The sequence below is a fragment of the Homarus americanus genome, unplaced genomic scaffold, assembly GCF_018991925.1.
Source record: "Homarus americanus isolate GMGI-L3 unplaced genomic scaffold, GMGI_Hamer_2.0 scaffold23578, whole genome shotgun sequence".
Taxonomy (NCBI): Eukaryota; Metazoa; Arthropoda; class Malacostraca; order Decapoda; family Nephropidae; genus Homarus; species Homarus americanus.
Window position 1 is genome coordinate 8,378,566 of NW_024733231.1, and position 115,092 is coordinate 8,493,657.

General features: G+C 39.7%; 19 protein-coding genes and 2 long non-coding RNA genes across 26 annotated transcripts; 14 read left to right on the forward strand and 7 right to left on the reverse strand.

Annotated features, from left to right (window-relative positions):
- Positions 1 to 979: 979 nt before the first annotated feature.
- Positions 980 to 7,410, reverse strand: LOC121869693 (ATP synthase subunit b, mitochondrial-like). The gene is given in 8 exon segments (XM_042371247.1): positions 980 to 1,479; positions 1,481 to 1,527; positions 2,421 to 2,524; positions 2,527 to 2,584; positions 5,014 to 5,118; positions 5,120 to 5,166; positions 6,015 to 6,200; positions 7,254 to 7,410. Coding segments are annotated over 8 exon segments (705 nt in total). The 5' UTR covers positions 7,282 to 7,410; the 3' UTR covers positions 980 to 1,349.
- Positions 7,411 to 9,657: 2,247 nt separating this feature from the next.
- LOC121869694 lies at positions 9,658 to 9,919 on the forward strand. The gene is made up of 2 exons (XR_006089577.1): positions 9,658 to 9,688; positions 9,795 to 9,919. It is a non-coding gene; the product is annotated as an uncharacterized LOC121869694 (long non-coding RNA).
- A 14,691-nt stretch (positions 9,920 to 24,610) lies between these two features.
- LOC121869695 lies at positions 24,611 to 30,741 on the forward strand. The gene is made up of 5 exons (XM_042371248.1): positions 24,611 to 24,641; positions 27,934 to 28,185; positions 28,954 to 29,357; positions 29,559 to 29,768; positions 30,007 to 30,741. Exons 2-5 carry the CDS (start codon positions 27,942 to 27,944, stop codon positions 30,046 to 30,048), a joined length of 900 nt encoding a protein of 299 aa, XP_042227182.1. The 5' UTR covers positions 24,611 to 24,641; positions 27,934 to 27,941; the 3' UTR covers positions 30,049 to 30,741.
- A 2,004-nt stretch (positions 30,742 to 32,745) lies between these two features.
- LOC121869430 (lactosylceramide 4-alpha-galactosyltransferase-like) lies at positions 32,746 to 36,694 on the forward strand. 4 transcript variants are annotated; one of them, XM_042370772.1, is made up of 7 exons: positions 32,746 to 32,873; positions 34,007 to 34,204; positions 34,457 to 34,674; positions 34,856 to 35,063; positions 35,212 to 35,374; positions 35,634 to 35,806; positions 36,230 to 36,694. In XM_042370772.1, the coding sequence occupies exons 2-7, from the start codon at positions 34,096 to 34,098 to the stop codon at positions 36,460 to 36,462; spliced, it is 1,104 nt and encodes a 367-aa protein (XP_042226706.1). In that variant the 5' UTR covers positions 32,746 to 32,873; positions 34,007 to 34,095; the 3' UTR covers positions 36,463 to 36,694. The 4 variants fall into 4 exon arrangements, with proteins under 4 accessions (XP_042226706.1, XP_042226708.1, XP_042226707.1 ...); XM_042370774.1 differs by having other exon boundaries at positions 34,007 to 34,125; XM_042370773.1 differs by lacking the exon at positions 32,746 to 32,873 and adding an exon at positions 33,399 to 33,472.
- A 7,142-nt stretch (positions 36,695 to 43,836) lies between these two features.
- LOC121869504 (protein rhomboid-like) lies at positions 43,837 to 46,766 on the reverse strand. Its single transcript, XM_042370858.1, is given in 3 exon segments — positions 43,837 to 44,079; positions 44,081 to 44,318; positions 46,558 to 46,766. Coding segments are annotated over 3 exon segments (528 nt in total). The 5' UTR covers positions 46,605 to 46,766.
- Positions 46,767 to 51,225: 4,459 nt separating this feature from the next.
- LOC121869700 (pro-resilin-like) lies at positions 51,226 to 66,927 on the forward strand. Of its 3 annotated transcripts, none has more exons than XM_042371255.1 (4): positions 51,226 to 51,263; positions 51,736 to 51,810; positions 51,919 to 52,193; positions 66,688 to 66,927. In XM_042371255.1, exons 1-4 carry the CDS (start codon positions 51,252 to 51,254, stop codon positions 66,773 to 66,775), a joined length of 450 nt encoding a protein of 149 aa, XP_042227189.1. In that variant the 5' UTR covers positions 51,226 to 51,251; the 3' UTR covers positions 66,776 to 66,927. The 3 variants fall into 3 exon arrangements, with proteins under 3 accessions (XP_042227189.1, XP_042227190.1, XP_042227188.1); XM_042371256.1 differs by lacking the exon at positions 66,688 to 66,927 and adding an exon at positions 66,567 to 66,681 and having other exon boundaries at positions 51,919 to 52,072; XM_042371254.1 differs by lacking the exon at positions 66,688 to 66,927 and adding an exon at positions 52,231 to 52,568 and having other exon boundaries at positions 51,919 to 52,200.
- LOC121869699 (cuticle protein 21-like) lies at positions 60,189 to 61,378 on the forward strand. Its single transcript, XM_042371252.1, has 3 exons — positions 60,189 to 60,272; positions 60,505 to 60,579; positions 60,735 to 61,378. The coding sequence occupies exons 1-3, from the start codon at positions 60,261 to 60,263 to the stop codon at positions 61,098 to 61,100; spliced, it is 453 nt and encodes a 150-aa protein (XP_042227186.1). The 5' UTR covers positions 60,189 to 60,260; the 3' UTR covers positions 61,101 to 61,378.
- Positions 63,451 to 64,643, forward strand: LOC121869698 (cuticle protein 21-like). The gene is made up of 3 exons (XM_042371251.1): positions 63,451 to 63,541; positions 63,757 to 63,831; positions 63,989 to 64,643. The coding sequence occupies exons 1-3, from the start codon at positions 63,530 to 63,532 to the stop codon at positions 64,352 to 64,354; spliced, it is 453 nt and encodes a 150-aa protein (XP_042227185.1). The 5' UTR covers positions 63,451 to 63,529; the 3' UTR covers positions 64,355 to 64,643.
- Positions 65,943 to 66,559, forward strand: LOC121869703. Its single transcript, XR_006089578.1, has 3 exons — positions 65,943 to 65,973; positions 66,220 to 66,297; positions 66,454 to 66,559. It is a non-coding gene; the product is annotated as an uncharacterized LOC121869703 (long non-coding RNA).
- A 2,023-nt stretch (positions 66,928 to 68,950) lies between the features above and the next one.
- Positions 68,951 to 70,086, forward strand: LOC121869701 (pro-resilin-like). The gene is made up of 3 exons (XM_042371257.1): positions 68,951 to 69,041; positions 69,284 to 69,358; positions 69,519 to 70,086. The coding sequence occupies exons 1-3, from the start codon at positions 69,030 to 69,032 to the stop codon at positions 69,879 to 69,881; spliced, it is 450 nt and encodes a 149-aa protein (XP_042227191.1). The 5' UTR covers positions 68,951 to 69,029; the 3' UTR covers positions 69,882 to 70,086.
- A 3,587-nt stretch (positions 70,087 to 73,673) lies between these two features.
- LOC121869702 (cuticle protein 21-like) lies at positions 73,674 to 74,978 on the forward strand. Its single transcript, XM_042371258.1, has 3 exons — positions 73,674 to 73,712; positions 74,059 to 74,133; positions 74,408 to 74,978. The coding sequence occupies exons 1-3, from the start codon at positions 73,701 to 73,703 to the stop codon at positions 74,690 to 74,692; spliced, it is 372 nt and encodes a 123-aa protein (XP_042227192.1). The 5' UTR covers positions 73,674 to 73,700; the 3' UTR covers positions 74,693 to 74,978.
- Positions 74,979 to 77,446: 2,468 nt separating this feature from the next.
- LOC121869697 (cuticle protein 7-like) lies at positions 77,447 to 78,865 on the forward strand. The gene is made up of 3 exons (XM_042371250.1): positions 77,447 to 77,542; positions 77,995 to 78,069; positions 78,254 to 78,865. Exons 1-3 carry the CDS (start codon positions 77,531 to 77,533, stop codon positions 78,791 to 78,793), a joined length of 627 nt encoding a protein of 208 aa, XP_042227184.1. The 5' UTR covers positions 77,447 to 77,530; the 3' UTR covers positions 78,794 to 78,865.
- A 2,286-nt stretch (positions 78,866 to 81,151) lies between these two features.
- Positions 81,152 to 82,544, forward strand: LOC121869431 (cuticle protein 8-like). Its single transcript, XM_042370776.1, has 3 exons — positions 81,152 to 81,199; positions 81,672 to 81,746; positions 81,932 to 82,544. Exons 1-3 carry the CDS (start codon positions 81,188 to 81,190, stop codon positions 82,214 to 82,216), a joined length of 372 nt encoding a protein of 123 aa, XP_042226710.1. The 5' UTR covers positions 81,152 to 81,187; the 3' UTR covers positions 82,217 to 82,544.
- Positions 82,545 to 84,780: 2,236 nt separating this feature from the next.
- LOC121869432 (cuticle protein 8-like) lies at positions 84,781 to 86,220 on the forward strand. The gene is made up of 3 exons (XM_042370777.1): positions 84,781 to 84,876; positions 85,349 to 85,423; positions 85,608 to 86,220. Exons 1-3 carry the CDS (start codon positions 84,865 to 84,867, stop codon positions 85,890 to 85,892), a joined length of 372 nt encoding a protein of 123 aa, XP_042226711.1. The 5' UTR covers positions 84,781 to 84,864; the 3' UTR covers positions 85,893 to 86,220.
- A 2,231-nt stretch (positions 86,221 to 88,451) lies between these two features.
- On the forward strand, positions 88,452 to 89,896 carry LOC121869434 (cuticle protein 8-like). Its single transcript, XM_042370778.1, has 3 exons — positions 88,452 to 88,553; positions 89,026 to 89,100; positions 89,285 to 89,896. Exons 1-3 carry the CDS (start codon positions 88,542 to 88,544, stop codon positions 89,567 to 89,569), a joined length of 372 nt encoding a protein of 123 aa, XP_042226712.1. The 5' UTR covers positions 88,452 to 88,541; the 3' UTR covers positions 89,570 to 89,896.
- A 2,239-nt stretch (positions 89,897 to 92,135) lies between these two features.
- On the forward strand, positions 92,136 to 93,546 carry LOC121869435 (cuticle protein 8-like). Its single transcript, XM_042370779.1, has 3 exons — positions 92,136 to 92,228; positions 92,701 to 92,775; positions 92,961 to 93,546. The coding sequence occupies exons 1-3, from the start codon at positions 92,217 to 92,219 to the stop codon at positions 93,243 to 93,245; spliced, it is 372 nt and encodes a 123-aa protein (XP_042226713.1). The 5' UTR covers positions 92,136 to 92,216; the 3' UTR covers positions 93,246 to 93,546.
- A 3,067-nt stretch (positions 93,547 to 96,613) lies between these two features.
- Positions 96,614 to 98,483, reverse strand: LOC121869505 (cuticle protein-like). Its single transcript, XM_042370859.1, has 4 exons — positions 98,452 to 98,483; positions 97,517 to 97,625; positions 97,256 to 97,345; positions 96,614 to 97,141 (listed from the first exon to the last, which is right to left on the reverse strand). The coding sequence occupies exons 1-4, from the start codon at positions 98,481 to 98,483 to the stop codon at positions 96,878 to 96,880; spliced, it is 495 nt and encodes a 164-aa protein (XP_042226793.1). The 3' UTR covers positions 96,614 to 96,877.
- Positions 98,484 to 99,622: 1,139 nt separating this feature from the next.
- LOC121869707 (pro-resilin-like) lies at positions 99,623 to 100,864 on the reverse strand. The gene is made up of 3 exons (XM_042371261.1): positions 100,799 to 100,864; positions 100,398 to 100,469; positions 99,623 to 100,284 (listed from the first exon to the last, which is right to left on the reverse strand). The coding sequence occupies exons 1-3, from the start codon at positions 100,808 to 100,810 to the stop codon at positions 99,994 to 99,996; spliced, it is 375 nt and encodes a 124-aa protein (XP_042227195.1). The 5' UTR covers positions 100,811 to 100,864; the 3' UTR covers positions 99,623 to 99,993.
- A 2,733-nt stretch (positions 100,865 to 103,597) lies between these two features.
- On the reverse strand, positions 103,598 to 104,919 carry LOC121869708 (pro-resilin-like). Its single transcript, XM_042371262.1, has 3 exons — positions 104,848 to 104,919; positions 104,463 to 104,534; positions 103,598 to 104,267 (listed from the first exon to the last, which is right to left on the reverse strand). The coding sequence occupies exons 1-3, from the start codon at positions 104,857 to 104,859 to the stop codon at positions 103,977 to 103,979; spliced, it is 375 nt and encodes a 124-aa protein (XP_042227196.1). The 5' UTR covers positions 104,860 to 104,919; the 3' UTR covers positions 103,598 to 103,976.
- Positions 104,920 to 106,827: 1,908 nt separating this feature from the next.
- LOC121869705 (pro-resilin-like) lies at positions 106,828 to 107,946 on the reverse strand. The gene is made up of 3 exons (XM_042371260.1): positions 107,863 to 107,946; positions 107,574 to 107,645; positions 106,828 to 107,378 (listed from the first exon to the last, which is right to left on the reverse strand). Exons 1-3 carry the CDS (start codon positions 107,902 to 107,904, stop codon positions 107,088 to 107,090), a joined length of 405 nt encoding a protein of 134 aa, XP_042227194.1. The 5' UTR covers positions 107,905 to 107,946; the 3' UTR covers positions 106,828 to 107,087.
- Positions 107,947 to 110,029: 2,083 nt separating this feature from the next.
- Positions 110,030 to 111,284, reverse strand: LOC121869704 (cuticle protein 19.8-like). Its single transcript, XM_042371259.1, has 3 exons — positions 111,203 to 111,284; positions 110,862 to 110,933; positions 110,030 to 110,677 (listed from the first exon to the last, which is right to left on the reverse strand). The coding sequence occupies exons 1-3, from the start codon at positions 111,242 to 111,244 to the stop codon at positions 110,243 to 110,245; spliced, it is 549 nt and encodes a 182-aa protein (XP_042227193.1). The 5' UTR covers positions 111,245 to 111,284; the 3' UTR covers positions 110,030 to 110,242.
- Positions 111,285 to 115,092: the final 3,808 nt, after the last annotated feature.

Here is a 115,092-nt window from a genome sequence, read left to right on the forward strand (position 1 = left end):
TCATTTATGTGTAATGAATCCTCCCACCAATTCACCTGCCGTTTTGAATAGCTTACCGTAATCGTTACTTGATGTGTTGCACCATCTGAGTAATGATTCACTCCCGCCATGGTTCGTTTTGATATGCATGACAACTTACACAAATGACAAGTCTTATACAGTATGGGTGGAGGCGAGTTGAGGACACCGAGACCGCGACCTGCACACTCTGCTGGAAACAAACTAATCATTTGAGCAAAATTTTATGATTGAAGTTAATAGCGCTCAAGTTGATCCAGACGGAAACATCTTCAAACTCACAAAGTTTGAACCACCGCGGGGAAGTGGAGGACACCCAGACTCATGTTGACAGAACTGTTTTTTAATAAGTTGGCTTATGATTCTGTATTAAATTCTTAACTGTGAGGATGTGTCATATATTGTTGAGGTTAGTCAGTCTTTTATTATACACATATAAAGCAAAAACATGTACTGTATTCATAAGTCCTTCTGTGTTAATATTTACATTAGTTTTTATAATTGTAATTAGTGGTAATATTCATTATGGCACCAAATAACATGAATGCAAATAGTATCCTTAAAACGGTAAAGCTATGTATAATGTTTTAAACTTAACGATCAAGAGAGTTGGACGCCTCCAAAATGCTAAAATGGTGATAAATTCTTCAGCTATATATAATTTTTTGTTGTGAAATTAACATTGGTATGATGTATAACGTGAAATATCAACCTATAATGTATAATATTCAAGAAAATATAATACTATAACCTTAACTGATTTTTGCCAAGGCACCAGCTAAAGGTACACATTACAGTTGGCAGAATAAAACGAGGCTTATTATTGTGTCGTATCCACTCGGCTATCAATACAACAGTTTAATGGGACAAACTTTCAGCGTGTCAATTGCAGGTACAACTAGAAAACAATCCTGTATGTTGCTTTGGTTTGCTCGTCTCAAAGGAGTAATAAAACTTATGAAGTGACAATTTATTTATTATCACGTCTCCCAACTTCTACCACATAGGTTTTAAATATATGAGTGACAGAACATTTTTATTTACATACGATCTGTACACATAAAAATTAATTAGAAAACTCATTTACACACTGTAAATGTTTTGTCACTGGTTGTTTCAAAATATGTACCAGTATTCTTAAGCAATACCAGCAGGTACTGGAATGAGCTCATGCCATATACCACAAAATTAATAATATTCTCATGATATTACACAGAGCAGCTAAAGCAAAGTCATAGCTTGTAGATTCTACGGTCTTGTTAGAATCTTGACAAGTCTTGAGTAATTGCCTGCAAAAGAGCATCCTAACTTTTAAACTAGTGTTGAGTAATTTATGCAGCCTTAGGAGCTAGTGCCTTAAGATCAGCAAAGCACTGCTTAAGGGCAACAGACTCCTGAGCAGGTGTGATGGATGATTTTACGTTGTTTACAATCCAGTCCACCATGTGCTTCTGTTGCATGAGTCTTGACATTGGCAGTTTCAAGTTGGTAGTCCAGCCTCTTCTTCACCTAGAAAAGTTACAGGGATATAGGTTACAAAAAGTCCAGCAAAGAAGTATCTTTTCTCAAAGGAACCATAACATTTGCAATTTCCTGGTCAACCCAGTGAGGTCCTAAAATATGACTGTCCACTTGAATACAATACCATCAAAAGTTTTAACTAGAATAATATTCCTACCAAGTAAACCAAGATAAAATCCTGTATTCAACTATTACCAAAACCCTTCTGAAAACTAACAGGTGATATATGACTTTTTTGTAAACTACAGTATTAATCTGGGAAACACAAATGGAAAAATGGTGATTATTGGAGTGATATCTCCGATAGCCGGAACAATTGGTGTAGAGCACTTCTGAGAGCAAGAGATTTCCGGGTAATGAGACGACTCTCTCAAATTGGAAAAAATCCCTCATCCCAGAAATTTCTGCAAAAATTTTCTCTTTAGTTCCAGAAATTGCCCATTACATCATCTTTCAAACCGGAAAATAACCCCCACCCCCAGAATTTTCCGGAAAATGCGCCTGATTTTCGTCTCTCAAACCAGAGAGAAAAAATAAAATATAAATAAATAAATGTGCCCTCAGAAATTCACCAAAGCCAAAATCTGGCTTTGGAAATTTTTTTTTTAGAAAATTTCAATTCAGGTTTGAGGGATTCTGGCTAATGGAGATATTACTACTTTAAGGAGATCCATACAAAATTTCATCTACAAAGAATTCTATTTATGGAATATTCACATTATACAAGAGACTGGGTGGGGACAGCATCTCCAAAAAGGTTAAGAGCCACTGTTCTCAACAACAGTTCAGGGGCACCAAAGACAGGTGAATGACATATGCCATCATAAAAATCATTTTCCTATGCAGTAGTCTGGGAATCCATTAATAAAATATGCCCTTACCTCAGCATGGACCATTGCAAGTCTTTCTGGAGCCTCAAGTTGCAGAGACACATTTTCACGTTTTGCGTCAAAGAGCATTGCCTCGCCCTTAGCTGACAATTGCCCTCTTCAACATTATCAGTAATACTGCCATCACGGTACGTCACCCAGCTGCCTTCGATCTCCTGAATAAAGCAAATAACACAAATTATAATTTTCTCTTAGTTTTTGCAAACTTTTCTCCCCACACTACTAGTGGTTGGAATAAATAAAAAATATACCATTTCCCCTCTTTGACCTAGTTTCTATTTGAGAACAAAGATAGAGGTTGGAATATTATGTTTGAATGATTTTGGTGGAAATTTTTCAGGGAAGGACTTTTCAAAACTTCAAGAGAAATGTCATCAACTGTTAAATGATAATGCTGCAAGTAAATATTTTCAGCAATATTATAAACAAGGTATAGAAAATGGAGAGGTAAGTGGTAGTGAAGCTCATGAAAGAGGAAACACAGTTAAAAAGAGAATTTCCAAGGTCAAACCTTTGATTTTAAATAATTGAATATAGAAGCCTTGGCTTGAAATGTGAACCGTATTCACTTGACGAGTGCTTAAATTTGTATCCACTTCCGAATATTTAATAACAATTAGAATGGGTTGGCAATAGGAAGGGAATCCAGCCATAAAACTTACCCAATGGCAGATGAGACATAATGCCATCAGGTAATTCTAGCCAAACTTAAAAATCATGGAACATAAAAGTGGTGATGATGTCTCCAGGAATAACCATAATTTAATCATGAATGTGTAGGAGTACCTACTATATTTTAATTTCTTCCAAAATGAGTTATGAACAAGTCATCCAAGTGAAAGATCAAAGGCAACTACTTTCATTAATTAGGACCATTAAGTGAAGACATGATAACCAAGTAGCAAACTATCTCTCGGCTCATTCCACTATAAATGGTCATACAGTATGGCCTCATTTAAAAGCTAGGAAAGGACAGTCTTCACATTAAACAGAAATAATCAGCTTGTCAACTAGTTTTCCGGTGGTAAATTATTTCTGGTTACATAATTTGAAAAGCTTGTGGTGATAGATACATTTGTTCATTTTCCTAATTATGTGTAAGGGAACTGTGATGAAACAGGAAAATATAGTACACTTTGTACCAAGTTATGAGATGATTCACAAAAATGGTTATTTGGTCAACTGAACACACTTTGTGAAGCTTTGAAGAAAAAATTATCAGGCCAGTCAAATTACGCAAAAAAAAAACAACAATAAAACAAAACAAGGCATTTTCTTCCCTGGTTTGGGTTTTTTCTTCACAAGTATGTACTGCAGTTTTGCTTCCACACACACACAGATAATGGCTGAATGTTTATTTTACTTCTTAACAATAAAAAAAAGAAAACTTAATATAGTCTATTTAGAAGTTGAAATCATAAAATGCGATTTAAATGGGTTTGTTTATATTTAAGAAGCTTCTATTTGAGCCGTGACAAGCACCAGTAGTAGTGGATTCTCACATGATCTAATTGATAACAGCTGCATCAGGTCAGTTACCTCAAATATTTGGTTGATTTTGAAATACAGTATTCATTTCAAGAGCTTTATGAAAAAATAATGCTTTGCATGTATTTATATAAATGAATATAATAAAAGATAATCAGGTACTGGGTTAGATATTTAGCCAGGCAATAATTACAGTAAGATCTTGTATTTCATGAGTAATATAGACTGAAAAATTGTGCCAAATTCAAATTCAACAAATGCAAATACATAAACTAATGGGAAAAATAACAATACACTGTAGACTGGCCACTCTACACCAACCTCTGCTTTTCTTTTCTTAGAACATTACAAAATTCTTTAACTGACTTGTGTTTTCAAACTAGCTTTTAGGCCTTCATTTTAATTCAGCTGCTTATCAACTCAGAGTACTTGGCAAACTTAACTCCTTATGATAGTCCACTTAGGTGGGTCTGTCCACAGCACCAGCACCAGTAGGACCCCAGTAAAGGTAGAGGCCAGTATCTTGAGCTGGGGTAGCACCACAAAGAACACAATAACAGCCCGGCAGTCTCTGGAGTAATTGACAGAAACTGCGTTTCAACTGATCAATCGTGACAAACTGGTCCTCCACAAAGCATTCTTCTTATTCTTTTGTACAGTATTTATGGATAATGGCTAAAAAAATCACAAAACAAAAGAAAAGACGAATCAATTGACCACGTGATGTCGACGTGAACTGTCATTGTACCCAGCACCACACCATCATGAGGATGGAACAATATACAATATGCAAAGTTAGCGTTTTAAACAGTGTTCCCTATTGCTCAATCGCGTTACAAAAACTGCGTTGTAGCAGAAATGACTAAACTGATATTCAAGACCCGTGTTCAGCTTGCTGGATCCATAAATTGATATTTGCCAAATATAAGACTTGGTTACATGTTGAAATAGGAGATCTTACTGTATTTATCACTATACTTCAGACAAATGTTCTGACTCGCAAGAAGCTTCTGAAACAAACAAATCCATTTAACTCACTTTAGGGAATTCTCTAAAACTGAACTAGATCTACCACTACATAAAAAGAATGACATACATCAATTTCTTTGTCCAGGGATTGTGCTAGAGGTGGGCCAAATTTCTTGACAGCGTAAACCACCATAATAAATATGGAGAGTCCGTTATAGTGCTGTTCCATAACTATATATTTCGCCAAACGTTGTCAATCCAACACCAAGCATGTATGGACCTGTTGAAGTTCAGAAAAATTAAAATACAATTCATTTGAAAGTAGGAATGAGTTACTGTTGAATGTAACCGAGGATTGTGGAAATAATCACATTTACTAAACAGCATATAGATGATGAAGAGGTAGGGGAGGTTTAAGTACAAGAAAATACTTAAAATGTATCATAGTGCAACAGAGGGAATTTAGAATCATGAATACTGTCATCATTATTGTACACAGGTAGTGGTCTGCCTATTTCCAAGCACTATAGCACGTTTTCCCAGCTGAGAAAAGATGCCCAGCCCCCTCCTCAAAATTTACAGCTGAATGGCCGTTGCAAACCTGTCCGATTTTGTCCTGAAGTAATGATGTATTTTAATGATTTTCTCATAATCGTTGGGAATGAGCTTGACAAGAAAGATATTTAGCTAAAATTTTATAAAGATACATACATTATAATATCAAACATAAGCATGTAGGAAGTTTATCAAGTATTATACATGAATTAACTGTTAAACTCAGGTAGCAAATTCACGCTGGAGGATGCAATTAATATATACATTGCTTATTTTTACCCACAATAAGGCATACTAAGACAAATTACGATCAGTAATACTACATTATGAAAAACAACATTTTAAAGATCAGAATCACATTAAAATTATTCGACCCATCCAGAGAAATATGAATAAACTCGTTTAGAAATACATCATTACTTCAGGACTGGACAGGTTTGCAACAGCCAATCAGCTGTAACTCTGGTCTTATCTTACACAATCACCACATATTTGGGAGGTTTACATAGACCAAATACTACAACAAAATAATGACCCCCAAAAAATTTCCAACAAATCTAAAAAACAACTTACCAGTTACACCTGTCTTGGGATAGAGGAACTGGAACCACTCCTCTGGGATGAAGCCCTGCACCTTGCCAGGCTCAACGGGCCTAACAGGACGTGGGAAGTTGACCTCATCCCGCTCTTCAGCTGCTCTGCTGACGGCCGTGGTGCTAGTTGGACGAATTGCCACAAGGGCAGGTCGCACCTCTTGCACTTTAGAATAAAAAGTAAATATGATGTTACATTATTTTCATATACACTGTATGTATATATATATACACACACACACAGTATATACAGTAAGGGATAAGCAATATATAGGCAGACAAAACAAGAAATATCAGTCAACATTGTTTTATCTTTCCACGAGAGTTAGCTACAATTACCTGATGGTTGCAACTCCTTGAGGTACTGAAATCAAACACTACCTGCAAACACCTGAATTACAGGTTACGGTCATCTTGTACCTAAGACAACTCATACCTAAGATAACTCGTACTCAACTCAAGATATTTAAATGACTCGTTTTTTTAAATATTAATTCACTTATACCAATACGTTGTGGGTTATGCCTTTGGTTTCTTTCCATGATCATTGTTTTGGTCTTATCCACATTTATCTCAAGTGTCCTAAGTGTAAGAAAGAATGTAAGTAATCTTCAAGACCAGCATCAGCTACCTGTAATGATCTCAGAATCTGATGACGAACCAGAACCAGGCCAATAAGGTAAGAAATAAGTGATTCCATCATATGGTGAGTTGAGTTGGGTCATCAAAAAAATAGGTTAGGTTTATATGTTTTTCGGTGCAATATCCAACGGAAATGGAGGTCAAAACCAATCATACCACACAAAAATACACTATAAAATCAGTTTTGACTTTCTAACAGTTGTGTAAACCACTGCAATTTTACCATATTTACTATAACCTGACCCAACCAAAAACTAACCCCTAACTACTGGGTGGTTCCGCTCCCCAGATCCCGGGCCATATTAAATAGAAAGTAATTATTTTGATATCTGGTATTATTATGCTGACAATTGATAGCCTTTTTAAAGTCAACTACCTTAATTTTCTTTACAAATCATGAGATATTTATAAATACTCCCCGGTTTAGTAGATGAATAACCAGTCACCGGCCAGATACATCGTCTGCATAACATCCCAACCCTATTAATGGTAAATTATTATATGTACATCATCTTTAACAGAGCTGTCATGGTTTCTTTAATTATAGTGATATTGTAAAAATAGTTTAAATACTCACGAGAACGAGTTACAAGTCTTGATAGCATTGTTCAGTCCCCGGCAGTGTCTAGTGGCAAGATGGTGGAGGTGTGGTCAAATGAACAACAAATAGTATTATTACATAAGATGATTCATATTAATTTATAATATAATATTTATTTGTTATAATATCATACTCTAAATAATTTACAAAATATTTTAATTCATTTAGGTAATTGTTATATTAAAAGTTACTAAAGGTACACAGCTGATTCAAAATATGAGATGCATAGTAAATATAAATGTGATATAAATATTTTATTCTATATAAGATACATTATGGATAATTTATTCAAACTGAAAAAGGAAAAGTATTTATTGATAAAATGATTTGTGTGTGATATTAGAGGTCAGCTGTTGTCCACCAGAATAACTGATCACTATTGTTACTTCACCTTGTCATTATATAGGTAATATCTGTATTTTATAACAACGGCACCAGCGCTCTAAGTGATTTTACGGTATTGTTTTTGGAACATTAGTTGTGTATCGGTGTTGGGATCTCACGAGCAAAAGGTGAGACCTGACACATTATTCATGTCGGTGTTGCTCGTACATAAAGAGTGATGGTCCTGTTGGAGTAAAAGTAATAATAGATAGTATGTTGATGCAGTCAATGATATCAAGTAAGACTCATTCTTAAAGGCCTAATTCCAGGGTTTTTTTTATGAGGGATTATGTTAGGGGTTAAGATTCGAGGGTGCTGGACAACTTCAGCAAATCACACTCAACATGCCTTGCAACCATTTACAAGACAGTTCGTACCTATATATATATATATATATATATATATATATATATATATATATATATATATATATATATATATATTCTCGTAATTGGGTATGAGTTGTCCCTTTATAAATTACTGTATGGGAAGTCTTCCCAGTACAATACTGTATATGAAATTTGGGTATCTGAAAGTTTTTTTAGGAATGCATCCCCATCACAAATAGTGGAATAGATGTAGTAAAGTGCAATATTCTCTTTTGTTCTTATATATTTTTGATTATTCAATTTTCACAGATTGCAGGATGGGAATATTCTTATCATGCTGTGGTGGTGGTGGTAGTGGGGACTCCTCAAACTACAACAATATACATGAACCTCCTGAACCAGCTGATCCTGTAAGTCTGATATTCACTTGATGTTTGTGGGTCTGCCTGTAAACATAAATCATGACAACACAATGTCTTTTATTTTAAAGTAAGTTTTGATGATATAAGGGGAATGTTTTTCTTTGTATATGAATGGTTAGTAACCTTATGCCTGTCATGTATAACCAGAACGTTGAGTATATCACACACTGTAATATGTTTTTAATGGTCAGGATGAGAAATTAAACTTGTTTTACTACAGTACTTGTTCATGACTTTGCCAAATTATTGATAATTAACCACAGTTGCACTAGAAATACACTCCAACTACCTGAGGGTCTCCACTAATTGTGCCCTACAGTGTGATTTGAACCTTCCTCAGGCCTCTCATGTGACTAATCCATCAAGTTTCATTACTTTACCGTGCAGCTGAGGTGTCTGATGTGCATTTACCACATGGCTTTGACCAGTCATTACCAGCACCTCTGCATATTACAGACTAAGCTCATCCTTGATAGGTTGCAGGCATTATATGTAAAACAATCGTATAAAAGTTTGTTCCTATTTGTTAGCATCAGTATAGTGCATAGCGAGGACCCCCTGCTATAGTACTTCCCTATCTCAATAGCTTACTCATCTAATCTGTATGTACTGTATTGCCCTGTATGTTACAGGAAGCCTCGAAAGACAGATACGAAGCAAGGCTGAAGCAATAAAAGGGTGGTGTGAAGGACCCAGAGGGAGTAAAGTTCAACAAAAACGTAAGGAAGAGTTGGAGCTCCGACAAGAAGCTGAAGGAAAGCCAGATGGAGGACTTAGGGTTTGTAGTGAAATCTGTTATTTAATAAAAAACACGGTGAATAAGAAATGGTCATCAGCTGCAGTACTGAGTGGGGATGCGGTTTAGCAAGCAGCCCAACTGGAGAAAAGAGATCTGGTGGAGTTTTTAATCCATCATATATTGCAGTTGACTTTTGTACATATCTTCTATTGACTACTAATTAAATGTCTCTGTTTTCAGTGGCAAGTGAACTAGATTCAAGAATCTTGATAGTCTGTACATCATCTGAAGATCTGCCGGGCATGTCTGACCATTTCATTGGAAACCTATCATACACCAAGACACCCTTCATCATTATGAACTTCACCGGACACCTCTAGGTATGAACTTCACCGGACACCCATCATCCTAGGTATGAACTTCACCGGACACCCATCATCCTAGGTATGAACTTCACCGGACACCCATCATCCTAGGTATGAACTACGGACACCCATCATCCTAGGTATGAACTTCACCGGACACCCATCATCCTAGGTATGAACTACGGACACCCATCATCCTAGGTATGAACTTCACGGACACCGTATGAACTTCAGGACACCCATCATCCTAGGTATGAAACTGCACCCATCATACCTAGGTATGAACTTCACGGACACCCATCATCCTAGGTATGAACTTCACCGGACACCCATCATCCTAGGTATGAACTTCACCGGACACCCATCATCCTAGGTATGAACTTCACCGGACACCCATCATCCTTCTTTTGAAACTATTTTGTCACCAGACACTCATGAAAAAGTTCGTGTGTGTGTTTCTGTATTGTGAATGACTCGCTTCTTATGGCTCCTGGTCAACTCTCAGCCATTCAAGCGCTTAACAGAATTAAATTTGTTGATGTGAACATTTTTTATCAAAACTATCATCTATGTACAGTATATGTCTTCTGACTTTTTTGTGTGTACAGTATTTTACTTGATCATGAAACCAACTCAGAAGGCAAAATACAATAAGTATGTAGTTAATTTTGCTCTGCAATGATGAACACATTACAAGTACTATATTATATTTACTGCAAGTTTTATAGAACATGTATAAATTTTCCTTATAAAGACAGGATATATTGTACAGTATTATCATATTGAAATTGGAATAGTTTTTACATTATTTTGAGTTGAATCAGCAAATGAAGACATCTCACTGGTGATTATAATCTCCAGTTATGTTATGACTGGAGTGGAAAAGAGGGGGAAGGTTGTTAGGACTAACAACCCTGAAATGGATGGAAAACGTGAACCAGAGCCATTTATTTGTGAGGCACACACCACCAACATAAGGGAATATACTGTCTAGTTATCATACAGAACGATCATAAGGAAATACATCATCATACAGAGGGTAGTAGACCTATGGAATGGTCTACCAGCCCAAGCTGTGGAGTCAAGTGCAGTACTGGCATCAAAATAGCCTTTGACAAAATTATAAAAAACAGTGGAGGAACCTACACAGGTCACTTGGCCTCCTTCTCTCATCATGGCCACCTCTAGTGGGTGGCCATTAAATAATTAAGGCAAATAAGTTGAACATATACATTCCTTTATGTCATGAAAATAGTGATATTATTTTTTAATTGACTTTAGAGTATTAGACAATAATTATTGTGGTAACAGCAATTCTGCCTGTGCAGTTGATTCATATTACAGTATACAGCTCTCCCCGACTTATGCGGGTTAGGGACCCAAATCCAGGTAAATGTAAGTCAAAATGGTGCATGAAGTCGAAAAATAAATAATACATAGAAAATCTAAAATGGGTGTCTCTTTTTCTTCTCAGCACCACAAAACTCTCACTTTTAAGCTTACTAGCCATTTTAAAGTGAATTACAAACGAAAATTTTGTCAGTACACAGCACAATCACTGAGGTTGGGACTCAATCGTAATTTGACAAAATTTTGGTACGACTGAGGCGGTTGTGGTCGAGCAGGTTGTAAGTTGGGGAGGAGCTGTAGTACAGGTATATCTTTTAGTCATTGTCAAGTATACAGTACTGACAATTAGACAAGAACAACTATTGACTTCCTAACAGTATGGCAGTAGTAAGTTTAATAGTTCAGTCAATAAAAATTACAAGTAGAATTTCATACAAGCCACAATATATTTATTATGAAAAGTGCAGTAATAAAAAGAAGGCATTTTGCAAGATGAAATTTCACATATGTTGAAGTGGCATTCACTTGCTGTTGAGAAGAGCATGTGTATCTTTTAATGTGTTCATTTTAGCTTTAGTAATAATACAGCAACTACAATAACTTTATTTTCATTACTTAAATTGATACAGGTATTCCTCTACATAGGGATGAGTTATGCCCCCAAAAAAAAATTGTGAACCTTTATCATTTAAAAAATATGGTTCTAAGCAAAAATACCAATATCTACCCCCAAAACACAAAATCGGTTCACAAACAAGAACAAAGTCTACCTGACTAATGGAATAGTACACAACTACTCCAATTTACTATCTAACACGAGAAAAAAAATAATACTGTTTAACTTTTGTACATGATCTTATGGGAAGGCAGTTTGGGTTCACCACCACAAGGGGGTGAGGTGGGGTGGGGTGAGTAAGAGCCTTACTAAACAAGATAAAGAGGGTTCTCCACCACACAACGAATGGAAGGACGCGAGCTTGTGGGGGGGGGTTATCATCAGTGAGCGAGAATACCTCTGTGCGCATCTCTCCCCAAGATGGCTGTGCCAGCTGACTCCCAGTCTTGCAGAATTGTAATTTTTGCCTGGTCCCAAATTCGTATTAGCGAGGGAAGCTTTCGTTTCTCGAAATAGTGGTGTTCAGTTTAGGAAATTCGCATATCATGAACATTCATGTCTTGTTTAATTTTTTTATTAGCAGTAATATAACAGACTTATGATTTTGTGTAGTTATTCACACAAATGTGTTACATTTTATACTTAATTTTTAGTTATCAGTTATGTTGATGTACGGTACTTTTGTTCAACTAACCCTCAGCCAAAATGATCTTGAAATGTACAGTAAGAAATTGAAATTTGGGAATACCCTCACATGTATTAGGATATGTCAGTACTTAATGTGTTGTGTGACCAAGGATGTACCCAGCAGTATTGTCAGTTTTCTTTTTCTCGTATGAATTTTCCCTTTATATTCACCATGTTTTTAAATAAGTTTCTCATCCAGTATGTTATCCACTTAGACCATGTAGTTCTTCACAACATAACACTTGAGCCTTCCCAAAACCTCCTGAGTTGGCTTCTTGCCTATGGTATGTACCCTCTCCCTCCCCCCACAGCAGTATGATGTCTGACTCCTATGCTGTATGAAATTTCATGTCCTCTGCATCTTGTGATGTATAGAAGAATGCTTCATAACTACCTGTACCACTCTTTGTTCCACTGCCTTATTGCTTTTCATATTTGGGTTTGTGTTGGCTGTTGTGATGACAGGGGTTTTACATGCAGGTAAATATTTTCAATGTACAGTAGTTTTATATACACTGAATGCTTTACATGTTTTTGTATAGGTTTCTGCCAAGTATTTCATACCCAGACCTAAACTTGGAAGGTCTGTTGGAGAGTCACATCTAAAATTTGTTTCAATCTCTTGATCAATCAACTGAATTACTAATCTGTGATCCGCTAATACTGTAATCAGTCATCTAAATCTTTAATAATTATTTATAGTGTCTTTGTATTTGCACCTTTTTTAATTTTGTAAGGTCAGATCCCATAAAATATATCTTGTGACAATAATGAGGACATAATTTATTTACCTTTTTTTTCTGAGCAGGTCACAATTTGGTTGTGTATGGAACAGCTAACTTGAGCAGGTGGTTAGGACTTCAACTGAGTTGACCTTTGTGATACAACTGGTAAAACACTGGGTCAACTACTGAATGTATGCTAGAGAACCTTAATATAAGTCGTAGCACAACCAGCCCATTTGTTTATAATAACTAGTGTCAAGCAAAAGGTAAAGGTGTGGACATACAGTAGGAGTGGAAGCTTCACTTAAACTAAACATTACAAAAAAGTAATTATGAGTACATAACATGGAGTTACATAATGTTAAGGTACTCTAATTATAGAGGTTCTCAAACACCATATGCTAAATCTGTTGGAGATGGTAATGGGTGATGAAGTAAAATTATTCAGAAACAACTTTGAGTAGAAGAATGAGTGATACAGACAGTTCTCACTACAGTATAAATATTTTTGCATATACAGAATTAATAAAATAGTGAGAACTTTTCACTATGTGATAAACATATTTTCCTAGTGTGCAAATGTCAAACACACCCTAGTTACTCTGCTACAACATCTGCCATTCTAACAAATAGGGTTCATTTTTGTCAAACCAGTATGTCAGGTCAGGGACCTAGTGTGCATGAGTGACTGCTTTTGTTAATATTTCACCTGTGCCTTGTTATATGATGTAAACCCTTAAGTTCTGAAGGGTTCCGTTCCTGAGGACGTTCTTTTGTCAGATTTGTACGTAATTTTGAACACATGCTATGTGCGGACTGTACTTACGGGACAATGTTTACAATCCCACTATATAATAGCCTAAGTCCCTATATACATTTAAAATCACTTAATTTAAGAGAAAAGAAGAAAGAGAATGACAAAATACAGTAAATGACAGTAAAAATTAAATCATCGGGTAACTAAAATACTGTACTACAAATTTCAAGTGTAACCCCGTTCATAAGTCGGGGACCCCTGAAGTAATGCAAGGACAACTCAAAATTAATTAGTACATTAACAAAATTTTATTGATAAAAAATATTACAGCCACGCACTACCAGTAAGATTATCAATCTGTAATCAGTTAATCAAACATTTTCATATACGTAACGTAGACCCTTGCCATTCGCGATTTCGACAATTCAAGGTAAGCAGATGATGGCTAGCTTGCGACCCTTCCCACAGTTAACGAGTCACCCCACCCTGCAGCGTCTCCTGCTTCTGGTCGCGTTCAACCATTGCCTGTGATGCAGCCTCTCGTGTTGTACTCTCAAAACTTAAGCGTTTCTGTGTAAAATGGCCCCTAAAAGACTGCCTAGTGTGAGTGCTAGTGATGCTAGTGGAGTGAAATGTAAAAGGCAGAAGTCAGTGATGACACTGACAAAAAAGTTGAATTATTAGATAAGTTAAAAGAAGGGAGGAGTGCTGCCGCAGCTGGTTGGTTGTTTGGTATAGGCATACAGAATGCCCTTAAAATTCTCGGGGTTAGATTCTCAAAATGGGGGACATTTTACTTGTGTGCAAGAAATATATTCCCTTTATGTGTTTGCCCTTAGGACAATTATTTCTTTTACCTGTATTGTATATGTGTGTAGACCCAATATGTGTATGTAGACACATACACACACAAAACACATACAAATTTATAATAACAGGAAAATCCTCTCAAAATAATCAGAAACAAGACAAAGAAATTTAGAATAAATGTGAGTCTACCCTCAAGTCAACTACGTGCTTTGTTATTAAAGTACATGCATATATAGAATACAGATAAAAGTAATTACCGTCTCTAGAACAAATGGCTCCCTGTCCCAGCCATGAAAATTTCAGCAACTAAAAAGGACCCTTAGACATTCTTGTGTACATCCAGGGTGTCATCCGTGAATAATCGAGGGCATGCTGTGTAAGTTGTTATTCGCGGTTTTGCCTATTTGCGTCATCCCTTGAAACCTAACCCGTAAAAAAAAGGGTTTACTGTACATCAACATAGGTCTTTATCTTTAATATCTAAGTTATATTGAATGTGATAAGTTCTTAATTGGTTATCTTTTAAGACACTACCTCTACCATGAATAGATTATTTCTAAATACAACTCCATTTCTTTAAATTGCTGTACTATCATCCTCTGTCCCCTGTAGAGTATCCAAAGTTGATAATAAAAGAAAATACACTAACTTCTTCTTGGGATACACGGAGGTGCAGAACTGTATTAAGTATTGATTAGATACACACTTTGACCTGCAGGAGGAATAATTCAAATAGAAAAACCATAGTTTGAAAAATAAATGTATTTTTCATTGTGGAGTGAAAAAGACTCTCATAGGCCTGATGGCTCACTGTGGACAGAGTGGATACAGCAGACTAAGATTAAGCCTCTGATACACAAAGACAATGTGTCTGGCATTGCATTCTCCTCCTTCACTTTCCCAACTAGTAAGTTAGGTTCCCATTCACAGCTAGGTGGACTGGAGGTGCCCTAACTATGAGCCAGCAACCTATAAGACAGGAGAGAAGTGTTGTATCAAATTAACCTCTACCTCATATTGAATTGTGTGTTTCAATATATTTTAATTGGGTAGAACTTTAAGGAACTCTTCCATAATACTTAGTAAATGATTCTAGTGAAGGCGCGACATGGTCACAATGGTTTCCTCCTTGTAACGAGATGGCGCCCTAGGGCCACCTTGGCGTGAATTTGTTTAAGGTGTAGAAGCTATCAGCTTGAGATCCAGTGTAAAGAATAGTCCGAGAAGGCCGGACAACTCACCAACTGCACTGGCTAACCATTAACCGGAACACGATCCACAAATTGATTAACATCCAGTTCCCCATTACTGCTGGGTAGACAGGGCAAATGGCATAAAAACTTGCCCATACAGTGATTTCACCCTGCCGAAGTCCGAACCGGATCACTAAGCTCTGCGAGGTGAACATGCTGACCAATACACCACAGGTCACCTAGAGCCTTGTGCTGCATGCTGAGCTGTAAGTTTGATCATGTAAAGTGCATCTGTTAGTTTAACCATCTCTATGTAAATCACTCTCACAGCTTTGGCCCTACTCTTGTAAACTTGAAATATGAAATGATGGTCCCTCAGGTTAGTTCTTTGGGAAGAGGTCAATATTAAAAGAGGAAGGTTGTTTTTAAGTGAAGCACAATATATGCTGTATATTTACCAGCACTAATCAGCTCTGATACAGGTTGTTAAAGGTAAGGAGATAACCGCTTACTGCCAGTCATCCTGAACTGCTGGTGCTTGTACAGCACTGTACTGAGATTGGGTTAAGTCAAGAGGAGGCTACAGCATACCCTATACAATGGACGGGTACAAGGACTTGTCTCAGTAATTCATAAAGTAATATCTCCATTAGCTGAAACTCTCCAATACAGAACTGTACCCGGAATTAAAATTGACCCAGTTCTCTCAATTCCGGGTCTGTGAACGAGTTTTCAAGGTTGAAAATCAAGTGAATTTTACAGAAAATTCCGAGAAAGTTTCCGAGTACCCAGACAAATTCTGGGATAATTCCGGGTTTGAGAGAATCATCTCATTCCGAAATCTCCCATCCTCGGAAGAGCTCTGAACTAATTATTCCGGCTAATGGGGATATCACTACTGCATTGTACTAAAGAATAAGACAAAATATATATTTCAAATGTTAGTGAATTGGATGATGCTCTTATCTAGTGTTGTATTTCCTCTTATAACACACACATGATAAACAACTTCACTGTTAAAAGTGTTACCGAGGGGGTGTTTAGGAGGCTGAAAACTTGCAGTACATAAGAATTTCTTATACTAATGACTGAGTAAAATTTAATAGTTTCTGGGTCTTAGAGATACCTGTACAGTACTGTAGAATGGTTAACTAAGGCCTACAAGTTATGTACATTATTGTTGGAACATACATACATACAGGAGACTACTGTAAATTACAAGACTCCAAAAAGAGTTTGTCCAGGTTTAATATTAATCTGAAGTTAATGTGAAATTAGGATGGATTATAGTAAGTTAGGGTTAGCATAAAGTCATGTTAGACTAAGTTGGATTAGGATGGGTCACCTTAAATTATGTTAAGTTACTGTAAGTTGCCTTATATTAGGGTAGGTTAAGGGAAATGTAAACCCTTTCCTTTAATGGACAGTGAGATACAGTAATGCCTAGCTAGTGGGGAGTCAGTGAGACCCCAAGACAAGAGTACTGTATTACTAATTTTGGTGTTAGTTTTTTGTCCCTTTAGCTGGAGATGTAAAATTTCATGCTTAATCATCATATCTGGATACGAGTCAGAGGTTTAGAGGCCCAGGTGGGTAACGCTTGTTGTAGGGACTGCTAGGACCAGCCTCAGTAGCTTCTCTGGCAGTGTAGTGATGGTTACTCTTAGGTGCGTGGTCAGTGTAAAACGTTGACAAGAGGTTGGATGACAGGCTCCGGACTTGGTTGGACAGTGGACATGTAGACATTATTTTGTTCCTGGAAATGCTTAGTGGTTAGGTTAAGTTAGGTTTGATTAGGTTAAGTTCGATAAAGTTAGATCAAGTTAAGTAGGTTCTTAGATTAAGTTTGTATTTGTTAGGGTTAATTAAGTTGGTAGGAAAGGAAATACAGGTTTATAGACAATTGTACTCCAGACGTTTTGTCGTGAAGGTCTTTTTCAAAGGAAAAAGTCCTTCATGATGAAACATCAGGAGTAAAGTTCTCTCTGACCCAGAGTTTCCTTTGCTACCAACTAATCATTTGTCTAAACGAATCCTACACAGGATAAGTTATCTTTAAATAAAAAAAAGATATTGGTTAAAATAGGTTTGATTTATTTAGATTGCTGGGGTTAAGTTTGAACTGCTTAGATTAGGTTAATTCAAATTAAGCTTAATAAGATCAAGTTAAATTAGTTTAACTTATATTAGGATAAGTCACATTAAATGCAGATTAAGTCAAGCTGGAATTAGTTAAATTAGAAGTAAATTAGACTATGTTTGGTCTGATTAAATTAAGTTAGTGTAGTGGTGTGTTGTGTTATCACATTCAATCAATCAAACTACCATCCTCATATCATGGTATTCAGTTTTTAATTTCATTCAACTTTATAATGCTACAGAATGTGCTAAAGTATAGAGGCTGCTACTGGTATTGCCCTGACTGTACAACCAAAGTCATCAAGGTTATTGAGGATCATAAGGAAATAGAAACTTATAGTAAAAAATAAAAGCTGGATTCTCAGTGGTTACCAAACTAGAGCACTAAGATTAAAGTTGCCGATAGGATAGAGGAGTAGTGAAAAAGCTACGCTCAGGTTGCAGCAGGCCTCAGAAGGTGACAAAGAAAGTAGGATCTGAACAGGCCTTGCAGCAGCTAGGACTCTACAGAATTTTGAAAAGATTACAACGGTGAGCCTTCTGATAAGGGAGGGAGCAACACTGTGATCGGCGGTAAGGAACAATACAACTGTGTTTGGAGTTCCTAAGAGTGTCGGAGGAAGCTGAAAGTAGGAAAATACATGACAAGATGAAGGTTCTAAATATCTGTACAGGCTCTGAACCTGTATACTGTACCCCAATGAAGTGAAGACGTTAGGAAAGAAGCAGGAGAATAAGTCCCATCCCTCAATACAGTATAACATTAGAGAATGGGGAAAAATGGAATTTATCAGACAGGCAGAGAGCATGACATTTGAGACATAGTCATAAGTGCAGATCACACAGTAGTGCAGAGAACAGCACAAATAACTCTTGAAGCAAGAGGGAGGATTCGGTGAAAAACTGGGACTGAGAATGTAGTAGAGGCAGGTGTATCAGTACAGAACCATGGGACAGCAAGATACCCCACCCCTCAACTTCCTATCCAGGAGAGTGTGTACCATGTAAACAATGTCATCTCTGGCCACACCCCAAAAATATGGTGAGTGTAGTCAACAAGGCAGTTGTTGAGAATGAAAGAGCCAGAGCCACTACCACTGGCGAGTCGTTACGAGGACTATTTCGGTGTTGTGTGTGTTTTGATAGTCATCTTGACTTGAGCATACAACCATCAGCCTTACCTTCCTGTTATCTCTGCTAACAGAGTCTTTTGATTCCAGTGTCTCTTGCTGGCAGAGGTGCGAGGATTGCTAGTATCATGAGGCAAGAGTACCACACGGCTAAATGCGGTTCTGCTCCACCTCTTCAAATCGGCAAGTTTGTTCAGCCTTTCCTGTGGTCACTGCCTGGTGTGAGAATTGAAAGTCTTTAATTTAAACTAATACAATTATGCACCTGTGACACACATCTGGGGTCGTCAAAATTCAAGAGATGATTCTTGTTGCCTGGGTTCGGATGCCATGAGCGTCCCCATACATTCCCTCCCACACTGGTATGAGTCACCACCAGATTGTTTACGGTGGTCTTGAGCCTTCAGCTGCTGCTCTTCTGTCTTATATCCCGGAGACAATGCTTGAGTCTGACTCTTTTTTTTTTGGCTGCATTTCACAACCTGATACATATAATCCTTATATTATATCCTATTACATCATCATATATCCTAATATAACCTAATGTAGCACAGTACAGTACTTCTTAACATACAGCTGCTCCCAGACTACGGGTGAGAAACCCAAATCCAGTTAAGTGGAAATTAGAGTAGCTGTTAATCTCATCCTAATACTGTACAGTATACCTAATTACAGTACTTTCTAATACACCCTAATAAACACTAGTACTGTACATCCTAATACAGTATACCCAAATACATCCTATTATACCTTGAAATATCACATTTCTTAAATTTGGAAAAGACAGATACAGTACTGTATTGGTGGTGATTAACTGCTTGATGACCTAACGCTATGAATACAATACCATCGTACTAAAGGGGTTAAGCTAATGTAAATAACTGGGTCATTCTTGTGCTCAGGGGGTTGATATAGTACTTAAGAGGTTAAGATATTTTACTACATTAGTTAATTTTTATTTTATTCTTTTTAATCTTCAGTACTTATCAGGTAACTAGCCGTTCGGGTAGCTGGTCTATGTGTTATTGCAGGAGGAAACCAGACTCTGGGGAACCTGAAATGTTGGGTAGGGTCGCACTGGATAACACCCTTCTAACATTTGTCAGGGCTCAAGCACGACTCAAACCCTTGACTTATTGGTGAGAGATACACGCATACCCTGTAGCACCAACACCCCTTATTGTACTTATGGGGTTGGTATTGTTCTCAAGAGATTAAACAAAGCCAAATACTTTAAAATTCAATGGTGTCTTCATTAGAATTTGATCCCATTAAAGTTTAGTGACGAGATGTTGGACCAGTGAGTGATTAGGCATTTGAGGGAGATTAATCAAGCCTTCTGTGTCCTTTGTGTACGTGTAGTTCAAGAAACAGACTGAAATCATTAATATATACTGTACATTGTATATAAATTGGACTAATTATCCTTTAGGGACAGTACATCTTTGGTTATATCTTTGGGACAGTACCACTATTACTTACTCTGAATATATAACTAGATTTCTAATTATATCTGGATACTGTAATAATGTTCCAACTTCATGATATTTTTACCACAAGTGAATTCAGTGATGACAAAAGAGTTTTTTACTCACTGTCTGAGACTCTTTGAGGAGGTCACAGAAGTTTTCTTTATCGATCTCTGCCGTAAAGTCACTTTCTTCTTCTGCCTCAGTTGTCAGGTTTGTTAATTGTTCACTGTTTTTCCTGAGTTGCTTGAGGCAGGCTATACCCCACATATCTGTGTTGCTCTTCAATATATCCATCTGCTGGTCTATGTCCTGTAAAGTCTGTTGTATATTATAGCAGATGCCGGTATTTTTGATACAAGAAGTGTCTGCTAGTTGTGTGGCGCTTCGGTGTCTGTGGTGTGAGAGAGGACCTCATGCCACCAAGCAAAAGGATGACGCTGCCACACAGAGTCGTCCTCTGATTCATTTTTGACAAATTTCATGTTGAAGTGTGACTTATGTCCTCCAACTCGTCCTCAGTCTGTTGGAACAGGTCTTCATCTGTAGGTAGAAATGTATGTCTTGTTATTACTTTATTTATTATATCAGCGGTAAACAGAAAAAACTCAGCTAAGGTCAAATGCCAAATGAAAATGAGTCATTAGCAAGTTTATTTCAGGGGAAACTGAATTACATTGTTAAAGGTGTGATGGAGGCCTATATCCAGTGGTTGACTGATGTGGGATAATGATAATGATGATGTTGATGGTAATGATGTTGAATATGATAATGAAAACAATAATAATGACGATGACAATAATGAATAAATGACAATGATGGTGGTGATAATGAACATGATAATGATGATGGCAGTGATGATGACATCTAACAAAACTTGAAACATATTTACTGTACAATTTCCATTAATTTCTAATATAAAATAACCGTGTCATAACAAGATTTATTAAAAATCATTAACTTGTATTAAAATACAGTGGTCCCTCGGTTACTTGAGCACAATCCGTTCCAGCAGGTTGCTCGTTAACCGAAAAACTCGTTAACCGAAACCATTGTTTCAATGGGTTTTAGTAGTGGTTCAGCTCGAAAATTGCCTAAATTCAACAAAAAAGGTAGAAAGTACACTTTACTAGGTGTGTATAGAAAGGCTCCTGGATGATGATGATGATGATGATGGGAATTAGAATGGGGGTGGAGGAGAAGAGAAGGCATTGAGGGTGGAAGAAAGTCCCATGGCACCATTCACCCATAAAATTTTAGTTTTAGTGGTGTAATTCAAGATTATTTTCTTTAAATCAACACTGCACTGCATTATATATTGTCAATATGTAAAATAAATTTAAAATGACCAATAATTTTCTTGGAAACACAGAAAAAAAGCGTTTAGTTGAAGAGTCTCAAGCAAGATGTTACCTCCAGTGAAAACAGAGACTAACGCCTGTTTGCTGTGTTAAGAGGCTGGATGGCGCCAGAAACTAGTTTCTTTACCTTCAATTATGTTCAATAATTGTTAAAATGACTAAAAAGTTAATATTAAACTTTTAAAATTATTGAATAGTATAAACTTCTTGATATTTACTAAAATAGTAAAGAATTTAAGCCTAAAACCGATTACTGTATTGGCGGACTAATACTACAGTTGGTGGACCGCCAAAACTGCAAAACATGTTGAAGTCGGCTCGTAAAAACTTCGTTAATCGAGGGATTGCTCGTTAACCGAAGTTAAGAATCTTATGGAAGGTAAATCGTTAACCGAAATCTGATTAACCGAGGCGCTCATTAACCGAGGGATCACTGTAAGGTGATATTTGTCCCAATCCTTGTGTGTAATCTTTTAATACCTGACAGTTGCACCAATGTACACCTCAATAGGTTTACTATACTGACCGAAGTAAGTAAGAATACATTGTGACATAAAAGGAGAACAGTAGACAGTTGTGTGGTGGAGGATGGTGGTGTGTGGATGAGGGTGGTGGTGTGTGGATGAGGGTGGTGGTGTGTGGATGAGGGTGGTGGTGTGTGGATGAAGATGGTACAACTTACAGAAATACTGGCTGGTGTCGAGGTGGAAGACTGAACTGGTGTAGTCGGTTTTGCAGGTGTCGTGGTGGTAGACTGAGCTGGTGTAGTTGATTCTGCCGTTGTTGTGGGTATTGTAGATGTTATGGGTATTGTAGATGTTATGGGTATTGTAGATGTTGTACTTTTGGAAGTAGAATCTGAATCATCATCATAATCAAGTAGTAGTTGGTGTCGTTGGGTGGGAGTGAGCGGGGTGACAGCTGAGCAGCACAGGACCGCCATCATCAGAGCGACGACCAACACTCTTCCCCAAATCCTTCATCTTCTTCCCTACAACTCAACACAACAGTCACTCACTACTGCATATTTAAGTCGAGGTCATTGTGAATCACTAGATAGATTAGGTTAGATAGGGCTTGGCCAGGTTAGGTTATGTTAGGCTAGGTTAAAATAGGTTAAATTAGATTGGGTCAGGTTTAACTAGGTTAGGCTAGTTAGGTTAAGTTAAAAAAAATCTACTTTTTATTGGGTTAGGCAGAGTTAGATTAGGCTAAGTTTGTTTGGGTTAAAGTAAGTTATAATAGGCTAAGTTTGGTTGGGTTAGGTTAAAGTAAGTTAGATTAGGATAAATTAAGTTGGATTAGACTAAGTTTAAAGGTTAAGATTGATTAATTTAGGTTACCGAGAAAATGTCCTGTTAATAAGAACTTAATGACTGTTACGTATTCTAGACGAGGTGTCATGTAGTGTAACTACAGTATATAAAACTGGTATCATGTGAAGGTTAGGTCCCACGATTATTTCATATGGCAAATAAACACCCAAACACTACCTGGGGGGGGGGGTTATGTTAGGTTAGGTTTGGTTAGTTTAGATTAGGTTAATTAGATAGTATTAGGTTAGCATATGAAATAATGTGTGGTGCCTAGTCTTCATGTGATCCCAAAACTGACATATCCACAATCACTAAATTCTCACATACAGTATTATTAAAATTATTGACAAATTTAGATAAAGGAGAGATTTTAGCGTAAGAAACAAACATGAAGGGAGAGCCATGCAAGAAGGTTCCCAGATATCAGTTTGAGGTGATAGTTTATATCGGTTAGTGCTGTACTTGGTTCATTAATCCTGGGTTTGAAATTCCCATGAGAAGATAAAGTGCTAATCAGTACTAGAAGTATAGCGATAGACTTACCAGCTTGTAGTGTGAGCTAGTACTAATAATGTAATCATATAGCCACCAGCCTATAGTGTGAGCTATAGGGAATTTTATTGTATGAATCTTTGGGAATTCACACCCAGGATAACCAAAGATCTGATATATATTCAAGTGACCCTTCCTCCAATTCCCCTTCTATCTTTCCCTGCACAATAGTAATGCCCTTGTTGCTCCTGTATTTGGTCTATCTGCATTATCAGTAGTACTGGAGGTACTGAGTGTTCCTCTACCTTGAATTTGCAGTAATCAGTTGATAGTGTCTGAGAGGAATGTTATGAAAAGGGTGATGAACCAAGGGCTGGTATATGATAAGGGTGATGGACCAAGGGCTGGTATATGATAAGGGTGATGAACCAAGGGCTGGTATATGATAAGGGTGATGGACCAAGGGCTGGTATATGATAAGGGTGATGGACCAAGGGCTGGTATATGATAAGGGTGATGGACCAAGGGCTGGTATATGATAAGGGTGATGGACCAAGGGCTGGTATAAGCATAAGGTGACAAGAATCCATCTTTTAACTCAGCAATCTTATACAAAATGTTGAAAAAATAACACGCATCTTATCTTACGCTAATACAAAACTGGATATATAAAACCAACTCACATCTATCCCCACTAACATGATAACCACAAACCACAAACTTAGCAGTCATAGAGGTGTATAAGCATCTCAAAGGCACTACTCAGTCGAGTGTCCTTACTTGAGGCGTGGACGCCTGCCCCACAAGGGTCACAGCTCAAGATTGAAGAAGCCGCAAGTCCAGAAAACAGTGAGGGCAACTTTTCGGAGTGAGAGTTGTGAACTCTTGGAACAATCTACCAGAAAGTGTTGTGACGGCACCGAGTGTGAGCGCATTCAAGACAAGACTTGACCAACACTGGACCGGGTTCAGGTACATTCAGGAGCCGGTGCATGCCCAGTACTTGCAACAGTGCATAACAGAGACGTGACCGATCGCCCAAGTGGCTAACGAGCCGATCTTTTGGTAAAGAGGATAAAAGTAAGTAAAAGTATATCCATCATCAGGTGAGATGTGTTATGTTGTCTATATCCTGCCTCCAGACCACAGAGTCAGAGCTTCCTGGAGGATATCATGTATGAAGACGCCAACAATGAAGCCATTTTATGTTCATTGTCAAGTTGTCAGCCATAATAATGTACTCTCGTATCTTTAATGTACCTGTACTTGTTTTTGTACTGAAACTGTACTTTATACATTAGCTTCTGAGGTGTTAACACAGAATATAAAAGCTATAGTAACATAGTAAGCTTCGGAAGAGTTTGCAGTCATTTCCTGTCGAGTTACTTGGGCCTGTACTTGTGTATGTAACTATATGTGTATCATGTACTTGAATATGTACCTCGAGCTGAGCTGTAATTATATATTTACCTGTACTTCTCCTTGTACCTACAACTACAGTACATATAGATTTAATCGGTATTTTGTGTCTGTACCTGGAACCTTTGCTATAATGAAAACATAATTATAACCCCTGCAGAAGTCACTGGCTGCCCCTCTCACTATACAGTACTAAATCGTAATTAAAAATATTCGAAACCTATTCATTATCAGGTATTAAGCAGCCGAGGGAACGTGAGTATATCCTACAGGTACATAACACTAAGTGGTTGTCTCACCTGGTGTGGTAGAAGTAGAGGTACAAGGTGCTATGCGGTAAAACGTGAGTTAGTGACGGTGGTTATGGTAGCGGGTGTTGTGGTGGGCAGACCAGATTAATGTATCTGACTACCCCTTGCAACGGCTCCTATCACCGCAGATAAGTCTATCTTTAGCCTCCTGTGACAGTGAACTGCGGAAAAATTCAGGACTATGATTTGTGACCATATGAGAAAGATACTAAACCTAACCCTCACCATGTAGCGCTGGGTTGTTTTAATCATCAGGTGAAATAAGCTGGGATGTTTAATGTATGCAGATTGTAACGACATCACTCTGTAAACTACACCATGTGGCCAGGCATTGTCCACCTTGAAAGGGGTTACCAACAGTGAGATTAAATCTACCAGGGAAGATAACAATACACTTATCAATGAGATAACAACTAGGGTCCAGCAAAGACTGTCCCCAACTTGTCAAGTAACTCACTCTAAGTTGGTTTCTCTAGGGGCTTAAAAGTATTCCTTAAGGGTCACTAACACTGTCGAGATTAGGATTATAAATCACAATGTTGGGACTAAAGGATGATTCAGTGGATAAAGATGAAAGAGGTGATAAGGGTTAAGAGAGATATCACAAGACATGTACAAACATAACCATTTAAGGAGGGAAAAAAGGGCTTTATTTTGTCCCTAATGATATTACTTTGTAAATCTAAATTACTAAATAATTTCTATACAGAATAAGTGATTGAATGACTTACATACAGCACATCTAGTATCATAACTGTACAAGTCATGTGATGCTTTATTCACTTAAAGAAGGTTTCTATTTACAAACGATTCATCAATTGTGTAAACAAGATATGTTCATATACAGTAGATGTAACAGTACTTAAAATATCACAAACCTAACACATATATACACTGCAGGAGGTCAGCATACTTGATAAACTTAAAACTGGCTGGGGCTCTCAGGCAATTAGGTGGCTGTATGTCAGCTTACAGTGGCCAATGCAAAGCCTAATCATAGCAGTCTTCACTTCGTGGTATTCAGAGCTTGTTTAGACAAGTAGTTGCTTCCCAATAACATAGCTAAGCATTACATATGGCAATTCTAATCCCAGAATCTATATCCCAATATGGGAGTGGTTGGAGCAGAGGGGCTGGGCAGGACACAGTGGCCCTGGCCAGCTTCTCATTGCCCAACATATTTACATGTACAAAGTACTGGTTCACCCAGCACAAACTAACCTGCTGGTCACACGACCCTATTAACAATATTGAACAGTTTTTAGTTGTTTGTTTCCTCCCAAATTACATAAAAGAAACTGAAAAGCACTTTTTAGTATATGTATTATGTAGTGAATCAGAGACGTTTAAGAGAGTTAAGAGTTAAGTATCATTGCCTGGAGTGTTGAGGGTTGGTGAGAATATTCAATCTAATCTCTTAAACTTTGGAGACACTGATAACACACTGTAATTTGTTCATACAGGAACTTTCCAATCATGCATTTTTTTACCCTTCTTTATAGGAAGTGAACTGGGGGTGCCCCTGGCGTGACCACTGACCAGTGACCCGTAAGACCAGGAGGCAGGCGCTGTATCCAGCCCACCACCGCACCCAATACTTCATACTTTCCATTTATTGTTACTATAAAGAAATTATAGTCTTCATATACTGTTGCTATATATAATATTTCCCACATATCACTAACACTATTTACACTTTCCATATACAGTATTGAATCTGCAACCCATTTCATATTATCAGGGCAGACGTCAACATCAAGACTACCAAGATGATAAGTGTGACAAGTTGTACCCTGACCACCGCTCACCAACCACAGTAACACTACCCTACCACATTGCACTCTCTACCTTACCTGTCCTTCTTTACCACACCTGGTGAGATAGCATTTAGTTGTACAGTACATATCTTTAACTGTAACAAACCGAGAGGCTAATATAACAAATAACCATTACCATGTCAGTGTAATTTGTATGTTATTGTGGCCACCATATTTGTGAGGTTAGATTGAAGTGTTGTTTCTTATCAGCAAATAACACGTAAAATTTGAGAGAGACGACTGCCTTGATAATTCCTTCTTCCTTTACTTTTGTCCGGGTTAATTTGGTAAGAAGAGAGAAACACTAGCACGCATACACACACATGAACACCCCCGCACATGCAGCCCCCCCCCCCAACATACACATTGATAAACATAAATTCAAAAGTTGAATTCCTAATTTAGTTGTAATTTTTCACTCTGTATAATCAGCTCAATTCCAGCTTTTCTGACCCGACTGATGTTCATTCCGCGAAGGATTTTTCCACCAAATGTCTCTGTAATACGCTGTTGGTTGTATGACCAACTGTACACTAACTCTGCTATGATCAATTCCTGTTCATCATTGCTAGGTAAAGTTAAGCTACACAATACAAAATAAAAGAAGCAATTATAGACTGGTGTTTGGCTTCTTAGGTATATCATGTTTGTAAATAGGAAATATTAAGTGTTGAGACTCTAACGCATCTCCCTTACTTAGACAAAGAAACATCATTGTGAGTGGATCTGACAATGACACCTGTCTGATCTCTCTCTGAGCTTTTTATGTTAAAAAAATAAAAATTCAATACGTAACTGTTTATCTTACAAATAAATATTTTGTAGGGAAGAAGATGAAGGACGGAGGAAGAGTGTTGGTCGTCGCTCTGGTGATGGCGGTCCTGTGCTGCTCAGCTGTCACCCCGCTCACTCCCGCCCAACGACACCAACTACTACTACGTGATTATTATGATGATTTAGATACACCAGATGACACAGATACACAGGAGCCTCGACATACTGAAACTCCTTTGGGTGACTCTCTTGTGTCTTCTGCTACAGCAACAACCAACACAACTACTGCTGTGATGATCTTAGGTATGATGTATAACCTACGCGCCCCAGTATCTATGCACACCGCCACCTTCGTCCACACACCACCATCTTCATCCACACACCACCACCTTCATCCACACACCACCACCTTCATCCACACACCACCACCTTCATCCACACACCACCACCCTCATCCACACACCACCACCCTCATCCACATATACTTTTTTATATGGGCAATAGCCCAACTGGGCACAGGTCATCGAGCCACAACGGGGCCTAGGGGGCGAAAAAATAAGAGTAAAATGAAATTAAAAACTAAGGTGATAAGTACAGTAAGGTAAAACAGTCATTAAGATTGAGGAAGTACTGTACTGTACACACGTGAGAGTAGTAGGACACAGGCTTGATATTCTTATGCTATCAGTCATTAGTTTTGTTAGCAAGTTACATGTAGTGAAGTAGAAATAAGTGTATGTAGGGAGTATTAGCATTGTTTAAAAACATCACTGAATTTTAGTTATCATTTGTGTGTATCAGTTGTTGACTACTGTATAAGTATAAAAGAAGATTTAAAATTTTGCTGTCAATCAGAAATACAGTATCACTATCATCATCTTCTTTGTCATATTTACCATCATTATCATCATCATCATTATTGCCATCATTATTACCATCATCATCCTGCTTCAGTCCACTGCATGATTAAGGCCTCCATCTCACCTTCAACTATCTGCTTCAGGTTGCTTTGCCGTGTGAGCACCTCTAAATTTGCTAATGTCTCATTTTCATCTGTGTTTCTACTTACAGATGAAGATCTGTTTCAACAAACTGAGGACATGTTGGGGGAGATCAGTGACACTCTCAGCCAACTCTGGTTATATATCAACAATGGGTCAGAGAGCGACCTCGTGTGGCAGCGTCTTCCCTATGTCTGGTGGCGTGAGGTCGTCAAGAACCTTATACAACCAGGAGACAGTCCTTGTATCGACACTACTGGCACATGCATGAATATAAGTATAACTTTACATGACATAGACCAGCAGTTGGACACACTAACTAACAACACAGATGCTTGGTGTATGACCAACCTCAAACAACTCAAGGAAAACAATAAAAATTTAAGAAGCTTGATGAATGAAGCAGATGATAAAGACTTTATGGATGGGATCATTAAGAAATCTTTCAAAGTACTCCTCAAAAAAGTTAAAGATGTGAGTATGAAAGTGGTGCCTTAACTTACAAACTTATGATGTAAATGTTTCTAACTCTGTGATAGATTAGGGAAATTACACATGACAAAGTGATCTGAATTCAAAATAGGCTTGTCAAGGATATACTGGATATGTTTATTTGTATAATAAGAGGTGTGTGTATATAATATATCTCTAAATCAAAATCCCCTTTTGTGCCAGAAAGTGAATGTAGGAGTAACTACAGCGAAGGACAAAGTTGCTGAGACAGAAAATAGAAAGACAAAAGCCATTATCATTTTCCTGTCATTCTCCTTCTCAATGGTTGGCCTTATCATAGTGAGGCTCCTGGTTGGCCTCTACTGCATGGGTAACCAACACATACAGAGCCACATGACCAGGAAGGATCCCACAGGAAGACATAACACCAAGGTACTGATAATGGCTGGGTTGTGTAGTCAAGGAGAGATGGTCTGTGTGTGTCGTAAATGTGGGGATAGTTTCTTAATCGAACTGTGTATAATGGTAAGGATGTATTTGTCCCCTAAAGGCAAGGATCTATTTTATGTACATCAATCTGGAAGTACAAGGTAGGTAAAGAGTACATTTGTTCAGCCAGTAGCAGGTAATACACTTTACTCTGTCCTTAAACTAACCATCATATTTTCAGGTGAAAGGAGAGTACGTATTCCTGGAAGACTTCAGTATATAGCCCACCACCGGAGAACAATAACAACACGGACAATAATACCGCCAAGGATGGTGCTGACACTATACCCGGGCACGACCACACAAGTACCTACAGCAAGCATTTCCCACCTTGGCCCAGGTGTTACCTTAAACCTGACGTTACTGGTGGTACTGATGGCCAGCCCAGGACTGATTATTGTATCTTCAAACAGGAAGTAATGGATCTACGGAACAAAGACAAAAATTCGGCAAAAATTAGCAATACCGTACTGTAGTTTGTGATATATGATGTCTGACACCTGCATATTCTTACATACACCTAAGTTTCATTGGTCTGATGGTCTAACAAAACCAAACTAATCCTACCCTAACCTGCCTTCGGTCCAATGAACTTACAAACCAACAAACCTTCGAACAAATGACCCTTTGAACCAACAAATCCTTGAATCACAGTATAGTTCCTATCCACTACAACCCTCTTGACAGGAATTTAGAGACATTTGTCAGTGTTCAACTACACAGAACTACTATTAGTTTTGACATTACCACTTCCCCTGTGAACATAATTCTAATGTTTATTTATTTTTATATACAGTATATATATATTTTATCCGGGAAGCGATGTTGTCATTAAGAAACACACAGGTGGAGGCTTTTATCATTTATAACTTCCTTAAAGTCGTGTAAAGAATATCAAAATCCAAGATGATTTCAACTGGTGTTACTTTTTCTAACCTAATCTAACCTAACAAAGCCCCAATATTCTTCTCTATCCAAAACTAAACAGACACCAAACAATAGATCTGTTTACAGTACAATCACTAGGGTAAAAGATTATATGTGGAGTACTATAAGGAACCAGTTGGGGAACTGGAGGTACATCATCATATTTACTAACACGATAATAAGTCAGAAAGACATTACATCTCGAATAGGGAGATGGCTGGAATATGATATTACTGTACGGTAATACTGTCTAACCAAGTGCAATAGTTTTCATGTGGGATACAATAAACCAGGGTACAAATATGGTAATATTGTACTTTCCTGGCATATACAGATAAGGTAAGGGACCTCAGCATCACAGTTACCCAGAATCTGAAATAGTCACAAAAAGTAAGAACAGCAATAGATAAATGCCAATCATCTTTCAGGAATTATGAATCATGTCATCGAAAGAAGAAAAAAGACCAGCTATATCTTTCCCTGTACCTCCCCACCAAAGTACTGTACTGTAACCAAACACACAAACACACTTAGTGCAAAATAAGTCATTACAAAATTACAAACATTCTACCTACATTTAGTACAGTATTGTTACTTTACAAATACAGGTATAATTAAGGCACTTGTGACTGAAAAAATCTAATAATATTGAAAAATTAATATCTCGGTTATCCTTAATTTCCGGCGGAAATATCATAGAAGAAAAATGTCTTAGAATTGTCTAAATATTACGAAATACATATTAAAAACAGCGAGAGAAAGACCGGTGTATTACAATAAATTCACCGAACCAAGTGACTGGTTGTGGTGGCTTGATACCAGGTATAGGGTTGAGCGACATTATGATTAGGTACTTAGCTTGAGGTTTAAGATGTCTTCACAGCAGGGCAGCAGTTACGTTAGATCGGCAGAGATTATCACAACAGGTAGGCAGGTAAGTGAACACAGCAGGTAGGTAAACACAGCAGTCATAGCAGGTAGGTAAACACAGCAGTCATAACAGGTAGGTGAACAGCAGTCGTCATAGCGGTATTCGTCCTCTCAGGCTTCACCTCACCAGAAATTAGTGTCTCAAACCTCTGCTGCAGTATTACCTCTTCTTGTCAGCACTTTTTATTAGGCCTGACTCCTCTCCACTCTCCAGCATGTATTCCACCTGTTGCCAGCTGCACAGACAGCTTTATTTAAACTTACTGTACATCACTAGGGTGACGGGTCCCCTATAATCCTGAAATTCATTTATAATTATTATTTTTTTTGGCTAATAATCTGCAACATAAGATACATTTTGCAAAATTTTACTTAAGTTCCATTATGTGAAAATTTGTTATTAAAATCTCGAAAATTTTATCATTGCAATCAATATTTCAGAAAATTTTAAGATACTTCTTCTACGACGTTTCCCTCGCAAATGACCTATATTTTTATAATTGTTATTGTTAGCCATTTAATTAAAGTGATACCCGGTTGGTCAATTTAATACTACGGTAAAGTATTTAATCTCATTCATAAACTATTTACTGGTACCATTTACGTCCATTTTCTCTGATAAGATATAAAAGAAAACGAAACTTTTTGATGGGATAACCTCTTTAATTTTTAAGTAATTACTCGGATCGTGACCGTCCGCGGTTTTTAATTGAAAATGGGTTTAAAAATACCCAGTTTTCACTTATTTTATTAGATTATACTGTATTATATATATTATATGTCAAAATATAAAAATGGTTGAAATCATGAGCTAACCTAACCAAACTTAACTTGTATCGTAACTCGCCTATATCTAGAAACTAAGCATTTACACAAAAAATTAATAGAACAAAGTAATCAGCGTGCAAAACTGTGCTAAGAAAAACAACATAATTATAGAACTTACAGTATATAAACGTACTATATACAGTGTACAGTATTTGTTACATACATGCACGCTACACAAAGACATTCTTGCAGTATGTTGTGGTGTGCGCTTGTTCTTGTTATGGTAACACCCAATACAGCCGATGACGCAGCCTGTGGGAGTAAGGTGTGGTGGTGCTGGCTAGTGTGACGCTCCAACCTGTTTTGAATGGTGTCCTGTCGTGCTCAAGCCTTCATACAGCGATTAAATACTGCCCCATATATGTAAGTTTTCACGTGTTAAGAGTACAGGCGTGTCGAGTTGTGTTTTAGAGTTAGTGTTGACAGTGATAGTATTGTGTTCTACTAGTACTCTTTATCTTTCTTTCTCTCTCTTTCTCTCCCTTCTTCCCTCTTTATCTCTCTCTGTCTCCCCCTCCCTTCTTCCTTCTCTGTCTCCCCCCTTACTCTTCAGGAGGGTGCATGCCCAGTACTTGCCAACAGTGCGTAACAAGAGACGTGACCGATCTTAAGCACCTAACAGGCTGATCAGTGGCGAAGAGGCTAAAAAGTAAACGTTCAGTTCGTTCACGTACTCATTCGTCTATTCCCTCCCCCCAATCTCCTCCTCTGAGATCCCTCTTTAGCTATTGATTAACCAATAACATTATTGTGGTTACGTTCGTCGCTGGGTGAGCCACAGAGTTGAGTCACTTTAACACCGTGGTATGCAGGTACACCCTTTTGGTGGGGGGGTCAAGGTGGTAGAGGTGGTGGTTGCGGTGGTAGAGGTAGTGGTTGTGACTAGTAGTGAATAGAATAGTTCAGTAGGAGGATGGATAGAGAGAGGATAGAGCGTGGAGGGTGAACAAAAGGGGTGGAAGGTAAGGTGGTGGGTGTAAGTAGTTGGGGTCCAGTAAACACATCCATTGAGACGCATCAGACAGGACCTGACTTGGATCAGCCCGAAATGTCTTCTCCATTATGTAGATTGCGTTCAATAATAACCTGTCAAGTTCTGCGGCTACCTGTGTGTGTGTCTACTCGCATGCGCACCTCAGTTTTAAAATTTCGTCCATCGACTTTTTTGTTATGCACGAATTAATGTCTTGTTATCATGATATCTTTCAGGCTATATGTGTATATATATATATATAATCTTCCGTTTTAGTCATCACCGTTTACCTGTGGAGTACAATAAGTTAACCCCTTAAGTACGATGACTTAACCCCTTGAGTATGATGATTTATCCCCTTGAGAACGATGACTTAATTCCTTGAGTAAGAATATTTTACCTTGAGTATGATCACTTAAGTCATCGTTATCGAGGGGTTAAGTCATCGTAATCAAGAATGTTGCCTTACAGTAGATTAAGCTATGCTGGATGTGTTAAATTCCTCAAGCGACTCTGTCAACAGCTGGTGCAGTGAGCATGGTGATGGTATATGGTAACTGTGGCTGAAGAGGAGGCGTGAGAGTGTATGGGTGGACGTCCAGAGCAGCAAACATGTCATGGAAGGTGGTGAGGGAGAAGCAGGTGAGCATGTTATTGGAAACGGTGGTGGTAATCGTGGCGGTGACCTTCGTGTTGGTGGTCGCTGCAGTGTACATGGTGGGTGAGTATCATTGGTCATTGTTGATAAATTAACTTATATCTTCATTTTAAAGTTTATTGTCTGTATATGTGTGGCTCTTGCTAGTGCCTCTTAATGGATTTACACTATAATTACTCAGTTTGTTGAAGGACGTGACTAACATAAGCTATTGTACTCATTTTACCATCATCTTTCATTTGGTTTAATCACAGGAAGACCAATCTTTGCCATTTGATGAACTGACGACAATAACAGATTAAATCCACAACACAGGTGACAGGACACTTCTCACCTCACCCATTGCATACGAGTTAGTCCAGGTAGCGGAGGTGAAGGTGGAGAAGAGTGGGTGGAGGAGTGTCATGTGTACCAATCAATCAACCGCCCCTACACCCATCCTCGCCCCTCTACCTAAGTTCTCTCCGTCACCCGAGGCTAGGAATGTCTTCTTCTTGGAGACTACTTGTGCCCCTGGGATCAATGCCAAGATGGTAAGCTGATCTAGTGACGTAGGGAACAGTTTTTAGTGATGCAATGTTGTGTAATGTTTTAAATTAGCGGGATCATCTGAGGGAGTTAGTGTGGTAGAGGTGAGTGTGTTGGAGGTGAGTGTGTTGGAGACGAATGCGGTTGAAGTTAATGTGATAGAACTCAAAGCCTCTCCTCTTCCAGGCCTGTGCAGTTGAGAGCGCAGCCAGACACCATCCAGCCCATCAGATACATCTAGCCCTAACTAACAGCTTCGTGCGGATTAATGACACCTTCATCCAAGCTCTATCCACTCTCCCCAACGTCCGCATATCTACCCTGGATGTGGATGAGGTGGATAAACATGGGCAATTTGGCAAGTGGCTCCGTCAGATGAAGTGGGCCAAGGGGAGTAAGTGGTGATGGTGTTGTTGTTGTGGGTGGTGTTGTGGTTGTTTTTATCATTAAACTATTACCATTACTATTTTACTATTACCATTACTATTTTATTACTATTACCATTACTTTTATTATTATTGTTATCGCCATCCTCGCAACAGGATGGCCAGAGATCAACCTCTCAGACGCACTACGGGTCGGTGTGGTCTGTTCAACTGGAGGGATTTATCTCGACTTGGACATGTGGATCATGGGGCCTCTCCCAGATGCTGAGTCTTGGCTCTCTCGTGAACACCAGAGCCAGCTGACTAACAGTGCCTTCAAGTATGTTGTTTTAAAGGGGTTATAACACTGGTTTAAATATTAGCAAGGTGGTGGTTTTGAAATATACGTATGGATGTTTGAAATAAAAATGTATACAGTGTGTTTCTTGACCCCAAAATATGTTAACTTTGGTCTTCTGAACTTAAAAAAAAACACACACAAAAAAAACAATTCATTGCGCAAATACAACTGAAAGGTGTTTGTATTTTGTTTTAAGTTCGAGGGTAATAAATTCATGTGTATCTACCCCCTTCAACAGGCTGCCCAAGGATCACTGGTTCTGTGAGGAAGCCAAGAAAGGTATGATGGGGCACTTCATGCCAAACGTGTGGGGATACAACGGCCCTTACCTCTTCCAGAACACCATAAAGAGGTTTTGCCATGTTAAAATAACCCCCACCTTACATTCCTGTCGGGACCTCATGTTCTTAGGTATGTGAACGTTGAGAAATGTAAGTGAACGTAATGATCAGGTATACAGGTAGGTATGAGTGAACGGCCGCATAGTTTTGACATATTAAATGTTTAGGTGATAAGTCACTTTAATTTCATAAACGAAAATGAAGTGCTGAAAGTAGATCTCACAGGTATGATGGCACATTAGGGGCAGTTTTGATATAGCACAATGAAAGTTTAGCCACCAGTAAGCAAGGGAGCAGCAGCATGGCCGATTTTGAATTTCCCAGCTATAAAGTCAGGTACCTCTTTATAACTTGATGGATTAGGAGAGATAATTTAGTGACTCCAATTACCAAAGGTCAATGGGTCAAGCGCTTTATTTTCAGAGATTGGTCATTCACGTCGCCCCTCCTCCTCGCTTGTGTCCCCCATCTCACACTAGCGTTATCCTCACAGATCCTGCCCTGCTGTTCCCGATTCATTATGCCGTATGGGAACACTATTTCAGGCCTAATGGTAACAGAAGATGGAAAAGGCCCTCAAACATGGTAGGCATCCATCTGTGGAACAAATTGAGCAGTAAGAGGCCGCTGAACCCAGGTGATGGCTCCATTGTTGACAAGGTCGCCCAAGAGAACTGTCCCCACGTATACAAAACTCTACCAGAGACCAGGCAATCCAGGAGGTGATGGGTAGCGGCCAGAGTGAGACGGTCTCCAGCACACACCAAGAGCTCTGTCAACATGGATATACTGCATAGTGTCGAGGATGTGTTCAGGTGTGTTAGTACTCAAAATATCCTCAGACACGGACGTACGATCTAACCTATAATTCCCTAACTTAATTTAACCTTTATCCAACCCAACCCAACACAACCTAATCTAACCTAATAAACATTAACCTTACTTAACCACCTTAACCTAACATAATGTAAACTTTCCTATATAAATAAAAAATCAACTTATATATAATATTTTTTGTCCTGTTTTATTAATGGTAATGATTACAAGTTTTGGGTCAGAGAAAACTAATTTGATCACTGAAGTTAAATAACATACTTTTATAATGGTAGGGACAGTCAGCTGACCTAACCTAGCAAGTAACAGTGGACTGCCGAGTTAAAGAGTGTCCCTGTAACATGTTGCCTTCCCCTTGCATTTAATTGCTCTCCTTCACTATACTTCACACTCCTGCACATTGGATTCGTCATGTCACTTCGACTCTGAACACAATACCTCACACGTCACATTATTTTGTCACAGGTTGGGCAAAAGCACTGACCTCTGATCTGGCTAAACACCGACCTGCTCTAAATTCGACCCTTCCCAGATGACCTCTGAAGCGGGCCAACCTCCAGGTAACCAAATGACCTGACCCCTTTACTTGACCTGGTATACTCTCTCCCTCTCTCTAAATTCTGGAATTGTTTATCATATTGTCTTAAACATTATTCGTGAGATACAACCATCTTTACCAAATAAGTCTGACTGATATTTTAATCGTTGTGTTTACCTCTGTTCTGAGTCGACATTCTTACATATTTCATATTTTATTCTATATCGAAGTTTTTCAAATACACGAGTTCTCTTAATCTTATATCTTGACTTTCCCAAACACAAGAGAATTATTTTGTTTTGTTTTTGTGGTCCATATAAATACACAATGTAGGTGAGCTGGGAGAGCAGTTGGACTTTAACTCTAGTTCCCTCGTTCACCTGGAGTCACTATCACCACTTTAAGTATGATCAGAGACGTTTGTATTCAGCAGAGGTCAGAGTGGTTTGTTGAGTAAGAGATACAGTCAACCCCAATACCCACACCTCCAACACACTCACCTCCACCACACTCAACTCCAACACACTCAACTCCAACACACTCAACTCCACCACACTCATCTCCACCACACTCATCTCCAACACACTCAACTCCAATACACTCACCTCAATACACTACTGCTCCCGGGATACTGGATGTGACACTTGACAATCTTTGATATGTACTGGTGAACACTCTCTCTCTCTTTTTCCCTCTATCTTAGTATTTCATTTTCTCGTTTTCTCTTTCTTCATCCTCTCTCCCTCTCTTTTTGTCCTTCCTCCTCTCTCTATTCTCCCTCTAACTCTGTACATCATCAATATACCAACCTCTTACGTTTTCTCTCTCTCTAAGTAAGTAAATTCGTTGACATTGTAACACCAAGGAACAAGTTTGCCAAAGATGACCATAACTGGATCAGGTCTTCTTACGACATGCACTCGCTGGGTCAACCTCAAAACCATTGGAGCGGTTTCCCAATATCAGATGGTTCGTTTGTGTCGTATCCGGCCGTGTGGTGTTGTTATGTTCGTCTTTAAGTGGTTCGTTTGTGTCGTATCCGATGACTTAACCTCTCAAGGGGTTAAATCCTCGTATTCAAGGGGTTAAGTCTTTGTGTGATAAGTTAAGTCAGCCATACGTCTCTCCTCACACCAGACTCACAGGAAGAAAGCACAAGTAATAACCTTTTTTTAGAATCCATCTTTATTTTACATCTAAGGTTATCCAGTTAATATTTTTTTATACCTTTGCGTAAGAGAAAAAATATGAGAACTTTTGAGAATTTGGATCGCATTTTTTTTCACTCTAGATTTAATACAACACTAGCGAGTCTTAGGTATTTCAGTTCAGTTCATATTTATCTGATTTGAATATGACTGGAAGAGAGAGAGAGAGAGAGAGAGAGAGATACGCCCACTTCATGCCCCAGTGAGCAGCCTTGACTGTGTGTGTGTGTGTGTGTGTGTGCTTTCGGGCATAACCTGATTGCTGGGGTGGGACACACCTTCCCTCGTCCACCCGTGCCAAGTATCGTTCACTTTCACTGTACATTCCTCTCTGGGCTCCAGTTAGTGTTAGTGCGTGTGTGTGTGTGTGTGTGTGTGTGTGTGTGTGTGTGTGTAGGAGACGCTAATAACTCATACAATCAGAATTCTTATGGTAAAACAATAAACAATCCCTCCGTATGTAGATAATCCGGATTTTACGCAGATAGTGAAGAGTGATTACAAAAACGGGTCCACAAAATGAGTTGATAAAGACGAAGACAATGAATGTGGTGTTGTGGTACATCCTCATAATCTCCAGACACGAGGGATAGCTATCGTAGGAATATATCTGTGATTATCGAGCACAGCCTTGTTGTGGCACTAGTTAATTATATCACTCGGGGAACTGACCATAAAAACTGGCTTCCTTGATTCGCTCATTCACTCTCGGTTAAATATATAAATGTATCCCCAATGATGCCTTTTGATTGATGAAGAGAGAGAGAGAGAGTAGTTTATAGTTCTCTTCATGAACGATTAACCCATTTTAGCAGGCAATGTGTATAGCAGTGCTAAATATCTTAAACGGGTGTACAAAAAAATATATCCATCTTTAATGAGGCATAACACGTCCACACACTCAATAGCTGCCGAGCAAGTGACCCCACCTCCCCCTGACAGATGACGCTTAATAACGGGGTCACAGAAATATCTACGTCCTAAATGTTTATATTAAAATCATTAAATATCGTTCGTTTAAATCATGATATGCGTTTGTTTAATTTTAAGCAAAAAGTTCTGCAAAAAATAAACAAATAAAACAAGTCTGATGATCATGTGTTTAGGTGTCAAATATCGACTAGAAATTTGATGCTGGTTGAAGGTAAGTAAGGGGGCGAGTCTTATGTGTCGTACTATGTATACTGTAAACACAGTATATCTTTACTTCACCCACAAATGAGGGTCCTGCGTGTGTGTGTGTGTGTGTGTGTGTGTGTGTGTGTGTGTGTGTGTGTGAGAGCCTCCAAGATACTTCAGAACAAGTTTGCAAATTTGTATCGGATTTAGTAGGTCTGGTCAACAAGAAGCAAGGTCTACAAGTTGAACTTTTGCTGTAAAGTTGACCAAGTGTTGATATGGTGACTGTTTGCGCAACGGTGGTTAAGTAACTACATCACCACTATAGTATAATTCCCTGCCTTGGTAACGTTCGGTAAGTACAGGGGTGAATAAGTTACAATCGTCGTCAGACTTCATCACCGTCTGGGGCACTGGTATTTGATGATACGTTCAATATAACTTGAGCAAAACCTACAGTAAGTTATGAATATCAGATACAGTGCACACTAACAATGACTAACAAATACGAGTGGTCTTTGCTCAACACTGAATTAGTTACGCTTCGTACGCGAAAACCTGGAACTGTTTTTTTCTAAGATGCAAAATCACAGATGAGCTCAGGTAGGTTAATATACGAAAATGAGTATTTCTCAAGAGGTAAAGGATACAATTGAATGAAATAGTTAAATCATTTAAAATATACAAAGCAGATTTAGGATTTCCCGATGAATTAAGGGGCAAGACTCAATGTATTAAATTACTGAATTAATATACAGTATACAAGAACAATATTGCATAATGAATTGCATCCCCAGGAAGCAAAAGTCACATGTGAACGAATTAAACTGCCTGCATAAATCCTGTATAACGACACCAAGAGATAGCTCACTATGGCGCGACACCAGCTCCTGCCCGCCCCGCCACGCCCCGCCATGATAAGCACAACAAATGTTAACCTAAGTGTACTACATACACCCAAGACGCTCGTCACTGTTCAACACTTGGTCTACATTCCTCAAGATTTATATATTTTATCGCAAGGTAAAGTTTCAGTTCCATTCATCTGCGTTATTGGACTTATGTTCTGTATTTATATTGTATTTTATGATATATTAAAACGTATTCTCATATCTTCACTTAAGGGGAAAAAAACTTACGAACCTTTGATCATCCTGGTGTTTACCTACATGAGGATTGAGACAACTGAATGCAAATCACCTAGGAAAGTAAGTATTTTTTGCCCAAACAACTTCTAAGATGGCTTGCACAAGAAACCCATTTACATATCTATTGTTTTAACTATGACAAGCCTATTCCTATTACAAATGTATTGACCGGAATCAAATACAAACACATACTTTCTCTTCACTCAATCTTACTGTTGTAATGTGTTCTGCTATGGTACTTCCCCTGCACAACAAGACCCCCAGTTATCTATGTGTTTTAACTTTGTCATCTCAATCACACAACCCAGCATCATCCACCAACAACACGCCCTTCCTCAGATAACCACACGATGCCAAATATTTAACGCAAGATACATTCGCAACCTTGTCTTTTTTGTGTACATCTTGAGTATACCCTCTGTAACTTCTAGTTGTCCAAGGCTTCACAAATACCCTGGAGAGTATATTAATAATGATGGTGAACAAACGATCAAGACCGGTACAAAATTAGTCGAACTTGTCAAAACATCTCTCGTGCGAGAAAAACAAACAAAAACATACCTATCAGCCAGGTCAGTTATTCCTCTATTCTCTGGTTCATTCCTGGGCTTCATCTTTTTTTTTTTTTATTCATTCGCCAAGTCCTTACTTTCCCTCTTCTCTTCGCCAGACAAACGCCAGGAGGAAATGGCTCCCGGCAGTCGCAAGTGCTTCTTCCATTCTCCAGTACAGTTCCAATATTTAGCTGCGATTACTCAACCCAAAACGTTTACCTTTACTGACCAGCCGGATGGATCCTTGATACACGAGGAATATTTGCTTAAGTGCAGTATTAAACAGTCAGTGATCTATTCTGCGTGACATATATTTTCCTATAGTTCCCCTTACATATCCGTTTTCTCTTTCTTGCTTACTCGTTTTCTGTTACTTTTTAGAATCGTAGACTAATATATATCGACGAGCCGCATCTGAGAACACGACCGACAGACAGAGTGTGAGTAGTGAATTCGTGAGTTAGCCAGTTAGTGAGTTAGTTAGCTAAACAAATGAAGAGAGAGACAGAGAATAATAATAACTGGGTCACATAAAACGATTATTTACACCCAAGTGCTTGATCCAGGTAAAGTAATCGTCTTTTTTGCTTGTAACGAAAAAAGTGGTGGTGAGGTGAGGTAGCACAGTGAACTAGACAAACAGTTTACTAGTGTTTTATATCTGGTTATTGAATGATGAAATAATAGCTTGGTGATGACCAGTGAGGCCAGTGAATGGTGAATGTTTAGCTGTGAGTAAGGCCAGTGTATGATGAATGACTTAACACCGTATCTTCACCCAGCGTTGGAATTTTAAGCATTACTTTTACTTCAAGTCTCATCGTGACAAACTTCTTCAGATCTCTGGCCAAGAAGTGCTTCAATATTACACGGATTCGCCCCCCAGCACATGCCCTCACCACACACACATATCTATCATACACAGCTACACCTCCTCACACGTCCACATCTTCCCCAAACAAGTTCCACGCACGCCTACACACGCACGTACCAAGTATTTGTGGCCATAAAGATTAGTCCAATTTGGGTCAGTAGTATCAGTCGTATTGAAAGCGGGTTCTGAAGGGGTGACCGCAGTATTTTCATATATTAATGTAATCGTTTTGTCTGTTACAGTGTCGTTCGATGAGAGAGAGAGAGAGAGAGAGACCCCGGGTTATTATTTTTGTCGATACACACAAATATTGCAATTATACAAGCAGGTTTTATATAATAGTCAGCATCAGGGGTCAACACCAGGGGGTCAACACCAGGGATCAGCTTTAGGGGGTTAGATTCACGGGTCAGCTCCACCCTAATAAAGTTGGCCTGGGCAGCTGCTTGGTCAACCCCGCCCTCAACGTACACAACAAAACACGCCCAGCTGACCCACTACTCCTACTTGAAATTGTAAGGACATACGAGTGAAAAATGGGGAAACTTTCGCCTTTGAGATAATTTTGGTTAATGTGTGAATTTGTTGTGGGATGTATGATAATCGTCCAGTAGAGCCTTAATCCTTTGTGTATGATATTTTTACCTCTGGATTATAATTACCCTTGAATACGATGACTTATACCCTTGAGTACGAAGATTTAACCCCTTGAGAATGATGAATAAATCCGTTAGTACGATGACTTAACCCTCTGAGTATAAATATTTAACCCCTTGAGAACGACGAATAAATCCTTGAATACTCTGACTTAATCCTTAGAGTAAGATCTTTTTATCCAAGAAACTAAAGTCTCCCGAATCGTATTGTTTCTTTATATTGTGACGGAGTAAGGCAGTGTTCCGACAAGGTAATCTAGATTCAAGTTAGGAGTCTCACTGACCCCGAGGGAGTCCCAGTTTACGAGCGGCTTAACGTTGGCCATACGGTGAAGCCGTTGAGTGGCCATTAATCGTTTTTGTTTTAAAAGTCCTCACCCATCCCAGTCTCTTCCTTCCCCTGGACACCCTAACTTCAGTATTACCTATTAACACATCTACCATTATCACCTCATCCCAAATAATAAGACGAAAGTATATTAATTTCTCTTTCTATTATTTTTCAATATTGTCATTCCAGTTTTTCACAATCATGATATTTTTCCTACTCACGTATCAAGAATATTTGTTTTAATGTTTCAGTGTTATTCCCGTAGACTTAACTATGGGCTTCAGTCCTTAATAACAACCTTAGTCCCTGGCAGTTATTTCTATTATTACTGTACAACGTCTGTATACTACCCGTGTACTGCTAACAGTTAATTTCAGCAAATTACCCAACAGTCCAATAATCTAGCCAAAATTAACTGTTCTTTGATGGCGCAGTACATATGTCTTTTTAAATACATGCAATAAGCAATACAAACTGTTCGTGAGTCAACATTTTTATACCAACAATACATATTAACAAATGACTTAATAGCCGAGTAGTTAAACACGACAAGCACACTTTAGTGGCAAGATTCATGGTCTTGGGAGCTATATATAAACCCTACGGTTTTCTTTACCAATGCACTGGCAATCCAAACTGACTCCATCTCTCTCACTTTTCTTACCACAGAGTGATTCACGAGCACGTTTGAAGTTATACTGTGCTTGGTTACCACCTCACCCTCGACGCTCGCCTGCAGGAACCAGCCCTGAGTCATGCCTACAGGAGACAGGCCCTTGGTGACCCACACAGGGACACACCCTGGGCGACACCTACAGGAACAGACCCTGGGCGACCCTTACGTATGGGTAGGGTGGAAGAGGTTAAACCAAACAGCGAAGAGTGTACACGCCGCGTACACTCCGAGCGCCACCCACCACAGTAGCTGCTCGTGAAGGCGCTGCTCGAAGTTCTTGAGAACGTCTAAGCCAAGTGTATTACATGTAACCATTAGTGAAAGTACAAGGTTACGAACAGTAACTCCAGGACCCGGGTCAGAGGTCAACTTACCCCCAAAGAAGAAGCCAATGAGTCTTAAAGATGCCAAACTGCATACTGTTGTAATTAATTAAGACATTGGCTAAGTGGGCGGCGAGGAGCACATACACCCCGCCCGACGCCCCCACCAGGTACACGTCAGCGTCGAAGACTGAGGTGCCGAATGACCCTGCCAGGACCCCCGCCAGGTACAAGGTGCCGAAACGCGACGACCTATGTACGATCTCCAGGGGCAACCCCACCAGCAGCTGTACCAACAGGTTGAACGCCAAATGAACCCATCTGTAGAAGAACGATCCCTCCGTTAGTCTCAACATCATATAAAAGTATAACAAGACTCATCGGTAATAGCTCCCTCGTGTACAATTACAAGGAAAACATATCAAGTAGTCAGTACAGGCAGATACACGTACATAATCCTAGCCTAAAGTTGGACATTTTCTCCAACATTGAAGACACACTGTTAATAGACCTGGAGGCCAAGTAATAGAGGTAAGGGAGGCCAGATAATACAGGAAGGGAGGCCAGGTACTAGAGGTAAGGGAAGGTTGTTGCCATTAATCGTTGTCGTTATATTGTTGTCATTAACCTACCCTGTAGATATCGAAACTACTTAACCTAGCGAGAGTGACAGGTGGATTTCTTAACCTACAGAAGGAAGGAGTAGACCCCCATCTAAAAACTCATTATTTATTAAAAAAATTCTGATGATTTTCGTGTTGAAGTTAAAAAAAAATGACTAAAAAATACAAGAGAAGTCAATTACATTTGTTTTTTTGTCTTGGGTTAAAGTTGATAAAATTGAGTAGAATGTTTGAGTGACTTTCATGTTCAGTAAATCGTCGAAAACTTTACATAAACATAAGTAATCGAATAAGACTATGAATAAACAGTTCAATAGATTAATCAGAATAAACGCATCAGTAGACAAAATAAATAGATAACAAGACACAAGACAGTTTCCACATTTTGAGAGTGAAAGTTCCTCTTCTGAAGGATATATAATTTACGATCCTGGGCTGCAGTCACAAAGTTTCGTAAGGTAAGTTCTCTTTGGATCTGGAGATGTGATAATGTGTTTAACTGGCTCACTTCAGCAAGGATATCAAGTCGGATTCTGCAAGGTGCTCGTATGGTTAAAATTCTCTCGTAAATTGAGACGTAATAACACTTCTATTTTGGCTGGGTTAAAATAACTGAAATAATATCCAGAATGACATCCAATTAATAATAATAATAATAATAATAATAATAATAATAATGCACAGTCTCCAAAAAGTATCGTCATTTATCGTCTTTACAATTTGAAATCCTGGACGAAACGATTTGATATATACGTACAGTAGGTTAGTCTCCAGTGCACTCGTCAATCGTCAGTACGCCTATCAGACGGTACTCAAATATACAAAACATACGTAGGCTATCTATAAAATATGTACATAAGAGCTAAAAATATTCCTACTATGCATTCTCGTATTCACTCTTAAGGGGGAAAAATATTAAATTGTGATCCTTTGAGACTCCGTATTCAGATCAAGGGAAATCGTGCAATTACCAAGTGAACACAGGTTGTCTTGGCCCTATCCAGAGGCGGCCAAGTCTTGCGTCACCAACATCACAAAAACTATCTGGATTGACCCTCCCTCACTCCCTTCTCACCTTACTCCCCCCACCCCCTTCTCTTCTCACCTTATTCCCTTCTCCTCTCGCTCCTTTCCCCTCTTACATTCCTCCTTCCACTCCTTTCTCCTTCCTCCTACTTCCCTCACTGCCCTTTTCATCCACCTTGATCCTCCCACTCTCTGCTACCTCCCTTACCCTTTCTCCTCCCTCTCCTTTCAATCCTATTCCTCTCCCACTTCCTACTTCTCCCTCCAACCTTCCTCCCTCTACCCTCATACCTGCTAACCTTGCCTTCCTTCCTCCAATTTTACTTCGGTTTCCTTGATCTTTTTTGAGGTGCTTATCCATCCAATCTCTCTCTCTCTCTCTCTCTCTCTTTCTCTCTCTCTCTCTCTCTCTCTCTCCCCATATTATTTTCTACCCATACCTGCCTACCAACTGCCTCATCCTCCACTACCTTAATCCCTTCACCTGTCCAGCCCTTGAGAACATCCCCACGGATGACAAGGTTAAGTAAGTACAGTTCCGTTCAGAAGTTCGTGGTATACTGGCGGTGAAGGGTGCATAGTCTGTTGTACCCTTCCTGGACGACAGGTCACTACGTCGACCCTCCCACCAACACACACAGTGGAACTGGCAACGGAGCAGTGTGAGTCGAACGAATGTAGTGTTTCGAATGAACACTATAAGTAATAGTTGAATGAACACTATAAGTAATAGTTGAACAGAGCTCATATATCAAATATATCAAAAGTCTTCAATGAATTCATTACTTGAAGTTTTCCGTATATACTCTCTCTCTCTCTCTCTCTCTCTCTCTCTCTGAGTCAGGTTACCCTTCGCTGTCACACTAACACTCCTTTAAACTATCACTCCATGTATACTGATGTGCTCTTACCGTCGTCTTGTCGAGGTAACTGCCCACCACTTTTGTTCATCGTCCATATTTTCGTCCACTTTGGGTTGTATCCTTTCCTGATATAACTAACTGATGTTTCTTTCCACGTGAGGGGGTTAATGTTAAGTTTGTCTCACTACATACACTATCAGGCGTGTTATCTGGTTATCTGTTCCTTACTAAAGCAGCGGATTTTTTGTTAACACGAGCACAACAACAGCAGAAGGGATACAATGGCTGTCGTAATTCCGACTATGTTTTACCGAACGCTCTGATTGGTTATTTTCCTCGCGTTGTGGCTGGCTAAGAGATCATGACGTCATAAAAACGTTTTCTTTGTTAAATGTGTTACATATATAGGATATCAGTTACAATTCATTTCCTTTTAACAATTATTATGAATAGTATGAAATATTGCACAATAGATTCGTTAAACAACTTTAATATCGGGTGGAGCATTATTATATTGAATAAAATAGTTAAAAGGGTCCAAGAAGTAGAAAATGGAATGACCACGGGTGAATATCATAGAAAATGCAGTTTAAAAGGATAACTATTATATTATATATGATTTTTAAAATTATGATAAAAAATAAAAAAAAATAAAAAACTAACAGTAAGGGACTCACTGAAAGTCGACATATAACGGCGTGTAGATGCTTTTGACAAAGGCTCAACAGTGAAAGTCATAAGAAGGCACTGATCAAGGCAGGTCCAGCGGGAGGACCCCCATTTTCAACAGAAAACTCCAATAACTTTCCTTATTGCAGACAGTCTTTCGGCCCAGTTAGAGACAGTGTTTCGCCCCAGTTAGAGACAATGTTTCGCCCCAGTTAGAGATAGTGTTTCGCCCCAGTTAGAGACAGTGTTTCGCCCCAGTTAGAGACAGTGTTTCACCCCAATTAGAGACAGTCTTTCGCCCCAGTTAGAGATAGTGTTTCGCCCCAGTTAGAGACAGTGTTTCGCCCCAGTTAGAGACAGTCTTTCGGCCCAGTTAGAGACAGTCACGTCCCTCACTCAACGCTGCCTCGATTATGTGCGTGTTGGTCAACTTCCCGCTGCCCCACCCTAGTGATATGTACACATGGAGTGGACGTCCTTGTGTGTGTGTGTGTGTGTGTATATGTGTATGTGTGTGTATGTGTATGTAGGTCAGCCGTGACGAAGATAACAGCCTGACCTTGTTCCTACCTCATACGGAAAAAGAGTTAGCGAGAGTAAAGAAAAACAATAAAAATACAATAAATGAGAAGCAATAAAGAGGAATAGAAAAGTAATATGTGTTTGAGAGAGAGAGAGAGAGAGAGAGAGAGAGAGAGAGAGAGAGAGAGAGAGAGAGAGAGAGAGAGAGAGAGAGAGAGAGAGAGAGAGAGATAACACAAACAACAGTAACACAAACAGCAAACAAAAGCTCAATACAAACATCACTATCACAAACACAGCATATACTCACAAACAACCCCCACATACACCACACTACAGCACAGGATACAGCAGAAGTGGCCGCCAAATTTAGCTGTAGAGGCAAAGTGTCTGTAGTCACACCTAACCTATCAAATCCTCTGAATATTTAATGTGGAATAAATGAATAAATTTTCTCTAGCGTATAGTGAAGTTAACATAGTAATGTGTTGGTTAGAGAGAGAGAGAGAGAGAGAGCCCCTGTCTTATACATAGAGGCATTCTCAGGGCTCTCAGGGCACACAGACTTTCCAGGGCATAAACGCCTACGAAAGCTTGCAGGGTCAAATTTATTTAAACTGAACTGAACTGAACACACACACACACACACACGAGCGTAATCACCAGCTCACGCCCACACGAGCCAGTTCACTTTGTTTTCCTATGAGGGTCACCCATGGGGCTGGTCTCCATACTAATGCTTAGACTGTACCTCTAGAGGGAAGTATTTGTCTTGTAACACGCGAATAAAAACTTACTTATTTCTTCATACTGACAGGAAATCAAATCTTCCTTTTGCAATACTGAGAGAAAAAGATACTTCTTTCATAACTCTTACAGGAAATGAAGTGTTCCTTTTTGCAATACTTACAGGAAATATTTACTTAGAAGATGCTACTTAGAAGTTAGGATTTGTAGGATAGATATTACTTAATACTTAACACTTTCAAGATATCTACAATTTTATTTATGGTTAAGATTCGTAGTTTATTACACAGATATTTTTACTTAAGTTTGCACACACACACACACACACACACACACACACACACACACACACAAAACTTAATCCCATACACCTTACGACGGTGAGGACACAGTTGATACACATACACTAGGAGACAGAATGGGTGGCAAAGAACTCTACTGTAAACTAAAGTACCCCTTCATAGTGCCTCTTGTGTAGGTATATTCACGACTATTACCGGGAGTTTGTGTTGTGTAATGGTGAGGGAGGTACAGGTGAGTGTGGAGTAGGTGGGTGTGAGGTTGGAGATGTTAGGGATTGAGTGTGGAGGTGGGTGGAGGTGTGGGTGGAAGAAGGTGGATTGGGGAGTGAGTGGAGGTTAGGCTGGGGGTAGGAGGGAGGCTGGAGGTGGGGTCAGTAGAGCGGCACCACTAGGTCACACACCCTGCTGCTTTATTGAGATTATTACACATACACACACACGCACACACACACATACCTTGCTTTTTATGCCTAAGACCTAATACGGACCTAAATATCTATGCCTCACAACGACTACCCAGTGATGGAGAGGGGTGAGGGATTGGCGGGGGTTGAAAGGAGGAACTGGGGTTGGTTGGGGGAGAAGTAGGGGATGGAGGGGTGATGGGTACTGTTATTGGGTAGGGATGGAGGGAGGGAAGGGGGGCATAGTATCTCATCCATGCCCAAATGTTCGTCTATCCATCCATCTGCCCAACAAATAAGACCCACATATGTTTGGATAACATGTGTCGATCATAACACCTAACACCTAACATGAATCTTACCTACCGAAGTTCACCCGAGTTAGAGAAACAAGTCTTATAAACAAGTATTTTCATGCCTAAGTAATCAAATACGGCCTTTTTAATACATCTGGGCCACCTTACCACACATTTGATACTCACTAGCGTCTTAGTTCTGTTGCAATCTGGACTGGTTGGCTGCAGTGAAGGATTCCTGTTGTATTAGTGATGTGGATACGAGTGGTTAGGCTAGGTTAAGGTAATTATTGGGTGTGTGTGTACGTGATATGTTTCTAGGTTAGATTAGGCTAGGTTGGGTTAGGTTAGTTTAGTTTCTGGGGCTGGGTGTAATGTGATGTTTGTTTCTTGTGCTTATATACTGTATTTGTGTATGTGAAGAGTAGCATATACTGTACACTCGTAATTCCAAAACACACACACACACACATACACACACACACTTACAATTATTACAGACATTATGAAACAAACACAACAATGACAGCTGATAACACCGAGATGTGGTCAAGTGGTGTGTAATAATAATATGAGTGACAGTAATACAATGATGGTGAGGCAGCAGAGAGAATAGACTGCTCACCCCCAGTCATTAATGGCGGCTCTTTCACACCTAACCTAACCTAACCAAAACTTCGTCCTGGTGCACAGTTTGAGAGTGATCATATGAGTTATCTCTGAAAACGAAGATGACTAAACTGTTCATTGACTGGGTTGAGAACTTGAGCCTCGCTTGGATAATTCTCATATGTGACAAGAACTATCAGTCATGTCATGAAAGGCGGGTAGCAGACTTGTTATTGGGTGTTCTGTTACCCCGTTGTTAATCGAGCTAAGTTTAAACCATTTAGAACATGGTTATTTAATTCATGTTTGTGAAGGTCCGGTCAAACAAATTTCCTCAGTGGCAAAGATCCGGATGAAAGGCGATGTGTGTGTGTGTGTGTGTGTGTGTGTGTGTGTGTGTGTGTGTGTGTGTGTGTGTGTGTGTAGAGAAAGAGAGCGTAAGCTACCTTAGGCGATGGGAAAGTCACAACACATAAAGTAGAGTCAATCAGGTTGTGGTGCTCGAGGCTGGACAAAATATGACCAACTCGCCCCACGTGAGTCTCAGGCACGACAACTAACACTTAAAACACCAACGTTACAAACACATTCTGACCCAAGCAATAAAAATATTTATGACAACGTCCATCTAATATTATTTACAATATTTAATTTGAGGAAGTGACATGGTTTTGTGTGTCGATAATTTTTCATTATTTTTAAGCAGATCTCAAGTCAAATCCAAAGAAAATATATACCATAGTTTCTAGAGGTATGAGGAGGTGCAGGTATCATCAGTTCGTGGATCATGACCTTCCTGAGGGCGCCCAAGCTGACCCAACTATGAAGATCAGGATTCCTTTTGCTCGACCTTGCTGCCTTAGTCACGACGCCGACTTTCCCAGCCGTGTTTTGTGTTTCACCTGGACTGACAATGTGATGTATGAAGGTAATTAACTGACTAAAGTGAAACCCTGACAGTCTGATGCAAAATTATTCAAGAATAGTCACAGCAGCGTTGAGAGGCAAGTCGTGAGGTGGAAAGTAATAAGGAGATTGATATGGCGTCGGGAAGGGCGGGAGCGTGGCTCCTCTGGTGTTTTTATGATGGACCCTAAAATACAGCAAAAAGTGACCAGTGACGTCATAGGTTTACTATATAGTGGGACAGCTGGTTAGTCTGACCACAGTTGATCCTCAGCTGAGTTAACACCATGAACACTAAGGTACGCTTCGTGGTGGCTGGACAGAGAACCTCGCAAAACGGACAATGGTATCCGGTCATGTATATAATTTTCGGCAGAGTCAACGGGTCTACATTCCATGGCATCATTTATTGAATATAATAACAATTTAAATAAGTACTAAAATGCTTAACACTGGTAATCATAATATCATGTGTGAGATATACTGTTGTAGGGAACTGTCCAAATCTACTGAGTTGTTAATACGGAGGTGATGCTTTTACTGACTCCAACTGATGGATAGTTTCCTCTTGTTGATGAATTAATTTGCTGACCCTTACTATAGAACAATAGTGTTAGAAAATGTAGGAACATGGGTTGTCTCTATCAGCGAAGGTTTCATTCAGTATGAAACACACTTATAAACTTTCTGTCATGGCTAATGAAAATGGAATGTTTTGACTTCATGCCCAGAACTGTAACTTCACTTTAAATAGGAATTCTCGTGCTTTAGGTTCTTTTCCTGCTGGGTGTGGTGGCAGTGGCTGCCGCAGACAGACTCCCAGCTTACTCCTACAACGCCCCTCAGGTAAGTCATTGTATCCCGCCCTTGTCGTGTTAGTGAAGCATAAACTGACTGTCAACTGATAGTAGCTGTTACGTGTACCAGTTAGATTATACCGTCTTGTCTTGTCAGGAATCGGAGGAATACTCGGCAGAAGAATCTGAGCCAGCCAAGTACGACTTCAACTACGCTGTAAAGGACGACTACTCCGGCAACGACTTCGGGCACCAAGAGTCTCGTGATGGTGACAACACGAAGGGGTCGTACTACGTGCAGCTTCCCGACGGTCGTCTGCAGACTGTAACTTACTACGTGGACGGTGACTCAGGCTACGTGGCCGAGGTCAAGTACGAGGGTGAGGCTCAGTACCCCGAGTCTGAAGAGTCCAGGGAGTACGCCCCACCCAGGGCCCGGGCCAGTCTGAGGAGGTGGATACGCCCCACCCAGTCCGCCCCCCAGTCTGAGGAGTCTGTGGAGGCTCCCGTGTACGCCCCACCACCCAGGCGATCATACAGCTTCCCCCAGTAAGTCGTGTACAGTGATCATACACACCCAGTTACCATGACCGCTCTGCCTAGACCAGTCTATAGCTACCACCCCTTCCTGTAGTCACCGCTCTCATGTAAATAACTTCACTGTTCTCACAAATTATATATCTCCACAAATATCCCCAACCGTCAGAGAAACTATCAATTGATTATGCATTTCATTTTTGCTTTATGTACAAACTGTGAGATATATAATGTATTTATTGAACATATTAAATATAATTAATGCATCTCCATTCTGTTTACTCACACCTTTTTGTCGCTAATAATCTTAAGCTAGACTTATGGCTCCAAGACTGAATAATTTATCATTAAGTGAGGGTGAAGTAAACAAACTTCATTGTATATTTGAATGTATAATTATTTAAATTAATCTCTGGTTAGTAAGACTTTCCATCATGTTCATGAACAGTCGGTATAACATGAATCTTCCACACTGTGTTTTCGTAAATGAGATAATTATGAGTGACAAGATTAACTATAAAGGATCATTAAGTAAGACTCTTATTGAAGCATGAATACTGCCTCCTTCATCATGTAGATTAAGTGATAAGACACCACAACACAACGACAGCCATATCAGATAATATACTTCACAACATGATGATCTGTACCGGTGCTGATAACGTCAACATGAGCAACATAAGCAACATAAGCTTCACAAACACTAATGCTGGATGACCCGGTTTTAAACTCGAGGTAAAGTGACGATTTAGAGAGACAAAATAAGTTGCTGTTTACTCCGAGATCTGAGTGTAAATTTTTGGTTGTGTTATTCAGCCAAAATATAACCTAAACTAACCAAACCAAACCTAGCCTAACGTAACCAAGTCATTTACCTAATATATCTTAATCCAGACAACTTCATAATCGAACTTAACCTAACCTAGAAAGTTAACCATTATCCACAAAAGAAGATATAGAACGAAGCAGAGTAATTTCGATCGTAAAAATCCCAACATAATTATGAAATTTAAAAGCAACTAGATTCAAGACCAGAACTTCTACAGTTATGCTTCAACTCACTGTATTGGAGCCTTCATTAAAATATAAAATGTGTTGTCTAGTGCAGAAACTAAGATATAGTGAAAGGTGTCTAATTATTCAGAGTAATATCAACTTTCACACCTGTATATATTTAAATATCTCTTATATTCATCAAGGAATATTAACATTCACCGGTGAATTTAAAATCAATTTCTACTCGTGTCATAGTTATCAGGTCACAGGAGTAAATCAGAGTTATCAGGTCACAGGAGTAAATCAGAGTTATCAGGTCATAGGAATAAGTGGCCACTGTCTCTACCTCTCACACACGTCTGTTACCACAAAGTATAATATTCATTTGACATTTAATTAGCTGTCCATTCAAACTAATTCTCCTTGTAATACTTATCTTTAATAATTTGACTACTACTAATAATAATAATTGTAAAAGATAATAATAATAACTACACTAATCATAATAGAAGAATCAGTGCTTTAACTTCTAAGACTTATCCCCCGAGTATAATATTTATATTATTTGTGTAATGTAGATTTATAAATTATTATTCTTTTCACTTACTGGTTTCTAATTTACGAGAACAAGAATGAAGGGTCGTTTTCCATAGAGAATGGATGATACAGTAACCTTCGCTGGCGCAACTTTAAGTGAAAATTAAGTGGATAAAGAAACAGTGCTTATGTACTAAATTGTAACATGCTCGATAGCTCAATAAATACATGGTATATATAATATTCTGTACATAAAGGGAAACAAGATTCATATTTGATAAGCAGCTTCTCCGGTGTTTGTGGAATTTTTTGGAGATATATAATTTGTTTGGAGAGGAAAGTTATTTACATGAGAGCGGTGACTACAGGAAGGGGTGGTAGCTATAGACTGGTCTAGGCAGAGCGGTCATGGTAACTGGGTGTGTATGATCACTGTACGCGAGTTACTGGGGGAAGCCGTATAATCGCCTGGGTGATGGGGCGTACACGGGAGTCTCCACAGACTCCTCAGACTGAGGGGCGGGGTACCGGGGCCTGGGTGGGGCGTACACGGGAGCCTCCACAGACTCCTCAGACTGGGGGTCGGAGTACTCCCTGGACTCTTCAGACTCGGGGTACTGAGCCTCACTCTTGTACTTGACCTCGGCCACGTAGCCTGAGTCACCGTTCACGTAGTAAGTCACAGTCTGCAGACGACCGTCGGGAAGCTGCACGTAGTACGACCCCTACGTGTTGTCACCATTACGAGACTCTTGGTGACCGAATTCGTTGCCGAAGTAGTCGTCCTTTACAGCGTAGGTAAAATCATACTTGGCTGGCTCAGATTCTTCTGCCGAGTATTTTTCCGATTCCTGACAAGACAAAAAGGTATCATCTAACTGGTACAGGTAACAGTTACTATCAGCCGACTGTCATATTATGTTTCACTAACATGATAAGGGCGGGGTACACGGACTTACCTGAGGGACGTTGTAGGAGTAAGCTGGGAGTCTGGTTGCGGCAGCCACCGCCACCACACCCAGCAGGAGAAGAACCTAAAGCACGAGAATTTGTGCTTAATGTTAAATTACAGGCAAGTGTATGAAATGAAAATATTCAGGAGCTTACTGCCTTGAAGATCCTTGGTGAAGAACAGAAAACAAAATTATTGTCAATATTTGGTAGTTCAGAGTGATTATTGTACAGGAGAGTCAGTATAAGCGTAACTTTGTTAATAATAAAATCATTTTTAGTTTTGCCCATCGGTGTGTTAATGACAATTAAGTGTAACATAACTTTGCCAATCATAATTCATTATGTTTTGCGAACTGTAAACAACTGATCTGACTTCTCATTCCAATTAATATTTGATGTCACTCCAGGTAACTTTGTCATGAGCTACAACGGTAAGAGGTATTTTTATTCAAGTCTACTCTTCTATTTTCCTCTGTCCAGCCACCACGAAGCTTACCTTAGTGTTCATGGTGTTAACTCAGCTGAGGGTCAACTGTGGTCAGACTAACCAGCTGTCCCACTATATAGTAAACCTATGATCTTGCTGGTCACTTTTTTGCTGTATTTTAGGGTCCATCATAAAGACATCAGAGGAGCCACTCCTCCGCCCTTCCCGACGCCACATCTCTCCCCTTCTTACTTTCCACCTCACGACTTGCCTCCTAACGCTGCTGTGTTTGATGTTGAAAGTCAGCAATACTTGAGGATGTTTATACTTGACTGCCCAAGTTTCCCGTAAGTCAATATTAATCATATATATATAAATCACAGAGTCAGTCCAGGCGAAACACAAAACACGGCTGGGAAAGTCGGCGTCGTGACTAAGGCAGCAAGGTCGAGCAAAAGGAATCCTTATCTCCCTAATTGGGCCAGCTGGGACGCCCTCAGGAAGGTAACCGTGAACCAAAAGTTCACCAGAAAATTACATAACAAAGAACATCGGAAAATCTGTCAACATTAAACAGTTTCCTTGAGTTTATGACAGTAAACAGAATCATACATTTACGATGTCATAAATATTTTAATTGCTTGGGTCAGAATGTGTTTGTAACGTTGGTGTTTTAAGTGTTAATTGTCGTGCCTGAGACTCACGTGGGGAGAGTTTATGTAATATTTGTCCAGCGTCGACCATCACAACCTGATTGACTCTTATGTGTTGTGAATTTCCCATCGCCTACTGTAGCCTTCTCTCTCTCTCTCTCTACACATACACACACACACACACACACACACACACTTGTATGATAGTTTTAGTAATTCGGTTACGCTGGCTTTTATATAAATTCACCACTAATTATTTATGTACTGTATAACATAACAAATAATATTAGTGTTGCTTACCTTTTACTGAAATGTATTGACGCCATCCTGCAAGAGAAAAAATATACCATTAGTTACAGTGTATTGGTCAAATAAACACCTGAGCTACCTACCTGTGTATTGTAAGTTAAATGTAATGAAATTAATCCTCTTGCAAACAGGTTTAAAATGGGTTATTCATAAAACAAATACTAAAACAAACACTACAGCCAGTGCTAAAACAACATTTCTGGTAGATTAAATTCACTATTAATGTTATGTAGTATACAGGTACACGAGCACCATGGGGGTAAGATTATCACCCTGGCTTTAGGAGTCTACTGGTTGAGCTCACATCCTTACTGAGGGGAAAGTGCGAGTGATATCCGATCCCGAGACTCATTAATCCACACAGACTTGTACCTAGCCTAACCTAACCTATCTGGCTCACAAATACCTGGACCATAAGTGGAAACACACCTGTTTTATCTCAACCTGTGTATGTGATATGTGACGACAGGTAAACTTGTCTGCTGCCTTGAGTTGTGTCTTACATATTTCTGGGTGTACTAGATAACCTAACCTAGTACTGGCTCTAAGTTTACTATTGGAAGCTTCTTTAAGTGAAGATCCTTTATTTCATGCACGATAACATAGCCGATGAAACTGGACATATTCTGTTATTATTATTATTATTATTATTATTATTATTATTATTATTATTATTATTATTATTATTATTATTATTATTATTATTATTATTATTATTATTATTATTATTATTATTATTATCGTCGTCAAAGAGATTGTTACCATTATCACAAATATATTCTACTTTGACTGTACATCTAAATAAAGGTCAAGGAGAAATGATAGTTTGTTTTGGTTGATCTGTGAGAGACATAGATAGTGTCCAGCTGCTGTGGTAACCTTTACAACCCACACTAACGAAAACAACACCAAACCAAATTCATTTTTGACTGTATATAAATGTGTTGCGTTGTATATTATATGATTTCGTTCTTAACACAAATTGGATTATGAAAAACTATTAAATGGAGAGGCCTTGACTTAGTATGTGTATTGCAGTTAATTGAAGAAAAACATTATAATTGAAATGTTGTAAGTATAATGTGAGAGTTGTTTGTGAGTGTTATTGAATATATATAGATGTGGTGTGGTTCTTCCCGGTCGTTCCTCCCGGTAATATGGTTCCCCTAGCCGTTCCTACAGGTAATATGGTACCCCTAGCCGTTCCTACCAGTAATATGGTTCCCCTAGCCGTTCCTACAGGTAATATGGTACCCCTAGCCGTTCCTACCGGCTCAGTAGCATCAGTTGACAATAATTATAGAGGTAGAGGCCGAATAAGAGTGATTATAGTGACTTATATACTTCAGTGAGCTAACTCTCCCTCCCAGCCGGCTCCCTTCCTCCCTCCTTCCCTCCAAATCACAATGTCTCAGGGAGCAGGCAGGGAGGGAGGCAGGGAGCAGGCAGGGAGGGGGGGGCAGAGTGTCGTATTGGCTACTATGTTTTGACTGTGATTAGTGATTCCAAAGTCTACTTGAACTGACCTAACTGGTGGATGTTATTTATGTCTTGGGTAGCAAATATCGATCTGATTTGAATTGTTGAGATTTATCTAAAGTTTGAAAAGTAAATAACAGAACAAGAATGCATTAGAATTAGAGTTAGATTATCATAATATTCACCAGAAGGAAGATTATCAAAGGTTCGTATATTAAAATCCTTTTTGAACTGGAGGTACAAGAACGCATACATGAGCCATTTAAACTAAGACACAAAGTTGAGATCAAAAGAGCTGCGAGATCGTACTGGGACTCACCTTAAATGGACCTTTTCTGAAACTCCTTCCAGATAAGAAAAAATATTGGTGAAACTCTTTGAAAATCTCGATCCTGGTGAAGTGGCCCCGACAGTTCACTATCAACAGTCACCAGATATTAGTGATGGTGATCTTGGCTCTTGGTGAAGTGGCCCCGACAGATCACCATCAACAGTCACCAGGCACTAGTGATGCTGATCTTGGCTTTGCTGTCAATAGAAAGCTGAAGGCTGTTGTTCAGTGCCTCCCTGACATTTAGTAAGGTCAAGAAAAGTATGTATGACATTTTGTGGTGGGCGCCTCGGGTCCATTTGACCTTATATATGGCCCACTTAAACCATTTATCGTGTTTCTTCATGCAACCGCAAATGGATCACAGTCTTGTCTTAGATACCTTCATCACATCTGACAGTCGTCCCGTGTCTCTCCAACAACGATATATAGAATACTTTCCCCAGAATCTTTATATTTTAAACTTTATTCCCTTTCGACAACCGAGTCAAAATGTCTTTTCACGGTTCCTAATTATATCTGATAATCACCACGTCCCCCCCCCCCACCAAGGTTTCATCACTATACATGTAACGGCACTTCATAAGGACTTACTAAATATTATCTTTCAGTTGTATATTATTTTTTTCAAGGGATGGTGATTATTCTTGAATTCTTCTCAATTCATGCTTCAATAAACTGATAATAGTTTATTTTCATATTTGCATCACAAAAGATTCAGTACAATGCTTCACTGATCTTAATCAAGGGTGATGTTACTCATAGTTCTTACAACCAATCTTAAGTCTAGCATATTTTTTCTTCGGATTTTTAATTAAATTTGATTGAAATTCGTTCCTGCTAATTTTCAAGACAGTCTGTCCATCCACTCAAGAGCTGTCACAGTCATATGAAGGGTAGGACACGGATTTTACAGACACGGATTTATACGGACACGAATTTATACGGACACGGATTTTACGGATACAGGTTTTACGGACACGGGTTTTACGAACAAGGATTTTACGGACACGGACGGGTTTCCACAACGTCCCACACACACTTGTTCTGGGCTATAATAAAACATGAAGGACATGTAGGGTTTTTTCATGAACTTTCTGTCCTTTATGATCACTACTGCAACATGCTGGTATAACGTGACACACACACAGGACGTATCTGGAGTGAGTTACAAGACTACAGAGGAGATACAGTACACGACTTACTGTATAATGGAGCCAGCAGCGCCTTCTGTAAGAGTATTGGCGATATGATCAGTCTGTATCTTAAGCCATCACCATCACCAGGCTCACTATCACCAACAAGATCTAAGTCACCACCACCACCATAACCTACAGTATCACTATTACCACCACAGGAGTAATAGTAACCCATCGACCATTCCCATCATCAGTACTGTAGTAACCCGAACATTAAGGCGAGGATCGTGTTATCAATAATAAATGGAATGTCAATAGCAGTAATACGTTATAAAGGAGCCATCTTTTTCAACTTTGTACCAATATGAAGTAATATTTTACGTATGTGTGTGTGTGTGTGTGTGTGTGTGTGTGTGATCTAGTACCTGGTGCGGATTGGTTGTTGTATTACCTGCATGCTGTACTTGCGTACCAAATTTGTATCACTTTGTCACCTTCACAAGAATACTTACTGGTTATTAACGCATTTATAATTATATATTAGCTGTATGTGGTATTAACTATCATTCATATGGAAGGAAATGCTCCAAGACAAATCAAGTGATCAAGCAACGAATTTATGAAAGATTAGTGAAAAAAAAAACCAGGAGGAGACTTTAGTAGGGGAGAGGGAGAGGGAGAGGGAGGGGCAGCTGGTGTAGAGAGGACTCAGTACAGTGGCAGTGTGGAGCATCACCAAACTATGTACCTTACTTGACCCAGATTATACCACGTCCCAAGGTGAACTGCATAATGATAATATTGATGACGCTACGTTCTCTCGCTGTCCACGTAACATTAGCCACAAATCACCTAAAAACTACATGTATTTATATTATTACTGTAGAATTTATTGTGATGGCCGTATCTTACCCAACATTAGGCCTATATACATCAAATAAAGTAAATACGGCTATCACTGACAAGGATATTACAGTAAATGAAAGTGCCCCTTAAATTTCTGTGAGGACCTGCAAGAATCACATAACATAGGTTTCGTAACGACCCTGTCTCACAACGCCCCTCCCTTCAGGTACCGTACAGTATATATAAGAGGAGCGGCCAGGCAGTACCAGCAGTCTTCATCACTACTACACAATGAACGCCAAGGTAACTCTCCCTCTCCTTCTCTAAGTTATATAAATAATGACTAATATTTATATGAGTGACATCAGTACCACAGTTTCTCAAGTTAGTTGCATAGTCGGTTTTATGCTAAGTGAAAATCGTTTATTATGGTTATTCATGTTAAATGCATAGAATGATTTTTAGGACAATTTATGAATGATCTATTGTATGTTGGCAATCATTCTACAGTGATTTATATGTGTTTGTTTTCTAGGTACTGTTTCTCCTGGGTCTGGTGGCGGTGGTTGCTGCCGACAAGCTCCCGACCTCCTATGGTCCACCTGCCCAGGTAGGTGTTAGGAGGTCACTTATTTTGTCTGTAATTTGCGTTCCACCGAAGAACTTACTGAACTTGATAGTAATAACGATATTGTGTTGATATACATTTTGCGGCAATAAATTAATAATGCACAATTAATACTACTATTTGACAATGGTGTATAGGTATCCAGGTACGCCTCATCTGAGGAGGAGTCTGAGCCCCCCAAGTATGGATACAACTTTAACGTGCAGGACGGCGACACCGGCAACGACTTCGCCCACCAGGAGGACCGTGAAGACGACAACACCAAGGGGTCGTACACCGTGCAGCTTCCCGACGGTCGTCTGCAGACTGTAACTTACTACGTGGACGGTGACTCAGGCTACGTGGCCGAGGTCAGCTACCAGGGTGAGGCTCAGTACCCCGAATCTGAAGAGTCCAGGGAGTACGCCCCACCCAGGCCCCAGTACTCCGCCCCCCAGTCTGAGGAATCTGTGGAGGCTCCCGTGTACTCTCCACCCAGGCGATCATACGGTGCCCCTCAGTAACTCGTCACGACCCACCTTCGAAGTCACACAACTGTAACTCACAACACGTATGCACTTTTACTAGTGTATCCTACTGCTAATGTCAAATTCTTCTTCTAATAACTTAAAGAGCGTCTTTGACTCCGTATCTCCCACATTCCTCAGTTACAAATAATCTATCTTTCCCCAGTTTGTATCATATTTATGTGTATGACATTTATGTAAGGTTATCATCATACTGTATATTGGAAATACCTCTGTATGATATATGATTATTTATTAAACTAAGAGAATTTGAATGTTAAGGCTTTATCTTTACTTAACCCAGAAACTTGTCCTTTTAAAACATAAACAAACTGCCATATGAAACTTCTACTATAGTACAAAAATGTATAAATTATTTTCATCACCATCACTCACGCTGAAGGTCGCAGGAGTAAAGATGATGTGTGTAGCTAATCAAATATGTCAACAGGTTAACACATGACTGGAAAGAGCTACAATGTTCATACTCAGCTTCTGCTCATCTGTATACCTCAAGGGCCGCTTCTAATTTAAGGTAACAACAATCTTAAACTAGAATCAGCGTATACAAGTTTCCTTTAAATCGAATACTTGATACACTTCTGGACGCCAAATTCGTCCGAACTTAAGAGGCCTAAATTTCCCACCAAGTCTAAGAACACCCGTCAGCCCCTTCAAGAGCAACAAAGGTCACACGGAAGATGGAATAGGTCGAGACATACATGGTGACGCTCGCTGTTTTGTAATACCTCTGTAGCAAATGTATATAGACTACCGATGTGTCTAATATAAATCACAAATGGGAAGAGCTTCGCTGTTAATACCTGACGTAGATACTCCTAAGACATACTGTATACGCATTTTAGTTGCGAAGGTCAAAGGTTAAGCTCACAGTTTTGAAGTATGACTTAACAACTGAAAGATTCAATTTCCATTTCAACAGTCAAGTTCACTACGGCAGCCAATTAGACCAAAATGACATTGATCAAGGTTGCAGCGGTGATGGAGGCAAGACCCTACTGATGGACGTTTATCTGCAGCACCTTGCCAGACCCGACAAAAATATTGAGCATATACAGGATGAGTAATATTTCACACGACAACTACATTATTTGCTGTACTTGTAAAGACAAAAGGTGTAATTATGTCCACGGAATAACCCGAACAGGGAAATAACTGCTGTGTTTATATTACACCTGGTAAATATAATCACCACGACAACCTTCAGATGGGCTAACAAGTCAGAGATCAACGTCACCTTCCGGCTTCAGTTGGCACCTCGCTGGAATATTGTCTAATTATAATCTTCCATCTACACTGTGCTTGGATAGTCACACTGGATAGTCACATTGGAAGTTTATCTTATATTTTGGGATGGTTCCTCGACCTGATCTATCAAGAACTCACCTTTACCTGTCTCGGGTTAACAGCTAGGTGGTGTCAGGTAGTGGCACCAGGTATAGTAGGATACGGGTGATTTTCACTACTAACTCTTATGTGAATTTGTCCCTATTCATTCATTTAGCCTCTACACAGCTCTTGGTATGTCTCTATCTTCCCCCCGCTAATTTTTCTCCATTTTTTCACCTCTAGTATGACAACATCTATGACGTATAACATTCTATCATCATCCTCACAACTATGTCTCTTCTCCTGAGTTGTATGATGGTAAATGTTTGTACGTAAAATCCCATAATATCTTTCGTTAGTGTTCGTATTAGTTCCTGAGACATTTCACACCGCATTTCTTAACATTGCTCAAATTTATAAAGCTTTTAACGATAAATTATAGCCACCTGATTGGATAATTTGTTCCTCAATAAAAATTTCATATCGTGAGGCAAAACGGAGCAAAAGGTCACCAGCAACACTTATAGAAGGTAATATGATCTTGGTTCTGGTAACCCATGTGGCGGTCTCCTCTCACCCACCATAGATGATACCACAGTTTTTGTTGGCAGCACGACCTTGCCATTGGTGGAGTGACTCAGACGGAATCACCTCGTTATCATGGTCACGAACATTAATGGCTATACTGTAACTATTACTGCTTCATTAACATTAATATGTGAATTATGTCTATAAATATCTACATTTGCTATATTCTCATGTCATTTGGTTTATTAGAAATACTAACTGGGGTATTCCGTGTTGCCTGGGGTTATTTTTTAGAGACACAACATAGCTCATATCCGTGGCAACACACACACACACACACACCTGGGGCATCCTTCGTCAACCTATACGCCCTTGAAATAAATGAAAGTGCCCCTTAAAGTTTTCCGAGGACCTGCAAGACATAAAAGTACATAGGTTTCGTAACGATCCTTTACTAGGTAAAAAACTTGTCCCACAACGCCCTTTCCTCCAGGTATATATAAGGGGAGCAGCCAGGTAGTAGCATCAGTCTCAATTACTACTACACCATGAACGCTAAGGTAACTCTCCCTCTGTCTTAATCACCACTGGGCCTAGCCTGTGGTTTCTGTGTGATATTCGTCAGTTCACTGGTTTCTTAAAGTGGTTACAACAGACGCTATATAAACATAACTATTTCATGGTCATAAGTTAGGAAATGCATCTACAACCAACTATGATATACTGTATGTTTCAATAAGTTTTGTAAAAAATCTTAATTCATTTTTCTTTATAGGTCATCTTCCTCCTGGGTCTGGTGGCGGTGGTTGCCGCAGACAAGCTTCCTACCTCCTATGGTCCACCTCCCCAGGTAGGCCTTTGGAAAACTATTTTTTTGAATACAGCGTTATGAGTACACCTGAATTTAATAGTTGCAGTAACACGAATTGATATATTTTATTTACGAAGATTATAAATAAGTTTTCTATTACGGGTATGTACTTATACTGTTTGACAATGGTGTACAGGTATCCAGGTACGCCTCATCTGAGGAGGAGTCTGATCCCCCAAAGTATGTCTACAACTGGAACGTGCAGGACAGCTACTCTGGCAATGACTTCGCCCACCAGGAGGACCGTGAAGACGACAACACCAAGGGGTCGTACACCGTGCAGCTTCCCGACGGTCGTCTGCAGACTGTTACATACTACGTGGACGGTGACTCAGGCTACGTGGCCGAGGTCAGCTACCAGGGTGAGGCTCAGTACCCCGAGTCTGAAGAGTCCAGGGAGTACGCCCCACCCAGGCCCCGGTACTCCGCCCCCCAGTCTGAGGAATCTGTGGAGGCTCCCGTGTACTCTCCACCCAGGCGATCATACGGTGCCCCTCAGTAACTCGTTCACGAAAGAGGACATACGACTATACATGTTTTAACACCATTGTTTCCTAAGACTATTTTCAGTCATGAAATTTTTGTAAATTATTCCAAATTATGTTTATCTCCAACTTCAAATATCTTTAAGAATTTCTCAGAATTTATCTCTTACTTTCTTCAGATGGAGATAATATTCTCTTCTTTCTTTAATCTGTATTGCACTTTCTCGAGTGAAATTTCTCTACTATTATATGTACCATTATCTTACTGTGAATATTTATTAAACTGAATAAATTATGAAGAATGAACATTGTATTTTCCAATTAAACCTAATTAATATGACACAGAACGTTAAAACAAACATGAATATATATTTCTCGACAGCCACAGTAATATAAAATATTTTTACAACGAATTTTGCCGATGGTGATGCGTGAGTTGAGTAGTAATTATGTCAACCCTTCTGGGGGAAATATATTGTTTTCTCTGTTTCTTTTCTCTTGTTACCATCATTGTGCGTCTAAGTGTAAACTAGCTTACACAAAAAGTATACAGTGTTTATACTTGGCTCTTTAATCACCATGACTTTACATAACTGTTTTTTTTTTGGTCGAGTCAAAAGATAAATGTCAAGGTCCCAGTTTATTTGTATAAGTTAGCTTAAAGTCAAATTCGCTAAAGATATACAAATACCATTAATCCTAAAGTTGAAATAATCAGATACAAACTTTTACCACAATTGACTAACTATTTAAGGGATATTATATCTCTCGTCCACCTCTTAAGGATACATACACGATGACTGGAGCGGTCTACACACCCCTGCTGATTCGGGATAAAACAACCCAGGTAGACTATGTGTAGCCCTTGATACATAGATAACAGTCGGGTACAGGACGAATCACAATGTTTATATGTAGCTCGTATGGTCAGTGTAACAGTTCCTTGTCCTTGTATATATTCAGTTTCAATGGTTAAAGGTAAAAAAGGTCACAGCTTAGAATAAAAACCCCGAGATTTGTCCATAATTTAGCTCAAGAACGCAAAGAGTTTCACTAGTGACACATCTTAACCACGACAGTCTCCTGGGCTGCTGTTTTACGGTCCAAAGCTCAAAGGACAAGTTAACATCCGACCCGTAATATAAATATGATTACAGAAACACATTAAAAACTGGATTTGATACAGTGTTTATACCTGGAGTCAAACTTTTATGACCACAGCGCCTGCAGCAACTGTGGTTTTATGGTTAACAGGTTAGAGGTCAGTGGCGGCTTTGAAATAGGCACCACATATGAGTTGGCACCGTGCTTGAGCGCAGTCATGGCCATTATTATTATTATTATTAATCTCTAAGCATCAGTCTCCTTCACTCACACTCTATCTCTCACGGTGTTAACGTCTCAATAGTTATTTATACATGGAGTCTTGTATAATGTGCGCCCTTGCAGCCAATAAAAGTACGTGTTTAAGTTTTGTGAAATTTCCTCAGCACAAGAGTATAATTATAAAAGTTGAGTAACAAACCACAACCAAAGGAAAAATATACCCTCCAGTGTTCCTCCCGTCAGATATAAGTAAGAGGAGCGGCCAGGTAGTAACGTTAGTCTTAATCAGTACTACAACATGAACACAAAGGTAACTCTCCCTCTCTCTTGTAACTAATGTGGAAGAGTGTTATCTGCATGAGCCTCTTTTGCTCGTTTTTTTTCATAATATTTATAATGCACTATATAGCGAACTGAAAACTTGATCATAATTAACGTACATTACCTTGAGCATAAAAGTAATTCGGATTCATGCATCTTCGGAAGCATTAAAGAGGAAATCTTATGAATGGTGTATGGAACTTAATAATTTAGCCAGCGTTCTGAAGTTATCTAGGTACTGTTTCTACTGGGTGTGGTTGTGGTGGTGGCTGTCGCGGATGATATTCCCACTTTGTATGGTCCCCCTCCCCAGGTAGGTCCTAAGAGGGATATTTTCCGTATAAATGAATTTGCGTTCTGCCGAATAATTTATTGAGTATATCAGTATAAAAACTATTGCCTTTTCTTTGCAATGGATATAAATTAACATTGGATAATTAATAATTAACTATATGACAATGGTGTACAGGTATGGCTATGAATGGAACGTGCAGGACGGCTACTCTAGCAGCAACTTCGCCCACCAGGAGGACCGTGGGGACGACAACACCAAGGGGTCGTACACCGTGCAGCTTCCCGATGGTCGTCTGCAGACTGTGACTTACTATGTGGATGGTGACTCAGGCTACGTGGCCGAGGTCAGCTACCAGGGTGAAGCTCCGTACCCCGAGTCTGAAGAGTCCAGGGAGTAAGCCCCACCCAGGCCCCGGTACTCCGCACCCCAGTCTGAGGAGTCTGTGGAGGCTCCCGTGTACGCCTCACCTAGACGATCATACGGCTTCCCCCAGTAGCTCGTGCTCGATCCGCCTAAGAAGTCATTGAGCTACAACTCATAGTGCACATTCACTTAACTAATGTATCCTACCACCAATCTCAGTCATCTGTTTCTGAGAACTGTACTTTAAGTAACTTGATTCTTATCTCAGACTGTTTTGCTCTCACTTTCTCTTGAGACAATGTTTCTATCCTTAGATTGTATTATACTTTTTCAGCATATGTTTTTGTATTGTGATTATCATTTATTGTAAATAGTATTTCATATTTGTGCTTATTTAATAAACTGAATGCATTTTGAATTCTGAAATATATTTATCTTTAATCACTTTAAAATGAGTTGAAAAATATTGATGAACATAATATATATGAAACAACAATAGACAATGTTATTATCACTCAAGCTGATGGGGTTAATACCATACATAACTATAAAAGTATTTCAGATACATAACATATGCACTGACATACGGACTACCTAATACCTGGTTTCATATTCACCATAACATTAATTCAATAGTAAGTATTTTTTGTATCTGCAATAGTAGTAACAGTCAACGCAATTGAAACATTACCATCATTAACATTTCTAATATCAGTGTATCAGTATACTTATTACTACTATCACCAATATCACTCTAGCTACAGATTGATCTTGAATAATAACAGAAGGAAGAACACCAACCATCACTCTCCACCATGTAATCTTAAATCATAAAAAACCTAATCGTCAGTCACCCTTGCTCGTTTAGAGGGTTGACAGACTCTACCTTCTACACCGCCGCCTTCTACTTGTCTTCACTGGAATGCTGTTTGGATCTCACCTCCCTTTGCCCCACCCGTCTGCTCAGGGGTTGAAATATTCTCTAAAGGACTTCCCCGACCTTGCTCTTTATCCACTACCAAGTTTAGCACACACACACACACACACACCTGGAGACACTACTGACCACCAACAAAAACTGCTGCTGGTCATCCCCGGTGAAACAACACAAAGGGCGAAGGGGATTATCAGTGTCATCCTGGACTATGAAGGTTAACCCAAGTCCTCAAACACATTGTATTTACCGCCCACTACTCTCCAGTCATTACTTTATCTGTCACTCAACCCTCACTCTCAGACATTTTTTACTCAATATCTCTCCCACTATCAATACCGTTCAATGTTTTTACTTAAGTACTTCTACACATCCTCCTCCCAGGGCACATTTTAGTCTCCCTACAGTGGAACAAATTCTGACCGTCACTCAATCCAGGTTCACTAGTGTAGGAGGTTTGGAAAGGGATGAGAAGCAGTTCTTTGGAGATACTGTACACATCTTCCTCCTTCTCTCACACAATCACACCAAATCAATTGTGTGGAGGCCTGGTGGGCATATGAGGGTATTCTTTAACACTGTAAATGCAACCTCTTATTGTTACCTCTATATCACCCCGAGACCATCACCCTACATTTCAAGTTTAATAGAGCTCGAAGATAACTCATGGACGGACGAAATGAGATGCAAAACGGGCAGACTAACGGGGACGCAAAACGGGCAGACTAACGGGGACGCAAAACGGGCAGACTAACGGAGATGCAAAACGGGCAGACTAAAGGCGACATTTATTCAGTCTTATATGAACTTGGTGACGTATTTGAGTTATGGGGACACATATGTAACGATGACCACCCAGTTACCACAGTGAATTATATTATAGATTTTATAAGCTGTATGACCCCTTGTCCTTAGTGCTGTGGCTCAGGTGAAATCCCTTCGTAGAGATGCCATGTTCGAGGAAATTCGAGGCCATAGTGACATTACTGTAGTTACATTAATATTAATTTATGACTTGATTTTCTGAGTTATGTTGTACAATACCTTCCCCCTCATATTATTTTCAAGGTCGATATTTTAGGTTTTCCAATATTGCTTCGTTAAAAAAAACCCAGTTTGTGTTTATTATCTTCCGGAGCCTGACTCACAGTTTTAATTACCATGAATCATCAGAAAAACAAAGATAACATCCCCACAGTCTCCAAAATATCCGTATACTGTAGTTATATAGTATCATATGCTTCATCCTGTACACTGCAGAAAGCCTGAAAGCAAATGAAAGTGCCTTTTGAAATACTGTGTAAAGACCTCCAAGAGTAATAACACGGTACATAAAAATTTCGTAACAAACCACAGCCAAGTGAAAAACCTGTCCCACAAGGCTTCCCCCATTAGGTATAAATACGCGGAGCGGCCAAGTAGTGCTATCAGTTAACAACGCCGCTACTACACCATGAATACCAAGGTAACTCACCCTCTCTCTTCCTTTTATAACTTTAGTGAATCTTACTGATGACTTTTAAAGGAAGAATACACTGACGCAAGAATATTTTTCAACTTCTCCCATTCACATTAAGAAACGGTACATGGCATTATGAAGTTTGTTGGTGATTAATGGGTAAGGAATGCTCTAGATAGTGATACAAACTAACGTTAGTGATACATATCTTAGATTTTTCTTGTAATCAACTGTGGCTCTTATTCTAGGTACTTTTTCTGCTGGGTGTGGTGACTGTGGTTCTCGCAGACCGGCCTTCTAATTCCTACGGCCCACCTCCACAGGTATGTCTTAAGCTATTCTAATTATATACTATGTAATGATATAATTTCTACTAAAATATTTACCGAGGAAAATAATGCTAAGAGTGTTGTTGACCTTTGGCTATGACGAGTTGAAATTAATTGAGAAGTATTCATACGATTTTTTGACAATGGCGTACAGGTTCCCCGGTACGCCTCATCTGAGGAGTCTGAGCCCCCCAAGTATGTCTACAACTGGAACGTGCAGGATGGCTACTCTGGCAACGACTTCACTCACCAGGAGAACCGTGAAGACGACAACACTCAAGGGTCGTACACCGTGCAGCTTCCCGACGGTCGTCTCCAGACTGTGACTTACTACGTGAACGGTGACTCAGGCTACGTGGCCGAGGTCAAGTACGAGGGTGAGGCTCAGTACCCCGAGTCTGAAGAGTCCAGAGAGTATGCCCCACCCAGGCCCCGGTACTCCGCACCCCAGTCTGAGGAGTCTGTGGAGGCTCCCGTGTACGCCCCACCCAGGCGATCATACGGCTTCCCCCAGTAACTCACACCTAACAATGCCTAGCAGACCATACACTCCCCTGTATATTCTAGCTAATTCATCCTTCAACTTTCTTCTAATACCACAAATTGTTAAAATCTTTCTTTAGCTTAAAATCTTACACTTTATTCCCCAGTCCTGTTTATTTCTGCTTTCTATAAATCTCTTGTAATTATTTATTTATTAAACTGAATCACTCTGCAAATCACGTGAATTCTTTTCTTAATTTACCTTCATATTATCAAGCTGTATAATGTGAATTGGTTTGACAGACATCACTTAATGACGACTTATATCATCCCTTCGTTCTCCATGACAGGGGTCGGTTAGGTTAGGTTAGGTTTATAATAATATTGAGTATATCCACAAACGTTACGATGATGGTGGTTTAACCTGTAACCCTTTGAGGACGATGGCTTAACCTGTAACCCTTTGAGGACGATGGATTAACCTGTAACCCTTTGAGGACGATGGATTAACCTGTAATGCTTTGAGGACAATGGTTTAACCTGTAACCCTTTGAGGACGATGGCTTAACCTGTAACCCTTTGAGGACGATGGATTAACCTGTAACCCTTTGAGGACGATGGATTAACCTGTAATGCTTTGAGGACAATGGTTTAACCTGTAACCCTTTGAGGACGATGGATTAACCTGTAACCCTTTGAGGACGATGGATTAACCTGTAACCTTTGAGGACGATGGTAAAACCTTTGAGGACAATGGGACTTTAACCTGTAACCCTTTGAGGACGATGGATTAACCTGTAACCCTTTGAGGACGATGGATTAACCTGTAATGCTTTGAGGACAATGGTTTAACCTGTAACCCTTTGAGGACGATGGATTAACCTGTAACCCTTTGAGGACGATGGATTAACCTGTAATGCTTTGAGGACAATGGTTTAACCTGTAACCCTTTGAGGACGATGGTTTAACCTGTAACCCTTTGAGGACGATGGATTAACCTGTAACCCTTTGAGGACGATGGATTAACCTGTAATGCTTTGAGGACAATGGTTTAACCTGTAACCCTTTGAGGACGATGGATTAACCTGTAACCCTTTGAGGACGATGGATTAACCTGTAATGCTTTGAGGACAATGGTTTAACCTGTAACCCTTTGAGGACGATGGATTAACCTGTAACCCTTTGAGGACGATGGATTAACCTGTAACCCTTTGAGGACAATGGTTTAACCTGTAACCCTTTGAGGACGATGGATTAACCTGTAACCCTTTGAGGACGATGGATTAACCTGTAACCCTTTGAGGACGATGGATTAACCTGTAATGCTTTAAGGACAATGGTTTAACCTGTAACCCTTTGAGGACGATGGATTAACCTGTAATGCTTTAAGGACAATGGTTTAACCTGTAACCCTTTGAGGACGATGTATTAACCTGTAACCCTTTGATGCTGATGGTTGTCTGAGTAGAGTTGTCAGCTTATGGTCCCACATGAGGTAAAAAGAGAAAGGCGTTCACCAAGGCTTAAAGTGGTGACCTTCTCTTCCCGGTAAGTTATCATTATTTCCCCGGTACATGAGCAGTGATTGGTGAGAGAACCGTGCAGTTTTATTCTCATCTCACTTGCTTTTATGAGCCTTGATTGCCATTGGTGAAGCAGACGGGGTTAGATATGAGTGTTACTTTTACTTTTGTTTTATTTTGTGACTGATATGGCAACGATCACTAGGCCTCTGTGCTTGGTAACTTTGTGTTGCTTCATAATGGGGCTGACGGATAGAACTTTCTTCTACTTTCACGACGTTCATTGGTTAGATTGACGCCACTTTGTTTGTTTTAACGACGCTGATTGGTTAACTGATTTGGTTAAATATTCAGTACTATTGAATCACGTGAAGATTATTTACCCGAGCTTATTTCACCTGATGATTAACCGCCCTAGAAAAGTGGGGGAGAGAAACCATAAGAGGGAAGTTTAGAAAGCCTGTCAATTGCTTTGGAGATGTCGAGGACCACGACGGAAGTTTCCCCATAGTCCCTAAGAGAGGATGACCATAGATGTGTGCAGTAGGAGAGCAGATCACCAGTAGATCTCACCTGACGAAGGCCTTACTGTTGCCTTACTGTTGTGTATGATGACAGGGTACCAGAGCGGCCAAGGTGGTGACGTCACAACCACGCACCTCGACCTCACCCCAGAACACACACTTATCACACTCAAATAACAACGATCTATTTTCTAATAATGAATATTTTGTATCACTGTGAATAATTGCTCTTAATATTAGCCACTCTTTTAAATTAAATGAATACTGGTGAGTTAACATGGCCAGAATCAAGTCTCATCAGAAAAGTATTACATTTCTTTCCCCCATAATGTCACCACAATACCACCACAATACCACCACAATAACACAGATTAACCACCTTAACGCTATGTGGGGGATTAGCTTAAGTTAGGTTAGGTTAGGTGAGTGTATGGCTGTTTAATTTTTAGGTGACGGTACAATAAAGCTTTCACCTTAACGCATTAACAATAGAGAAACTGTTCCATCACCAACAGTAGATCTTCCTCTATAACTCACAGCTAGACGGGAGAGTAACTTAAACAAGAGTAATATTTAAGAGCGGATTCAGCGGACGTACCATGCTGCTGATGCACAAGTGTTGAAGGGAGCGGTCGGGTCCGGTCACTGCTCCATTGTGGGAAAGTTCTTAAACACCAGTGAGAACAAATAACATATATCTGGGAAAGCTGACTAAACTAACCTAACCAAACATCTTTTTTTTTAAGGATGTGTCAGTACTGGGGGAGATGTCACGTGTCATCTGTCAAGTTAAGTCACTCGCCGTGTAAAAGTCATGTGCTTCAACACCCAGGGAGTGATACCAGTCAAGTTGAGAAGGTCTGGCACGTCCACCTGGCGACGCCCTGCGTGGGCAATGCCTTGTGTCAAATTTGTGTGTTTGTTTGTTTATATATGCCGTAAGGAACAACTTTTTTTTTATTAGGAACAACTGGGCCTAAAGACTCAGATTGGGAGTGGTGCTGAACGGGTGTGTGAAGATCCGGGCGAGAAGTACAGTTGTCTTGGTCAATAACACACACGAGTAACACAAGTAAAACAGATGTGACGACCTGGAGGTAGAGCCCTTCACACTGGATATAAATAGGTCTAGAATAATCACGTGTAGGAAGATCATGACCTAACCTACCCATAAGAGGGACAAAAAATATAAAAGATTCATGTTTATTGTCTTGATATTTATTACTTTTTTTTTTACTTGAAAACACGAAAAAAGATGGCGGCCACAGCAGTATCGAAAATGCTTTAAAAATTTCACCGTATTATAAAACGAGGTGTATGAGAGTGGGTACTGGTATCAGGTTGAGTGTATGAGTAACCATGAAAAGATCCAGAGTATCCAGAGTGAAAGGTCATACGTCAGTGGCTGCCGTCAACCCAGGTTAATAAAGCATGATTATGATCGTAAAATTACATAATGTTTTGTCTAATATCTGTGAAACTTTAACAAAAAACGATTGAATTTTATCACACTGGTAAAATGGAATCTCTGGCAGATAATAATATTATTCTTAACCCTAAATTCTTGAGTAATACAATGAACTGAGGACACACACACACAAATTATGAGATTAAACACCATGTTTTTGTGTTCAGTATATGTTTCATTTTGAAAGTGAAACTGATGAGGTAAGGAACCAGGGGGTGGGTCTTTGTAACCTTTGTCACAAGAATGAAGGTCACCTGGAGAAACCTGTCCTGCATTGTCCAGGTATAAATAGAGGCACCAACCTGGTGGTGGGCATCAGTTGTTAACACTACTGCACCATGAACACTAAGGTAGGCAGCTCTGGTAGCAGCTTTATCATCTCACTGATATTATTAAATGTTTGGTAGCTGAAACCACTCATAGCTGTCATTGACCTGAAATTATTGCGACACCAGGAGGATTCATGTCTGATATATCTTGGTCTTCATCTCTGAGACAAAACTTGGGTGTTACAATACACAACCGGGGAAGGAGACGACCATAGCAAGGGTTGAAACATATCTCTTTAATGACCAGATGGTTTAAGTCCAACCTTAAGGTGAGCAGCCAAGCAGAAGAAATATTTAGCATCTGTTTTGACTGTTCATGAATAAGGTGATGATGATTGAATATTATGTTAATTATTTTTTTCAACAGGTACTTCTCCTGCTGGCTGTGGTGGCCGTCGCTGCCGCAGACAAACTCCCCGCGACGGGTTATGGAGCCCCGCCGGTAAGACATGAGAACCTCCTACATGATTATTAACACTTTAAGGAGTAGTGTCGAACTTAATGTTTTATTCTGGGTAACGCCAGATGATTCTATTCAGCTGAGACAAACCCTTACCACTCGGTGGGTTAATGAATATTTAATACTGAGAATACACTTTATATATCCCTTTATGGGAATCTTAAGATATGGCGCATAATCATTTTTCATATATAAATTAAAATATTTGGTTCTGCATGATAAGACATACTCTGATGGGTTTTGCTTTCGCTTACAGGCCTCATCCGAAGAGCACGAGCCTCCCAAGTATGCCTACGAATTTGCAGTGCAAGATGGAGAATCTGGCAACGACTTCGCCGCACAGGAGAGCCGCGACCTCGACAACACCAAGGGGTCGTACACTGTGCAGCTTCCCGACGGTCGCCTGCAGACTGTGACTTACTACGTGGACGGTGACTCAGGCTACGTGGCCGAGGTCAGCTACCAGGGTGAGGCTCAGTACCCCGACTCTGATGAGGTCAAGTCCTACGCCCCACCCAGACCCACTTACAGCGCCCCCTAAGTTAGTGGAGACTACCGTGTGGCCACCACCAGGATGCCACCTCGACCCACCAACAACCACGTACACTCTACCACTGTTACGAGCCTACAGTCAAATGAACTAGAAAATTATTCTTTAAAGGAATAATTTTCAAAACGATATAGACCTATGATTTGTGATGTTCAAGTTTTTTTAAATCAGTTTAATGACTGATCTCTTCCATGTTCTTAGCTTTCACCTTTATTGTCAATGCTTGTTGATTGTGAATGTCGTCATAAACTATTTATTAAACTTTACGCTATTTAAAGTGTTTTTTAAGTTCACCTTATTCACTAAAAAACGTATCTTCTTTTGCTTTAGGAGTGATACTTCAACATAATAAATCAATCAGGGTTGGTGACCGCGGTCTTCCACTCTAAAATGATTTCGCGCTGTTTTCACCAATACTCTTCCTACAGTTTGCATATCTCTGGGGACCACAACTTTTAATGCGATTCATCCATCTCATTCTCTGCCTTCCACTGGCCCTGCTGCCCCTCTGTTTTGCATATGAAAATTTCTACCAATATTTCTGTTCTCACATTATTAGGGAAATTATCTTATTTTCCATATTCAATAATTATCAAGCTTTTATACCAACAAATAAGTTCATCAGATTCAAAAATCGAATTGTTAAGTGACACAAGACATTTAGGATTGAGTCACACATGTTGTACACGGTAGAAATAAAGAGACTTCTAAGACAAATCATGAATATTGTTGTCACTCCACATTTCTTTGATAAATTCTTAAGATGAAAATATACAAAGGATTGTTGATGCAATGACAATATTGGTCTGACGGACAAGAACTTACAGATGCCCGCCTAATACACTGAAACAAAAATTATTCTGCATTTCTTATAAAAAGTATCTTTATATGGGAATCCATTATGCAGAACACCCGACAGCCGCACCCTTGTCCACTACCTCCTAAGATGTCCCCACACACAACGCTTCCATGACGCCTGCTGGACCACCACTCCACGACCCCCTGATGGAGACACGATGATCCTCCCCATACTGGCCAGATATTATGTAAATAATATTGATAATGTGTTAAAGGAATATCCTTCCTTCCTTAGGCTTTAGTAAGCCCCTTTATAATATTTATATATACTTGTGACACTTGCCAGATGCTTCAGGTGTTATTGTACAGGGGTACCTAGTGACAGCACAAGGATCCCGCTTCCTCTATCAAGGAATAAACTATTGAAATTGAAATTGAACATTGGAATCACATACCTCTCTCGTCAGTCACAAGACTGAGTGTAAAATGTTGTCATTTAGTCCATTTCGAACCTTTCACTTGTTAAGAGCCACGAGAATGACTGCTTAATAGCAGATGCAAGTGGAACCAAATGAGTATTCAGAAACTACAGCCTTCTCATGCAAGTCTTTGAGACAATCTTTTATATATGATTTAGGGCTCACGGTTTTATAAAATTTACGATTAAAACAACAATTTTCAATACGTTTTACTGCTCAAATATTTGCCACAAATATTCGACTCCTGGAAAAAGTAAGGAAATCGAATAAGTTTATTTTTAGGTTTACCAAGAAGCTGGATCAACAATGGGACCATTCCACTGTACGCACCAATCATCGAAAGAGCCACATCGATGGTACCAAGATATACCAAAAGTCCATTTAGTAACTCAATCCTTTTTGTTTGACATTTGAATTGAGGCCAACAAGTTCATGAAAGTAAAGTCTTGTTTTACACCCCCGCACAACACCCAGCTGTCCTTCATCTGTTTCGTCGGCTGCTGAGGAAACTAACACAAATCCCTCGTCTTTCGTTTTAGCTGGCCAGATGGAATTATCTCTCGACATATCACCCAGTAACTATTGTCTTACACGCTTTCGATGTTCCAGCATTCAATGCACACACACAAAAAAAGTTATTTAGCCGTCTTCAATTATAGAAATGTTTTGTCTAAATCTTTAACTTTTTGTTTTAATAAAAAAAACAACAAATCTTTTACACCGTATTTTCCCTGCCGACAAAGCAACCATTATAGGGCAGTGACCAGACAAATAGTGTAATCGAACGTCCTCCACAACGAGTCGATCAAATGCACTGTCAGAACTACTCGTCAACATCCAGAGCTTTAAGTAAAGGAATAAACAATATGCACGACGTAGGTTTACATACAGACGACAGACAAAACCCACAACATAAATACCGATCATCTAACGTTAGTCGCGACTGTCACTGCTACCCGGACAGGAATTTCCACAGTTTTGAAGATAAAAGCCGAAATTTGGTAGGGGGATGCACCTGGTTTAAGGAATGGTCGTGCGCTATATATCCTGTCCTTCCACAAGGGGAGGGTCCTACCAGGATTTTTTTCATTGATAAACTCATCTAGTATCGACACTGTCTATATTATTTTCATTCATAAAAACGTAAAAGAAAGACTTAAGTAATGATGCATCTTATATGAGTGTTAGAGGACTCACGTTCTTCTTGATATGAAGAAAGTTGGATTTTAATATTAAAATCTGTTATAGTTTTAGCCGTCGTTGATCTATCTTCACTTACTTATAATCAATAATAAAATTTTTCATCATTTACATGAGAAAGTTTTTGACAAATAAACAATCGAGTTTGCCTGTATGATCACTGGCAAGAGGCTGGAGGGTCTTACATCACTGTCCTCGATATTATATCCGAAGTAGCCAGCGAGGTGAGTCGTAACCTTTGTCATATAAAAGCAAGTCACCGGGAAAACCTGTCCTGCAACGTTGTGCACGTCCAGGTATAAATAGAGGCATCAGGGTGGTGGTGGGCATCAGTTGTTGTCACTACTGCATCATGAACACTAAGGTAGGCAGCTCCAGCTCTGTCTTGAGATAAACGCTCTTATTGAAGGAGTTATCTCTGGAGACTGATAGACAGATCAGAAGTATTCATCAAGTGTTATGAGTGTTGCCTCCAGTAGCCGCGGAGATGCTGAGTGACTAAGATGTTTGAGAAGATTCTTAATGTCTTCAATATTAAATCCTGAACGGAACTAAGTGCCATAGATACACGTCAACAGTATTGATTCATAAAAAATATATTCTTGACAGATATATTGTGACTGAGAAGAGACATTGGAATTATTGTTGACACAGTTACTCTTCATCTCGCATCAGAAGACACAGAAACACAGAGACATATTCCTGACATGAACGTGACCTGATAAGTTGAAGAGAGAATGAATTTCACTGTTTCGATTGTGTGTGAATGAGGCGATGTTTGATGGATAATAGGTTAATAAATAACTTGTTTTACAGGTACTTCTCCTGCTGGCTCTGGTGGCTGTGGCTGCCGCAGACAAACGCCCCGCGACGGGCTATGGTGCCCCGCCGGTAAGTCGTCAAGATTATATGATCATTTACGTGTTTCTTTGTTACTGAAGCTATACAATACAGGTTTCTATAAGAAAGTTAGTATTTTTTCTTAATATATATCAGTTTTTAATGTCTAGTCTTAAAGTTGGGTTTTGGATAACGAGAACTACGTTGTGTGATGGGATTTTACTCGGATTTATAGGTGTCATCTGAGGAATCCGAGCCCCCCAAATATGGCTTCGACTGGGCAGTTCAGGACGGCGAATCTGGCAACGATTTCGGCCAACAAGAGGCCCGTGACAACGACAACACCAAGGGGTCGTACACTGTACAGCTTCCCGACGGTCGTCTGCAGACTGTGACTTACTACGTCGAAGGAGACTCAGGCTACGTGGTCGATGTCAAGTACGACGGTGAGGCTCAGTACCCCGACTCTGATGAGGTCAGGTCCTACGCCCCACCCAGGCCACTTATGGCGCCCCCTAAGTTAGTGGAAACTCCCGTGTGGCCACCACCAGGAGGCTACCTCGACCCACCAACAACCACGTACATTCTACCACTATTTCGAATCTACAGTCATAGAAATTTTAATAATTTTATCCTGTCAATGAATAATATTAGAACAATATGGATTTGGGATATGTTATGCCTAAGCCATTTTATCTTAACCACATTCTTGAGCTCCTTACACAGTTTTGTAAATCACATTTTCTTCTTTTTTCAGACCCCAACTTCCTTATAATATTATTTTTCTGTTGAATGTGAATATCGTATATATTAAACTATTTATTAAACTAAGCAATACTTAAAAGAACCTTGCGTTATAAATTATTCCTCATCATTTGACCAGATAAATCGTGACCTCCACCAAATACCATTATTTTTTCACCAACAAAAAGCTTTAGGGAAATCAAAGCCTCTTGTTGTCAAATATATCCATCGAGGCTTCTCCTTGCCAAAGACTGAATATATTTGAAGAAGGAAAATTTGTACAGATTATTAGCACAGAAAATGACATTTTTAAACAAGAAATTCCACAAAATGTTGATCCGGGCGAGTAACTGAGGTTCGGTAGGAAGAGGTTGGGGAAAATATAATTTCAACTTTCAACTCACTAATCCTCCTAGAGCTGTTGTACACTGACTGGGGTGTGTGGTGGTGGCAGAGAACTTACTGTGGAAGCATCACTAGAATAGGGAAAGTGTTAAGGAGTGTTAGTTACATGACTAGCGAGGTTATTCTAAAACTATATCTTGCTCATGTGAGACCTCACTTGGATTATGTTGTTCAGTTTTGGTCTCCGTACTACAAAATGGATATAGAATCCTTTGAAAAAAGTCGGAGGAGAATGACAAGACTAATCCCGGGCATTAGGAACCTTGAATACAGAGACGGGTTCAAACATATTAATTTGTACTCTCTCGAGGGCTAAACAAAGGTGATATAGCAAAGGTACCCACACTATCCAACCAGGAGCGAACTCGTACCAATAGGTTTAAATTATACAAATTTAGATTTAGGCGCGAGATAGGTAAACACTGGTTTGGAAATAGAGTAGTGGATGAGTGGAACAAGTTACCAAACATTATCATTAACTGGTATACGCTGGATAGCTTCAAACATAGGTTGGATGGATATATGAGCGATAAGGGTTGGGTGTAAACGGGACTGCCCAGTATGGGCCAATTGTCCAGCTGCAGTTTCCTCCATTCATATGTTTTGTAACACTGAAGGAAACCAAATTGGACGTGAACCTCTTTCCGTTGAGGCAATGATGTCTTTTGTCTGCCATTAAAAAATCTTATCTAACGTGACTGGGACTGAGAGTGAAGGATCTATGGAGGATGAAGACGCCTGCATAAGAGAGGATAGAATTATTTGTAGCGGAACAAACATTTACGTGAATTCATAAAAGAGTTCGTGCTAATACGTAACACTGAGGCAATGAGCGTGATGGAGAAAAGACCATCAATAACTACAAATATTCCTCGACTAGATATAAAAAAAGATTATTAATGAGGCTAAGGAAGAACGATATTACGTGGGACATTTTGTAAGTATGAATCAATGCCAAAAGGCCTCTTGCTTCGGAAAGTCAAGCGCTGTTGCAATGGTGGATCGTAAGAGTGAAGAATCAAATATCAGTAATAATTCCTTCAGTACATAAGCTATACGGCTGATCATTGACTAGATTGTTGTTTATAAGTTACTGGTTAATATGAATATTGATTATCATTTTAATATATCATGGTTATTGTTGTGGCAAAGGAAATTGGGTGATAATTTGAAGGGTTGGGTTTATAATCTTTCTTTTAGGTTGGATGACTTGCGTTATCTTTCTATGAGGAGGAGAACACTGGATTGTAAAGAGTTTGGGGAGTACAGGAGACGGCCCAATGGAGAACTTTTTTTAGAATATGTAGGGAAACCTTTTCTGGGCCTGAAGAAATTATTAATTTTTTTCAAACTTTTTTATTTTTTGTTTTGTTTTACTTTTGACAGACGAATTTACAGCCATATTCTAATCCAGGTGAAGGATCATCCGCTCATCCTCCTGCATATTGGGATCACTGAACCACCAGGTGTGTTGGGAGGACGAATGGATGAATGGCTTATGAACTCTGAGATTAACGTGGTACAGGTAAACCAGATTAGTTTATTATTAATTTGGGTTCTTCAGCAGTCTCTTTGATTTTTTTAAGCAGACATTTTTTGTTTTGGATAACTTAATAACTACTTAAATGAAATCTCTTGAATGTTGAAAGTGTTTATACAGATGGATTAAATTGGTGTACTCTATAAGGGTGTTTTTTGCTATTTACAATAATGACACGAGAATGACAATAAAATAAGAAAACAAAGTTAATAATATTATGTTCTTGTATACTGGTCAATAACCTCTAGCATTTAAAAGCCCTGGTAAATAAAAACAGGTAGAGGCAGGTTCTTACATCACTGTCCTTGATTCTGTACCTGAAGTGAAAACCTCATGTAGTAAGTAGCCAGCGAGGTGAGTCGTAACGTGTCATAAAAAAGCAAGTCACCAGGAAAACCTGTCCTACAACGTTGTGTACGTCCAGGTATAAATAGAGGCATCAGGGTGGTGGTGGGCATCAGTTGTGATCACTACTGCATCATGAACACTAAGGTAGGCAGCTCCAGCTCTGTCTTGAGATATATGCTCGACTGAAGGATTTACCACTGGCAATACGTTCGCTTGTGCCCTAGCCAAAGTAGCCCGTACATTAATTCAGCAAGTGCTTCAAGTGCTGCCTCTGAGTCCTCGAGTCTTTATACGTGGAGTAGAGCGAATGAGTCACTATGATGTTTGAGGGTCAATGTGTGCTTGGTCTCAAATATTGGCGGGGGCATGGTGTGACAGATACGAGTAAATAGTACAGACTTTGTATTGATTCTCACCTTAGGCGAATACACAGGTGAATGCCGAGAGAAAATACTAAATGGGGAAGTTAAAACGTGAGTTCTCATTATGTTAAGAGACATAATCCTAACATGAATTAAATCTGTCTAGCTGAAGGAAGGTTTGGTATCTCTTTTTCTAATGTTTATGAGTGAGGCGATGTTTGATGAATAAAGTTAATAAATCACATGTTTTACAGGCACTTCTTCTGCTGGCTCTGGTGGCTGTGGCTGCCGCAGACAAACGCCCCGCGACGGGCTATGGTGCCCCGCCGGTAAGTCGTCAAGATTATATGATCATTTACGTGTTTCTTTGTTACTGAAGCTGCACAATATTGGTTTTTATAGGAAAGATAGGATATTTTTCTTAATGTATATCAGTTTTTAATGTCTAGTCTTAAAGGTGAGTTTTGGATAACGAGAACTACGTTGTGTGATGGGATTTTGCCTCCATTTGCAGGTGTCATCTGAGGAATCCGAGCCCCCCAAATATGGCTTCGACTGGGCAATTCAGGACGGCGAATCTGGCAACGACTTCGGCCAACAGGAGACCCGTGACAACGACCACACCAAGGGGTCGTACACTGTACAGCTTCCCGACGGTCGTCTGCAGACTGTGACTTACTACGTGGAAGGTGACTCAGGCTACGTGGTCGATGTCAAGTACGACGGTGAGGCTCAGTACCCCGACTCTGATGAGGTCAGGTCCTACGCCCCACCCAGGCCCACTTATGACACCCCCTAAGTTAGTGGAGACTCCCGTGTGGCCACCACCAGGAGGCTACCTCGACCCACCAACAACCACGTACATTCTACCACTATTTCGAATCTACAGTCATAGAAATTTTAATAATTTTATCCTGTCAATGAATAATATTAGAACAATATGGATTTGGGATATGTTATGCCTAAGCCATTTTATCTTAACCACATTCTTGAGCTCCTTACACAGTTTTGTAAATCACATTTTCTTCTTTTTTCAGACCCCAACTTCCTTATAATATTATTTTTCTGTTGAATGTGAATATCGTATATATTAAACTATTTATTAAACTAAGCAATACTTAAAAGAACTTTGCGTTATAAATTATTCCTCATCATTTGACCAGATAAATCGTGACCTCCACCAAATACCATTATTTTTCACCAACAAAAAGCTTTAGGGAAATCAAAGCCTCTTGTTGTCAAATATATCCATCGAGGCTTCTTCTTGCCAAAGACTGAATATATTTGAAGAAGGAAAATTTGTACAGATTATTAGCACAGAAAATGACATTCTTAAACAAGAAATTCCACAAAATGTTGATCCGGGCGAGTAACTGAGGTTCGGTAGGAAGAGGTTCAGGAAAATATAATTTCAACTTTCAACTCACTAATCCTCCTAGAGCTGTTGTACACTGACTGGGGTGTGTGGTGGTGGCAGAGAACTTACTGTGGAAGCATCACTAGAATAGGGAAAGTGTTAAGGAGTGTTAGTTACATGACTAGCGAGGTTATTCTAAAACTATATCTTGCTCATGTGAGACCTCACTTGGATTATGTTGTTCAGTTTTGGTCTCCGTACTACAAAATGGATATAGAATCCTTTGAAAAAAGTCGGAGGAGAATGACAAGACTAATCCCGGGCATTAGGAACCTTGAATACAGAGACGGGTTCAAACATATTAATTTGTACTCTCTCGAGGGCTAAACAAAGGTGATATAGCAAAGGTACCCACACTATCCAACCAGGAGCGAACTCGTACCAATAGGTTTAAATTAAATAAATTTAGATTTAGGCGCGAGATAGGTAAACACTGGTTTGGAAATAGAGTAGTGGATGAGTGGAACAAGTTACCAAACATTATCATTAACTGGTATACGCTGGATAGCTTCAAACATAGGTTGGATGGATATATGAGCGATAAGGGTTGGGTGTAAACGGGACTGCCCAGTATGGGCCAATTGTCCGGCTGCAGTTTCCTCCATTCTTATGTTTTGTAACACTGAAGGAAACCAAATTGGACGTGAACCTCTTTCCGTTGAGGCAATGATGTCTTTTGTCTGCCATTAAAAAATCTTATCTAACGTGACTGGGACTGAGAGTGAAGGATCTATGGAGGATGATGACACCTGCATAAGAGAGGATAGAATTTTTTGTAGCGGAACAAACATTTACGTGAATTCATAAAAGAGTTCGTGCTAATACGTAACACTGAGGCAATGAGCGTGATGGAGAAATGACCATCAATAACTACAAATATTCCTCGACTAGATATAAAAAAAGATTATTAATGAGGCTAAGGAAGAACGATATTACGTGGGACATTTTGTAAGTATGAATCAATGCCAAAAGGCCTCTTGCTTCGGAAAGTCAAGCGCTGTTGCAATGGTGGATCGTAAGAGTGAAGAATCAAATATCAGTAATAATTCCTTCAGTACATAAGCTATACGGCTGATCATTGACTAGATTGTTGTTTATAAGTTACTGGTTAATATGAATATTGATTATCATTTTAATATATCATGGTTATTGTTGTGGCAAAGGAAATTGGGTGATAATTTGAAGGGTTGGGTTTATAATCTTTCTTTTAGGTTGGATGACTTGCGTTATCTTTCTATGAGGAGGAGAACACTGGATTGTAAAGAGTTTGGGGAGTACAGGAGACGGCCCAATGGAGAACTGTTTTAGAATATGTAGGGAAACCTTTTCTGGGCCTGAAGAACTTATTAATTTTTTTCAAACTTTTTTATTTTTTGTTTTGTTTTACTTTTGACAGACGAATTTACAGCCATATTCTAATCCAGGTGAAGGATCATCCGCTCATCCTCCTGCATATTGGGATCACTGAACCACCAGGTGTGTTGGGAGGAGGAATGGATGAATGGCTTATGAACTCTGAGATTAACGTGGTACAGGTAAACCAGATTAGTTTATTATTAATTTGGGTTCTTCAGCAGTCTCTTTGATTTTTTTAAGCAGACATTTTTTGTTTTGAATAACTTAATAACTACTTAAATGAAATCTCTTGAATGTTGAAAGTGTTTATACAGATGGATTAAATTGGTGTAATCTATAAGGGTGTTTTTTGCTATTTACAATAATGACACGAGAATGACAATAAAATAAGAAAACAAAGTTAATAATATTATGTTCTTGTATACTGGTCAATAACCTCTAGCATTTAAAAGCCCTGGTAAATAAAAACAGGTAGAGGCAGGTTCTTACATCACTGTCCTTGATTCTGTACCTGAAGTGAAAACCTCATGTAGTAAGTAGCCAGCGAGGTGAGTCGTAACGTGTCATAAAAAAGCAAGTCACCAGGAAAACCTGTCCTACAACGTTGTGTACGTCCAGGTATAAATAGAGGCATCAGGGTGGTGGTGGGCATCAGTTGTGATCACTACTGCATCATGAACACTAAGGTAGGCAGCTCCAGCTCTGTCTTGAGATATATGCTCGACTGAAGGATTTACCACTGGCAATACGTTCGCTTGTGCCCTAGCCAAAGTAGCCCGTACATTAATTCAGCAAGTGCTTCAAGTGCTGCCTCTGAGTCCTCGAGTCTTTATACGTGGAGTAGAGCGAATGAGTCACTATGATGTTTGAGGGTCAATGTGTGCTTGGTCTCAAATATTGGCGGGGGCATGGTGTGACAGATACGAGTAAATAGTACAGACTTTGTATTGATTCTCACCTTAGGCGAATACACAGGTGAATGCCGAGAGAAAATACTAAATGGGGAAGTTAAAACGTGAGTTCTCATTATGTTAAGAGACATAATCCTAACATGAATTAAATCTGTCTAGCTGAAGGAAGGTTTGGTATATGTTTTTCTAATGTTTATGAGTGAGGCGATGTTTGATGAATAAAGTTAATAAATCACTTGTTTTACAGGCACTTCTCCTGCTGGCTCTGGTGGCTGTGGCTGCCGCAGACAAACGCCCCGCGACGGGCTATGGTGCCCCGCCGGTAAGTCGTCAAGATTATATGATCATTTACGTGTTTCTTTGTTACTGAAGCTATACAATACAGGTTTCTATAAGAAAGTTAGTATTTTTTCTTAATATATATCAGTTTTTAATGTCTAGTCTTAAAGTTGGGTTTTGGATAACGAGAACTACGTTGTGTGATGGGATTTTACTCGGATTTATAGGTGTCATCTGAGGAATCCGAGCCCCCCAAATATGGCTTCGACTGGGCAGTTCAGGACGGCGAATCTGGCAACGATTTCGGCCAACAAGAGGCCCGTGACAACGACAACACCAAGGGGTCGTACACTGTACAGCTTCCCGACGGTCGTCTGCAGACTGTGACTTACTACGTGGACGGTGACTCAGGCTACGTGGTCGATGTCAAGTACGACGGTGAGGCTCAGTACCCCGACTCTGATGAGGTCAGGTCCTACGCCCCACCCAGGCCCACTTATGGCGCCCCCTAAGTTAGTGGAGACTCCCGTGTGGCCACCACCAGGAGGCTACCTCGACCCACCAACAACCACGTACATTCTACCACTATTTCGAATCTACAGTCATAGAAATTTTAATAATTTTATCCTGTCATTGAATAATATTAGAACAATATGGATTTGGGATATGTTATGCCTAAGCCATTTTATCTTAACCACATTCTTGAGCTCCTTACACAGTTTTGTAAATCACATTTTCTTCTTTTTCCAGACCCCAACTTCCTTATAATATTATTTTTCTGTTGAATGTGAATATCGTATATATTAAACTATTTATTAAACTAAGCAATACTTAAAAGAACTTTGCGTTATAAATTATTCCTCATCATTTGACCAGATAAATCGTGACCTCCACCAAATACCATTATTTTTTCACCAACAAAAAGCTTTAGGGAAATCAAAGCCTCTTGTTGTCAAATATATCCATCGAGGCTTCTCCTTGCCAAAGACTGAATATATTTGAAGAAGGAAAATTTGTACAGATTATTAGCACAGAAAATGACATTCTTAAACAAGAAATTCCACAAAATGTTGATCCGGGCGAGTAACTGAGGTTCGGTAGGAAGAGGTTCAGGAAAATATAATTTCAACTTTCAACTCACTAATCCTCCTAGAGCTGTTGTACACTGACTGGGGTGTGTGGTGGTGGCAGAGAACTTACTGTGGAAGCATCACTAGAATAGGGAAAGTGTTAAGGAGTGTTAGTTACATGACTAGCGAGGTTATTCTAAAACTATATCTTGCTCATGTGAGACCTCACTTGGATTATGTTGTTCAGTTTTGGTCTCCGTACTACAAAATGGATATAGAATCCTTTGAAAAAAGTCGGAGGAGAATGACAAGACTAATCCCGGGCATTAGGAACCTTGAATACAGAGACGGGTTCAAACATATTAATTTGTACTCTCTCGAGGGCTAAACAAAGGTGATATAGCAAAGGTACCCACACTATCCAACCAGGAGCGAACTCGTACCAATAGGTTTAAATTATACAAATTTAGATTTAGGCGCGAGATAGGTAAACACTGGTTTGGAAATAGAGTAGTGGATGAGTGGAACAAGTTACCAAACATTATCATTAACTGGTATACGCTGGATAGCTTCAAACATAGGTTGGATGGATATATGAGCGATAAGGGTTGGGTGTAAACGGGACTGCCCAGTATTGGCCAATTGTCCGGCTGCAGTTTCCTCCATTCTTATGTTTTGTAACACTGAAGGAAACCAAATTGGACGTGAACCTCTTTCCGTTGAGGTAATGATGTCTTTTGTCTGCCATTAAAAAATCTTATCTAACGTGACTGGGACTGAGAGTGAAGGATCTATGGAGGATGAAGACATCTGCATAAGAGAGGATAGAATTTTTTGTAGCGGAACAAACATTTACGTGAATTCATAAAAGAGTTCGTGCTAATACGTAACACTGAGGCAATGAGCGTGATGGAGAAAAGACCATCAATAACTACAAATATTCCTCGACTAGATATAAAAAAAGATTATTAATGAGGCTAAGGAAGAACGATATTACGTGGGACATTTTGTAAGTATGAATCAATGCCAAAAGGCCTCTTGCTTCGGAAAGTCAAGCGCTGTTGCAATGGTGGATCGTAAGAGTGAAGAATCAAATATCAGTAATAATTCCTTCAGTACATAAGCTATACGGCTGATCATTGACTAGATTGTTGTTTATAAGTTACTGGTTAATATGAATATTGATTATCATTTTAATATATCATGGTTATTGTTGTGGCAAAGGAAATTGGGTGATAATTTGAAGGGTTGGGTTTATAATCTTTCTTTTAGGTTGGATGACTTGCGTTATCTTTCTATGAGGAGGAGAACACTGGATTGTAAAGAGTTTGGGGAGTACAGGAGACGGCCCAATGGAGAACTGTTTTAGAATATGTAGGGAAACCTTTTCTGGGCCTGAAGAACTTATTAATTTTTTTCAAACTTTTTTATTTTTTGTTTTGTTTTACTTTTGACAGACGAATTTACAGCCATATTCTAATCCAGGTGAAGGATCATCCGCTCATCCTCCTGCATATTGGGATCACTGAACCACCAGGTGTGTTGGGAGGAGGAATGGATGAATGGCTTATGAACTCTGAGATTAACGTGGTACAGGTAAACCAGATTAGTTTATTATTAATTTGGGTTCTTCAGCAGTCTCTTTGATTTTTTTAAGCAGACATTTTTTGTTTTGAATAACTTAATAACTACTTAAATGAAATCTCTTGAATGTTGAAAGTGTTTATACAGATGGATTAAATTGGTGTAATCTATAAGGGTGTTTTTTGCTATTTACAATAATGACACGAGAATGACAATAAAATAAGAAAACAAAGTTAATAATATTATGTTCTTGTATACTGGTCAATAACCTCTAGCATTTAAAAGCCCTGGTAAATAAAAACAGGTAGAGGCAGGTTCTTACATCACTGTCCTTGATTCTGTACCTGAAGTGAAAACCTCATGTAGTAAGTAGCCAGCGAGGTGAGTCGTAACGTGTCATAAAAAAGCAAGTCACCAGGAAAACCTGTCCTACAACGTTGTGCACGTCCAGGTATAAATAGAGGCATCAGGGTGGTGGTGGGCATCAGTTGTGATCACTACTGCATCATGAACACTAAGGTAGGCAGCTCCAGCTCTGTCTTGAGATATATGCTCGACTGAAGGATTTACCACTGGCAATACGTTCGCTTGTGCCCTAGCCAAAGTAGCCCGTACATTAATTCAGCAAGTGCTTCAAGTGCTGCCTCTGAGTCCTCGAGTCTTTATACGTGGAGTAGAGCGAATGAGTCACTATGATGTTTGAGGGTCAATGTGTGCTTGGTCTCAAATATTGGCGGGGGCATGGTGTGACAGATACGAGTAAATAGTACAGACTTTGTATTGATTCTCACCTTAGGCGAATACACAGGTGAATGCCGAGAGAAAATACTAAATGGGGAAGTTAAAACGTGAGTTCTCATTATGTTAAGAGACATAATCCTAACATGAATTAAATCTGTCTAGCTGAAGGAAGGTTTGGTATATGTTTTTCTAATGTTTATGAGTGAGGCGATGTTTGATGAATAAAGTTAATAAATCACTTGTTTTACAGGCACTTCTCCTGCTGGCTCTGGTGGCTGTGGCTGCCGCAGACAAACGCCCCGCGACGGGCTATGGTGCCCCGCCGGTAAGTCGTCAAGATTATATGATCATTTACGTGTTTCTTTGTTACTGAAGCTATACAATACAGGTTTCTATAAGAAAGTTAGTATTTTTTCTTAATATATATCAGTTTTTAATGTCTAGTCTTAAAGTTGGGTTTTGGATAACGAGAACTACGTTGTGTGATGGGATTTTACTCGGATTTATAGGTGTCATCTGAGGAATCCGAGCCCCCCAAATATGGCTTCGACTGGGCAGTTCAGGACGGCGAATCTGGCAACGATTTCGGCCAACAAGAGGCCCGTGACAACGACAACACCAAGGGGTCGTACACTGTACAGCTTCCCGACGGTCGTCTGCAGACTGTGACTTACTACGTGGACGGTGACTCAGGCTACGTGGTCGATGTCAAGTACGACGGTGAGGCTCAGTACCCCGACTCTGATGAGGTCAGGTCCTACGCCCCACCCAGGCCCACTTATGGCGCCCCCTAAGTTAGTGGAGACTCCCGTGTGGCCACCACCAGGAGGCTACCTCGACCCACCAACAACCACGTACATTCTACCACTATTTCGAATCTACAGTCATAGAAATTTTAATAATTTTATCCTGTCAATGAATAATATTAGAACAATATGGATTTGGGATATGTTATGCCTAAGCCATTTTATCTTAACCACATTCTTGAGCTCCTTACACAGTTTTGTAAATCACATTTTTTCTTTTTCCAGACCCCAACTTCCTTATAATATTATTTTTCTGTTGAATGTGAATATCGTATATATTAAACTATTTATTAAACTAAGCAATACTTAAAAGAACTTTGCGTTATAAATTATTCCTCATCATTTGACCAGATAAATCGTGACCTCCACCAAATACCATTATTTTTCACCAACAAAAAGCTTTAGGGAAATCAAAGCCTCTTGTTGTCAAATATATCCATCGAGGCTTCTCCTTGCCAAAGACTGAATATATTTGAAGAAGGAAAATTTGTACAGATTATTAGCACAGAAAATGACATTCTTAAACAAGAAATTCCACAAAATGTTGATCCGGGCGAGTAACTGAGGTTCGGTGGGAAGAGGTTCAGGAAAATATAATTTCAACTTTCAACTCACTAATCCTCCTAGAGCTGTTGTACACTGACTGGGGTGTGTGGTGGTGGCAGAGAACTTACTGTGGAAGCATCACTAGAATAGGGAAAGTGTTAAGGAGTGTTAGTTACATGACTAGCGAGGTTATTCTAAAACTATATCTTGCTCATGTGAGACCTCACTTGGATTATGTTGTTCAGTTTTGGTCTCCGTACTACAAAATGGATATAGAATCCTTTGAAAAAAGTCGGAGGAGAATGACAAGACTAATCCCGGGCATTAAGAACCTTGAATACAGAGACGGGTTCAAACATATTAATTTGTACTCTCTCGAGGGCTAAACAAAGGTGATATAGCAAAGGTACCCACACTATCCAACCAGGAGCGAACTCGTACCAATAGGTTTAAATTATACAAATTTAGATTTAGGCGCGAGATAGGTAAACACTGGTTTGGAAATAGAGTAGTGGATGAGTGGAACAAGTTACCAAACATTATCATTAACTGGTATACGCTGGATAGCTTCAAACATAGGTTGGATGGATATATGAGCGATAAGGGTTGGGTGTAAACGGGACTGCCCAGTATGGGCCAATTGTCCGGCTGCAGTTTCCTCCATTCTTATGTTTTGTAACACTGAAGGAAACCAAATTGGACGTGAACCTCTTTCCGTTGAGGCAATGATGTCTTTTGTCTGCCATTAAAAAATCTTATCTAACGTGACTGGGACTGAGAGTGAAGGATCTATGGAGGATGATGACACCTGCATAAGAGAGGATAGAATTTTTTGTAGCGGAACAAACATTTACGTGAATTCATAAAAGAGTTCGTGCTAATACGTAACACTGAGGCAATGAGCGTGATGGAGAAATGACCATCAATAACTACAAATATTCCTCGACTAGATATAAAAAAAGATTATTAATGAGGCTAAGGAAGAACGATATTACGTGGGACATTTTGTAAGTATGAATCAATGCCAAAAGGCCTCTTGCTTCGGAAAGTCAAGCGCTGTTGCAATGGTGGATCGTAAGAGTGAAGAATCAAATATCAGTAATAATTCCTTCAGTACATAAGCTATACGGCTGATCATTGACTAGATTGTTGTTTATAAGTTACTGGTTAATATGAATATTGATTATCATTTTAATATATCATGGTTATTGTTGTGGCAAAGGAAATTGGGTGATAATTTGAAGGGTTGGGTTTATAATCTTTCTTTTAGGTTGGATGACTTGCGTTATCTTTCTATGAGGAGGAGAACACTGGATTGTAAAGAGTTTGGGGAGTACAGGAGACGGCCCAATGGAGAACTGTTTTAGAATATGTAGGGAAACCTTTTCTGGGCCTGAAGAACTTATTAATTTTTTTCAAACTTTTTTATTTTTTGTTTTGTTTTACTTTTGACAGACGAATTTACAGCCATATTCTAATCCAGGTGAAGGATCATCCGCTCATCCTCCTGCATATTGGGATCACTGAACCACCAGGTGTGTTGGGAGGAGGAATGGATGAATGGCTTATGAACTCTGAGATTAACGTGGTACAGGTAAACCAGATTAGTTTATTATTAATTTGGGTTCTTCAGCAGTCTCTTTGATTTTTTTAAGCAGACATTTTTTGTTTTGAATAACTTAATAACTACTTAAATGAAATCTCTTGAATGTTGAAAGTGTTTATACAGATGGATTAAATTGGTGTAATCTATAAGGGTGTTTTTTGCTATTTACAATAATGACACGAGAATGACAATAAAATAAGAAAACAAAGTTAATAATATTATGTTCTTGTATACTGGTCAATAACCTCTAGCATTTAAAAGCCCTGGTAAATAAAAACAGGTAGAGGCAGGTTCTTACATCACTGTCCTTGATTCTGTACCTGAAGTGAAAACCTCATGTAGTAAGTAGCCAGCGAGGTGAGTCGTAACGTGTCATAAAAAAGCAAGTCACCAGGAAAACCTGTCCTACAACGTTGTGCACGTCCAGGTATAAATAGAGGCATCAGGGTGGTGGTGGGCATCAGTTGTGATCACTACTGCATCATGAACACTAAGGTAGGCAGCTCCAGCTCTGTCTTGAGATATATGCTCGACTGAAGGATTTACCACTGGCAATACGTTCGCTTGTGCCCTAGCCAAAGTAGCCCGTACATTAATTCAGCAAGTGCTTCAAGTGCTGCCTCTGAGTCCTCCAGTCTTTATACGTGGAGTAGAGCGAATGAGTCACTATGATGTTTGAGGGTCAATGTGTGCTTGGTCTCAAATATTGGCGGGGGCATGGTGTGACAGATACGAGTAAATAGTACAGACTTTGTATTGATTCTCACCTTAGGCGAATACACAGGTGAATGTCGAGAGAAAATACTAAATGGGGAAGTTAAAACGTGAGTTCTCATTATGTTAAGAGACATAATCCTAACATGAATTAAATCTGTCTAGCTGAAGGAAGGTTTGGTATCTCTTTTTCTAATGTTTATGAGTGAGGCGATGTTTGATGAATAAAGTTAATAAATCACTTGTTTTACAGGTACTTCTCCTGCTGGCTCTGGTGGCTGTGGCTGCCGCAGACAAACGCCCCGCGACGGGCTATGGTGCCCCGCCGGTAAGTCGTCAAGATTATATGATCATTTACGTGTTTCTTTGTTACTGAAGCTATACAATACAGGTTTTTATAGGAAAGATAGGATATTTTTCTTAATGTATATCAGTTTTTAATGTCTAGTCTTAAAGGTGAGTTTTGGATAACGAGAACTACGTTGTGTGATGGGATTTTACCTCCATTTACAGGTGTCATCTGAGGAATCCGAGCCCCCCAAATATGGCTTCGACTGGGCAATTCAGGACGGCGAATCTGGCAACGACTTCGGCCAACAGGAGACCCGTGACAACGACCACACCAAGGGGTCGTACACTGTACAGCTTCCCGACGGTCGTCTGCAGACTGTGACTTACTACGTGGACGGTGACTCAGGCTACGTGGTCGATGTCAAGTACGACGGTGAGGCTCAGTACCCCGACTCTGATGAGGTCAGGTCCTACGCCCCACCCAGGCCCACTTATGGCGCCCCCTAAGTTAGTGGAAACTCCCGTGTGGCCACCACCAGGAGGCCACCTCGACCCACCAACAACCACGTACACTCTACCACTGCTACGAGCCTACAGTCATAGGGACTAGAAATACTTTTCGAAATAACATAGACCAGCGATTAGTGAGGGTCTTATTTTTCCAGAACTTTTCTCACATTTCTTCTTAATCAGTGTAAGAGACTGAGGTCTTCCTCGCTCTTAACTCCCGTCTTATATATTTTCCTGTATTATTTTATTGTACATTTGTTAAATTATACATTATTTATTAAACTTTCTGCTGCCTGAAGATATTTTGTTTTCAAACTTCTTCCTCAGACCTTCTTAGTGTGTGAGTCCTTCAGAGTGTGTCAGACCTTCTTAGTGTGTCAGACCTTCAGAGTGTGTCAGACCTTCTTAGTGTGTCAGACCTTCAGTGTGTGTCAGACTGCATGACTTCACTATAATTGGTTTTAATTTTCACCATCTCCACTGATCCCTTCACTCGGGAACGCCAAATTTATTATTTTATTTAGTTAACGCCAGACGGTCTTATTCAACACAGAGGCCCCCTTACACAAATGCTTAAAATCCAATCTGGTTTGGATAATAGATTTACTTCTAAATGCCCCTAAACTTCGCAATAGAAATTATTTTTTATGATTTAACATTAGAGGTATGCGATGAAGTCTGTGTTTGAATTGGCGTGTGTTGAGGCAGAAATTAGAATGCCAAACTTTTTTTTTTTTGGTAACAGAGTTTAATAAACAATTTATCATTAACAAGATATACATTTAACAGGTATCGGTATGTATAACAGAACATAGAAAGAGAGGCGGAAACAAGATGAACATAATAACATCAACTGTTTAACAAAAATGGATCAACAAAGAGAAAGATCACAGGTTTATTGTTTCGAAAGTTATCCCTTAAAAGACAAACATCGAGAGTACCTTTGAGTTCGTAACATCGGTGGACTGCTCATAGGCTGCTGGTGGAAAGTTCTAACCTCCTGGGTGACTGACACACAGTAGCCTATACTATATAGGGTATATCTTACCGACTGAATCGTACCGGCGTTTAGAGCCGTACTCTTTAGACTCATGAGAGTCGGGGGAATGAGCCTCACCCTCGTACTTGACCTCGGCCACGTAGCCTGAGTCACCCTCCACGTAGTAAGTCACAGTCTGGATACGACTGTCAGGAAGCTTCACGTAGTACGACCCCTTTCTTACATCTACCATCACAGTTTATATTACTTCCCAGATACACAAAACTTCCCCCGTTGCTGGTCACCTTCAAGTTGAACATACACCATAAGTCTTTGATAGTTTCGAGCCTCAGTTATCTGTGGTATAATTTTATTTATGCTTGTGAGATCAAATTATTTCATCTACAAAAGGTTTAGCAATATCTGTGAGAGGATAAAGCTGCTACCAAAGCTGCCTAACTTAGTGTTCATGGTGCAGTAGTGTTGACAACTGATACTTATTACCAGGTTGATGACTATTTATACCCAGACGTACACAACAATGCTAGACAAGTTTCTCCAATGACCTTCATTTATGTGACAAAGGTTACGAAGATTCATGTCACCGGCTCATTACTTAATCCCGTTTTCACTTTCAGAACCGAGTGAGGGGGCCAGTGATGTAAGAACCTTGAGTGGCATTCGACAATCACACAAAAACGTTTCGAGTTGTTGTATCAAAACCTTTGTAATGTCAACGTTCATACCTCATTTAACTAGATATACTCGTTGTGAATTTATGGTATTTGTCCAATTGTTTATAAACGATATGGCGAGTTAAACCTCTGTTCACGTGAAAATCATTATATATCACCTAACGATAATAATCCCTTAGATAACAAGTCATATATGAAGCTGAATTTCTCGATATCAATGATTATGGCGAACAGTTCTAAGAAGAAATATGTAAAGTCCTAAATAGTATTTCTCTCAATGCTAAACTGTATTTTTGTTACAACTTTATGGGCATTAGGCCGAGGGGTAGATTCATTATAATGTAGGGTGTCCCAGAAAAATGTCCCTGTCTGCTCTCTGCCTCCTTGCCTGCTCTCTGCCTTCCTTCCTTCCTCCCTCCAACTCACAGTGTCTCAGGAAGCAGGCAAGGCGGGGGGAGAGGGAGGGATGGAGGGATATTTTTATGGAACACCCTGTACCTACATTTGGAAATATATTTACTGCGGTGAACCAATAATTCGCCCTTACTGTGCAACTGATCTCTTAGTGTTTAGCTTAAGTCAGTGTTTTCTGTACTGTCATTGTAACTTGTATTAGAAAATTTTTATATACCTTATCATCTACATTTGATGTTTATTTCCTGCATGAGTCTTAAGTATTACTGTATGATAAACTAAAAATACTGGTAAAAAAATTTCAAACTATTCCCACTTCTTTTTTAATATCTCGCCTTATTTGTTCTATTTCTTATATATTATGTGTACGTACCGCCACGTCTTAAGCTAACTCAGACCACCTGCTTCTTCAGATTTTTATTTTGTCTTGCCAATATTAATCAATGTCTGTACAGTTAATCTAATTGTGTCGATTATAATACATTCATGTTCTAACGTTATAAACAGACACAAGCAACATTATTAAACAAGATGTAGGGATAAAAAAATATTCAGGGAATCTTTATTTTCGATATTGACAGGTACCAATTTCCTCCAGTGTGGGGTGTAAAGGCGTTAGGGCATACCATAGCCAGCTTGTGTGCCTGGTTTCATCCCTCGTGTTGTCTAAATTGAAGTGTTGGTTCCACAAGTGTCAGAAACTTTGAGATATTTAAGGATAAGTGAGGCTGTTGGGAAAGTACAGTATGTTGTATAATTTATGGAGGAATGTAAATTACCGCTTTTATATAGGTAGAGATACAATGGGAGGTCATATTGTACTTTTTTATTTTTTATTTATAACTAAATCTTACTTTTCGCTCTGTTTTTTCATAATCAATATTTAAAACCGGTATAATGATCTCTTTGTTGTTGTATTTTCTCAGACAAAACATATAAAATATTTTGATTACAATATTACCTTAAGTGTTCATGTCTTGGAAGTAATATTATTGCTGGTGGTGACAAGCATTAATGCTGAACTGAATACAAAAGACTTCATTTTTTTCTCATGTGGGCTTCGTCATCAAGAACAAAGAAATATAAACAAGTGTTAAATATTATTAATCATCCGTTTTTTTCCTCGATGTGATAAGAAATATAATGTTTGTTTTGGAATGCTGTGAGTAATATTGGTGCCAAGTTAAAAACCAAACTCATTAATACTATGGTGTATGGGGGATTATATGCAGATTATCAATGCATCTCCAAACACCAGGAAAAAGAAATAGTCAATAAACTGTTTTAAGTAACATTCTTTAATAAACAACTTCACAATATTCACATTCAACAAATAAGAATAACAGGAAAGAAAACAGACGATAGTAACAAGAGGACCTGTAGCTTCAACTGTTTTAAGACGATTAACAAACAGATAGAGAATAACAGGTCAGTTTGGCTTCGTATACAACACTGCTTAATGGATAAGCATAAAGGTCTTTTTTTGTAGCATTGTAACAGTTGTTGACCGTACGTGAGCTAGTGGTTGGACTGAACATACTCTAAGACTCGTGAGAATAGCCCTTGTATTCGTAAGAGTCGGGGTAATGAGCCTCACCCTCATACGTGACCTCGGCCACGTAGCCTGAGTCACCGTCCACGTAGTAAGTCACAGTTTGGTGACGACTGTCGGGAAGCTGCACGTAGTATGACCCCTGGGTGTGGTCACCATCACGGCTCTCCTTGTGACCGAAGTCGTTACCATATTCCTCGTCCTTTACTGACCATTCGAAGTCATACTTGGCGGGTTCATATTCGTCAGAGCCCTGTAAATTAAAGCACAACTCTTATACGTAATGTAGAATTCGTATCCAACAAAACAAAAATCAAAGTAGTCAATTGAGATATAAAAGTCTAAATACAAATTAATAATCACGTACATGATCTTCATGACTGTCATGGGGGGCTTCATAGTATAAAGGCCGTTCATCTGCGGCAGCCACAGCCACCATAGCCAGCAGGAGAAGTACCTGTAAAACAAGTGATTAATTAACTTATCGTTTAACCAGCATCACTTCATTCATCAACAGTTAAAACAAGAGATAATAAATCTTCTCTCAGCTTGGTTGGTTGAGTTCATATTGGGTCTATATCATGTATCATTGGATGAACAGGATAAAGCTGCTACCAGAGCTGCCTACCTTAGTGTTCATGGTGCAGTAGTGTTGACAACTGATGCCCATCACCAGGTTGGTGCCTCTATTTATACCTGGACGTACACAACCGTGCAGGACAGGTTTCTCCAGTGACCTTCACATATGTGACAAAGGTTACAAACAACGTTCTCACTGGCACCTTACTTCATCAAGTTTTTACTCTCACTTCAGATTGGTGGGCAGTGATGTACGAACCTTCGAAGCTGTCTAGTGACCACACAAACGTTATGTTTTTACTCATCGTATTAAAGACTTAATAACATGCTTTATTCTATACAGTGTACTTATTTATCTAACCTGACCTGTTGTGTGTTAAGGACTTTGTAATTTGTGAGTCCGTTCATATGAACGTCAATATCGCTGAACTAAGACTGATGACCACTGAGATATGGAGCAGCATTGGACCTTATCAATGACGCTGAAGGTCTCGACATCTGTGACCGAGAATGAGAGTTGTGAAAAACAAATATGTGAGCCCTGTTATATCCCTTCTCTTAATGATGTAATATTTCTTTTACAGTGCAGTATATGCGTTATAGACAATTAAAGGTCTTATTGCCCTTCAGGAAGCCTTTTCTGTATACGGGTCGGGAGCTGCCGATCCTTGCCAGAGTTTATCTTGTAGTATTGTTCTCTTACATCTTAAAAGAGTAGCAGAGTTTTCGTTCATAAATAATATTGGCTTTATTTCCCTGTGAGGCTGTTGTAAGTCATGAAAGAAACTGTCAGCTGTGAACTCTGTGTATAAACAATCCCTGTGGATACAGTATTTGTATATCTGTTAAAACAATAGGATGCAGTAAAAATTTTATCCTCTTCGCTCCTTGACAACTTACTAGCCAGTGAGACTCGTACAGGTTCCTGGAAGTACCTGAACGTGTGTCAGTATTGGTCTGGCCTGGAATTAAATGGGATCTCACTTGGTGTTGTCACGGACCTCTGTTACAGGCATTTCCAAAGTCTACAATTAATATATTATTCTTGTTGCAGGGACACAGCAGTGAGCTTTTATGGCCCACGACTTTTTTTTAATATCCTGAAATTTGCGCTGGACCATCGCCTTCTCCTGACGGGTAGTAACAGTTTCAGTGAGAAACTGAGTGTTGCTTTTTCCGGTCAACGATGGCATCACGTTTAGTAGAGAGAAGTAACTGGATTTCTCGGTTATTTTCATCAAACAAATACTGATGCTTTCTTTTGGACTGGCCTAGGGTCTCGCTGCAGGTATTCGTGATGGCGGCTTTTAGGGTATCCCATTGGGTGCCTACATTAACAAAAAAAGGAACTGTGATATCATGATAATTTCATGTATTCAGTGAACCTATGGACAGGAATATTTATGTTGAAAAACAAGGACTGAGATTTATGGTGTTCAGGACAGCAATTTCTGTCCTGCCTTGAGGGTGTGAGACATAGAACGACTTCAGAAGACCACCGAATACCTTCAGCATCAAGTGACTACACAAGATAATGAGGACATCACTAACATGACTTTATATCAGATGAAAGACTTCTCGGTGATGTACAGTATAAGTGAAGTTTGCTGATTGAAGATCCAAGAAAGCCAAGAAAAGCGTCTAAAGATAAGTATTTAAAGATTAAAAGTCCACACTTCTTAGAGGGTTAGTTAAGGAAGTTACTGGATACAGAGAGGAGACAGAGTTCTTGTTGCAGCACATTAGCCCAGTTTGCAGTTGGATTTGCTTGAATTAGGCATTTCTATAAAACCAAAATGATCAGGGGAAGAAACCCACCAAGATCCTCCCTGACAACAGAGACACAAGATTACACAACTTAGACGTAACTTGAAGCTCATGGAAACATCGATTATGTTGGTCATAGTAGAATATTTCCTTTTCCTTGTGCTTCGTCATCATGAACAAGTTATGACTCTTGTTAGTCAATATTTATCAGTATTCTGGTTTCTGTATGTGTATGAATACTGGGACTTTTTCAGTACAATAAGTATGTTTATTTATCAAAAGAAATATTGTTAACAAAGACACTCAACAATAGATATAACTTATGAATCTTTGTCGGAGGAGTCAGTTTCTACGACGTTAAGAACTAAGGGAATATTTAGAGTACAAATTATTTCATGTCATGTAATTTAATATATAACTGTATATACAATATTCACATTCAACAAATACGTATGACAGTAAAGAAAATAAGGGATGAACAACAAGGAGGACTTCTAGCCTTAACCATTTAACAAGATGAAGACGGAAATAGAAAAATTATAGTTAACATCACAAATAACAGGTCGATAGGAAGTCGTTCATTATACTCTTTAAGAAGATAAACATCCAGTTGGTTCACTGTATCTTCGCAACAGTAGTGGACCATACATAAGTTGTTGGTGGAGGTGATGTTGTCTCCTGAGTGATTGACGCTCGTGAGCCTCCACTCACTCCATCGACGCTAGGGGCTCCTTACTCAGGTCTGGATGAGATGTGATTCTAAGACTCGTGAGAGTCGGGGGCGCCGTATTGGGATTTGGGTGGTTTGTACTCATCAGACTCGGGGTAATGAGCCTCACCTTCGTATTTGGCATCGGCAATGTAGCCTGAGTCACCCTCCACATAGTAAGTCACAGTCTGCAGACGACCGTCGGGAAGGTGCACGTAGTACGACCCCTGGGTGTGGTCACCATCACGGCTCTCCTGGTGACCGAAGTCGTTGCCGGATTCCTCGTCTTCTACTGACCACTCGAAGTCATACTTGGCGGGCTCATGCTCTTCAGAGGAGTCCTGTAAAGAAAAATAAATCCCATCAATAATCTCTTACTGCTCTTATGCAAAGCGCATGTAGTGCATTCTCAGTAAGTGGTATGAATATTAAATAGATTATCTTCATGACTTACATGCGGGGCACCATAGCTTCCGGGGAGGTCATCTGCGACAGCCACAGCCACCAAAGCCAACAGGAGAAGTACCTGTAAATGTATGCACCCATTAACATTTTATCCAGCCAGCCTAATTCTAAACGGTTAAAAAGTGATACTAAACCTTTCTCCAGCTTGTCTGGTCACTTTCATGTTGGATATATACCATTAGCCTGACCTCTCTCGAGTTAGTGTCCTATTGTCATTTAGATATTCTGAGCTTACATATATACCCCCTGAGATGAGAGCCAAAAGAGACACATTAAGTAATCTGCTTTTAACAAAATGACAGTTCAAATTATTGATAATATGAGCTGTTACAACTGCAGAGTATTTAGCAATATCTGGAAGAGGATAAAGCTGCTGCCAGAGCTGCCTACCTTAGTGTTCATGGTGCAGTAGTGTTAACAACTGATGCCCTTCACCAGGTTGGTGCCTCTATTTATACCTGGACGTACACAACGATGCAGGACAGGTTTCTCCAGTGACCTTCGTATACGTGAGGAAGATTACAAAAAACCTGCTCGCTGGCTCCTTACTTCATCAAGTTTTTACTTTAAGTTGAATAGTGATGTAACAACCTTCGGTTTCGGAGGCGACCACATAAATAACACATTCTTGAATACTGTAATAGAGACTTTATAATGTTAATGTTCGCAGTGGAGTTCATAGCGTATCCCGTACACATTTTCCCAAATTATAAGTCATATCAAGTAAATTATATCATTTCTCAGTAAGTGAAGATATAATCTCGTTTACAAATGAATTTCTCACAAAAAAAATAAAGACAGTATGTGATAGCGTATTTTTATATTGTTACTTCTTGTTACTCTTACTTATTTTTTCCTTATTCTCAGGCACAAATAACGGCATGCTGAAAAGTAGTGCCTCCAATTTTCTCTTGAAGTGCAGTCAACATACAGTAAATATTCTCGCCCATTGCTGTGAAGTTTTATAGTTCTGCTACTAGAGGTCTCGCGGTAGTGACTCAGTAAACATGAGTACTGTTCACCGTTGGGCAAAGCGTGTGGTTGATGCAGACATTTGACAAGCCAAACTGCATCATGAACAACGTAGCGGAAGACAATAAAAGCTACTAGCGAGGATCACCAACAACGCACTGATGAGATCAAACAGAACGGACGAATATCTAACTCAGCACTAACTACCAACCTCGACATTAGCTAGCGTTGGTAATGTCGGGTACCGCAGAGTGTATACGTGGTGGGCTCCCGGAATGCTGACTGATACAACAAAGAAGAGGCAGTTGGACGTTTCCTTAGAGTTGTTGTTGTAACATGAACGCGAAGGTGACGTATTTTTATGCCATATTGTGACTGGAGATAGAAGTTGGATGCACAATTACGACACAGGAGGAAAGAGACAGTCAATGGCATACCGTCACAAAGTTTCACTAGGACAAAAAAAAAGTTAAAACCCCCTAATATCTGTCGGAAAACTCCTGCTTACTGTTTTCTGGGACGGTAATGGTGTCTCCAGCTCAGAATTCATGTCAAGTAGTACCACCATCAACCCTGTGCACTACAAAATTTCAGAGAGACTGAAGACATGATTTTAAGATTTTGTCCTGACATTCAGATGGTTGGTCTCCAGCAAGACAATGCTTGACCTCACATGAGTGCCCTAACATCTGAAGGAATTCATCGCTGTGATTTCGCTGTCTCTGGCCTCCCACCATACCGATCAGATCTGGTTCCGTCAGATTTCCACTAAGTCCCCAAATTTAAGAAACATCTTCGAGGACGACGTTTCTCTTTGGATGATAGAGCACAGACAGCTGTGAGGAATTGGTCTCGTCAACAAGTCACAGTTTTATTGTAATGGGACCAAGAAACTGTTTGAACGTTGACAAAAGTGAGAAGACCAGAGAGAAGTAACCGGGTCAAACTTAAGAATAAACTTTAATGTAGGTGACTGATTTGTTGTAATATCACGTCCCGTTTCAGAGTAACTAATTAGAAGGCATAACTTTTCAACATGCCTACAAATCTTTAATACAAAGATTAATTTTCAAAATTTAGAGTAAACACACACACACACACACACACACACACACACACACACACACACACACCGAAGGGTCAAGACCACCGAAGGGTCAAGACGTAACCTGGCGCTCCTCTCGGAGCAGCCAGGTCAACTGTTATGTTGGCCCATACCAACTCCCTTCCCTGAACCCTCCTCCCCACCGGAATATCAACATGTTCTCGCCAGAAGTTACTATTTCATCTAGGAAAGGAATGGAACCAGTGTTAAACAGAGGTGAACAGTGGTGAACAGTGCTTAAGTCAGTGAGAACAACTCAACAGTAACAGTGGTACCCAAGTTGACCTTCACACAGTGAGGTCCCAGGTACCCAGTGATAACGGCCCGTGAGACCCAACAACCAGCGATGTGTTAATCCGTCTACGATAGGAAGGCCTGGAACCACACCTCACTCATATAACACCATCTGTGAGGGAATTACTACACCACGTGAGGCCCCTCATAACACCATATGTGAAGGAGTTACTACACCATGAGGCCCCTCATACACCATCTGTGAGGGTACTACACCACGTGAGGCCCCTCATAACACCATCTGTGAGGGAATTACTACACCACGTGAGGCCCCTCATAACACCATCTGTGAGGGAATTACTACACCACGTGAGCCCCTCATAACACCATCTGTGAGGGAATACTACACCACGTGAGGCCCCTCATAACACCATCTGTGAGGGAATTACTACACCACGTGAGGCCCCTCATAACACCATCTGTGAGAGAATTACTACACCACGTGAGGCCCCTCATAACACCATCTGTGAGGGAACTACTACACCACGTGAGGTCCCTCCTAACACCATCTGGGAGGGAGTTACTACACTACGTTTTTGCTGTTCAACACCTACAAAAATCTATATGTTCACTGTATGTTCCTTTACCTTTCTCTAATGAAGGCTTTTGTTAAACCACCAATGTATGTAATAAGTCATTTATGCCCAATGTATATTTTCAGCCTTCGGGCTGCAGAACTTTTTCAATAAACCGTCAATTATTATTATTATTATTATTATTACACACACACACACACACACACACACACACATACACACGGTATGTGATGAAAGTTAGCCATTATGCTGCCAAGATTTTAGGGAAAATGTAAAATACAATTCATTTTAAATTACATAGTTTAATAAATAACTCATTATGTACAGCATTCACATCCAACAAATAAGTAACCAATAAGTAACAAATAAGTCAAGAAAATAGGAGCTGATAAAGGAAGACCTCTGTCCTCAAGTAATGAAGCTCAAAAAATAACTTAAAGAAACTTTAACATCACAAATAACAGGTCGATAGTGAGTCATTAATTATACCCTTTAAGAAGACAAACATAAAGCTGTTTCACTGTATCTTCGTAACAGTAGTGGACCATACATAAGTTGTTGGTGGAGGCGATGTTGTCGCCTGAGTGTTGAACGCTCGTGAGCCTCCACTCATTCCATCGACACACGGGGCTCCTTACTTAGGTCTGGATGAGATGTAATTCTAAGACTCGTGAGAGTCGGGGGCGCCGTATTGGGATTTGGGTGGTTTGTACTCATCAGACTCGGGGTAATGAGCCTCACCGTCGTATTTGACATCGGCAATGTAGCCTGAGTCACCCTCCACATAGTAAGTCACAGTCTGCAGACGACCGTCGGGAAGGTGCGCGTAGTACGACCCCTGGGTGTGGTCACCATCACGGCTCTCCTGGTGACCGAAGTCGTTATCAGACTCGTCGTCTTTTACTGACCACTCGAAGTCATATTTGGCGGGCTCATGCTCCTCAGAGGAGTCCTGTAAAGAAAGTACATCAAAACTTTTAAGTAACTTTCCATAACATGTTTACAGGTAAATAATCATGTAGGTAATCCTATTTGAATAATACATCATTCTATCAACTGTTCTTGATTATATCATAAACTCCACGTAGTACATCGCCAGTAGGAGGCCTAAATTCCAATAATCACTCGGGTGTTCTTCATAGTTTACCTCGGGAGCACCATAGCCTATGGGGAGTTTGTCCGCGGCAGCAACAGCCACCACAGCCAGCAGGAGAAGTACCTGTAACGTAAGTAATGAATTAACTTATTATTCGACCACTATCACCTCATTTAGAGAGAGTCGAAACAATAATAAATCGTGTTCAGTTTGGCTGGTCACCTTCAAGGTGGATATCCTGTAGATCACTAAGAGATGGTTCACCCCTCTGTGTCATAGTTTCCTATCCTTGATTCAAGTCTTTTGGATATGAAAGGTGATTGAATATCCTGTTGTTGAGGCAATATGTTCAAGTCAATGATAATTCTAGTGGCTGCGGCTACAGAGGATATGAATATATCTATAAGTAATTGTAGCTGCTGCTAGATGTGCCCACCTTAGTGTTCATGGTGCAGTAGTGTTAACAACTGATGCCCATCACCAGGTTGGTGCCTCTATTTATACCTGGACGTACACAACGATGCAGGGCACGTTTCTCCAGTGACCTTCACATATGTGACAAAGGTTACAAAGAACGTGGTCACTGGCACCTTACTTCATCAAGTTTTTACTCTCACTTCAGATTGGTGGGCAGTGATGTACGAACCTTCGAAGCTGTCTAGTGACCACACAAACGCGAAGCTGTATAGTGACCACACAAACGTTATGTTTTTATCATTGTAAAAAAATATTTAATAATGTCAATGTTCACACCACTTCGTATATAAAGTATTCGGTTATTCAAATTGACCTGTTCTTAGTTAAGGTCTTCATGAATCATAGTTGCCGAAGTGAGAGACAGTATCACTGTATTTTACCAAAGTTAAAATCACGGATATGCTAAGGCACATATTAATAGTTGAATTTCTCGAAATCAGTATTTAAGATTACGATGTGTGAAAAACATTAATTCTGTTACTATATACTAGCTGGGAAACCATACTACAGTATGATCTGCACTACACTACATCAACTAAACTTTCATCTACAGTTCTACACTATCACTTTTGGGTGGGGTCGTCCCCTACCAGGCTCGGTAGGAGGGAATGTTATTGCACTGTATGGGTCCAGGACCTCTACCCTCTACAGTTTCTTCTTTGAGCCAGATCTAAACCATGACACCAAGGAGGACACCCACAGGAGCCCCTTAGTACCTTCAATCCTAATCCCTGCCCTCCCACCCATTAACACAAGTAATGGTCTCCCTACTTTAGCTACAGACTCCAAGTCATGTTTGCCTGACTGATGCACACACACACACACACACACACACACACACACACACACATGCTGAAATACATGATATTGTGTCATTATGATAAGAATCACAACTTCAATAAATCAAACAAAGAAAATAATTAATTTTGGTTCCGTTCTAACATAATAAGTTAGGTTAGGTTAGGTCATGCAGAGGATATTTATTTTAAAGATAATTTGCAGGTTATCAGACACTTGGATCTGGCCTATAGTTTCATGTGTAGTATTCAGTGATCCTGTGGGCAGCAATAAAGGGTGTAAGGTTCATGGTGTTTTGTCATACCTTGTGGGTGTGAGACAGACACTGAATAATAAGACCAACGAACACTTTCAGCACCAAGTAACTACACAAGATCATGAGGACAACGATGAAGTGACTTTATTCAGAAAAAAAAAATTCACTGTGTTTTTGTAAGATGTGATGTTTTCTTGGTCCACTAGTGACAACAGAGGTCTTAATGGAGAGTTATAAGGTCAGTTGAGCTAGACGTTGAGAACTGGTTGGTTACGGCAGGAGGCTTTATGTGCATGAGACTTAACTTGAACTCGGATAAGGTTGGATAAAGGATTTCTACAACAGACTAATGATCGCTTGATACAACTTAGCTAGACAGAATCTGAAAACAGGGGCAGTCGCACTGGAGCAAATGGTAGCTACAAAAGTTAGGCGTGAACTTTGAGTATCTGGTAGTGAGCTGGTTTATTATGCTGTCTCTGAAAAGGGCTGAGGCATTTGTACTCTGTGCTTTAGTGAGAACCTTTCACCAGCCATAAGGTGAGGATATCATTGTTCATATAGCGTCCAGGACTGTCTTGTTTGCGGTGTATTTCCTACGAGTAAAAATATGAAAATTTCGAAAACATCGTCTTTTTAAAGCAGATGTTCTCGATTTTTTTTTTCAGGACAGTGACATTTCCTTTTCCGTTCTTATTTATATCTCGTCATGAGGGACATAAATGCCATAGTAAATTGTGATAACGATTAATCATACGTTGTCAGTAATGTTCTTCTTATATTTGTTATTCATACTTGGGTTTTTAATTCCATCTAGGCGGAACTTCAGGGGGTTGAAGAGGTTCTACCATGGCAACAGCTTCGGAACAAAATTAAATAACCATATTTAAAGCAACGCCATTTAATAAACAACTTATTATATACAATACTCATATTCAACAATTAAGCATGAGAAGAATGAGCTTAACGAAGATGAACAAATACAAAAAAATGTAGACATAACAAATCACAGGCCGATAAGCTTTCGCAAATTATGCTCTTTTAAATAAAAACATAACTTTTATTTCACATTAGCTTCGTAGGAGTGATGGAGCGTACATGAGAACTTCAGGGACTGCATACTGGGACCTGGGTTAGGCGATCATCTAAGACTCGTGAGAGTCGGGGGCGCCGTATTGGGATTTGGGTGGTTTGTACTCATCAGACTCGGGGTAATGAGCCTCACCCTCGTATTTGACATCGGCAATGTAGCCTGAGTCACCCTCCACGTAGTAAGTCACAGTCTGCAGACGACCGTCGGGAAGATGCGCGTAGTACGACCCCTGGGTGTGGTCACCATCACGGCTCTCCTGGTGACCGAAGTCGTTGCCGGATTCCTCGTCTTCTACTGACCACTCGAAGTCATACTTGGCGGGCTCATGCTCCTCAGAGGAGTCCTGTAAAGAAAGTACATCAAAACTTTTAAGTAACATTCCATAACATGTTTACAGGTCAATAATCATGTAGGTAATGCTATTTGAATAATACATCATTCTATCAACTGTTCTTGATTATATCATAAACTCCACGTAGTACATTGCCAGTAGGAGGCCTAAATTCCAATAATCACTCGGGTGTTCTTCATAGTTTACCTCGGGAGCACCATAGCCTACTGGGAGTTTATCCGCGGCAGCAACAGCCACCACAGCCAGCAGGAGAAGTACCTGTAACGTAAGTGATGAATTAACTTATTATTCAACCACTATCACCTCATTTAGAGAGAGTCAAAACAGAGATATTAATCCACCTTTTGATTGGCGTGATAGAGGACGTATTCTCGTGATGTCACAGTAAGTTCAATTCAATGATAACTATATGTTACAGTTACAAAATCCATAACAATATCTGTGAGAGGATAAAGCTGCTACCAGAGCTGCCTACCTTAGTGTTCATGGTGCAGTAGTGTTGACAACTGATGCCCATCACCAGGTTGGTGCCTCTATTTATACCTGGACGTACACTACACAGTTTTGCTGGATAGGTTTCTCCAGTGACCTTCGTATATGTAATAAAGGTTACAATGAACCTGCTCGCTGGCTCGTTACGTCGTCAAGTTTTTACTTTCCGTCAATATTAGTAAACAGTGATGTAAGAGCCGCCAGTCTCGTTCAGCGAACATACAAATATCACGTACTAACTATACCAAAGTTTTTATCACATTAATGTTCGTAGCACATATTACTGTAATTATACATTTATCCATATTGCATATTATTTATTAACGACTTTAAAAATCATACGTTTGCACACAGTGAACAGTAAGACCGTTCAGTTAACTGAGTGACACTTTAGGAGATATCAAGTTATTATCGTGAAAATTGATATATTTTGTTTGTGTCATAAGCCGAAGTATCCTGAGGGACGAGCGCCACGTACACTCGTGTATGGGTCTTCATTACTGTCGTCAAAAGCACCAAACCAGCAAATTGTTACGTGGAAGTAGTCCAGGCAAGTTCTTCCTATTATACAGTTAGATCGGCCGGGAATTTATCCTTCGCAGCAGCCCTATTGGGGCCAATCTTCGGGGGAAAGAGGCCCATCGTCACCTGAAAATTAGCCATCCTCCAGGTAGCACTTTGCAATGGTTAATATTTAGATATTGATATATATAGACAATTGATGGAGGGCCAGTGTTGTCTCATTATTATCCCCCCAAGGCGAGATACACGTTAAACTGGACCACCAGAGCCTGGCACAGTTATAATGGCCAGATGGACCAGTGGTGGACACATAGCCTGTTCTACTACAAGAACTGATTTAGAACCATAGGTTACTTGGGTCACCTTACCTAATCTAACCTAAGAAAATTGACCGCGACCCAGGAAGTCCTAGCTTATGGTGGAGTAGTGGTCTGGGTAGTGACCCGAGGTGAGGTAACTCCCCTTACCTGTACCAGCCGACCACTCCCTCCAACACACCTGGAAATTAATAAGTAGATTCGTGGTCTTGAAAGGTCTCGTTCAAAAATCCGAGAACACAGGTATATATATATATATATATATATATATATATATATATATATATATATATATATATATATATATATATATATATATATATATATATATATATATATATACACAGTATATGTGTGTGTGTGTGTCCAATGAACACTTTCAGTACCATTAACTTCACAAGGTCATGAGGTCAGATCATCATAATGACGCTCTACAAGATCAAACATTTTTCAGTGATACTTTCTAAGAATTTTTGCCTCTGTCTCCCCAGCAGTAATTGGGAACCTGGATGTTAATCGATTTACGGATCGTGTTCCGGGGAAATGGTTAGCCAGTGCAGTTGGCGAGTTAACCAGTCTTCTCGGACTATTCCTTAACACTGTCATGCAGCTCGTTAACTTAGGGTGTGGTTGTTGTGTTGGTGACAGCTTCTACACCTTAAACAAATTCACGCCTAGGTGGCCCTTGGGCCGACCATCCTCGTTACACAAGGGGCAACCATTATAATACATAACAGCTTACGACACAGTTGAGGTCTCATAACACCACAAAAGATCTCGTGTGAAGAGTGAAAGACCGGATCGGGCAACTCAGGTTAGGTTAGAATAGGTTAGGTTAGGTTGCAGTTGGTATTGAAAGTTTGTACAAGGTAGTTGTGACTTCTGAGCCACTGTAGGAGGTTGGGTGTTCGAGCTCCGATACTGAGATATTTCAGCTCCACGTTGCAATATTTAAATCTATGAAGAATTTTATTTATTACTCATCCTTTTATAGAGGACTAGTCAGAGTTAAGATTGATTTGTACATACAGTGAACACGACTGTTTTTTGTAGAGTTCTTGTTTTTAAGTAATTTTCCTAATTGCTTGGACATCGTTAACAGGACCAAAAAAATATGTGAAGACTATGCCTCATAATTAGTTAAAAATATATTTCTGAATTTAACTGTGAAAAACTAATCGAATACTTGGTTTTTCAGTTTAGAAATATTCCTGTCAAACTTAACAAATATTAGATATAACTTGGGCAGGCAGTAAATAACGGGACTGATTGTTTACGTCATCGAAAGATTAGGAGATAGAAAACGAATTATTATTATTTGAACATAATTTAATGAATAACAACATTCACACTCAAAACTAAGCAATACAGAAAAGAAAATCAGCAATGGCAACAGTATGGCGTATAACCTCAACTACGTGAGAGGATATAAACAGAGGTACATAGCAGAGATATTGTAGGAGTCATTGTCGCTTTGTAACGGTGGTGGGGGGTACAGGAGCTGGTGGTGGAAGCTTCACTCACTTAAGGAATTGTGTACAGGGAAATGGGTGCTTGGATCTCCTCAGACTCTTCCTCAGACACAGGAGCGGAGACTGGGGGGCTTGGGTCGGACTCCAGAGACTCCTCTGATGCGTGGTGGCTGGGTGAATCGGACTCCTGAGACTCATGAGATGCCGGGGAGAAGTATCTGGGACTTGGTGGGATATATCCGCTGGACTCATCAGACTCGGGGTATTGAGCCTCACCCTCGTATTTGACATCGGCCACGTAGCCTGAGTCACCCTCCACGTAGTAAGTCACAGTCTGCAGACGACCGTCGGGAAGGTGCGCGTAGTACGACCCCTGGGTGTGGTCACCATCACGGCTCTCCTGGTGACCGAAGTCGTTGCCGGATTCTTCGTCTTCTACTGACCACTCGAACTCATACTTGGCTGGCTCATGCTCCTCAGAGGAGGCCTGTAAATGAAAGTCAAGTCAAAAGCCAATTGTGTAATGTAAGTCACTATCTTATAAAGCAGTGTAAGAAGACTAACCGAGAAAGATTATTTTTAATAAAAATTCTTAAATGTCCAAATATATACTGAGGATAAAGGTTTAGTTTTATCTATATATTATCTCACATAAAATGTTCAAGACTTACCGGTGGTGCACCATATGACGTGGGGAGTTTGTCTGCGGCAGCGACGGCCACCACAGCCAGCAAGAGAAGTACCTGTTACAAATGACAAATTAACGTAATATTCAATCATCATCAGATACTAAATCTTTCTTCTGCTTGGGACTTCACTTTCAGCTTAGACTTAAACTCTCTGGTAATTAATGAGATCCCTGTATGTTTCAACCCTCGCTTTGGTCACCTTACGCGGTTGTGCATTGTAGTAAAGAGGCAAGACATATAAAGTCTTTTTCTCGTAATTAGTTCAAGTTAGTAACAATGTTGAGTGGTTGGGGTTACAGTATAGTTGGGAAAAAGCTGCTTACCTTAGTGTTCATGGTGCAGTAGTGATGGCAACTGATGCTCATCACTTGACTGCTGCCTCTATTTATACCAAGACGTGTACGACTATGTAGGACAAGTTCTTCTACTGACCTTCATATTAGCTGACAAAAGCCACGCAGAACTTAAGCCCTGGGTCAATAATTAATCAAGTTTTCACTTCTAAAAGGAACCGCACACGAGAAAACGGTGCCAGTATTATGGAGAAACTGTAAAACTGAACTTGGAAGGTTACTGGCTTTACTGTAAAGAAGTTTGAACACCAGAGCGAAAAAATTTATTTTCTATGTAATTTTTCTTAAAACATTTCGAGCTGGTCTGTATAAAAGATCGATCTTATAAATAAATTAATACAATATAGACGCCACACGAAGAAGATGAGTAACTTAATCTATTGTGATTTAGAAACATCGTACAGTAGTTTGTTTATGTCATGATAGGGGAAGACGTCTTAAATGAAACAGATGAATATCACCAAAAATGAATTGCATTGAAAACAAAGAGTTTCCAATTTGGTAAAAAAATTCAGTAGTGTATTAATGATTAACCGGACGATTATTTCTATATTCTTCATAAATTCCTTACCAAAGAAGTTCTCTTAAGTTTGTTTTTGTCTGACACCTAACGAACTGTAAACAAACCAACCAAGACCGTGTGGCAGCTCTGTATAATATCTGGTGTTCGTTCACATCCTTCGAGATACGTCATGAAGAGCACTACTGAAGGTTTCCGTGCAAGTTTCGCGGATTAGTCACGTATAGGTGGTCCATGTTGTGATCGGACATGAGAGAACACAGAGGCTACCTAACTGACCATTGCATAAAGTCCTCAAAAGTCTGTGCATCAGTACCAGTAGCTTTATTATAACGTATTTTGACGCCAAAGCACTTGCATCATTATCCCAACAAGAATTAAAGCCAGATGACCATGACACCTGATAAGAGCTTGCCTACCAGCTTCTCGTCATGGTAAAAGATGACTGTCAGTTTCATACACACACAAACACACATAAATGTTGATGACAAACTAAGTTCACTTCCATTAGAGTGGCTTTGTAAGCAAGTAAACCTATCGAGAATGGGCTTCTATACAAACATTTGACATACAACAACGGCCATTGCGAGGATCGAGAGTTACTGTGTGGTGTGAGGTAATGCCAGGCTGCAATTTCGGTTCGTGATTCTTTGAAGATGATGAAGGTCAAGCGATCATTGTGAACTGTCCACGCTGTCGTCATCTGATCTAGACATTCCTGAAGCCTCTCCTGGAACATCATCACGTAATACAAAGGAAACAGTGGCCATTCTTTGTGAAATATGTCCAGCCAGACCAGAGAGGTGAGGTTCCCTGACCACTAATATTAACAGCCACCACAGTCTCCCGACAAGTTAGCACCAATTCACCAGATTGCTTTCTTTTGGGGTACCTTAAGGAGATAATTTTCCATTAATAAATCAAGTACAACAGAGGCTCATAAAGGAACATTTTGGAGGGACGTAGCCGACATAATCCCTGATGTGCTCGAGGTAGTGATGCCAAGTGTTGTGCTCTGGGTGAGTCAATATAGAGATATCCGTAACAGACTCAAAGATCACAACAAAATCCTCAGCCACATACTCAGAGGCTATAGATATTGAAACAAAGTACATCACATCAGCAACAAGGTGAAGAAGTCAGATGTAGTTAGTGTAAACATTGTACCTCGTGACAATATTAAGTAAACCAACAGATTACAGGGAGTAACACTCATACGAACACAATACATCTTCCTGTATGTTCTAGCTAGTGATTATGGAAGTGTAAGTAAAAATGGGTCATATAGGAATGTACAGCTGGGTGGCCTGTGAGAGAGCCAGGATAGAACCAGCGACCCTAAGGAAAAGAGACAAACGTTATATCTACTCAGTCACCGCATCCCTTTAATGTCAAAGATTAATCGAAATTCAAGTCTGTCTCTGTGTTCCCCTTGCGTGTGTATCGCTGTTGCTCATAATACGACTGAGGCGAGATTTCGATAACAATAACACTGACTGAATAATGACAAGCAAGATGGAGGCAAGACTGTGATAACAATAACACTAAACTGAATGACAAGCAAGAAGTTCCTCTCTTTTTCCCGTCCTTCGTGAGACCGCGTATGACAAGCCTGCTTCACCTAACAAATACACGTCTCCACTGAACTTGAACTCGGATAAAACAAAGACTATCTCCCCCAGAGCTCCGAACACATCAAAGCCAAAATGTTTCTTGTCATTGCCATCGTATCCAGTTTGCTAGCTACCATTTATTCTGGGGAGGATGAGACGTTTGGATCGGCACTTGGCCTTATTAATATAACCTGTCAGTGTTTTTTTGGGACTTTATTGTTCATTTAAAAGTCCAAATAAAGTGTACAGATTTAAAGATGATGTTGCTTCCCTAATACCCGACTTTCCCTGATATCTGTCCTAACCTTATACCTGACTTTCCATGATATCTGTCCTAACCATATTCGTGGCCTTCCCTATTATGTGACCTTTCCTTATACCTGACCTTACCTTATACCTAACCTACCCTTATATCTGACCTTCCCTGATGCCTGACCTTTCCTGATACCTGACCTGTCCTTACATCTAACCTTACCTTATAACTGACCTTTGCTGATATCTAACCTTGATATCTGGCCTTTCCTGATACATGTCCTGCCCTTACATCTGACCCTACCTTATAACTGACCTTACCTTTACCTAACCTTCTCTGATACCTTCCCTCCTCTTATACCTGACCTTCCACCATATACACGGGAATAGGACTCAAAAAAACTTTACTAAGCATTATTGACGCTAATTTGACCCCTCATTATGTTATATCTTACGTTATCCATTTAATATCGTTCGATTCATATTAACTATCATACGAATCTTTGAGAACCCAATTTATGATGAACATGCTATAAAGTTGTTTACGCTTTTCAGGATCTTTTGCCGTTTTTTTTTTCGAGGGGTCATTCGTGCTTGTAATACTTCTCCCTGTCTCGTTTCCCTCGAGCAGTATCGGCCTACTTGATTAAATTAGAGAAGCAGAGGGAAATAACCCAAGGGAAACTAGCATGCTGGCGATATAACTCAAAGGCCAACTGGTTTTAGTGAGATACGACCCGAATTCAACCTTGTCTGACCGTCACTTATTTGTGGTCACCGAGAACGGCCAACCGTCTCTAGTTTGTGGTCACCGAGAACGGTCTACCGTCAATTGTTTGCGGTCATTGAGAACGGAGCGATTTACTCCACGTTACACCACATACTTATCAATACACACTAGATTATTGTGAGTGATTTACCTCATAGCACCACATACTTGCCACATAGTATCCAGAATTACCACACTCCTGCTAAATACCATCCCATACAGAAACCTAACCTAACCTAACCTAACCCTGGCGTTCCTATAGGAGGATATCTATGTCCTTTGTGAATTCCTCATCCTTCATGGTCCACCCTGTAGAAAGCGGAATGACAAAGACACAAACAAGCAATGGTGGCTGTTTATCTTACCATCTGATGATAAAAAAGATAAAATAAAAACAAGTTATACAGCTTCTTCAGGTGATCATTAGTGGCGAGGTGACTTATTACGCTCAGACCTTCCTACTAGTGCCGTCCAACTTGTTCACCAATCACATGGGGAAGATCCACTCGTGTTTAGGAAAGAGTTGACTCACTTTGATTACGCAGTTCAGTTCTGGTCACCGTACTACAGAATGGATTAAAAGCAGAATGACAAGACTAATCCCGGGCATTAGGAACCTTGAGTACAGATACAGGTTAAAGCATCTTAATTTGTACTCCCTTGAGAGACGTAGAGTGAGGGGCGATATGATAGAGGTGTATAAATG

Excerpts from the sequence above, each read along its gene's own strand:
- LOC121869704 (XM_042371259.1), bottom strand. The coding sequence starts at position 111,244 with ATGAGCATCAGTTGCCATCACTACTGCACCATGAACACTAAG. Across the intron at positions 110,934-111,202 it reads ACTGCACCATGAACACTAAG|GTACTTCTCTTGCTGGCTGT; the intron begins GTAAGCAGCTTT and ends CATTTGTAACAG. Across the intron at positions 110,678-110,861 it reads CGTCATATGGTGCACCACCG|GCCTCCTCTGAGGAGCATGA; the intron begins GTAAGTCTTGAA and ends TTTCATTTACAG.
- LOC121869705 (XM_042371260.1), bottom strand. The coding sequence starts at position 107,904 with ATGGGCATCAGTTGTCAACACTACTGCACCATGAACACTAAG. Across the intron at positions 107,646-107,862 it reads ACTGCACCATGAACACTAAG|GTACTTCTCCTGCTGGCTGT; the intron begins GTAGGCAGCTCT and ends CTTACGTTACAG. Across the intron at positions 107,379-107,573 it reads TAGGCTATGGTGCTCCCGAG|GACTCCTCTGAGGAGCATGA; the intron begins GTAAACTATGAA and ends CTTTCTTTACAG.
- LOC121869505 (XM_042370859.1), bottom strand. The coding sequence starts at position 98,483 with ATGCCTGTAACAGAGGTCCGTGACAACACCAA. Across the intron at positions 97,626-98,451 it reads GAGGTCCGTGACAACACCAA|GTCACTGGAGAAACCTGTCC; the intron begins GTGAGATCCCAT and ends ACATATGTGAAG. Across the intron at positions 97,346-97,516 it reads ACTGCACCATGAACACTAAG|GTACTTCTCCTGCTGGCTAT; the intron begins GTAGGCAGCTCT and ends CTTGTTTTACAG.
- LOC121869435 (XM_042370779.1), top strand. Across the intron at positions 92,776-92,960 it reads CGGGCTATGGTGCCCCGCCG|GTGTCATCTGAGGAATCCGA; the intron begins GTAAGTCGTCAA and ends CTCCATTTACAG.
- LOC121869697 (XM_042371250.1), top strand. Across the intron at positions 78,070-78,253 it reads CGGGCTATGGTGCCCCGCCG|GTGTCATCTGAGGAATCCGA; the intron begins GTAAGTCGTCAA and ends TCGGATTTATAG.
- LOC121869434 (XM_042370778.1), top strand. Across the intron at positions 89,101-89,284 it reads CGGGCTATGGTGCCCCGCCG|GTGTCATCTGAGGAATCCGA; the intron begins GTAAGTCGTCAA and ends TCGGATTTATAG.
- LOC121869432 (XM_042370777.1), top strand. Across the intron at positions 85,424-85,607 it reads CGGGCTATGGTGCCCCGCCG|GTGTCATCTGAGGAATCCGA; the intron begins GTAAGTCGTCAA and ends TCGGATTTATAG.
- LOC121869700 (XM_042371254.1), top strand. Across the intron at positions 51,811-51,918 it reads ACTCCTACAACGCCCCTCAG|GAATCGGAGGAATACTCGGC; the intron begins GTAAGTCATTGT and ends TTGTCTTGTCAG. Across the intron at positions 52,201-52,230 it reads ACGCCCCACCCAGGGCCCGG|CAGTCCGCCCCCCAGTCTGA; the intron begins GCCAGTCTGAGG and ends ATACGCCCCACC.
- LOC121869702 (XM_042371258.1), top strand. Across the intron at positions 74,134-74,407 it reads CGGGTTATGGAGCCCCGCCG|GCCTCATCCGAAGAGCACGA; the intron begins GTAAGACATGAG and ends TTTCGCTTACAG.
- LOC121869431 (XM_042370776.1), top strand. Across the intron at positions 81,747-81,931 it reads CGGGCTATGGTGCCCCGCCG|GTGTCATCTGAGGAATCCGA; the intron begins GTAAGTCGTCAA and ends CTCCATTTGCAG.
- LOC121869708 (XM_042371262.1), bottom strand. Across the intron at positions 104,268-104,462 it reads TAGGCTATGGTGCTCCCGAG|GACTCCTCTGAGGAGCATGA; the intron begins GTAAACTATGAA and ends CTTTCTTTACAG.
- LOC121869707 (XM_042371261.1), bottom strand. Across the intron at positions 100,285-100,397 it reads GAAGCTATGGTGCCCCGCAT|GACTCCTCTGAAGAGCATGA; the intron begins GTAAGTCATGAA and ends TTTTCTTTACAG.
- LOC121869701 (XM_042371257.1), top strand. Across the intron at positions 69,359-69,518 it reads CCTACGGCCCACCTCCACAG|GTTCCCCGGTACGCCTCATC; the intron begins GTATGTCTTAAG and ends AATGGCGTACAG.
- LOC121869698 (XM_042371251.1), top strand. Across the intron at positions 63,832-63,988 it reads CCTATGGTCCACCTCCCCAG|GTATCCAGGTACGCCTCATC; the intron begins GTAGGCCTTTGG and ends AATGGTGTACAG.
- LOC121869699 (XM_042371252.1), top strand. Across the intron at positions 60,580-60,734 it reads CCTATGGTCCACCTGCCCAG|GTATCCAGGTACGCCTCATC; the intron begins GTAGGTGTTAGG and ends AATGGTGTATAG.
- LOC121869695 (XM_042371248.1), top strand. The coding sequence starts at position 27,942 with ATGAAGGACGGAGGAAGAGTGTTGGTCGTCGCTCTGGTGATGGCGGTC. Across the intron at positions 28,186-28,953 it reads TACTGCTGTGATGATCTTAG|ATGAAGATCTGTTTCAACAA; the intron begins GTATGATGTATA and ends TTCTACTTACAG. Across the intron at positions 29,358-29,558 it reads TCCTCAAAAAAGTTAAAGAT|AAAGTGAATGTAGGAGTAAC; the intron begins GTGAGTATGAAA and ends CTTTTGTGCCAG.
- LOC121869430 (XM_042370772.1), top strand. The coding sequence starts at position 34,096 with ATGTCATGGAAGGTGGTGAGGGAGAAGCAGGTGAGCATGTTATTGGAA. Across the intron at positions 35,064-35,211 it reads GATGAAGTGGGCCAAGGGGA|GATGGCCAGAGATCAACCTC; the intron begins GTAAGTGGTGAT and ends TCCTCGCAACAG. Across the intron at positions 35,375-35,633 it reads CTGACTAACAGTGCCTTCAA|GCTGCCCAAGGATCACTGGT; the intron begins GTATGTTGTTTT and ends CCCCTTCAACAG.